General features: G+C 39.0%; 3 protein-coding genes across 9 annotated transcripts; 2 read left to right on the forward strand and 1 right to left on the reverse strand.

Annotated features, from left to right (window-relative positions):
- The first annotated feature begins 31429 nt into the window (after positions 1–31429).
- Positions 31430–45168, forward strand: ALKAL2 (ALK and LTK ligand 2). Its single transcript, XM_042017345.1, has 6 exons — positions 31430–31715; positions 32602–32925; positions 35303–35356; positions 35466–35546; positions 37926–37992; positions 44497–45168. The coding sequence occupies exons 2-5, from the start codon at positions 32667–32669 to the stop codon at positions 37988–37990; spliced, it is 459 nt and encodes a 152-aa protein (XP_041873279.1). The 5' UTR covers positions 31430–31715; positions 32602–32666; the 3' UTR covers positions 37991–37992; positions 44497–45168.
- A 3461-nt stretch (positions 45169–48629) lies between these two features.
- On the reverse strand, positions 48630–69413 carry ACP1 (acid phosphatase 1). Of its 2 annotated transcripts, none has more exons than XM_042017344.1 (6): positions 69307–69413; positions 58248–58321; positions 57862–57975; positions 52990–53051; positions 50652–50757; positions 48630–49762 (listed from the first exon to the last, which is right to left on the reverse strand). In XM_042017344.1, the coding sequence occupies exons 1-6, from the start codon at positions 69347–69349 to the stop codon at positions 49685–49687; spliced, it is 477 nt and encodes a 158-aa protein (XP_041873278.1). In that variant the 5' UTR covers positions 69350–69413; the 3' UTR covers positions 48630–49684. The 2 variants fall into 2 exon arrangements, with proteins under 2 accessions (XP_041873278.1, XP_041873277.1); XM_042017343.1 differs by lacking the exon at positions 57862–57975 and adding an exon at positions 58031–58144.
- Positions 69414–69614: 201 nt separating this feature from the next.
- On the forward strand, positions 69615–117505 carry SH3YL1 (SH3 and SYLF domain containing 1). Of its 6 annotated transcripts, XM_042017340.1 has the most exons (11): positions 69615–69717; positions 82858–82968; positions 84031–84144; positions 84651–84715; positions 87300–87412; positions 90551–90679; positions 91393–91555; positions 92223–92295; positions 93015–93071; positions 94443–94588; positions 116912–117067. In XM_042017340.1, coding segments are annotated over exons 1-11 (1002 nt in total). In that variant the 5' UTR covers positions 69615–69716; the 3' UTR covers positions 116942–117067. The 6 variants fall into 6 exon arrangements, with proteins under 6 accessions (XP_041873274.1, XP_041873270.1, XP_041873273.1 ...); XM_042017336.1 differs by lacking the exon at positions 94443–94588 and having other exon boundaries at positions 116912–117505; XM_042017339.1 differs by lacking the exon at positions 94443–94588 and having other exon boundaries at positions 91393–91537; positions 116912–117505.
- The last annotated feature ends 21301 nt before the right edge of the window (positions 117506–138806 follow it).

A 138806-nucleotide genomic window follows, 5' to 3' on the forward strand; every position in this document is an offset into this window, starting at 1 on the left:
GAATTAACCCTGATATGCAAATGAACCAAGCCTATAAAAGTGTGAAGAACTCGTGACCTGTTGTCCATATTGGGGTCCATCTTGGCAACAGCCACAAGGTGTACCTTTGAAGGCCTTTCAAATAAATACCTACCTTATTCCCTTACTCCTGTCTAGTTTCTGTTTCTAGGAGGCCTCTCAAGGCATCACAGGTAAATCAGGACTATGTCCACTTTGGCTTTGAATATCTCCGAGGACTAAGCCTCCACCACCTCTCTGGGCAACCTGTTGCAGTGTTTGACTCTCACTATAAAAAGTTTTCTTTTCTTATATTTAAACATCTTTTTTCTGTGTTTCAGTTTGTGCCCATTGCCTCTTGTCCTGCCAGCAGGCACAGCAGGCACCAATGAGAACAGTGTACTTCCCTCTTCTCCATTTCCTCACATTGATACAGTCCCCCTGAGCCTTCTTTTACCCAAACTGAGTTCTAGCTCTCTCAGACTCCTCTCTCCATCTGACAGATGCTTCAAGCCCTAAGTCATCTTTATGGCCCTTTGCTGGACTTTCTCCAGTATGTCTGTGTTCTCTCTTGTACTAGGGATACCATAACTGGACACAGTACTCCAGTATGGTCTCAGCACCACTGACTCAGTCATGACATTCTGCTAGGCCCATTTCTCCAGCCTGCTGAGGTCTGTCTGAAGGGCAGTACAACCGGCTGGTGGAACCAACCACTCTTCTCAGTTTTGTATTGCCTGTGGACTTGCAGAGTGCAGTCTGCTACCCCATTTAAATCATAAATGTCAAATAGAATTGGGCCCAATATCAGTCTGTGGGGTATACTGCTAGTGCCTGGTGTCTCGCCCAGCTTTGTGTTGTTGGCCACAAGCCCTTTGAGCCCAGCAGTGCAGTTTTCAGTCCTCCTCACTGTCTATTTCTGTAGCCTATGTCTCATCCATTTTTCTATTAGGAGGTGATGGACACAATGTCAACAGCCTCATAAAGTCAAGATAGGCAACAGTCACTGCCCTTTCCTTATCGACTGACACAGTCATTTCACTGTGGAAGACTATGAGATTGGAAAGGTATTATTTCCCCTTTGAAAATCCATGCTGACTACTCCAAATCATATTTCTGTCCATCACCTTCTGAGGCATTGAAGAGAAACTGCCTGTCCTGTAATTCTGTGGATACTCACTCTTGCCCTTCTTGAAGATAGGAGTGTTATTTGCTGTCCTTCAGTTGTCATGAGCCTCCCCCAGTTACCATGACCCTTTAAAGATTATTAGAAGTGGCCTACATGGGTATTGGCCAGCTCTCCTGACACTTGTAGGAACATGCCATCAGATCCTGCGGACTTGTGCATTTCCTGATTTTTGGAAAGCTGGGAGGAGACACAGCCTGGACAGCTGACCCCAACTGACCAAAGGGATATCCCAAACTATATGCATTATGCTTAATATAAGAAGCTGGGGGAACAAGGAGGAAGGGGGGTACATTTGGAGTGATGATGTTTCCCCAGTCACCATTACGCGTGATCGAGCCTGGCTTTCCTGGGGATTGCTGAACACCCACTGGCTGATGGGAAGTGATGAATTGATTCTTGGTTTTGCTTAGCCTGTGTGCGCAGCTTTTGCTTTCTCTATTAAACTGTCTTTTTTTCTAGTTTTTAGTCTTTCAATTCTCTCCCCATCCCACTGGCGCAGGACTGAGCATTCAGCTGTGTGGTGCCTGGTTGCCAGCTGGGGTAAAACCAAGACAGTGCTACTGCCATGATGTATATTATCCTTTGACCATTTGGAGGTAGAATTTCTAATGACTTCTTCCCAAAAAGGATATAAATATTATGTCTCAAGCCTCCTGAAGAAAACTGAGAAAGTAAACAACACTGTGTGGTTACTCAGTAATTAATATTTCCCCATTTGAAAAAAAGCTTTCTTGTGTTTGAATGGGCAAAATAACTAATCTCTATATATAATTGTTAGAATATTTCCTAATTCTACTTTGTAGTCTATGATAGAGAAGTCCAACTGCTGGAAAGTTTCATCTCTTGCCCCAGTCATAATGTTCACCATCATCACCACTTTACTGCTGTACTTACCACCTTAGTCCTCTGCTCATTTTTTCCAGCAAATGCAGCAGGGTTTCCTTGCAGAGGAACCTGGGGGGCTTGACTAAATTCTTAACCTGACAGGGAAAATAAACTGGGGTCTCCTTCATATTTTCTCACTTTTTGTCTTTTCAAGCTTGATCCTGTCACAGGCTGCAGCATTTATAGGCCACAAAAAAAAACTGGCAGAACTTCTGAGATAAGGCAGAAACTAATAAACCCAACTCAGTAACTGTGCTGAAAGCAGCTCCAACTGGGTAAAAGGAAATTCTGGCAGGGGGAGATCTGCAACCACTGACTCAGGGGCCACTGACACAAGAAACCCACTGACCCAAAAGAAGAGAGACACTGAGCATGGCGACTGATTAGCATGAGAGGCGAGAGAATCATTAACCAACAGAAGACAGAATACTAATTAATAAGAGAACTATGTAACTTGTAGCCAATGAACACTAATTCCTTTGTTTGCTAAAATATATAAATAGTAAAAAGTTTTGATAGCTGGTGTGCTTGATTTGAGGAATTCCACAAGCACCGAGGCTTGCACAACTCAAATAAATAAGCAGTGTCTCACATAAGTGTTAATTACTGGCTTGTTGCACACCAGGTAACATCCGATTTTTGCAGACAACACGTGAACTGAGATCTCTTGCCACAAGTTTACAATCTGAATAAAAATTCGACCATGAAAACGTGTTGGAATGTTAAAAATGCCTCAAATCCTTACATAACTTCCTTGCAAATGGGGATTAGCCGTTACCTTTACTTGCCAGCAGATGCTGGCAGAACACTTTTTCCCTGCGGAGGTTTCTCTCCATCTGCAATTTTAAATAACTTTGGATTCCTCTTTGATCCATTTATCAACAAAGGTCAGAAGCAAACTTTCTGTTTAATGTTTCAAACCAGCATCTTAGTAGGCAAAAGGGACTGGGTAGTATCACTGGATAGTAGATATATGTGCTCACATACCCTTACTGTTTTTCATACTGTTTGTTGCTCTTGTCCAGTCAGTGGGACAACTGCTGGAAGAATGGGCGAGGTTCTTACATCTACTCACTCTTATGGCTGGTCAATCAGGATATTTTGGAGGAAATTGAAGTAAGATGTTAAAAATGCTGGGAAGAACAGAAAGTGAGTTATTAAAATTCTAAAAGTGTGCACATACCTCTAAATCCTTAAGTTGTAACCTTTAGCCTGGGAAATCTTGTGCCAGGCTCATAAGTAACACATGGATGGATCTCTTCTCCTCCTCACTGAGTATCTTCCTAAAGGACAAATACTAGCATTGTGAGATCTGTGTTGGACTCTGGGCTGGGCTTACATGCTAAATGTGTAGTTTTTCCTATTGTGGAGCTAAAGACAGCCAGCCCTAGAGGATGGTTCTGTTGTGTCAAGACAGGACAAGCAAGAAAATTACTGTGAAAGTGTTCTTCCTTAAACCTTTTACCTGCCCACTACTTCCTCATTTAGAGGCATTGTGAATTTCAGATAAACATCAACAGCTCTGGCATCTGTTATATCATTTACAAATATACACTACAATGTCAGCAACGTTGTGCTTGGGATGATTGATTCTGTGTTTATAACATTCCAGCTGACAGATAATACAGTTGAACAGATTGGAAAAATATTGTGCCCTTAACAGTCTGGCTTCTGTGATAAAATAGTACATTAGATAAATGACCTATTATGTTTTGCATTGATGTCTCAGCAGAGTTTTACATTTTCAGTATTACCATTAGGTAAGCAGCCCTCACAGTATGTCATTATTTACACTCATGCAGTATCTTTGAGGGTAGCATCCAAGAGCAGATGTCAGACATTCTAGCCTTGCAACAAAAGCCTCCAGCATATGATAAACATATAAAAGGAAATGTTCTTAAGACGGCTGTCAGGTCCCTGCCTTTCTGAAGCCTAGGAGTCACATGGCACCCAGTGGAGTAAATGGAAATCCTTCCATTAACCTCAGTGAGCTTCAGATTAGTACTTTCAATTTCTGTAGTAGTCCTGATCAGCCTCTATACAAATGTTAATGAGATGAACTGAACAACGCCCTTAGAAGCTGCAAAGACAGAAGACATTGTTTCATCCATCCATTTCTGGCAAGGGTGAAGTGCCATGATGGAGGAATGTAAGGAGATACCACACAGTGTCTCAACATGGGAAATGAAAATGCTCATTATACTCTAAAAATCCGAAGGGATTTAGATGGATGAATTTCTGTTGGCTCCCTAATAACTCCTCTTAAGGATAAATCCATAAGAGGAATTAGAATGGTGATAATGACTTAGGTTGATACACATTTGCTGAAACTTCTTTCCTGTCAGGAGCATGCCTGTAGGCGTCTCAGCATTTTAGTAACACTCCTGAAGTGGAAAATCACAAATGAATACTTGGAAGTAAGTAAAGTGATCACAGATGATCACTCTGAATTCTAAAAAAAACCCTACTGTCTCACAATGTTAACTAATTGCTACAGCAAATTCTGGTTAATAAAGACAAAATGAGTTCAAATTTTTGGTGTATTTTTGGAAGAAATATTCTTCAAAAAGTATTAAAGATAATGGTATGGATACTGACTTTTGTGAAGTTTCTATGAAAAACGTTCATGTCAGGACATACTTAGGAATACTATTTCCTAAGAACCCACTCTTAGCCTCTATCACAAAGTGGCTTAGATAAACTGGATGCCTTGATTTTCAGTGCAAACCCAAAACTGTCTGCTACTGGGTCAAACAGCACATCTTAAATGTTGTGATTTTCAGGTAGGGAGACAGAAAATAAGGAAGACAGAACAAAGACATTTAAAGACATAAAAAGAACAGTTGTGCATTAGGTGGAGGTGTCTCACTGACATACACAGTTCATGTTACTCTTCTGCAACAGAAAACATCATGAAAACATAGCAAAAAACCAGCTTACTGAAAGCAATAAAACTTGAATTAATATTAAGTTTAAGGTAAATAGTCCCATATGTCTATACTTGGTAAGCTTTTGTCCATTAGGTTGTCACGTGCCAAGATAGTATGTCTTGAAATAGATATATATTGTATGTATCTTGGAAAACTTACAAATTGCTGTGTCTCTCCTTCAAGCAGGAAAGCCTGGGTGGAAGAAGTTTCTCACTGTTCTCACGTTAAGACTTCCTGTGTAAAACCAGAAAAAATGTCACGATACCTATTAATTTTGTGAACCCTCAAATCATTTCCTAACGTGAAAAGAGAGGACAGTTCAGAAAACAAAAACCTTTAGACTATTGTAACATGAAGTGTTGGTGATACCATGTTTATTTATTACTGACTTCATGTTTGTTTATCTGTACACTTCCAAATTGATTTTATTCCAATATGTAGTACATTTTGCAGTATACAAACAATTAAGCTATTGGAACAATCTCTGTCAAAACTGTGAGAAAGTGAAATCATAAGTTTCATTTTTGAGCAAGATATGATTAAAAAAACTTTATTTTAACACAAGAATTACTGGGTGAAATTCTAATATAATTACACTGAATACCAGACTGAATTAATTCAGTAATTTTGTTGGAATATGATACAGTCCACACAGGAAAACTGATTTTGAAATTTTAAACGTATGGAGGTTGACATGCCCTGTTGAAAGAATTAATAAAATTACATGAAAAATTTAAGAGCACTGTTTGATTTCCAACTAGTCCCTTGATTCCTTGACAACTAGAAAGAAAAGAAATTCCTACTAAATGGAAAACTACTGCTAACTTTGATGTAGTCAGAATCGTACTGTATCTGGTTATGTATCTGGCTGCATATGGTTATGCAATTGTAGGTGTATTTCCTTGTTTATAAAATAGTCATATTGCTTTTTTTTCTCCTGTGTCTGCTAATATTTTGCATAACAAAATCAGCTGCATCTTTTAAGCTACTTCTCACATTTCAAGACCATAAGTGGAATATTTTCACAAGAAGTTAGTATCAGCACTGAAATAGATATTTTTCAAAGTAATTTACTTAAGAAATGTAGTATTTTTCTCCAGAATAATTTATTGCCCATCTTAATATGCTTATGACCATAATTAAAAACATAACAGCTTGATAATGATCTCAGCATTTCATTCAATCTTTTATCTCCTTATGTATTACTTTTTCCTTGTTTTGTGACTTAGCATCAAGGGTTTTGCCACAATTTCAAATGAAATAATTTCCAGAGCCACATAATTTGCTCCTGCTCTTCTAGTGAGCCTCAGAATAAATCATCCTTTATGTTATTGATACTGAGTCAGATATCTCTCTGGAATGCTCTCTTTACACACCTCATCAGAGTTTCTGGTGGTCATTTATTTACTTATTTCACTTAGAACAGCAAGAGCAAAAGGATACACTGGATGTCAAATCTACTTTAACATTGAAATGCTGCAACCTGTTGTTCACCTGTCCATAGATGATAGCTAAGTCAGCATAATCGTATCATAGGACTGTCTTTTCTCTATTCCACAACTTTCTGCTCCTCTCCCTATGACAGATAGCAAAGCCTGACAAGAAACCCTGTCGTAATTCAAGACAGAAATTCTTCCTTAAGAATGACCTTCCTATTAAAAATTGGAAATTGCAGCAACACATCAATGCAATCAATGCAGCAGCAACATAAAAATGCTGTTTTGCCCATTTGGGAATTTTATAGGAAGTTATGTTTTGGAAACAAGTAATTTGTCCTACATGGGCTTCCCTGCTGTGACTACTATGTGGACAACTTTGTTTCCATGTGCATCTTGCAGCAAGACAAAAGATTGTGGCCTTTCGACTTTGGCCAGCAGAGACATACCCCTACCCAGTTGCTCTCTCAATTCTCCTTCCTCAAAAGGATGAGGGGAGAAAATAAGGTGAAAACCTCATGAATCAAAGGACATTGAGATAATTTAACAATTAACATCACAGGCAAAAGAGACTCAGCTTAGGTATAATTCATTTGATTTATTGAAAATTCAAAATATAGTGGGATGGTGAGAAACAAAGACCTCACCACACTCTCCCTTTTCCCAGGCTCAACTTCACTACTTCATTCCTGAGTCCTTTATGTCTTTCTCCCAACCCCAAGTGGCACAGGGGGATGGGTAATGGGCACTGTGATCAGTCCATATGAGCTCCTCTCTGTCGCTCCTTTTTCTTCCACTTTTCATCTCTGCGAGTCTTTCAGGGTAAATGTGCTCCAGCATGATGTCCCCCACTGGCTGCAGCTTCTTTAAGGAGTCTGCTCCAGCATGGAGCAGTATATATCCATGGCTACAGCTTCCTTCAGAATACATCCACCTGCTCTTTGTGTTGTTCTCCATGGACAGACAGCATTGTCCCCTCCACGGGCTGCAGGGGAACCACCTGTGTCACCGCAGGTTCCTCCAGGGGTTGCAGGGGAATCTCTGCTCTGGGGCCTGGAGCAGCTCCTCCACCTCCCTCTGCTCTCACCTTGGTGTTCACAATGTCGTTTGTCTCATCTGTCTTTTCCTCAACACCTTTTGTGCAGTGTTTTGCCCTTCCTTACACACACAGTTGCTGAGGTGCCCCTGCCACAGCCGTGGGCGCAGCCATGCCCTGAGCTGGATGGTTGGATCCGGCTGTATCCAGCTGGGGCAGCTCAGTCCTCCCCTCAGAGCCCCCACATTTCCCGCTTCTGCCGGGGCCTGGGTATGGGAACTCCGTAGAGCATCTCTCGAGAACATCAAACCAGCAGCTCTGAGCACAAGCACCCGCTTCAGACTGGCAAAAGCCACGTTCTTGACTAGTAGAGCTTCTTTAAAGTATGCCTTTGAGGGTTACATATCTTTTAGACACCGTAATGATTTTCTGTCACTACGGATACAGCCTGCCTACAACTCAGTGTGGATACAGTGTACCCAGAGAAATGAAGCTCTGCAGTAAAAAAGAGGATGATTTTTTTGCAACTGCACTGCCCACTGTAGGATGGGGCCTGGGATGCAGGATGTTGTCAGGAGACTTGTCGTGACTTGTCCAGCCCTCACACTGTTCCCGATTTCTCCAATGGCATGGATATGCTGGTCAGTAATGACATTACCAGGAAAGACCCAGAGTGCACCAAGCATGACTGCAAGGCTCTTGGGGCAATGGTCAAGGGCATGGTAGCCCAGGGTTCTTTCTCTGTAATCCTTCTGGGTGAGAGGGAAGAGCTCAAGGCGGATTGGAAGGATCCTGTGGGTAAACAACTATTTGCAGACTTGGTATCATCATCAGGAATTAAGCTTTCATGACTATTTTTGAGGATTGGAGGACTTCTAGCAAGATGGAGAACCATCTGAGCAAGTGGGGCAAAATCATCTTTGCCAACTGGCTGGCCAACCTGCTGAGGAGAGCTTTCAGCTAGGAAAGATGGAGAAAGGAGGTGATGATCAACAATCACATGAGGAAATCAGAGATGGGTGGCAAGCAAAGGATGCAGGGTGATGTGGTCAGGAGAAATATGGTAATCAAATCAAAATCATCATAGTAATTATGGTAATCATTGAAAGAGGACTGAAGACACTATTTATGATGCCATAAAGAAGGGAATGATGAGAGGGCTGCATTATGGGAGAAGATGTCACACTTCTGGGAAATCAGCACAGCTATGGGCTGTACACTAATTCATGTAGCATGGGGAACAAGCAGGAGGAATTAAGAGGACTGTGTGCAGTCTCTAGGCCTCTATACCACCCATTAAAAGAAAGCACTCATTCTGATGATTCAGATGTACTTTACAACTTTGTCTCATCCACAACACTGTTGTTTTGAAGATACATCAATGAAGTGGTGCTAAACGGAACTGTGGCAACTTCTTAGGCTCCTATCTAGCTTCTTTTGTTCTCTGATGTTTTGAATGACTTCTCTGTGGCTACAGCTAATGATGAGCTGTACGAGTGTTGTTGAGTGGAAAAAAGAGACAGTGGAAAAGAACAGATGTCCTTAGAGACAGCATCTTTTTAAAGTTAGGAGTACTATAACTGACATAATAGAAAAGGTTTAAGTCACAATTCTTCAGATTTAAACTAGAATCCTTCATCAAAATGACCTCATCCCATTTACACTGTCAAATATGTCTAAAGATACACAAAGCTCAGTTTTAAAGACAGAGATCTCATCTATAAAAATATACGGCTTTTGCAGATTAGTCTAGATTTTGAGGCAGCTCTTTTTCAATGAAATTCATTTTTTATCAGTGTACTGGATCTGACGGAGCTGGAGCTCATTTTCACCACAGCAGCCCTCGTGGTGGTGTGCTTTGTACTGGTATCTAAAAAGGTGTTGATAACACACCAGTGGTTTTGGCTACTGCTGAGCAGTGCTGGCACAGAATCAGTACTGTCTCTCCAGGTGGGCAAGATCTTGGGAGGGGAAACAACCAGGACAGCCGACCCAAACTGTCCAAAGGGATATTCCATACCATACAATATCTGCTCAGATGCAAAAGCATTCATCATTACAATGCTTGTCTTCCAGAGCGACTGCTACGCATACTCAAGCCCTGCTTACCAGGAAGTGGCTGATGGGAAGTAGAGAATAAAGCTTTGTTTTCCTTTGCTTCTGTGCCCAGCCCTTGCTTTTGAGTTTATTAAACTGCCTTTATCTTGATCAATGAGGTTTTTCCATCTTATTACTTGGCACTATGGATAAGAGCCTGGATCCATCCTCTGACACCTCCTTTCAGATACTGACAGACATTCACAAGGTCCCGTCTCAGCTGTCTCTTCCCAAGTTTGAACAAGCCCAGCCGTCCTTTGTAAGAGAGATGCTCCCGTCCTTTAATCCTGTTCACAGGCCTCCGCTAGACCTGCTCCAGGGGCTTCTTGGTATTCTTGTACTGAGGAGCCCAGAACTGGATACTCCAGATGCAGCCTTACTAAGGCTGGGTAGAGGAGCAAGATCACCTCCCTTGAGCTGCTAGAAAAACTACGAGGAAAATGTTTTTATTAACATCTCTATAGCCTAAATTATCCCTGGTGTGCTTATTTCCATTCCAACAAAGAGCTAAGAGGGATTTCATGTCTTATTCTGGAAAAATACTAAGAATGCAATCTTTCTGTCTTTACCTGATTACTGCAGACATGTGCATACACATCCGTTGTGAAGTGTGAAAGGACTTGACTTTGTTCCTCAGTCTAGACACACACACACTTTCAAGTGACTCAGGCAGTTCTCTAAGAGTTGTCATTTTGCGAGAGGAAAGGACATTCTTCATATCTCCTGTAGACTTTTTCTACTTTGAAGGATTTAGAGAATCATCCATGATTTCAAATTTCTGAAAAAATAAAGATTTCATCCAAGAAGTAAAGACATAACATTGATACCAGGTAGCCAGGACAATCTTCTGGAAATGAGGAGGGTTGTTTATCAAACTGGTAACTATCTAATATAAAATGTAGATGGTGAACAAGGAGCAGAATTACAATGGAATTGCCTTCTCAGCAGAGATGCCTGGTCACTAAACTAGGAAAGCACAGTCCATCCTCTGGTCTCACACTCTTAATCTTGAACCTTTTCTAGAATGGAAAAACAGCTTCCATAAGGATGCAAAATGCCTGGTCAACACAACCCAAAGCAACCTCAAAATAATACTCTCATGGAGGTGTAATCTCCTGGATCACATGATTTCCCTTGACTAGCACATGGCATACAATTCAGGTTCTCTGCTCTCTTGATGGAAGCTGTAACTATGTGCCACTATACAGAGGGGGGAAAAGGATTGGACTGAGCTTGGTTAAGCTTGGCACAAAATTGTGCTCATGTTTGCAAAGACTTCTGTTTGTACAGGGCACCTGGCACCAGCTCAGCATCTACCTAAGCCACACAGTAGAACACAAGTAAAGGTTTCTGCTCAGAGTTCTCTAAATTCATCTAAATGTTTTAAGCATGTACCAAATGGGAAAATTGCAGGGAAAGGAAGACTGCATGTTAACCAAGCATTTAAGCTGTCAAATTTTGTCTTCCTAAATGAAGAAATGCATGAAAATATTTGAAAAAAACTAAAATTAAAAGAAAAAAAAGTTTTGGCACTAGGCTACTGAATGTGAAACTGAGGGCAGCTATTGAATTTAAACACAAAAAATTGATAGGGTCACTGGGAAGTAAAATTGTCTGCATTGAGTTTGGGCAGTTGTTAGAGCTAATACAAGTATTTTACATGTAAGGACTAATTATGAAAGTTACTACTGCTAGTAGAGAGCTCTGCACATTTAGACTGTGACAGTTTTAATTAATTTATCTGCATTAAAAAAAGCCAAGTATTTATTGAAACAAGTGCGGCAGAAATATTAATAGGCATTTTTATGCTTATATTTTTAAAGAAAAGCTCTCAGGTCTAGGGGGATTTTGAAGGTAGCAGGGAATTTTTTAATAGGCTTTGAAAGGAAAAGAGCATTTTTTTCTTATGAGGGCTACATGACTTACTAAATGCTCTCAAATCCAGAGTTTGTAGGTAAGGGACAATTAAAGAGATCCCAACTATAATTAAACTTTATCATACTCAGAGGCAAAAAGACATAAAGAAACCCACTGTGCTTTAGAGGTCTAAGGTAAATATTAAAACAGAACTTGGATCTCCCCAAGATGAGTTTTACTGGTACTACTTAAAACATTCAGAAAGATCTAATACAAATGAATAATTTACTTTCAGACACCTAAAAAGAACTACAGAAAAAATAACCCTACTTTAGTTTCAAAGTCACACAATCAACAACTTGGAAATAGCTACATTAAGGTTTCCTGTGCTCTCTCAGTTTAATTCTTTGTTTATGATAATTTTTTTCCTAAATTTATTCGGTTGTAAGCAAAGCATTCAATGATACATGCAATTATTTCAGAGTATGGAATTAACAGATTTTTGTAGTAACATTTTTTTATTTGTTTATTGACACTGAAATTTTGGGTGGAGTAGCAGTCTTGGGAAGACCTTCTTTTCAGCACCTGTTAGTATGCTAGGACTGAGTTAATATATTAAATAGATCACTCTTACAACTGGGTTCTGTTGTTTAGGGTAACTTTTAGGGAAAGCAGGTGGAAAAACACTAAAACTGAAATAATTTTAAAATAAAAAAATGAGGAAGAAAATTAAATGTTAATAAAGTCTTGTAATATTTCATAAGCTCTACAAGCAACTTTGTACTTAGTTCAACCCACCAGTAATTTTTTTATATGTAACATATATTGGTAACATAAATTAACATCTCAGAATCTAAAGCTCGAGTTCTCAATTATTCAAAAACAATGAGTTTTTGGAGCTGTGAGATAATAAATCCAAAATTGGTTTAGTTACACAGTCTAGAGTAATGAAGTATTTTAAAGCTCAGTATTTTATCATAGCACATAATGTATTTGTATATACTGTACCATAGTGAAGTTAAAGGTAGCACTTCATCTTGACATTTTATCTTGTAAGCATTTTCACAGAGTTCACATAGAAAAAAAAAGTAAAAAACCCCAAACCTACATCTTTATTTTGTCCAATAATTCTGAGATTAGTGTTACTTTTTTTTGGTTTTTTTAATAAGCAAGGAAAAGAATTTAAGTGTTTTTAGTGAGCATCAATTCTGGATTCTGAAGTCTCTTGGGCATGTTATGTTATTAAATAACTCACTCATGAATAAAAAATACAAGGAAGCATCCGTGAAAAGATAAAAAATTAACTCTGATACAGAAAACATAACACAATTTTAATTAAGTTTGGCAACTGAGTGCTGAATTTTTATTCTAAAGGTGAGCAGCAACCTTGTTTAAACAGTGAATTGGGCAGGCAAGGTCTATTATTTAATGCATGTAAGAACTTTTTACTTCAGACCATGGAATAGCTTAAAACAATCATATCACGAGGAAAAAGAGATTTGTGTATTTTGTAATGAGGATATATACACATATATGATAAAGATGTATATATAAGATAAACCCTGCTTCATACATTTTTTTCTTAAATAGACTCGAACAGGGAGGGAACCTCGTGATGCACTTCAGAAGTAAACCTACCACAGGTCACATATCAGGCAAGTCTCCTGTGGCTGAGAACAGAAACGTGGCTTAGCACTGCACTCCCTGGAGTAGCACTGGCAAACTCCTAACACTGATGCCAGGTTTGGTACCAGCAGAGATTTATGCTAGCACCAAAAATGCTTAAAGTGCATTTTAAATAAATTTTTCATTAGATGTGAAAAATCTTTACTATTACACATTTCCAGATCCCAGAGAGAAGAAACTGAAAAGCTAATTTATTTGCATTTGCAAGGCCTGTAAAGTTGGTACAACAGTGAAGGCCAACAATAATTCTAGCTAGCTCCTTATCTTTTTAAGATATTTGCCTAAATTTGGAGTTACAGTTATAGTTGGACTGAAGATCTAGTTTTATTTTTGGATTCTGAACACAGAGACCAGAGAACATGAGAAAATAGCATTAAATGAGTTAGGGAAGGGAATTCAGCCTCTTAGTATGGTTAAGGCCGGATTAGAAATAGATTTAGTGTCTCAGAAGAGAAGGCTGAAGATCTAGGTTAATTTCTGGATTCTTCAGTGCCTAGAGAGCTAATCCAGGGGTATATAAACAGACAATGGCTTCTGCTTACTTTGGAGGCAGATGTGAACTGCTAGTTTAAGAAAAGCTGTAAGATCACCCCAGGAGGGATACAGGAGCATAGTGTTATTGGCAGCACTTGAAAAGCACAAAGGGCTGTGAAAGACTTGGTGCTAGAGCAGCAAATTGGTTTTGGTTAATTGTCTAGATGTTATTGGGTTCTCGGTACCAAATGGGTTATCAAAAGGTTAAAGTTTAGCTCTGGGAATATGATCAGAACTCACCAGCACATGCACGGTTTACCAGCAACGCTACCTATGACAAGTATGAATTAAGTATCTCTGAAGAAAGCTTTTATTTAACCTTGAGAACATGAAAAAGTGAACAAGATTTTTTTTCAGGTTCCTGCAGCTCTGCACTCTAGAATGCACAATATCAGAGGCTCGAAGTGGGGCACATACACAATATGGTATAGTGCACAACTGCAGAGTACAAATAAAATTTATATTTTGTGTGGCAGTTTAACTTTGAAAACAGGAACTGAATTTGTCTGTTATGTGTGATTTACAGGCCTAAAATGATATGTTTAGCGGAATCAAATAGGTCAGAATGACATGGACCTGGCCAGCAAGTCTCTTGTTTGGTTTATATTTCATTTCAGTTCAGGGATTCAGGCCAAGATGTACTGAAGATGTGGGGAACATGTAACCACTAAGGCTCACAGAGTCAGGGACAGAAAGGGTTAAATTGCTAAGACTATTTTTGGAAGCAGCAAAAAGACAGAAAACAGGATGTGCAAACTGTGTATTTCTTGTAGTTGACCTCCTGTCTTTAAGAATCCTAACTGCAGTAAATAACTTCTTTTTAACAACAGTCAATTTCCACATCAATATTAGACAGCCTTTCAAAGACCATCCCGCATCTTGGTTTAGAAGATGCTGAACTATACTGTTACCAGCTTAGCTCTAGAGCACTTGCTTTATAGCACCATGAAACAAGCAGAAATACAGCTTTAAATAAAATATACTGTCTAAATATGCTTCAAACCTAAAGAAAACTCACTCATCCCTATTACTAAATATTTATTCCAGATCTGAGAGACCTGTAGTTCCAGTATAAACCTAGATTTTGGGTATCATGTCTTCTAGTTCCTGAGACACTCACCCTTGCTCTAGTCTTAACTACAGTTTTCCTTTAAGCACCAGCTGTTTTAGCCTATACAGACTGGGCCAATTAACTTTTTTCAGCTGCTGATGAACTGTTATACTCCCTTACAATCACACACCCATCTTAAATTTATGTGAAGCACATTTGAACAAGAAATAAAACCATTTATCCAGGCCAGTTGTGGGATCACCCTAATTCTGCAAGAATTAAACCCACAGTTTTCAGCACCACTTGTACAGAGCCTACACGTTGCTTTCAATTGTAGCCCTTGTCTCAGCTATGCTTTAAGGACCCAAAAATGCCTTTACAGAACCTTTTGGTCCTGTGTGTTCTGCTCAGTCTTGCAATAAGCTTAATTTCTTTCTCTGATCCTCTCACCTACTTCTATTCCTAAACGTCATTAGAACATTAAATTCTCCAACACAGTCATCATAAAGACTCAAAAGAAATAATTCACAACATTCACTGGAGGGGTTTTCAGCCACTGGGAGCTGGCAGAAGGGGTTTTACCCCTCGTGTGCTGACACAAAGAAGCCCGGAGGTCAACGCTGAAACCCCTCTGGAAGGCGGCACTCAGTGCCCATCACACAATGAAAAAGGGGTAGAGCTCCTCACCCAAAAGGGGCTGGATCCTTCTGTCGCTGTTCAGCAGGCACGCAGGCGAAGGCAAAGTAAAGAGAGGGGCCTCTCCATATGTGTGCCACGCAGGTTTATTCCTGAGAAATCACAGGGACGAAGAGGCCAATTGGTGGGAGGGTCCAGGGATCTTATACTGGGTACAGAATAGGTGGGGAAAGGGATCTCAGACAATGGGATAGAGACAAGCGGGTGGGATTGACAGGAAGGGAATCAATGGGAACAAAAAATAGGAGGGACTCAGGGAAGGATCCAATGGGGGGGGGGTCGAGGAACAAGGAACTTTCTAGAACTAATACATATTAAAGAAGGAAAATGAATATACATAACTTCATACATAACACAGAGCGACAAAATATTAACCAATCAGGGGAAAACATGCAAAAGATAAAACAAGGGAATCATGGGTTCTCACCATGCAAAGTCACACGCTAAACTTGGGTTGCTAACCAGGACAGCTGCTTCTTTGAGTTCTGCTCAGGAGAAAGAGTAGCTGCAGTCATCTGCACCACTACACTCTCATTCTGCCTCTTCAAGTTACATTTTTAAAAACTTTAGTCCCTGTTGCTCCTAGTACTACTCCATACCATAAAATTAGCCCCAGACTATAGCTTTTTCAGTGAACTATGCTGCCTTCCCTTCCAGAAGTAAATTTCTCATTCAGACCAAACTGAGCTATAATTGTCTGATCCTACAAATTTCACAGAAAAGGCAAAGCCATTATCCCAACTCTGTAGCCATTGTTACTATAATCCTCCTTATTTTTAAACTTGTTAACAGTAGTCTCTTCTACAGGAAGGAGTCTCTAAGGAGTACCTCCTAGGAGATTGCTCTGTGGCCACCCTGGCCTGTTACTGTGCAGTTAAGACAAAGGAAAAGATTGTGGTTATGGCAAAATTCATTATATTGTGAAGGAATGCTAGTTGGCAAACTGGGACTTGGGCTGGAACTGGCAAGGTCTTGTATCTTACAGTTAATTCCTAGGTTATTGTAGGCTGATGGTAAGTCTAAGAGTAAGATTTGACTTTGGTGTTGGTAGTGCTATTGGGGAGAGGAAATCGTAGAAAGTTCAGAATATAGCCACAGTGCTTTCACCTGCTCTCCTAGCACCTCTAAATGTCTCCCCCCCTCCCAGTTTTGAGATTAAATTTAAGAATAGGCATGATTGATTTCTTGAGGTTATTGCCAGATCTTGATAAACATGCAAAAATTTGATGAAAGCTAGCTCTGGAATGCCTGTATCCTTTTTCCTTCTCAACCTGATATCAAAGCATACATCTAGTTTTAACCAGAAACAGTGGAAGTTCTTAACACCCATCTTTTGCTATTGATTCACTCTATGCTATAGACTTCCTACTCAGAAGTTCTGCAACCACTGTATAGAAGTGTCCAAAAACATGCATGTCCTTAATCCCAAAACAAATGTCTCTGAAAACTTCTGAGGCAGCTGCTTATCTTTTCTCTTATCCTGAGGACAGAATCTTCATGTCTGTTACTGTGCCTCATTCCTGAAAATCAGGTGCCAGCTAAAGCATCAACAACTTGCTAAAAGTAATAGATCCAGACCCTGTATATTATAGTCATCCTTTACAATATGCCACAGAATTCCATGAAGATCAACAACTTAATCTCTCTTAAAGAAGTAAAATACAGTGTTGGTCCATGTATACCCTAATAGCTCCTGAGAATGCTTTTCATGTTTAGATCAAGCAACTAGTAAGACCTAGCCTTCACTTTTAGTTAATACTAGACTATATTTTGACATGTGACCTTACATTCCCTACATGAATTCCTGCAACAGGTCCGGGATTTTCCAAACTATCTTCCACAAACTGGATAGTTTGACAACCCAAGGATGTCTGGATCACATTAAGCCACTTGAAAGCTCTACAAATGCTTCCAGGTTACCCTCAGGCTGATTTTACTGGGAGACAACCATTCCCTGTGAGTTTCAACATCATTGTACTTACCCTGTGTGCTGGTTTTCTTTTTATTGTGGTCTGCTGATCAGAGCAACAGCTTTTAATCCTTTTCCTTAGTCCTGGAGCCTCTTGGTTTTAGTGTTCCTCCTGGAGCAATTGCTCTTACTGTGCCATAAGTTTTTGCAAGTGCTCACCAGTTCTCGAAGCTTCTACTGGGTCTGCTGCTGCCCCCTTTAACTGCACCTATAGGTACATTTGCTGCACCTGTTGCTGGTGGTGTGCTGCTACCTCCTGGTTTTCTTACCAAGGATCTCTGAATCTGCATTTCTACTAGTAACAGCCTTGCTGCAGACATTCTCCCTCTCGAGTGGTCTGCCTTTGCCTACGGTCACCACAGGATCACTGGTATCACTCCAATGAACAACTCTTGATCAGTGTTTCAACACAAAGCAAATGTAGCAAGGCTAGCCAGGGAACAACAACAACAGAGCCATTCTTCCTTGAGTAGACATCATTTTTTCACTTATTACAGAAGAATCAGGACACGCACACTGGCAGCCCCACACTGTTAAAATCCACAAATACTTGAAAAATTGGTATGCAAGCTCTTCTACTCCTTCACTGAGGTAGGAACTGACAAGCTTGTGTGTATCATTTTATTATGGAATACAGTCAATTTGCTATTCAAAAAAAAGACACATGAACTCTATTTGAGGGAACTAACAAAATTAGTTCTTGTGAGTCATCACTGTATTGCTGGTAAAGTGAAAGTATTCAGAACAGGAAGAATAAATTAATTAAACTTGAATGCTGCAAAGCTCACATGGCTAAGATAAAACCGGGAACCAGCAGGCATATAATGGGGCTTATTTTATTTTATAGCCAGTATTGATAGGTGGTTTATAAGGCTACCAGAGCTGAAGAGCAAAGCATAGTCATCTACAAGATTATAGAGATCATAATTGTTATGGGTCTTTGATCTACAGTAGAGTTAGTTCTGCTTCCAATTAAGGTTTCTCAACAGAAACAGCTGAATTATTTTTAAGAGGGATTTTCAAGATGTCCAGGGATGCCTGTAGGTCTGGAGCCATGACATTTATTTCTGAAGCAAGTATGATCATCATATCATGTAAGAAATATAGTTGGTTTTCAATAACTCAAAATAAATTACAGTGCATGTGATGGCATCCTAGATTACTATTAAGCAAATGGTTTTGTCTGGAAATGGGCTTGAGTTCAGGACTGTAAAGATCTGGGACAAGTGCTGTACAATTCAAATACTTGGTTGAGTAGGGTGAAAGCTGTATTTAACAAGTATGGGATTTTGGTCTTCTTGGGTGCCCAGTGTGAGGCAGTCGCCACAGGCATCGGGATTTCCACATGGAAAAATTGCACTTGCCTATGAGTTGCTCTTGCCAATGAGGGACCTACCACCTGTGATCACCTCATGATCACCTGTCAAAAGTGACGGAGATCTATTGGATCTCCTTGGAAGATCCTTGGATCCCCCAGGAAAGATAGACACCAGAAGAGAGCAGAGACCAAGGAACTACCAGGTGCAATGAACCAGGACTTGAAGAGGAAAGCCACAGACACTCCTGAGGAGTCCCTTTGAAAGAGGAAGAGAGAAGAGAAGGAGGAGAATGATAGAAAATGAAGTCAGAAAAAGAATAAAATCGTAAGAGTCTTCAGCTAATAGACTCCAATAAACTGAAACCACCAAAAGCTTAATCTGAAACCCAGAAAAAAGATCTGCTGCTCCTGCCACTGCCACATATGTCTGTTGCACAGTCTGCACCAAAGTCAACCAAGATGGCCCAAAAACAGATGTAACTAAGACTGACAAGCTTCCTCCTATGGATAACACTGCCAGGAACAAGAGCAACCACAAGGATCCTTTGCTCACCATGCAGAGGAAAGTGAAAAGAAATCACATAGAACTGTCAAAGGGTGTCAAAGGATCAGCAGGAGATATCACAAATCATTTCCCAGTGCTTTCTTTATCAAATGGTACTTTCAAGTCAAGGAGGCCTCTAATCAATTCTGAAAAACAGCGTTCAAAGAAATACCACTTAGAAGAGACGAAGAGGCTGAAGCACAAAGCTGATGCAATGACCGACAAGGCTGGAAAGGCATTTCAGCACCAGGGAGACTGCCTTTTTATTCATCGAATATGGAATTGCCTTGAAACTGGATCCACCAGAACCAAAATCAGTTTACAGCATATTCAGCGACACCATAGTTCTCATCAAATTCATTATGACATTGAAGCCATTTGCAGAGCGCTCAGTACCTTCACATGGAAAAATCTTTTGCATGTTATGAATGTGCTGCAAGTCCATTTTGTGTATGGCCATGTTTGGTTACATTATTCCAGGCTCCTGAATGACCACTTCAAGAGTAATTCCACAGTAAAACAAGCACTTCTCCAGATGTTGCAAGAAGCACAGACCTGCCTTCTCCTCTTTATCCAATACCCTCTCCTGCCGGTTTTGTGAGTTCGCAGCTGGGATCAAATTCCAGCAACAGCATTGGCAAGAATGGCATTGTCTAGAACAGCTTCACTTCTGAATACATTTAAACTCTTACCATTTGGAGCATCTTGTGTCAGGGTGTTTTGCAGATAACCACAGGCTAAGAAACGCTTCCTATCATCTGTTTTGAATCTAAGGCCCCCAAACATTTCATTGCAAGGCACAAGCATTTCCTATTTATTACTCTACCAATAGCACTCTTGACTTAATATTGACTTGATTTTGAGCAACAGGATGATATTTTTAACATAACAATCTATTTTAATTCAGAGATGACATTCATAATAATAATAAATTCAATCTCCTTTCTGTGTAAAATCTAGATTATTTTCCCCATTTTGCTGAACAACAGATGTATCTGTACTGAGTTTCACCTGCCATTGCAGTGACCATACAGTCTTACACGGCTCTTTCCTACTTTTTTTATGGTCAGGCTTTCCTGAATAACTTAATATCAGTAAACACTGTCACATTTCCCAAGGAATGGCTCATTTATGAATATGCTGGAAATTATCAGTCGTAGGACAGATTCCTGAAGGGCTTGATTGGTAGTTTTACAGAATCAGCTAGGTTGGAGAAGACCTTGGAGATCATCAAGTCCAACCTATGACCTAACACCACCTTATTAGCTAAACCATGGCACTGAATGCCACATCCAGTCTCTTTTTAAACACCTCCAGGGATGGTGACTCCACCACCTTCCTGGGCAGCCCATTCCAATGCCCAACCACTCTTTCTGTAAAGAATGTTTCTCTAATGTCTAGCCTAAACTTCCCTTGGTGCAGCTTAATACTGTGTCCTCTTGTCCTGTTGCTGGTTGTCTGGGAGAAGAGACCAACCCCCACCTGGCTACAACCTCCTTTCAGGCAGTTGTAGAGAGTGAAAAATTACTGCTTAATCCAGTTTCCATTTTCTGTTTTCTACACATCTACATGTGTAACAACTTTTGTTCTTACTCAGTGGATGCTTTATTTATGTAGGAGCCTTCTGAGATAGCTTGTTGACAATATCAGTCAGATTTCCCTGATACATGCTTATTTCTCAGACAAAAGCACAACAGGTATTATGGAATTGTAAGGTATGACTTCCTTCTGCAAATTTTGTTTAATAATATTGCAACACAAAACCCACCTGAACTAAAACCACCTGGACTATAGGAAAGCTAACAACAATGGAAAAAAATCCATCTGCAGCACAGCTAAGAGTGAGGAATTCTAATGCACTGCAAAAGAAATGAATCATAGCAATGAAACGGCCTTTTAACTAGACATGGATTGTTAAATTATTAATAGTGCAGAAAAGGAACATTTATTCAATTAATACTTTTGTTCTGTCTTTAAAAGAAAGCCAGATAAGATACATGGGTCACATAGGAATAAAGGCAAGATTCTTAATTCACTAGCAACTGAGAAAGATATTAGACAACATTACAATCAAATAAGCATCTTACAGGTGCATAAGATGTTTCCAGTAACACTTAATTGTTTGCTGAGGAAATATCTGGCCTCCTAATTTGAATTTCATTTATTTATTACAGTGACAATAAAACTGTAGAAGACTGAAAACACTATTTTTTTTTTCACCAGTCAGGATGAAGAAGTGGAGCGTTAATTGATTAGTCTGATTCCAGTCAGAAAAAAATTAATCAAAAATTATTTCAGAATCAATAAATAAATAATTAATATACAGAATTCTAGTTAATCTCAGTTAACAAATATTTTAAAAAACCCAAACATTTTTTTAAACAAGACGGGATGGATTTTTGTAGATAATATAGATCTACAGATAATATAGATAATTTAAAGAATATATATTTTTGATAATATTTTAGATGGTCTATTTTTGTTTACACAAGTCTGTTAACCAAACAGATACTGTATCATTAAGGAATTAAATACATGCTACTAACATCATAATGCCATCCTGTAGCAAAATGATTGAATGAGTTTGCACTTTAGTTTACTAACAAGAGATACACAAATGGAAATCTAGATACAGCAATGGTTACTGTCATACTATGACCTCTTCATGTTTCCTTTTATAAAATGTAGTAGGGGAAAACATGGAAGTCCCACAAAAGAGGGAACATAAGAATAATTTCAGGGTTGTAGAAAGTGTAAGAAACATTCTACATAAATTGAAACAGGAGTCAGGTGGTCTTGCCTTGAATAAAATGAAAATCTGTGAAAATAGGCAAACACAGTAATTTATCTCTGTAATCTTCCATTAACCCATGATTAATCCACTGATGTTTGAATAGTTAATCGGGCTGGCTTCATTAAGACCTTTTCTGGAGTCACAAAGTATATGGATATTCCATCAACTGAGAGAATTAGGATCCAGGTTAATGTGGTTTTACTGAGTTAAATACCACCAGAGTTTGATTTTCTCTATGTATTCCTTTGGGTAAGATAAGAAGGAATCATTCAACTTCCCTCTCATGGCAACAAAAACGTACCTGTTTTCAAACAAACAGAACAAAATTATCTGGAGCAACTAATCAAAGCACCCATTTGTTCCGGACACATATATTATTAATATTGGAATAATGTTTCTTTTCCAAAGTATGCTATATAAAACTGCTTGCCATTCTTGTGGGATACACTGCTGACAGGGTCATCTCACCTTGAATATAGATTAAGATTAATAAAATGAAAATACTGATTTTTTTCATGAATATAAGACCCCAGAACTTTTTCTGACTTGTCTTCATGTCTTTCTGTTCAGTATGTATCTGCTTGCCTACAGAAGGACTTGCTTGTTCAATACAGTGAGTTTTACCTTGTCTGCAGAACAACAAAAAACCCAAACAAACAGCAGCAATATTTAGTGTTCTGGTACTAAGAAATACCCTAAATGGATCATGCTCATTTAATTTCTGTTCCTTCATCCAGTTTCTCGGACTGAGAACTTCCTACTACAAGAAGAGAGCAAGTAAGATATTTTCAAACATGGCAATATTTCATTTGAGGAACACTACTTTGTTAAAGTGCTGCAGAAATATTTTGCTATCAACCTCTGACAAATCACAAATGCTGCTTCCTAGTAGGTTGCACTACACAGATCTCTTCAGAGTCCAGCAGCTGGGCACTTAATGGAACAGCCAATCTCAAGTTTCCTGGCACAGTCAGGAACTGCAGAACATCACGGAGCCAAGAACACAGCAGCCTTGGGAAATCTATATTCAAGCTTTAAAGAACCTGGAAACATCTTCAAGGCATCCTGTTCCACATGTTCATTGTGCTAATTCCTAATTCTGGGGAATTCCCCAGAATGCTCCCACTTCTGAACGAGATGTGTGCACTGTTTAATTTTGGAAAAATCACAAGATATTCTGATTGCCTGAAATTCTTTTAATATTTATTCTCTACTTTCAATGTATTTGAAGGTTTTTTATTTGTTTGTGAGATTGTCTCATATCAAATCTAAAATATTTTGAAATGTTGGACTTTTTCAGAGAATGGAGGTTCTGGATTTCATCTAGCTTCTAATCATTATTACTGTGGTCATGATGCTTTTCCGTTGAGTATTGTTCTCTTGCTTCTCTAACATGTGAGGAATGGACAAAGAAAAGGTGATAAATAGCTCCATCTGAAACAAGGGTTTTTTCTTTATTTTGAATCTAATGTTTTCAAATAGAATAACTGCAGAGCTCACAGTTGCATTGGGTGACAATGCCCAGGGAATATTCTCATTCTGTGACAGTTTCTAACAGAAACATCTGCCTGCAACTTGTGACTTAACTGACACTACCAAAGTGGTATTTCCACTAAACCAGCACTGCAGAATAAGAAAATGGGCATAAATATTGATATCTATGTGCAGTACCTGATGACTGTGAAGTCCATCAGCATTCCTTCAATCGTAGAGACAAATTCTTTGGTATATAACAGCGTTTTACAAAATTTACATATAAGAGAATGAATATGTTAACCAGAAATTAACATTTTAAGATAGAAGCCCTTCTCTTGTGGTATTTGTCATTAAATCTTTAAAAAAATGGATGAAGACTTCCCCAGATGAGTATGCCAACTGGAAAAGGTGAAAACAATTGCGCTGCTTCTGTTAGGCTGAGCTCAATGTAAAATTTAAATCAATGGCATAAAACAGTGAATCATCAATTCAGTTTTTATCTTTTATGTTAACCATGTACTAATTCAGCAACACAAGGTCTTCTCATACCTGTGTCTGTTGTTGTTGTTCTTTGCTAAATAGAGCGAAAATTGTAAAAGAGACTTTTATAATGTGATTTTCTGAGTATGATACTGCAACACCAACAATAACACATCCCATAAAAATTGAATATTGGTCCCATTTGGGGATAAGTATCAAATTCAAGTCAATTTCCAGTTTCAGAACCATTTGGCATTAATGTTCTGAGACAAACCGGAACACACCTGACATTTTAGCTTAGAGTATGACAAAACTGGAAGTGACTACTACTACTACTACTACTACTACTATTACTACTACAACTACTACAACTACTACTAATGCTACTATTAAATGACCCCTCGAATGAATCAAATGTTTTGACTGGTCTCAATATGGTATTATTCTTTTATGTGTGAAAATTTCTCCATTAAAGAATATGAGTAATTTTGGCAGTGGATGGGGAGGGGATCAGGTCAGGAAAGAGGTTGAAAGAGCAGTCGTAATAGCAAAACATTCAGTAGGTATGTTATAGCTTCTTAAAAACAGTGTAATGTGGGACAAAGTTATTTTCTGTCTTAGGAGAAAGACCAGATTGTAATGGTCATATAAAATTATTTTTTAATCTTTTTCTTTGGACTAAAACTAAAGATATTGATAATTTTGGCCCATTGCCATACGAGATCTAAAAGATCTTGCATTTATAAAAACAGTTGATTTGAGGGGAAAAGAAAAAAAAACTTTTTATTCTGTTGTGTAAGTAAGTTGATTTCACTGTGATTTTGCCCAACTTGCATTGATTCTTTGCTGCCTCCAGTGGAAGCTGTGTACAGCTGCCTGACCATAAAAACATGGAACTATTTCTTAAAGCTAATTTCAAGTCTTGAGGCTGCTTTTAGAAGCTGCTGCAGTTCCCAGATTCTGATGCTTATTTTATTCCCATTTAGGCCATGATGCAAAAAAGCTCATGTCAGTCTACAAACTGGTAAGAGTCCCCAAAGCTTTTGCCTCTACCCCTTGAACACAGGTGGAATCCACAGGTTGTGACTATACCAGAAGACAAATGTGAAAACTGCCAGGGAGGTTTCCTGGCACTGGAACCCATCCGTCAATACTGTGAAATTGTTAGGGTGGTCCCTGGAACATGGTTAGTCTGCGACAACTCTCCTGATCGATCCCTGTGTACTGTTGGGAAGCCAGGCAGCCCAGGAAGTGTTCCTAATGAGTAGTTTGCGTAAGGCTGTCCTCTTGCTGGCAGTAAGAAGGATGGACAGAATGGATGTGGCCTATCTATGTGCCAGCTGGCTTAAGTGCCACAGACTTTATCAGTGCTCTTGAGCGCATTATATTTATTCCTGCAGATGTATCCTGCATATTCCAGGTCCTCGGCTTCCCGCAGTTCAGCTGAACCAGAATGTTTTCTCTCCTCTAAAGGACAGCAAACTTCCGTACAAGAAGAGATAATATTCATTACCCTGGGCTTGTGGATGTACAATACAGTATTTGAAAATATATTCTGCACTTTCATATCTTTGCATCACTTCAAGTGCAGAATCAAGAAAAGCTAAAAGTTGAACTCGGAAATCTAGAGACAGCTCTGAATAGTCTTCTGTTGCTGTTGAATAAACTTTCTGGCTTTACTGTGAACATATCTTAATCCCATTATGAAGCTGGTCATGAGGCTGCCTGGGTCCAGTTTGGAATTGCAGTGCTGGTTTCTGGAAGAAGATAACCTCTGGTCAACAGTGAACACATGTAGGGGGCTCAGTGCTGCATAGTATTTGTAGAACTGTTTATGGCCTGAATGATAGCTGCCTAGAAGGGGATTAATCCCTCTTTCTTCCTCAGCAGCTTTTGTAGGCACATGATCTTCCAAAGGGTGTGCTTGCCTACAAGAGGTCTCTGGAATACAGTCTGGCCAATGGGCCTGCTTTGCATCTGATCTGTAAAAAGTCATCCAGCTCTCCACTGGCTAGTCATGAGACCTGCTCACTAAACTAGCAGTGTGCCTGCCTACTGATGACCTGCAGAAGGAAACAAGTACCTCTGCTTTTTATAGCTCTTGATGCTTGTACTTAGCATTCATATGCTGATGGTAAGTCATATGGGATATCCTTATGTTGCCTGAGATGGCATTTGTTTTTCAGCATAAATTTTTAAAGAAATGGTGCAAAGACAATGTGAGATAACATTCTCAGATTTAGATTACACTATCAAAACATGTCATCATTTATCAGCCATGTCTCTAAAAACCACGTGATCCACTTGTCTCTTTGAGCTAAGAACCGTGGCTGTGATGGAAGACGAAGCTACTCTGCTTCTAAAATTACTAAGTTCTTATGTACACTGAAGCCATCCTCTTTCCTTTGGCACAGAAAGACCAGAGTAGGCCAGAAAATGTAATGCACTCTATCAGCTAATGAGACATCAGCTAGGGCTTTTACTTGTAATCTTAATTTGATGTAGAAAGAGTTTCTGTGGCTGCAGCTATATAACCCTAAGTGAACAGATAGGAGTCCACAGTGAATCCACATGTAGCAGACTCACAGCTGCACAGTAGCTGTTAAAGGTAGTTTCTTAGAAGGCATTAACTCCTACCCTCACTTACCTGCTTAAAAGTTCAGGGTCTGGTCTATGTTAGAGTATTCCTGTAGGCAATAGTCTATAGTTGGAGAGGCTTGACTTGCTTCACTGGGGCATTTATCTTTATTGTGTTAAAGTATCTCTGAAAACCTAAATACAGAATAATTCAGAGGAGTGGTCTCTGAGACTTCAGGGGGTACCCTGAAGACCATGAAAAGCATCTAAAAAAGTGAGACTATTCTCTCAAGACACGAATTTCATCCTGCTGGTTCAGTAGGATTTCCAAAGGAGCTTTGTGTGGGTGCAGCACTGTTGCCCTGCTGCAGCAGTGCAAAGCTGATCGAACATAATTTTAAAACTGGCTCAATAACACGCATTCGCCAACTCAGAGCTGTCTTTAGCCTTGAATTTACAGGCAGAGAAGAGTTCTAGCCAAAAATCTGGTTGGGAATTTTTGTTGTGGTTTCTGTTTTTAACTTACTACCAAACATCAAGCTGGCCCTGGCTGCAGTTCTGATGAAACATTTGGGAACTGTATCAAAGTTCTTCAATTTTGGTTGCAGTGATGATTAATGGGATTTTAATCTTGTTGGCATTTGCATCAGGTAGGAAGTGGGGAAAGCCCTTAAAATGCTCAATTGGCTTTAATACCCCTAACATCTGTTGAAGTTTTTGTTCTCGTTATATATGTTCTCTGGCTGATTTCAGTGCTATAGGAATTCTTAATGCCTCATCTTTAGTCTCCCCAGCAGCTGTCATTGGACATTGCCTCTGAGAGTTGGAGGCTCACAGAAATGACTGAGCCAGGTGCATAAATATTATTTTATACTTATGTACAATACATTATATTGAAAACATTCTGCATATTCATTAACTTGGAACAGAGATTTTGGAAAGTATCATCTGTTGGAAGCAGTGTATATATTTTTCTATACAGATTTTAAAAGTAACTATCATACATCCAGATTCCACATGTGTGGTCAACATTTTGTGAGTTGAATTGCCATGTCAACCAACTGATACCCACTCAATCCAACAGAACTACCAGCCCCATCTCATTCTATAATACTAACTAGTGGGATTGGCATGTAACCTGAAGATTAAATACTGCTTTTCTTTTGTGAGGTGTGAAAAGTCTGGTTTTTAAACCAAGGGTTTTGTAAGTTGATGTGATGTCTAAGGGAAAAAATGTATTTCAAAAAATTTTTTTTTCAGTTCTGAGGTCAATAAAGAGCAATGCAAGAAGCATTTCTTTAGCCTATTCATATGAATGTCCATTGGAATTTTCTTCAAGGTTTACACACAGTTCAGGTTATGAGCCTGATTTAGACAATCAGCTCTGCTCTGCAATCACTTTAGAAAATGTTGCACTTGCTTTTATTAAATATAGATAGGAACCCTTATGTCTGTTATAATCAGATGAAACAAGAGCATGCTTGAAAATGTAGGGCTCTTAGCATGAAAATTTCACCAGTCTAAGACAACAGAACCAAAGAGAACACATTTTCTTGTTCTCATGTACACCATGTAAGTAAAGGAAGTCGAGATGTCTTTCCTTTTCTGTCTTAGCATGGCATACTAGAATGGCATACTAGAATGGAATTGGAGAAAACAGTGACTAATGTGTGTTATTTAACAAAGCTAGAAATTCTGCCTGGCATTTGGTCTGAATCCCAAATGTAGTGCCTCTGTTTCATAACCAAGGGAACAGGGAACAGTACACTGGCTAAAACTATCCACCAAACACTGCATTTGATCTCCTCATTTGTCTATGCTTACTTCATGAGGTTCTTATCCTGAGGATCACAGTGTTTTCTTTAAAGACGGGGCATTTTTAATAACATTGTATATCGATCTATGCATAGATTTTGATTGTGGACGAGTTAACTAACTTGGCGTCCTGTAAAAATAAGACCAAAATATCACATCACTTTTAAATGAAAACCACTCCTCCAGGACAAGCCAAAAAGCTAACTGCATAGCATTACCTCTAGGGATCTGCTCTCTCAGGTACATGTTGCATTTTGAGACTAAGTTTCATATCTCCCTCTCCACCTTCTTTCAAGGAAAGCAAGCAGGTTTTTGTCCTGGCAGGGTAGGTGTGTTCATCTTTCATCTGTGCCTGAAAGGATTAAAACTTACATCTTGTAATTCCTGGAAGAATGCTTTCTTCACCATCCTGGCTGTTTAGTGTTGACAAGAGTCAGGCGCTTCCCTGTATCCAGGGAAGAAGTCCAAGATCCTGTGAGCAGTCATGGCAAACAGTGCACCTACTCACTTTAGAAGCCTCAGGAGTCACACTGAAGGTGGGTGGAAGGCTTGGGGATTGTAGTTTTGACAATATATATGCAGAGTGGGAGCTTGGTAGCATATAGGCAGTTATCATCTAGATGGCTAGCTTAGATGGAGCCCTAGGAAAAGGTACTTGAGAAAATATAACCTGTTGGAATATTAAATTACCATCCTAAACCTATCAGTGGGATTTTCAATTTAACTCTATTGAAGTCATGGGAGCTATTATATATCTTTGAATAATTCAATGTAAACAAATCAGAATAGACCCTTGCCTCAGAAAAAGACAACAAACTGTTTATCTACCTCATATCTCAGCTAATACCTTCATTGTACTTCAAGTCTATGTTTATATTAGTAAATTTAAAAGGAGTATTCCTGAGCAGTGGAATTCAATTGTTTATGATATTAACTTGTCCTTGGTGTGTCTTAGGGCAGTTCCAGCTACCCCATTCTCAGACTCATGGTGGAGATACCTCAGAAGAGGGATTAATGCAGTTTCTCCTAAGGTCCACTGTCTCTTCAAAAGGAAGAGAGCTACATAAACCATATTATTCAACAATTTGCTGGTTGTTCCTTGACAGCTGGTCTCCATGCCAGACATAACAGGCATGTCTGGGTACATCTAAGGTAGTAGAAATGATGCAGCCTAGCATTCCTGACTTGAATTGGTGTGTACGCAAAACACATCCTTATAGGATGGTGATCAAAAATGACATAGAAATTGTAGCTGTAAGGAAGGGGAGAACCCATCCAGGTGTTTAGCTGAATTCCTCTTTCAGTTCTGCAGTTGTATCTACCTTTTTCCAAAGAGATTACTTCGGGTGAAGGAATACTTGCCATGTAATCTTAGAACAGAACACCAGGCTGTATCCTGCCCGCCTCGTTTTCCATCTTCCCTGTCTCCAATTGGTGACCTCAATGTGTCAATATTTGGAATGACTAACATGTAAATACAGCCATACCAAGTCATGTCATGCAAAGGGACATTGTTTCTCACTGTTGAACTGATTGTTCACTTTCTTTTTTCCCCTCAGTCTTAAGGTGACTGGAAACAAACCATGAAGCCAAGAGGAGGAAGGATTCTGGACACCTGACAAAGCAGTCTTGTTCAGTCTTGCCTCTGGGTCTCTTTCTTCATCACGTGGTGTGTATTTTTCTTTTCTTTTTTTTTTTTTTATGTTTTTGTACCTTCACTGTGACAGCATGGGCTGAGATTTTTGTAGTAAGAGACATGTGTGCCATTCATATATTGCTTTTGAAGAGAAATCGATTAAAATAACAAAGTAGTTGGGGAACCCAACTGCATACAATACAGAGGAATCCAGAAGATGAATTTGTGGACGCCGCTCTCTGGAAGCGTTCCAGGCCAGGCTGGAGGGTGCAGCCGGGGGCGGTGGAAGGTGCCGCTGCCCGTGGCCGGGGGTCGGGACCCGGCGGTCTCTGGCCCCGGCCGGGCCCTCAGCGCTCACGGACGTGGGGCGCTCAGCGCCTCCTGGCGGCGGGCGGCGGCAACGCCGGGCGCGCGCGGGGTGGCGGCCGCTGGGGGTCGCTGTTCTGGCTGCGCGCGGGGAGCCGGCGGCGCGCGGCCCCCGGAGAGGCGCCCCCGGGCCCGCGCGAGTCCCTCAGGGCTGGGGAAGCGCGCCCGACACGGGGGCAGCTCCGCGCGTGCCCGCCGCCGCTGCCGAGGGACAGGTTCATGCACACAGGCACAGTAAACACGGAGAGTTCCGCCGGGTCGGGTTTCAGCCTCCCGCTGCCGCGCCCCGAGGGGCTGCGCAGGGTGGGCGGCAGCCTGTGTGTGCTCTGGGGAAGGGCTCTCGTACGAGGGGGTCGGCGCTCCCCGCAGACTGCCCCGCGCCGCCGGTGCCCTTCGGTCGGGCTGTCACCTCTGCCGAGAGGCCGGCAGCTGCCGGAGCGGACAGGGCGCTCCCGGCGGTATCACTGCCTTCGTCGTCCTCCTCCTCTTCCTCCTCCTCCTCCTCTCCCGGCCCCGCCGGGAGCCCAGGAAGCCGCCTCGCCACCCGGGACCGCCTGTGCCAAGAATCGGCGAAGAGGCGGCACGCCCGCTCCTTCTCTCTGCCCAGACCCACTCCAGCCGCCCTCTCCGCGGGCTTCCCGGCCGGCGGGAGCAGAAATAGCCTTCCCCTTCCCCGGCAGCTCGCCCCCGCCCCAACACCTCCCTTTCCCCGCCGCAGCCGGGCCCGGAGTTCCCGGTAAACAGGCGGCTTCCCCGCCTGCCCCCCGCGGGGCTGCAGCCACGGGCCGGGGACCCGCCTGACGAGAGCTGTGCCAGGGACATCAATATTTCAGTGACTCCTCAGCGCGGTTCTAGTTAAAGGCTCAGGCGATGCGCCACCCCCGTCCCCATCTTCCCGCCGCCGCCCCCTCCCACTCCAAACACACACACTTGGGACCGTCTCCTTACGTCGGAGAGCAGCGAAGGAGTGACTGAGCCCTGCCCGGGAAAACCGAGCAGGGGGAGGGACGGGGGGAACCGGGGCGGGAGGGGAGAGAGGGCGGGAAGGGGGGGGCTTGTGCAAGCAGCGACGCTCCCGAGGTTGCCAAGTGGACTTTTATTGTTTTCCACCCACTTCCAAGTCGATACTATCTGCCGTCTCATGTCCATCCTATAGCCTATATAAGCGGCTGCGCTGGGGCTGACGGCGATGGAGTAGTTTGTGGATACGGCGGGAGCGCAGGGACGGGAGGGGGGCGGGCGGGCCAGTCGCGGAATACTCGGACTCCCTGCCGTTCGCTGGCTGCTGCCGTCCGGGGAGCGGCTCCCGGGGGGAAGACACCTCGGCTTCTGGGACGGAGACACAGGTAAAGCAGCCGGCGAGCACCAGCAACCTCCTTCCCCTCCGTCTCCCTCCCCACGCCCCCATCCCTCCCGCCCCGCCGGGCCGAAGCGCTGCGTGCGGTGGGACGGGTGACAGCCTGCGGGCGGGAGCGGCCGCCGCCGGACCCCGCCAGAGTTGGCAGAGCAGAGCCGCCTCCCGGAGCGGCTGTGTGTGAGGGGCGGTCAGCCGTCCGAAGGCGAGCGGCTCCAGGCACGATGCTGGCCGCCGCTCCGGGCTGCTCCTGCGGGGAAGGGGAGTGGGGAAAGGGACGGAAAAACGGGAGACTGGCTGTGCTGTTCCCTGCCCCGGCCGGTTGCCCTCCAGCCGTGCACCTCCCGTCCCGCCGCTCCTGCCCGCAGCCCGGGCGCTGAGCCCCGCAACCGAGGGTGGAGACCCGCTCGGTGCGCAGCTGCCGCGGCTCTCCGGCAGAAACTTCGGGGAAAGTTGTCGCCCCTCGCCTCTGCTGCTCTGCTCCGCTCCGTGGCCGGGCGGGGAGAGGCGGGGCGGAACGCTCGTCCCCGCCTGGGATCTGCTCCGCCGGGGCACCCCCAGCCTGGCCCCGCTCCGGGGTTGCGCCCCCGCCCTCCCTCGGGGCCCGGCGCGGGCTGCGGGGAGGCCGTGCAGGCGCTACCCGCGGCGCTGGGACGGCTCTGCCCGCGGGGCGGGCGCTGCGGGGCGCGGGGGCAGCGGCGGGGCCCCGCGGACCCCCCGCCCCGTCCCGCTCCGCCAGCCCCCGGCAGACCGGGGCGGTCTGTGCCCCCGCCTTGTGTAACCTGCGAAGCGGTCGCCGCTCTTTCCTCCGCCAGTGTTTCCCATTTCATCCCCACGAGTCTCCCCACCTTCGACCCATCCCCAATTTTCTCTTCCAGTGAAACAGGAAGACCTCCCATAGCAGCAGATCCTTCCTCTTACGCACTCTTCAGGTCGGACTGCAATGAGTGGACTGAGGTCTTCTGGGCTGCTGGGGCTGGTACTCTTAATGCTCTCAGCAGGATACTGCAAAGAGAAAACGGACTCCGCAGATTTGAAGGACAAGCAAAGTCTCTTGAATCTCATCATGGAGATCATTCAGGAACTGAAAAGGTACCACCTCGAGAAGGACAGTGGGATGCAGTACTTCTCCAAGCATGACTATAACTTGGATCGAAGGCAAGTGGCTGACTATGGAGGATACCAGGATGAACAGAGAGTTGGTAAGTCATAGTCCATTTTTTTCCCTATGATGCCTTGGTGAATGAGATAACAGGTTACTAATTTTGTATTAAGAATTCACCACTCAAAATACTTGCAGATTCCCTTTAGTATCAGAAGCAGACACAGATGGCAAATTTGGGATAGAAAACTTCCATTCACTTCTCACAGTCTTTTACTCTCTGGATAATGTACTCAACTGAAAGTCAACTTCCTGTGGTTTTGAACAAAACCTATTAATAAGGGAAAAGACTGAAATGGGCTGAGATCAAAGAAACAAGGGATAAAAATGCTTTTTCCTGGAAGGTTACCACTTATTATCGTGCTTGGTTTAAGTGTTTCTTGGAAATGACCCTAGCGAGATTCTCCTGCAGGATTGTGGTATGTCCTAAAACCTTACATATAGTCTTCTCTGCAGCTCAGTTTCACTGAACTGTTCACCCTGCTTGTTAGTTCCTTTTGTACCGAGAGAAGTACACCTTGAAATACTAGGGAACTGAGACAGTACTCGTCTGTCACTCTGACCAGTTTGGGACACTCCTGCAGTCATCCTTCTGCTCATTTGACTAGCTGTTCTCTAACCTCCAGTGAAAGCACAGGTTTGTTCATGAGATGTTCAGGATTGCATAGAGCAGTCCAGAAATACACATGGTGATGGATAGTTACTGCTTAGTTTGGTGCTGTACTTCTGTGCATCCAGTTGAAACTAGATTTAGTTTCTCCTGCTGCCGTGTCTAATTTAGTGTTCCCTGTCACTCCCAAGCCCCTACAGCGTTACTGCTGCTCATCTGACCCCTCCAACTGAAAGGGACTTTCTGAATATTTTCCAGCAAATGTCTACTCACCTTTTCCCAAATTTGCTTTCATTTTGATAGTATGCTATTTATTTTGTCTTTATTGATCTCATAAAGCTTCATTATACTTTTTCATCATTCTCATTCATACTCAAGTATCTTCACAAGTTTGCATTTATTGGTGGTTGTCATGAAAATATTGCTTCTCCGTTTGGATGATTAATGAATGTACAGAAGACAACAATTTTGTTCTACTTAAGGTCAACACAGGAGAGAACATTTTGTTCTACAAATGTTGAAAAGTCAAAGAGGCCAGACTAAGCAGGGAACCATGGTCTGCACAACTCTAAATCTCATCTTGGAATGTGGGCGTAGTTTTTGGTCACCCTGCTGGTGCAAAACATCTGGCTTGTGTGGAAAAGTTGTCTATGAAATTAATAATCCTGCTTCATAGCAGATTATTTGGTAGTGTTGTTATTGATTCTGAAGCAATTTTTCGTTCTGGTATTATAATGGAGTTTTTCCAGAAACTCTGAAAAGGAACTACTAGTTAGAGTCTTTCATTTTGGTTTTTGCATCACTTTCCTAGAGAGCCTGTCCCATGGGAAATTTCTGAGTGAAGCATGTGTGTTTTTAATGCTCTTCATGACATAATTAGGTCAAATAGGATAAGGTCAATTTTACTTACACTGACTAAAGTTAGAAGTAAATGAAGAATGACTTTCGAGAAGTGTCTAAATTCACAAGTGGATCAGATCTGGATGGAAATGCTCTCTGCTCTATATCTGATAAAGAGGTGCCAGGGGAATGAAAAAAGGCTGCTCACACATTTATGGTCAAGTAAATAAAGCTAGTGTATCATACACAATCAGCACTAAGCTATCAGCATAGTGTTTGTAACGGAAAGCAATCAAAGATAGTTGTAAATCAGGAAGTCACAAGCAGGGGTTAGGGCTAAAATGGATTTCAGTAAACCAGTTTCATTTTGCCATCTGCTGAACACACAACACAAAGCGGTAAACCACAAACATAGGGAGCCAGAAGAGAGCAATTTGCTTGGAATCATTTCCTGTGAATTTTATTTACTGCTAAAGGGGGGAGGTGGGGGGGAAGATTCCTGTAAGTAGATCAATCCAGTTTCATGATTAGAGCAGAACAGTGCTTCTGCAAACATACCTGGCACAGAATAGTGGATACATTTGCATAAGAGAATTAGAAGACACAACCCCAAACTTGAATATATCTTTGGGTCTTTACCACTCTTGTAATATGAAAGAATTTAAACCTAGGTAAACTTGATAATGTAGTTCATAGAGGACTAAAATCTGACTCTTAGTTAATAACCATCGTCATAAATGATCTCTCACCCAACAGGCACTGTTTCATCAGCACTGTGTTTCACACAGCATTTTACAGGGTCTCCCTATGTAAAGCAAATTCTTGCAATTTAGCCTACTGTATGCGAAGGGCTTTTGCCCTCTGTGCACCTGTCAAGACATAGTGGTGATGTTTTCTGTCCTCATACTGTACTTGGCAAGCATAGTTCCAGTGCAGTAGAGTAACTATTCTTTTTTCTGTCCCACAGAAATAGTTCCCAGAGATCTGAGGATGAAAGACAAGTTCTTGAAGCATTTAACGGGTATGTTTGAGTTTTGCATTGGTATCCATATTTCACATACATACCATAAGCTGCACTACTCTACCTGTGAGCTGTGCTGATTCATAATTTATTTTTCTTTATATTTCAGGTCCACTTTACTTTAGCCCAAAATGTAGCAAACACTTTCATCGGCTTTATCACAATACAAGGGACTGCACCATCCCAGCATGTAAGTAACAAAAGCACAGACTTCCCTAAAAGAAGGGGAAACTCTAAAATTTATTAGCTCTATCAAGTATCAGTAGTGATACAATCTCAGAATACATTCCCTGCAAAGAAAAATTTGGAGTGCTCTGAAATGTACTAAGTATCCTCTACAGCATTGCTAGAACAGCATCAGCATTACAGAGAGGAAAATGGAAATAAAACTTTCTCACTGCAACTACACTATGTAGAATGGCTCTAAACACTGCATCCTTAGGTACTGATGTATTTGCCTCATGGGTTCCAAACCAAGGGTTTGCTTCGTACAGGAACATAACTCCCCTCACAAATATCTCATATTTAGTTTCTAGTGCTGTAAATTCAAGATAGGATCACAAATCCAGGTGGGGTTATTTAGTTTTCATTGATTATTTATGTAGGACACATTTTATAGACATTTTATATTCTGACTATTCAGCTACCAATCTACCAGTGATGTTGATAGTGAATCTTTGCAACACTTGTCTTCAGTGAATTACAAAAGTATAACTTCATAAGGCTTAGAAAATGGACACAACTAAGCAAATGCAGCTTATGATACCTCATCACGGTTGGCAGCATAGAGAATTAAATAAAAATCAAACATTGACATTTATTAGTAAGTAGATGTGACTCCAGATTCACACTGAGGAGGACCTGTTGAGTAAGCAGATGCTATTTTAGCATAGCCTTTTCAGGATGGAAGCACACTTTATTTTACTTGTCTGAGGTCAACCAGTTGGGTCAGTAGCAGAGCTGGGAATAGAAACAAGAGTTACAGATTCCAAGTTTCAAGTATTAATAAATATTTCAGCCCAGTGCATGTTAAAGGCATATTTGGTAAGAATTGTGGACATTTTCTCTGTTTGTAAGGCTTCAGATTAGGAATTCCTTGGAAAGACAAGGATTTCTAGATGAGAGGTAGCCAGATCACGTTCTGTTTACATGGGTGGAGATGTAAGTTGTTCATAATTTGTCTGTTCTGAACAAGCAACAGTCATATTTCCTTTTTCATAAGGATCACAACACAAACATCGTTTGGCTCAGCACTAACAAGTACTCCAAGCTGTGAAGCTAAAGACTAGTTGGCCTTAAAGGCTCTAAATTAGCCTTTTCCTTCTGCCAGGTGACATATCCACCAACATAATGTCTGGATAATGGAGGATAATTTGTATGAGTGGCAGTTACAGCATAACTATGCTGTGAGTTGCGGATCGCTAACATTTCATCTCTAGAAAACATTAAATGTAGTTACTCATTAATGAAATAATACCTAAAAAAAATCAACATCAGTTACTGGACTGGATTGACTAGCATCTCTTTAAAGTAACTTCCTTCTAGGAAAATGAGATAAACAGCTTGCTTTAATTCTTCGTGCACAGGATGATGTTACTTTTTGATAATATCCTTACTTCAAATTATAGTGTTCCTTCTGTGTAGAAATCTGAAGGCCAAACAGCAAAGAAACTAAAAGTGTCAGTGATGCTGCAGCATGGTGGTAGCCAGTACAAAAGCACTTTGTTGGCATACTTTGTAGCACTTTGTACAGTGTGGCAGCATTGGCACCTGAAAAATAATTTACTTTTCTATCTGTCCATAACCAACTTTCACAATATTTGCTTTCAGTTTTTCATGTAAATGAAAAAAACCCCTTTTGATTAATTTCTTTAGTTTTGCATTGCTTCTGTCTCCTACTATGAATGCACCAAAAAGTTGAAGGTACCTAAAATAGGAACAACTAACAATAGGACTACAGTGGAAAAAACAATTTTACTAGTTTTAAGATAAAACTTCATACTCTTATGAATGTTTATGATGTGGTCATCTACTTGGGCTGGACTTAACATTTGTATGACTAGAAGATGTTACTTGTCTAATTTAACAGCTTTCCCAGGAAAAAATCTATTGGAGAGTGGCATTACTTAATATTAAGTTGACAGACTAGCTCATTGAGGGCTGGATTTCAAAGGTGGCTGAGCACTATTTATTCTTTCTCTAATATGGAAATACTACAGTCACATGTTTAGATCCCACACAGAAGCAGAGGCACAGACGTATAAATTTTATACACGCATACATACACTTGGACAGACTCCAAGCACATTCATGCTGTTTGTTTACAGATAGAACATGTGCAGAACTCAGTTGCATAGTTAAACGTGCCATTAAACACGGCTTTCAGTTATTACACAATTTTTACGCGCTCCTTTTTTAAGTCAAAGGAGTTGATTTTTATTCTGTTGCAAACTAAGGTATTCGTTGAACTTCACTATGACACTAATTTGCACACTGATACCAATTTTGATTTTTAAAGGCAAAGTTGATTTCTCTGGTAATCTAGTCATGCTCTTTTTTTTTCATACAGACTATAAAAGATGTGCCAGGCTTCTTACTCGATTGGCAGTAAGCCCTATGTGCATGGAAGGATAAAGGTAAGCTTTTTTTTAGCAGAAATGACATTCCACTGCATAGCAAAGCAGTGGATGTTGTATTTCATACATGAAAATTCATGGGAGTATAATAACAACTGTCCTGTAGATAAGGTATTCCCCTCCCAGAGGAGTTGAAGTAACTGGCTTAATCTGGCAAATTTTGGCATTAAGGAAAGGGTACCCCCTACTGGAAGTCATTACATAAATGTCCATGTGCATAATCTGTGAATTATTTATAGCAGCATACACTTAGCAGATAGTGAATTTGTTGCTACAGAACAAAACACAACAGCTGTGGCTTATTTTTCAAGAGTTTACTCAGTACACAATTGCCTGTATCGGCAGCAGCAGCCGCCCTTTTATGTGTGCAGCTGTAGATCGGTGCTGTAGTCAATAGTATGAGTTAATGTATACACAGCTATACACATGAGAGCTTTATAAATGTAGATAGGTCACAGGTGCTTTTATAGTAATTCAATTAAAATATATTGATAGGAGCATTGATAAACTAACTTCAGGCTATTTGGATTTTTTGGGATTTCCTTGTGTACACCTCTCATGTCTATCGGTTCATTGCCTCCTGTTTTGCCTAGATGTGCCTCTATTTCCCACAAATACTCAGGAAATTTCATCACCCACCAAAATAAAAACAAAAGCCAATCAACCGAACCAAAAAGTACTCCCAAACTATCTGTATTTTTAGAGAACTGTAACATAAGAGTACAGAAGGAGTAATTTAAATTCTGTCCGCAGCCTTTACCTGAGACCAAATGTGATCTTGGACAGAGGGAGAACTAATAACCATGTAGATTTGTCAGTAACAAATGCTGTCAAACCAAGATGCTTTAACTCTGGGACAAAATACACATCTTGTGGAAAGAATCAGTGACAAAAAGTAATAAATATTAGGCATTTTATATATTTTTTTTAAAGTATTGACACTGTTTTGCACTTCACTCTCACAAGCAAGCTGGGGAAATAGGATCAAGATAAATGTAAAAGTGACTGGAAAAAGATATATAAGTTGTTAGTACTTCATTGTCAAAACTGGAAAAATGTTATTGAGCAGTGTCACACAGCTTCATTATGGGTTTGATATTGTTCAATATTTTCATTAATAACTTGGGTGACAGAATACTGTATTTATGTATTTCAGTATTATAGGAGAAGCAACTATGATACAGTACAACCTTGAAATTAAAAATAATCTTGGAAAATAGGCCAAATAGTCTAAAACCAGGATAACAGATAAAGAGCAGAATTATGAAGTCACGTAGGATTATTCAACTGCAGAAATACACGGAATTTGGTGCATAGTTAAATAGTGCTGTCGAAAACATGGAGGATGACGTGGACCACAAACTAAGGAAGTCAGCAATGTTACACCTGAAGAAAGTCAAACAATACTGGAATTTATAAATAGAATAATTGTTTTTGAAATTCCCGACATAATTACTGTTACTGGAATACTATATTTAATTAAGGGTACCACACTTGAAGACGTGTGGGTTCTTCTTGTAAGAGTCCAAGGAAGAGCAACATGAATGACCAAAGGCCTAGAAAACTCGGCATACAAGAACAGTTACAGGAATTAGGATTATTTAATCTAAAGAAAACACGACTGCAGGAAAACATGATGGAGCTGTTCAATTTAATGAATGACTTGCTACAAGTCATTCTCTCTATCCAGTCTGGATAAATGAGACACAATTTGTTTAACTTTACAAATAGGTGAATAATATTATTACCAATATCAATAAGCAGATACATCAGAGTATGAAATTCTTTTCTCCCTTTCTTTAGAAAATTTTATCTGTATCTTAACAACCTGTCCTGTAAACACGAATTTGTAATATGAAGGAATAGCAACTAAAGTAGTTCACATCTCAAGCTGGGAGTCTATTTAAAAATGTCCATCTCTCAAACAACACTTTTGCTCAACTAGCAGGCATGTTTCAATGCTAGCAGCAACTCTCCTCTTATTCACACAGACACAAATCTGTAGTGGTAGACTCCTTAAGCAGCCTTGATTAGCAGAAAGGAAGACTGTCCTCTACTACACACATCTGGAGATGCACAGGTGTCTCCGTAAGATTAAGCCTCTTTTCTCCTCAAAGCTTTTCCACTGCATCAGTTCAATTTGTGTGAAACAAATTAGGTTTCCTGTTTTGTTCAGTATCTGATTCTTGCTTCATTTCAGACTTCTAAGTGGGCTGGGCTATAGATGGACTGTTACTTTGGCAGACTGGTAGTTCTGGTGGATTTTTCAGATCTGTGGACATCTACCCATTTTTAGAGATCAATTTGGAGAGAAGAAAAAATGATAAATTTATTTTTATTTGTACTTAAAATGCATTTTGGACAAGCACAGCTTTAAAGCACACAAGACATTGAAACTCAGAGCTAAGATCAAACAAGAAAATAATATGTGAAAACAGAAATTAGACATCTGTTACTGTCACAACACACACCTAAATGGGCACATGTGCATTTACGGTACAACGTGTCTTATGGAGCCATCACTTTTTCTCATTTATTCTATACATGTGTAACTGAGCTCCATCTTCTCTTTTTTTTGGAGCATATGTTCCCTTTCTGCCTGAGCAGACATGAGCAATGCAGGGACCCAGTAACAGCCCTTCAACTTGTTGAGATTGCATGAGTGAAGCCAGAGCAGCAGATTTCTATTATCACATCTCTCAGTAGACCATTTTTTTTTCCAGTCAGCCACCCAGGCTGTATTCCCTGGCTGTCACCAGCACCATCTCTGATTAATTTTATTCTGTAACCCTTCTCATGGTCAACACAGCTATGCTGGAGTCCTGTCCTTGATGCTCCTTTTTTTTTTTGTTCTGGTCTTCAGCCTCATTCTTCTGCCAGCTTCCCATATTCCATGCTTGCTTTGTTCCACTCCATGCAGATACATCCCACAACTGTTACATTGTCCATATCTACAGAAGGTAAGAGATGCCAGGAACACAATTCCCAAAGTCTTCACCTAAATAAAGTTCACAGTTCAGATCATGAGCATTTCTTGTGACAGACGGTGATGAATCTGAAAATCCCTTTGACAGCATTTGTCACAGCCACTTTGGCTAAAATCATACAGATTTTACTGCTTTTGTTTGAAAACCGCAGGTGCTACTGTTGGTGCCCTCCCTTTTCCATTACCTGTTCTTTATGTGTTTGCTAGACACCAGCACTGATCTCATAACTTATGTTGACAACTCCTTGTACTGTGAGGAGTAGTTCAGGGACTAAGGACTGCATTATCACATAATATTACATACTTCTGTTTTGAAGATTTCCCCTAATTTCTGTACTGACAACTATTAATGGGGTTTTTAAAACTTTTTTAAAGCATCTACACTTTTTTCAAATAAACAAAGTAAAACTAATTACATACTTTTACACTAATAAATACAAGACTGGTGCAAGTAGTTGGAGTCTCAGGCTAAGCAGAGAAAATGAGACTTACATACTATAAAAAGTGTATTAAAGAAACCTACCAGTTGCTTGTTTCCTTAAGATGCAGATACACATACAGGTCAAATATTCTTTGCAAAATTCCTAATAAGCTTAAAACTGACGTTTCCTTTGGAACTCAGAAAAATCTGTGTAAACTCCTCAAGATGCATTGACCATACTAGTTATATGTGACAAATGCTGAAAATACAAGATAAAGTTGGAAACTTAAAATACATGAAGAAAAAAACTGAAATACCCCACTAAATATACCATTCCTTTACACCATATTATATATCCATTTTTTCAAATTATTCTTAAACCACAGTATTTGGGCACTTGAATTTTGCTTCAAGTGTTTTTAGCAATGGAAACAACAGCCCTTAATTGCATTTTCCCTTAGACTGGTGCTTATTCAGAGTAACATTGAGTGCATTCAAGAAATATCAGACACTTGAATTCCATAAAAGTGAAGGTGAAATTAAGATGAGGGGGTTGTGTATTATTCAGTGAAGGTCTTTTTTTTCTAGAAAGTATAGCGTGATCTGTCTTACACAGCTGCTCAGGCAATGTTCAATCACCTCTTCTTGGTGCCAGGAAGTGGTTCCCAAGTTAATTAATTTAAGACTTTTATCAGAACTACTACTTTGAGTTAAAAAGGCAGTCAGTGTATATGGTTACTAGTGTGGCATTGTCCAGGTTTATTATGTCCAGCATAGTTTTCCTTGCTGTGGGATGTCTGTGGCTAGCAACAGATGGGACATTAAGAGCTTCATAATCTTCAATGCATGGATCTCTCTGTGATAACATTACAGCAGAATTCCACCTGGGTGTGTACACTTGGGAAAAGAATTTTTTTATGTAAGCATGGGGAGTTTCTGCCACAAAAGTCCTACTGGCACAGTATTTAAAGTTTATATTGATATTTAAACCACTAAATTCTTCTCATATAGATTAGCTTTTTCCTAGAATCAAATTTGGAAAGCTGTAGTATGCCTTTACAATAGCTTTCATTTGTGCTTTTAAAAATTAGCACAATTGGTTGGGGAGTTGTATAATTACCTATGTTCTCAATAGAGGCTGTAGTCAAATTGCATTCAGGATCTCCACTAAGACTATCCGTCATCCTTCAGCTAAGTTCCAGCCCAATTTTCTTAGACTGATGGATATTACAGACTATATGAAATAAAAACTTTTTTTAAAAAGTACAACAGATTTATGAGTACTAAAAATCTGGAGTCTATTCAAGGGTTTCTGAAAACATCAGGGGTTTAGAAAACTATAAGTTAGCTGATACAAAACTGTAAGTTACCCATACAAAAGCAGATGTAGATGAGATGACAAATGAGCATCCACAGTTTTTCACCCCCAGCGAGCTGCATATTCCCGTTAGTAATGAAAAAACTTTTTATTACATTTTCACTGTTTAACTTGTAAATTGTACCACACACTGATCAAACCAAAAGCACGTTACTTTCTTCTAAACATCACTTTTTAGCATCATAGCTTAAATAGAGTACAGTAGGAGCATACATACAGAAAATAAGCCACATGAAAATGCAAGACAAGGAAAATTTACATCAGTTTCTCCTCTAAGGAAGGATATTAAAAAAAAATAAAAGTAATTGTCCTATCTGCAAAGCCAGAAAAAAACCCTAGATTACATTAAGCTTTTCTGTAACATTATTACATTTCCTAATAGCTTTCAAAAATTGCAAAACTAAATGTTTAAATACTACTAACAAGTATTTCTGTATGCACCAATAGCTTGATTTTCAATGGATTATGTCAAGTCCAACTGACTTTGCATACAAATTATTCTATTACAAATTACACTTAAGCAGTAGAAAATGTAGAGAAACTCAGAGTATCAGAGAATTCACACTGATCATGGGAAAGACAGTTACCTATGTTCAGACAGAAAATATGAAAGCTTAACTGTGAAAAATATCATCATCAGAATTCTAGTATCAGAGTACCAGTGGTTTTTATCTCTCCCATGAATTTTTGATGGCTGTAAGACACCAAAGCTTCAGCTGAATCTGTCTGCATGTAAGAGTCTTTCAGCTGTGGAGTTCCTGCTGACTAAAAAGACATTGTACAGTTTTTACTTCTAAAAAAGAACAATAACAGGCATAGAAACACATGACACTGGGTAGACAGACTTGCAGAATTCAGTGCTCACCTGTCTAGAAGAGGACAGACTTCTAGATAGGTGTATATGCAGTTACACTACATTTTCTTGTAAGCTTTAAAGGTGTGAGGGAGTAGGGTTTTGAAAACCTTCACCATTCAACCTTTAAATCAACATTTCCAGAAGAGAGACAAAATACCTACATAAGCAGTGTGGAAACCTGTAATTTTGTGTCTGTGATTTTGATATCCGTGTCATATGCATGGTTGTGATTTCATTCCAAGAAACTATTTTGGGAAGACTTGATAGAACAGGCAGTGAATTTAACCACTGCAGCTCCTGCTTAGTTTGTGGTGGCTCAGTGTTGGCATGTTCCAGGGGCTATATTTATACAACCAAATCTTAAAAATTTATTTCTATTTGTTTCTTGTTTATATGAATCCAAGTTTCTTCACAAATGGGCCCAATGAAACATCAGATCCTTCCTAAATTCTTCAAACTGGGCACCCCATCAGCAGCTCCTGACACCAAGGCATTTGGACAGCATTTTGCATTTTGTTAATGCTATTCCTGAGGTTTATTCACTTTTTTGACTTCACAGATGTAGTCATTGGAACAGGCCACACTTAACTACGAACACATTTTGAATAAATAGAACTGGATTTTCCTAGTCTGTCTACCAAACATGAACCATCAAAAAAAGTGATGCTTTCCAGAATTTCAGCCTTGATTAACAGTCAGGCTGATATGAACTGAGCTAAATCTGAAATTCACTACTGAAAAAGTTATTACTGATTTCTCCAGTTTCATTTACTATTTTCACTATGATAAACACGTTCTCAAACGTATATATATGAGTATAAAAATGATGAAAGGCAATTTTCTTTTCTCTTTTAATCCACCAGATGTTATTGCCGTGACAAGAAACACCAAGAACCAAGAGAAGTGCCTTGGAAACCAACAGGGAAATAGAACTTACTACCTTTTAGTGAACTCCATTGTGGACAAGAGATTTATTTTTGCAGATTGACAGACTACTTCCCATAACTCTTTTAACATGCGTTTTGTATGTCATCAACAGTTTGCAGATTGACATTCTTTACAGTAGCATAACTGCCAGTAGTACTTAATGCTCCATACTTAAAAACACACTACAATTGATGTGTAATGCTGCCAAAAATAATGTAAACACAAATATTTCACCAAGAAAATTCATGTTCTATTGCTTAATTCTACAGTTTTAAGGAATGTTTGTTTGTATATCTAGAACTACTAAAGATCTGCTCCACAGTAGTTGTGGTCACTTGATATCCTTCATGCTTATGCAATTTTTTAAAAGTTTGGTTAAAACAAACTTGCATTGGGGTCACATTGTACCCTGGAGTACAAATTGCATGACAAACAGGAACGTAATTCCAAGTAGACATACTTTTTGGGACAGTGGAGCATGGATTTTGTACACAAACACAAGCTGCCATTAATTTACTTTATATAATAAATGTATGAAACATTCCAGCAAACGTGCAATATGTAAATACTGTAAATAACAAGCGTAAGTAATAAAGTGTTTGGTATTATGTTGTTCTCAGTTTGCTTTCTGTTCACTGAATCCAGGTAAACAAACTACCTTCTGGTAGCTACCATCATTTATCCACACGTAAAACTCCTTCCACTAAGAGTTCACAAGTGTAAGAAGGAAAGGTGTACTCACCTCAGAGTTCAGTAATCTGGACACCCTGGATTTGTGAGGATGGACAGATCTGTACGTTTCAAACCCAAAAAATGCCCAAGACCACAAGGCTGCTCCAGTTCTCTACAGCATTATAAAATGGAATACTTTTTAAGACTAACAGTTGTTCTGGGGTTTTTGTTTTTTGGGAGGGGCTTTTTGCTTTTTTAATAATCTGTAGTCTAATCACGATACTGCAAGTCAGAAATATAGTCAGAAAATGTCCAGTAAATAATTTTAGTATTGTAGAATTTTTAAGGAGTTAGTGAACACTTACTCCAGAAGCCTTGACACACATTTCCCTTTCTTTTTTAAATCTGAAATTAAATCCAGTTGCCACAGGAAAATTACTCAAAAAGGAAGAAAATTTTTATGTGCAATCTGCAAATGCATGTACTGGGTTTGCATGGCCAGGTTTTGGTAGCAGGGGCGCTACAGGGGTGGCTTCTGTAAGCAGCTACCAGAAGCTTCCTCCATGTCCAGCAGAGCCAATGCCAGACAGCTCCAGGATGGTCCTGCTGGGCCAATCAGAAATGGTGGTAACACCTATGGGATAACAGAAGGGAAAAGCTATTGCACAGCTGTAATTGCAGCCTGACAAGAACAGGGTGAGAACATCTGAGAGGAACAACTGCAGACACCAAAGTCAGTGCAGGACGACCATGAGGATACAGAGATCCACCTGCAGCTCATGGAGGAGACCCACCCTGACTGAGCAGGTGGATGCCTGAGAGGAGGCTGTGACCCCATGGAAAGCCCAGGCTGGAGCAGGCTCCTGGCAGGGACCTGCAGACCTGTGGAGAGAGGAGCCCACCCTGGAGCAGGTTTGCTGGAGGGACCTTGTGAGCCTGTGGGGGACCCACACTGGAGTAGGCTGTGCCTGAAGAAAGGCACCCAATAGAAGAGTGACCCATGCTGCAGCAGTTTGGGGAGGACTGTTGCCTGTAGGATGGACTAGAGAACTGTCTCTTGTGGGACGGACCCCACACTGGAGCAGGGGAAGGACTCCTCTCCCTGAGTAGTGGCAGAAACAACCTGTGATGAACTGACTGTAACAACCCCCATTCCCATCTCCCTGTGCTGCTGGGGGAGGAGGTAGAGCTGGGAAGGAGGGGTGGGGGGGAAAATGTATGAAGGTCTTACTTTACTTTCATCATCCTGCTCTGAATGTGTTAGTAAAAAATTTGTTTAATATCCCCAAATTGAATCTGTTTTGCCCATGATGGCATTTGATGAATGATCTCTCCCAGTTCTTATCTCTGCTCATGAACCCTTCGTTGTATTTTCTCTCCCCTGTCCAGTTGCAGAGGGGAGCAAGAGAGAGTTTGGGGGGTGCCTGGCATCCAGCCAGGGTCACCCCACTACAATGAACCACAGCTACTTTTATCTGAATGCTGGCATTCATAGTTTCCATTCTATCCTCAATTTGAACCACAAAATGTAAAACCAAAACCAAACACAACCATCCGCACCCTTAGAACTACTGGAGCTGAGATTCTGAAAACTGACACTTCAGAGCCTTCAGCATCTAACTGTTTAGAAGAAAAGAGAAAATGGCAGAAGTACAAAATCCCATCCTGGAACATAGCTGTATTTAGCAGGGGAGAAGTACATATTTTTATTTGCTTTCAATGATGACTGAATGCTGAAGTTCCACATCTCAATGGATGTAATACATGCCTGCAGAAAACTTGGTTGTTAAAGGAATCAACTTCTACGGGATTCACTAAAGCTGCTCATCTACATGAGGGTAAACATGTGGGTGGAACTCTGCTTCACTGTGGTTCCACTGACCAGATCACAGCCCAATACTTAACATGGGAGTTTAAAATATTGTAAAGCTTTCTTTTTCTAGTAGGATACCCAAAATCTGGCTGAAAAAAACCTTCTAGAAAATTTCCTTGTAAAAGGGAAATACCAACTTATTTAATGATTTAAGCAATTAATATAAATAAATTAAACCCATATAAGTTTTCTCTAGATTTAGCAGAAGTCAGCATGCTCTGACAAAATACACTTATACTATAGCAGGTTTTTTTTTTTTTTTTTTTTTTTTTTTAGTCTTAACTTTACTACCTAAAATATAACAAGCTGTGGGGGTGGGGAGGGAGATAGAAGTTGGTTCTTTTTTCATTCAAAATTACATTTTTCATGAGTGGTATTTTGGATGTGTGAGCGTTAGTCATCTGTATGATACATGATTTGTATTCACTGTTTCTCTTTGAACCCAAATAATGGTTCTGTGCAACTGTCCTTCCCGAAGGCAATCCCTGTTCTGTATTCTGGGCTTCAACAAATTTGTATAAAATACCATAGTGCTCCCTCCCCTCTTCCATAAAAAACTACTAATTATAAAAATAAATCAACCAGCTTATTCCTCTGAGTAGAGGTGGTGAATTCTTTAGTCAATAGATTACTTGCTGAAAATCTGTCTCAAGGCTGAAACTTTTAAAACCTGAACTGAATTTAACACAAAGAGCTTTGACCAAGTATCACTTTACAGGAAGATTCCTAAGCTTAGTGAAGGTAAACAACCATATCCTCTTATTTCCTTTGTTACCCCAGCAGCTCAAAGATAAAGATTTAAGACCTTTCAATCTTAGCTTTAATATGCAAGAAACCATAGGCTGAATTCCTACACAGCGATGAATGGGAAAACACAAACCATCATGTTGTCTATCTTTTGAGTTATTTTACTTTCACTGGAATATTTGAAATGGTCATTCTGGCAAGGAGTAACATTAGATTATGCCTAAGTATTTCCACCACATTTAGGATATTTTGTCCCTAACTGCCTGTTATCTTCCCCCATTTACCTTGTCAAAACGTTCATAAAAGAAATTGAAAAGAATTTTTCCAGAGTCAGTACTCAATCGGATCTGAAACACTGTATTACTCTTTGTCCCTGAAAAGTGAAACAGCTATTAGCTTGCAATTCCTAGTTTGTTTTTTAGAAGTCAAAACTGATGGTAATGCAATAATGCACAAAGATTCTGATTTCTGTATTTAAGTATTCCCTCTACCATCTGCCTTTTCTAAGCAGGTTCTGAAGTTTTATGTCTGATTGAAATTTTAGCACAAAACAGAAACCTCACTAACACAAACACATCTATTCTACAGCAGAAGTCCCAAGAAACTTAATCGCCATTGTGAAGTCTGCAATACACACAGAGTGACACCAGGATTCCAAACTCCCCAAGAATAACACAATCTTCTGTTGAAATCCATCTCTCTCCCAGAACACTGAGCAGGTGACAAGCAGAGAGACTACAAGTTTGGAAGGCACCAAGAGACAAAAACAAGGCTAAATAAGTAAGAAAACAAATTTTATAGATCCAGTTTTACAGACAGTGGTAATACTAGTTCATACCAATGCTGAGAATATTCAAAACAGGAAAATCATCATGGTATCGCTTACATTACTGATCTCAGTACATTTACATGTCTAAGGCAGACAGGAAAGGTGATGTTCAGACAAGCAGGAGATAAGATTTTTACAAAGCATTCAAATTTCATCCAAGAGCAGAACTCTCTACTTACTGGCCTTCTGCTAACTTAGTACTGTATTACAGATGGACTGTCTTTACGCTGGACTGTACTCTCAAAGAACACTTTTGACAGGCTGTACGACCTCCTGAGTAAATCTGGGAATACTGCCTGACCCTCATGTAGGAACTGGGATTACATGAAATATTCCATTATATTGCATGGACTTGAGTATTTTACTACTTTGAGATATAAAATGTGATTTCACATTTCAGCTTTTATGCTGGTATGTCTTCCCCCAAAGTAAATGCTGTGTTACATGTGCTTGTGTCAGTGTGGTAGGAACTGACCAGAAGACCAAAGGAAGACTTAGCTGGTTCTATGAGGCAGCAGATCTTTTAGTCTAGCAGGCTCCACATGAAACACCTTCCATCCAAAGGCTGCCTAATGATACTGGGATGACACACCAAGGTCATACATCAATTATTATCTCACTGATAACCATTGAAAGTTGACTGAAATTAACTCACTGTGGACACAATGACAAGACCTCAGTTCAGTCAGCATAGCATATAAGGAAGCAAGGTGTTACTTTTGCAGTGCTTGTGAGAAAGCACTGGAAGAGTTTACAGATAAATTTATCCTAAATTATATACTTTATTACTACACTGATGTGTGACAAAATGGTTGATCATGTAATCCAATTAAAACCTTTCTGTATTTTTTCATTAGATGACAGAACAGCTAAAATAGAAAATTAAACTGAGTAAGTATTGAATGTAGAGGCATAATTTTACAATTTAAATACATCAATCAAGTAAACTTTACATATTTCAGGAGAAGCTAATTATTTCTTTTAGAAATTGTATGATGAAGCATTAATGATACTTCTCCAAAAATGCTTTACAGCATCTAAGACACTGCTCATAAACAGTTTCAAAGTCCTTTTCGTTCCCCTAAAAAAGAAGAGAGGAAAAAGACTGTAAGAATAACAATACTGGCTAAAGAGAAAGTACAAATTGCAGACTGGTTTTTCCGCTGTCAGTAATGGCAAACAACAGACATTAGGAAAAAATAAAAACAGTGCAAATACGTGGTGGCAGCTTTTGTGTAGATCTCTCTAGTCCGAACTCAGGAATTTCCACAGACAAACTCTGTGACTTTGTATTTAACAATCCTGCATGACTTTCCTTCACATATTTCTTCCACTCACTTTTGAGCCCTTTTAACTATTTTCCTTTTTTATGCTCACACTAACCTGTCATGTTGAGCTTCACAGTTTAATGAAGCACTGTGTGGGGAAAAAAAAAAACAAACAAAAAAACCCCCCATCTTTTTATTTTGAACCTGCTCCCCACTAATACCATTTGATATTCTCTACCTCCTAGGTAATGAATAGCAATTCCTTATGCAGCTTTTCATATCAAGATTTTATAGAACCGTACTGCATCTTCATCTACTTCTGTTTCCTAAACTGAAGAATATTAGTCTAATTGTTTGCTCTTGGCTGGTACTAACCAACTTTTTTGACCACCTGTGTCCATGTCTTTATCTTTCCTGATCACATCCTCTTTGCAAGGAGGCTGATCAAACAGGGCTTCACCCAATATTAAAAAGATAGGTGCACTGCATTATTTAAATTTAGTAACTGTTATAAGCATAATAACATTTTCCTTTCCAATCCCATTAAATATATAGTTTTCTTAAGCCATTTTAAAAATGTTAACATTTCAACTTTGTATAACATCAGATTATATATCATACACCAACTGTGGGATCTGGGAAGATTATATACTACACAAACAGAATTTTTATCAAGCCACCCAAAGAATTTCTTACACATACATAGTATGGATCTTCAATAATAAGCTGTTTCTGTGGATCGTAAGTTCCAAGTAGCTCAATTTTGGCCTTGCAGTCTTTAACTTGGTTGCTTTTCCTGTTCAAATCTCTGTAGAAGAGAAAATAAAATTTTCCCCTGAATTTTCCTTCAGAGTTTTGGCATCAGCACAAGATGTTCATGATCTTTTCTAGACAAATAGGAAAATAACATGTCTGGACTCTGTCAATCCTGTGGACTCTATGCTGCTGCTTGTTTTTGTTTTTCTTGTTGTGTGGGGTCTTTTTTAATTGAGTAAGGAGGACATAAACTGAATTCAGAGAATAAACAAGCAGTCAGGCACTTGACCCACAGCTTAAAAAAACTTTGTAACAGTCAGTTCATTGGGTTCTTCCTCAAATCAATCATTAGTACTTTCAACACCCACCCTTAGCTTGTACTGAACAAAAAACAATGGAAATTATCCAGGTATTTTCCCAGAAGTACAAGTAAGATTCTCCTATCTGCTCAAAGCCAGTGTTTTAGACTGGTATGCTACAACTTCTCTCAATACTACCTCTATCTCATGTGACATCTTACCACATTCAGTTAACAGAAAATGGTAAATCAGTGAGCTACACCTGTTTTCCTTCTGATATACTGTAACATTTCATCAGTTGTCACATCCTCTTCCCTCTACACCGCGTCTCATTTTGAGATGGCATTTTCCCTATTTGCTTAAAAATGGTCATCCGTTATCCCAAAGGCACTTAAAATGCACCTCTCATCATCTTCAGATTAAAGGCAGCTCAGTACTACCATTTTCACAATGAACTCCCAGAACATACTAAATTATTTTAACATTATACATCTCCATACCAAATCATCATTTTACTTACTCACCATTAAAAAAGGCAAAAACCCCTCTTGTGAATACTTAGTCATAACCATATCAGTTCTAAGAAATTAAATTTTAATTATTAATTCTGATTAAGAAATTAATTTCAGATAGTTTAGAAATAGCAGTGAGACCACAGTACTGTTTTTGCTTGAAGAAAAATCAGAGCTCCTCTATCAAGTTATTGTTTCAATTTACAGATTTTTCAGTAAATTCTCTAACCTTTTATTATTAAAAAAATGTCAGACTATCTTCTTAAAGGCTTTTGGCATACCACTTAATGAACAGAAGCAGGTCAGATGGGTCTGGTACTAAAGAAAAGACATGTCCCAAATCTTCCTTTTCTGATATGACAAGGCATTCCACCAACACCTGGAATCAGCCTGCCCTCCTAGAGCTACAAATAGGCATTCCTAGGCAAAATGGCTGAACTCAGTGCAAGTTAAAGGCAAAACTTTAGCACAGCAGTAGCAATATTCCTGTCACAGTTCTGACGTTTCTTCTGCCCTAGAGCACATATCATATAAATTGTTAATTCAAATTTCTGTTTAAGAATTCAAGTGAAAATAGACAGAAGCCTTGTCACGTCATTGCTTGAGATGCTGCAATCAAGCCCAGTGTTACATACCCTTCATTCATGAAGACTGTGGAAGAGAGCTTATTCAAGACATTCTGGAAAACTCAACAAAATCATTCTTATTTCAGTTAAGTGGTGCTGCTTCTATAAGACTTTATGTGCTACTAATAGGGTCTTTATTTAGGTTTTGCTGTTGGTTGTGGTGGTTTGGTCTGGGCCTTCTTAAACTAACTTTCCAATAGCCCTTACAAGCACTTTGGCACCTGTAGTTTATTCAAATTCAGCTCCTTAATCCTCAATATGTATGTAATTGAGTAGAAATTTTGCTACTGATACCCAAATTTTTACACTAGGAAACTACTTAAACAGATCTTTCTAAAGTATGCTTAACTAGAGCACAGCTAACAATAAAACAATGTTTCCCCAAGCTAACAACCTTGCTTATTTCAGAGTTCCCTCTATTTCTATAAAAAAGTAAAAAAAACCTGCACCATATTTAATCCCTTCCCAGTTCCCAATTTGTCTTTTAACTGCCATGCAATTAGAAAAACAGATCACTTCAATCAAGACAGTAAGTACATCCTCATTCTTAATTATACAGGCATCAGCTGTATATAGCACAAAGTAACTAAATTTCCATGTCCTTAATCCTTGAGTGGCATGTATCACACAAATAAACCATTGAATTCTGACTCTAATTAAACTTACTAGAAGTGAAGAATCCATCCATTAGCACATCATTCACATACATGTAAAAAAAATAAAACCCAAACAAAGAAACCCCAACACAAGCTAAGCAGTAAAATGTGACATCTGTCTTCAAAGTAACTTGTGAGAGACATCACTGCAAATAATCCATATGAATTTGTTCCATTTCTTCATACATTACCTTAGATTGCTCTCATCCATACAAAGTATATGATCAAAGGTCTGGAAATCCTCTTTAGTAATCTAGAAGTAAAAACAGGTGCTTTAGCCTACAAACTGCCTTTGATTAATAAAAAGGGGGAAAAAAGTGTTTTCAAATTCTGTAGCTCTGATTTATTAAAAAAGACACAGGTGGAAAGAATAGAACTGCACCTTCATCAAATTTTACAATAACCTACAACATTTTAAATATACTCTACCATGATTATTTATCCATTTCTGCAAGTATTCCACAAGAAAACAAACAATCCAAGTCAGCTATTTAACAGGCCTTTTCTATTTTTTTTTTTTCACATTTCATGCATCAACTTAGAACATCATTAAAAGCAACATTTCTAGTACTTTTCAACTAGTAGCACTAAAGCAATTTCCAATCATGGGAACCATGCAATAAAAATGGTTAGAAATAAAATAGAAAAATTACTTTTTTGATAGGACAACAAAAATGTAGGTAACCTGGCATCAGTTGCAGTACTTCCAATCTAGAAATTTGCCACTGCACAGGAAAAGATACCAAGTGAAACTTAAAGATGAAGTATGAGGGTATGAGTTAATCTCTTAAAAACAAATGCATCCACAGTATTTTAGCCCATGTAAATTCACAAAATTTGTAGTATGATGTGAAAAAATCTGGGATCTATTGTACATCTTCCTACCATCATATCATCTATTCTTTTCCCTTTCTTGTAATTTATTGACTTCTAAACATGAATATAAATTAAATTCAGCGATCTGAGTTCAGTCATGTAGGCAAACATAGCAGATAAACTGCTGGCTTAAATATTAATGTCATCTTATTGTTATAAGGATGGCTGCAGATATTTGCCAGTTGTCATTTTATTTCACATTACATTTAAGCCTAGCTTAGGGAAAAATCTTCCTGGACCCTGCCCAGAATGCTGGGATAAGATATCTGAACCAGGTGTCCATAACGAGGATGAAGAAATGGAATAAAATCTCTAATATTAGAGTTCACTTTAAGACTGCACAGTCCTGTGTGAAGCATCATAGCCGAGAAACTTGGGAAGGTTGTTCAGAACAGGGTTTTCTGGCAGGCATCTCTAAAAACAATGGGCTAGAGAAGTGAGTAAGCAAGTAAACAGCCAAAAGGCAAAACACATTATCCTGCAAGGCAGAGTTTTAACCTGTAAAAATTATTTATGTATTTAAAAAAAAAGGTTTAGATGGCAAAGCAGACACTTTTTTTTTTTTTTTGTGCTGATGCCTTTTCCTGGTCTTAAAATCAAGAGTCAAACATGGTTAGAAGGGGAAAAGGGGTTTTACCTCTGTATTTATTTTAAGGATCCTTAGGTGCACGCATCCACGTCGAATGCATCGAAATGCACACCACAATGCTCACCCTCAAAAGATCTGGTACAACATTATAGGTTTTACTAATTAGCATAGCTATCAAAAATTCCCCAATGAGAGGCTTGAATGACCCCCCCTCCCCAAGGAACCTTCCCCTGGATGGTTCTATCTTAGTTTACAGAATGTGTTCTGGAGAGGACCTTGGGGTCTGGGGCACACTGATCCCTAACTACGAAGCTTCTAAAATGTTTAGTCTCCGAGCTGAACAAACAAGTCCAAGAATGTAGGCAAAAAGCACTAAGAATACAGAAGTTGTAAAAAGGTGCAACAGGAGTATAAAAGAAAAGATAAAAAATCATCATGGCATCAGTGCAAACAGCAAATAGATACTGATTAAGCTCCCATAAAAGGGAGTAAGAAAAGACAGACAGAAATTATCACCAGAATAAAACCATAAATGAAACATTACACACAAAGAGAATTGAAGGAGTGAGGTGTGTCAGGAGTGAACATGAAAAGAAAGGGTTAATAATGAAAACTAATACAGACTTGTTTATTTTTACTGTAAAAATATTTGCTGTATTCATGCAGTGCCTCTGACCTATGAAAAAGTATTTTTGCAGTGGAAATAGCTCTGTTTTCCTGGCAAATCTTCTACAAGCTGCTTCTGATTGCTCTACACAGCTGAACACTTGCCCCTGTGAAAATCTGAGGGCACGGATTTCTTTGTTGTACAGACAAATGTAAGAATAAACTAGGATCACTTGACAATGTGGCAGTTATTACCCTATGACCACCACTAAACCAGTTGCAAATGCAGCCCTAAAACCAAGGTTACCATTTCACTTGTACTTTTAAGCCCTAACACAGTGTCAGATAAAAAAAAGCTTTCATTGAGCAAACCCCAGTAACTGAAGGTACTCCTCAAAACTATGAAAACTAGTACTTTGGGGGATGAAATTGAGGATGTAAAAATTGATGAACATTTTGAGAAGTGGAGAGTTCAAGTAGTCAGCTTGGGATGAAACTACACAGATAACAATAACTTTACATTTAAAAAATGCATATAACAATTATTAATTTATTAGTGAAACATTTCCCTTTATTTACAGAAGGGAAATCTCATTTTCTCTGTCTAAAACGCAAAGAGAGGCAGTAATCCTCAAATTTATTCAGTTGTGAAACAGTGTTTAATACAACCTTCTTCTAATCTCAATTTCATATTTAAAGCAAATGGATGGTATGAGTCATACCAAAATCAATTTTGGCCTCAGCATGAATAAAAGTGAAACTGATTAAAACCTCTCAGGTTTGTGCATGAAGAATAAGAGCTTAGAGAATTTCATACAGCAACCCACCATTAACTAAAATGTTAACAACTTTATTTTATATATAAATATATACATTTATTTTTATACTTCACTTTTAACTTAGAAGTATAATTCACTTTTAACATCACTGTATGTGATGGTAGGACACAACCAATTTAATATTCTCTTTGACAAACCATTCTTGTAGTATTGAATAAAAAAGAAATGCTAAATTACATGATTATCATAATTATGCAAAAAATTACATGAGAGAAGGTGCCTTTCACTGGGTGGATAACAGTTTTCCACAGGACTGAAGAGGATAATTGTACAAGGTACTTATCTTATGACAATACTTCGAAGGCAACAGAAGGTAAATCCCTACTCTCTATTTCTGCAGCTTCTGTATTAAATCTTCCTTAATCTGTTCTGAAACAAGTGTCACACAAAAGTCTATCCTTAAGTTTGTCTCTAATAGTGAAACAAATACACTTCCACTTGTACTAACCTGACCACTCTGAAAAGTCCTATTCTACACTGTCAAGTACCTCTTTTTTCAGAAGTACTACAAGACCATAACAGGTATGCAGTTCAGAGAATCAGCAGAGACCATATGACAGAAATTTGGAAAAAAAAATTTGGAGCTACATAGTTAACATCAGTGCAAAATGAACAGTTAGCTGTAGTTCAGGGATTTTAAGATTTTCTTTACAAAACAAACTATGTGTACTGGGATGATTTAGACAAATTTTCATCCTGTTAAGTCTTACATTTTATTACCTCATTTTTTAATTTTTCTCTCCCTGTCTGTGTAACATTTTAGAGTCTTCTGATTGAAAAATCTCTTCATTTGCCAGAATGTATAAGCAACATTAAAGTGTTTTCATTCCTTCTCTGCCAAAGAAGGATACAAAGATCTGCTTCAAGACAGAGGATCAACTTGTTTTGGGTCCTTTGCTTTAATTTAACTGCTCATAAACCACTCTAGGAATACCCAAGAACAGTTCTCAAGTTTCCAAGGCATATCTTCTAAGAAGACAAACATGTCACACTACTGTGATGACTGAAACACTGATTGAATAGTTTCAGAACCATTTAGCTTGTATATTGACAAATAATGATGTTTGTAAGCACTGATAAACAGTAAATCCGGACGTTGTCACAAGAAAAGACCACAATAGACTTTTTTAGTAACTATTCTAATAGTAAATTACTGAAAAATGTGAAATGGTGCTGGGCTTAATTCTGTTTATCATATAAACAGAGATTAACATCAGGAGAGGTCAGCAGAGGGCAATTGACTAATTGAGAAAATTTATTTTTGAAAGTCAAAAAACTAAACATGTAGTCTTTGAAAAGTGAAGAAAGTAAATATGACCTCAGTGAGGTCTAGAAAAATTCTGAAGGGAACAGAAATGTAAGATAATAACAAGACTGCTTGATCTTTTTGTCAATACAAAAACTAGTGGCGTAAACTCAAACTAAGTAAAGGTCAAGCCCTAAAGGAATATCTTATATCCAGAGAATAGTTAACTGAAGTAAATTATGTGCATTTATATGAGTGTCTGAATGATTTAAATAGATGCAGACACATTTACTTCCAATCTCTCTGGAATGCAGTATGGAAATACATGTTCTTTTGTTAACAGATACAATTTTAGGTAAAACTTAAAGGATTTCACTAAGTGGCAAACCTGCCTTTGACTTAAGAATGCTTCAAGGATATGTTTTCCTCTGAAGTTACCACCAGCTGTGCTACTTATCTTGGGTTTGAGTGCTTTCATTCTAATTTAGCACTCCAGATATTTTTAAAAGATCTTCATGCGAGTGCAGAAGCTTTTTGTGATGGATGAACAGGTATTCTACTTCTTTGTATATAAATATACAACTCCTTGCTGAAGGATGCATCACAGATTACTAGAGTAACTTAATTTTTAAAAGTATTTTAAAAATGCTCAAAATACTAAACATTTGGAGGCAGGATTTTTCTATAATGAAGAAACTGGTTCAATGCTTTCCCATTATACTTCCAATGAACCTTAATAACAAAAAACTCCTGAAGCTCAACTAGAAGAGTTAGGCCACTTTGGAGTCCTTTAAAAAACTGCAGAGAGTATTTATTACTTGATGCTTATGCCCTGCTCAAATGACTTCTGTGACTGCAATGGTTAGGGCATGGGTATGAATAAGAAAGAAAATATGCTCTCTTCTACCTGTCGTGCTTTATGTGCTGTCTCAATGCCATGATTTCTTAGACAGCTTAAAGCCCTTGAATCTGGGGAGCGCCCCACGTTCCAGTCTGAAACAGCAGCACTGTCTGTCCTCCACTGTAACAACAAAACAAATATATACACAGATTTAAAGAAAATTAAGGTACAGTACCTGCCTGGCAATATGATTCATGGTAATGCCATGCTTCTTCATGCAATTCTGTCCTCGATAGTCAGGAGGGCTTCCTATTTCATAGGCAGATGTCGCTGCACTGTCTATCCTCCACTACAGAAAAACAAATTTATATTTTTATGTTTCTTTCCTCACTGCTTATATTTCTAACTGGCTACGAGACAGTTATTTCTTGGAACAGAAATAAATAGCTTACCTTATGTTCAAGCTTTTCATCAGCTACAAGTTTTCTGAAAACTGCTTCAGCTATTGGAGAGCGACAGATGTTTCCTATGGAAACAAGAGATTCAAGTGAATTTTCAGACTATTGAAAATAAAAAACCAGTAATTGTGCAGATTTTTCAGCCCAGATCAGACTAAAGATTTTTATTTACTTAGATAGAATGCAGACTTTGTAAAAACCCGGCGTCCTGTGCCTGGGTTGGGGCAATCTCCAATATCAGTACAGACTGTGGCATGAAGGGACTGAGAGGGGCCCAGTGGAGCACCTGGGGACACTGGTGGGTAAGAGGTTGGATAAGAACCAGCAGCGTGCACCTGAAGCCCAGAAAGCCAATCATATGCTTGGCTGTATCACAAGCAGCATGGTCAGCAGGTCTAGGGAGGGGATTCTGCCCCTCTACTCAGCTCTCATGAGACCCCACCTGGACTAGTGCAGCCAGTTCTGGGACACCCAGGACAGGCGAAACATGGAGCTGTTGGGGTGGGTCCAAAGGAGGGCCACAAAGATGATCAGACAGCTGAGCACCTCTGAGTGGGAACTAAGGTTGTGCAGCCTGAAGAAGAACTGGGGAGATCAGATCTTACTGCAACCTTTCTATATATAAAGGGGGGGTGTAGTGACAGGACAAGGGACAACAGCTTTAAACAGAAAGAAATGGAGAAAACTTGTATTGGACATAAACAAGAATTTTTTTTTTTTTTACAGTGAGGGTGGTGAGACATTGGAACAGGTTTCCCAGAGAAGCTGCAGTGCTCCATCCCTGGAAATGTAAAAAGCCAGCCTTGGATGAGGCTTAGAGCAACCTGGTCTAGTGCAAGGCATCCCTGCTTATGGCAGGGGGCTGGAACTAGATGAGATGATCTAGCTGATAATCCTCTCCCACCCAACTCATTCTAGGATTCTATACTATCCACTGGTCTCTTGAAATGCGTATTATTATAAGAAAAGATATAACTTATTAAAATAAATAGGACGAATGCTGTGTAAGCACATCACTCTCTTCTCCTTTATAAGGGATATGCGATCACAGAAGACAAAACCATAGAATTTAAATGGCAGCAAAACTACAGAATTTAAATGGCAGCATATTACTTTTATCTTTGAATCTTCCTACACACTGCCAAATTTCAACTAATACCACCTTCAAGTAATGCATGGAGAATCATGAATATTTGCCTGAATACTTTACTACATTACTACCTCACTATGAGCAAAACCTTTTGGACAACTCCAAAACACAGCCACCACCATTGTGAGAACATAGTGAAATGGCTGAACAACCTGTAGTAAAAATACTCTTGGTCACTGAAATCAAGTCACTACAGATTAACTGAGCCCTCATCAAGAGCAGCATCTAGAAACTAATTCTAACCCCCAAAAATTGAATACAATTACACAGGCTCTAAAAATATCACAGAAAAAAAATTCCCAACTTTTTTTGTCCAAAATACATAGGATTAGGAACAAAACCAAACATATGTTAAAGCTTAAGTGCTGTCAATCAGCCAGCAAACAGTTAAGGTATTTATACAAATACATAATCAGTCTTTCCTTCCAATGGCCTCCAACTGCACTAGCCACTTGATCTGACCTTATTTCAAAAATAACCTATTTCAACAGTGTATTACAGCCCCATTAAAAACTAAAAATAATGGATCTACAGCATATTTGTTCTGAAACTGTAACTACAACTGTAACAATCTATGGTAGACCTCTTAAAATGCATACAGAAATTCATATTTGAAAAAGAATGAGGTGTCTCAACAAAAATAAAAAGCCTATTCAACTATTACTTTAACTCTTTCTACCTTTTTATCCTTCAGAAATTTTCAGTAACTAGATGGATACTCATAATACTTGATGTATCACCCAGATAGCAGTAACTCATACAAACAAATCTTCACTTTCCATCAAACAAAATGTGTAACTTTGCTCATCTCTAACTTTTGAGCAGGTAAGTATAAAAACCAGAAATGGCAAAACTCATCTCTGTACCCTTAAATAAATCACTCTCCTACTACTGATTAAATTCTTTCCAAATCTCAAACAGTAAAAAGAAAGAAAGAAATGCCCATGAACAAAGCTAAATTTCCATCAGCAAAAAGAAATTTTCACATGAGGCAGTTAACATCATTTTCAAACAAAACACCAAGGTAGGTACTTCACTGCTAAAGAGAGAAGGTACTTTGACCTGGGCATTTAATAACTTGCTACCACACTCATGTCAACTATAAAAATCACAGAGGGAAGTGAAGGTCTGAAGCAACACAAATTGACTGTCAAAGATTTAGAGAACATCAAATCACTAAATGGCAAAGGGAACGGGCTAACCATTGAAAAACTGATCTTGCTGAAATATTAAGTGATGTCAGTATATCTTCTTCCAGGAGAAAACATACTAATACTATTTGAATTAGTTTATTCCATGCACAGAAATTAAATCAGTCTTGGGAGAAAAATAAAGCAGAAAAATTTTGGGGTTCCTTTTGTGGTTAAATGAGAAAACAGGTTAGTACTACTAATTATGAAAGTCTTTAAAATATGGTAATAAAGTAAAAAAAATAATCTCATTTCTTGAGTGAGTTAAGCATTAAACAATACAATTTCAAAACATGGAAACATACAGCACAAGACAGAAAATAACCTTCATATCAATGAACCCAATCCTTTGATATTGCAAGCATATACAGCACCGCTCCTCTTACATCAAGTTCCATTTTAAAAAGCATCATTATTTTAAAAGGCTATTCCAGATACTGATTTCATGTGGTAGCATAAGACCTTCCAGTTTCAACTTAGTATTTATTCCTGGAAGTCTCTGCTCATCTGATCTTGGTTAACATCAGTCTCTGTCTTTCCTTCAACAGATACAGAACCCTTGCCAAGCATAACTGTGCTAAACTAACCAAACCAAGCTCTCAATCTCCTCATGAAATTAACTGACCTTATCTAATCACTCCAGTAAAGTCAGATCTGGACTTCTTCTAGTTTGAATTTACTTTTCCTGAATACTGACAAGCAAAATGACTGACTACACTACAGGAAAAGTTTGTTCCAATTTTTTAAATAAAAAAATAAGTCTGTAATAGGTTCTTTTGAAAATAACCAGAGAACTTCTACAATCACCTTTGATTCATTCATGAGTATCAAATTTATAAATTATATTATATGATTATAAACCCCTCCTTCTAATTTGTCCCCTCCCTCTCTTGCTTTGTTGTTTCAAATAGGTGATCTTTGAGTCTTGTTTCTAAACTATTATGTTCTGTTCCCATTACACCAGCTGTTGAGGCCATCCATTTCTTCCTGTACCAAGTTTTTTCTCTGTATGAATGATCTCACACAACTGTGTATGAACAGTAACTTTCATTACTACAGTCAACATTTCAGTAAAAACCAATGATTAATACTCTTGGTCCTAGTCATTCATTAACTAGCTCCCAAATTTCAAAATGGTGTTTTTGAAATAAATCCCTCATGGCTTTTTCCATTTGTTTAACCTCCTGCTTTGTATGGATTGAATTGCTCCAAATTTTCACTCTTCTATAGTTTGCCCACTTCTTAAAATAAATGTCATAAATACAAGCTTTAATTAGATCATATAAAATACCATAATGATTTTATCCATCAGCACCATGATCACCCTTGATTTAACATATTAACTACCACTTCTAGCAGTAACTATAAACTCCAGTTGTATCATTTTTGAAACAAACACTTAACCCAGTTTGTGACTTGAAAAATAATATCCTCCCTGATGACACATTTCAGATATTAACAGAGGTATTAACACTGTTACGGAACTGCAATCAGCATTCAAATCTATTCTTGGGAACTATGGACAGAATCACAGAACTGACTTAACAGAAGCTCTTTTCCCCACATACTGTGCCATATTATTTTCATCCTAACCAACTTTTACCCATGCTACTCCTTGCAACTGCTGTCATTCATCTTAAGATTGATGTAAAGCCCTATCTTATCCCACTGACATATGCAAACTTAATCCTTGTTTTCGAGTCACTTTTCTCACTAACTTCTGTCCATTTCAGACCCAGTTTTACATCCCGCATTGGTCTTCCGAGGTTTTGCTGAGGTTCCTCATAGATGTACAGCATTTCCTAAGTTATGGATTGACAGACATATTTGGAGAGTGAAAGGGGAAATTTCACAAAAAGAGTCGTAGGGCACTTACCTTCCTCCTTGGACTTGAACCATTATTTTCGTTAAATGTTATCTACACCTTAACTTCACTACCTAACCTCCCCTGGTGTTCCTTTCTTCTTTGTTGTATTTCCAAGTGATCTGATCATGCTGGCTTTATGTAGAAGCTAGCAGTATTCAAGTTCTCAAAATCTCTATCTTCTCCCTTCATTTTTTTGCATTTCAAGTTCTTTAAGCTGTAGTGACATTTTCTATCATACAAAACTAGTGCCCAAGGTACCTAGAGTCAATCCACTGAAATTAATCCTACAAACATCTCCAAATACAGTGATTCAAGGACAAGGGATTTCAATCACAGAATCAGTATTGGAACCATTTTCTCACTCATTTTCTAAACACAAGGCCTCCAGTGACAGTGATCTAAGCTAATGCTTAGTTTCTTGAGTTCTTACTCCAGTCTCTGCACTAATCTTTGACCCATTCCCAGACAGAAAGGGAAGCTCTGCTTCTACTGATAGGAAAGATAACTTGGATCCATTTGATGCTCAGGTCCATTGCCCATCTCTGGGTATGTTGATCCAATCATCTATTCTCTCAATTGTTTTTGTATCTTAACTGTTCCTTATTCAGCTCCCTACATCTCTCAGACCTTCCCCAAATGCAAACAAATGCTTTTCTCTTGTTCCTTTATTTTTCTGTCTGCTGTTAATAACTAAAGCTTTGCTAGTTTTCATCCTCTCACATGTACAAACCTGATTTTTATTCTGCTTATCTTTCCATGAATGGTCACTTATCCAAGTGACTGGAATAATGTTTCCCAGCATCATCTGCATCATTCATCAGGTCCCCTTCACAAGCATTTAAAACCGACCAGTCACTTTATTCCATTCTGTACTCAAATTCCTGTCAGAACTTCATCACAAGTCCTAGTTCTTTCCATCTTGTCACAGCATTCAATTACTTTTGTGAGGAACCATTCAAGACACTGATTTTAGTTCAGATTCTCTGGTCTTTGCATTCGTGTGTGTGTGTGTGTGTGTGTATGTGTGTGCGTCTCAAAAAACTTCCCTTGCAGCAAGAATAATTATCCTGAATTATTTAACTGCTGGTACATTATGCTTTTCTAATCAACCCAAAGGTTCATCAGGAAAACACAAGTTTTCAACACATAAGCACCTAGTTGCAACAAGCAGACCTTAACATGTTTTAAGCATGTATCTTGTTTTTCAATTCCAAGATTACTTTTACAACCATGCTTTCAACTCTCTAGTACTTCTGCATCATTTCTAAACACAGATTAAATAAGACACTGTATTCTTACAGCTTTATTACCAATACTGCATAGAAGAAAGATAAATTTTCCTTACACTTATCTAACATTCTCTTCTTTGTAAAAAAAGACAATTTCTTTATGCCAACTTGCCAAGAATCCTCATTACAGCAATTGTTTTTCGTGACTTCTTCAATGTCTTACCCAACCTATTGCTGTCCCATTCTGCAGCTATAAATAGCATTTTGTCCCATGAAACCTAGTATTTGGCTATATCTAAACACATATGATGAATCATGACAACTGAACTGGGAAACTCAAATCACTCTGTAACTTTGTCTAGTGCCCTCATACCCACTAAGTTAGTTGCCATTTCAGAAATTATTCTATGCAGTCTAGGTCCCCAGGGAGAAGACTCAAAATCAGTGATTCACAACAAGCATTAATCTGCTGAAGACCCAGCCAAACCCACTTTGCTCAACAGTACACCCATCTTACAACTGTTCCTCTATCTATGGAGGAGATCAGTAAGCCAGTTCCTGCTCTAAGATGCCTATTCAGCTTGTTGTGTTATACTGGAGAAGTCATCAGAGAAAAAGAGACTGATTTATGTAACACAGCATCATATTAAGCTCATTTCTGGAGCTGAACATTTAATTACATGAGCTACGTACGTGTAAAATGAGCAAACTGCATTTTGATTCACCTCCACTTTTAATTATTTCTTTGCTTAAATGAAAAAAAAAATATTTTCTGGTGCCTTTTCATATGCTGTAATTAGGTATGTTGCTGGGTATTTCAATTATTTCTCAGTGATGAGAAACCTTTATCGCTAACGTATTTATGCACATTAACTAGATTGTATTTTGTTGTGTAATGAGTATATGCTTATTTCATCACAAACAAAGAACAGTCGATAGATATTTCAGTAATAGGTTTCTTTCAAAACAATGTAGAAAGCAAATGTAATTTTTCATGAAGGATTGTCCTTTCTGGGATCCTCACTAGATGTGGCAAATTTTAGCATTAATGTACTGCATTAACTAGCAAAGAATACTACAGTTAAATGCAGCTCTAGAAATCTGTTTAGTACTCTTTTCAGCAATAATCTCAGCTATTATTCCTAATAAAATTTAGGAGAAAAAAAAGTATCACTCTTGAAGAATAACCAAAAAAAATTAAGCAAACTTAAAGCAGGAAGACGAAACAAGTTGCCTCCAAAATTTAACTGAAAAGAGTGTATATTTAATTGGAAAAAAAAGAAGTGCTTATCAAGTCAATTAGCTTTTCACACCACATATCACTAAGATTTTTTTTATAACCCAGTAACACAGAAGAGGAAATTTAAAAACTATTTACAACATTTGATTAAAAAAATCCTTCCTATTAACATTGGTACTGACTTGGCCACCCTTTCTTCAGGCTTAATAATTTATATAAACTATTATATTATGTTATACTAAAAAGAGATCCTGCATTAAAACCTTGTTATAGTGCAAATCACCATTTTGGGCTTACAAACCCACATGTATGAATTGTTTCACAAAATCATAGTATAGGTTAGGTTGGAAAAGACCCTGAAGATCAAGTCCAACTGTTAACCCAGTACTGCCAAGTCCACCACTAACCCATGTCCTTAAGCACCATGTCTGCGTGTCTGTTAAATACCTATAGAGCCTCTTCCAATGCTCTTGGGATGAAATTTTTCCTAACATTCAATTTAAACCTCCCCTGGTGCAACTTGGGGCCATTTCCTCTCGTCTCTTTTAACTTATTTCAGGTATTGTAGAGAGTGGTAAGGTCTCTCCTGAACCTCCTTTTCTCCAGGCTAAACAACTCCAGCTCCCATAGCCGCCCCTCATCAGACTTGTACTCCAGACCCTTCACCAGCTCCATTGCCCTTCTCTGGACACACTCCAGCACCTCAATGTCTTTCTTGATTGAGGGGCTCAGAACTGGACACAGCACTTGAGATGCAGCTTCACCACTGCCGAGTACAAGGGGACAATCGCTGCTGCCTTGGTCCTTCTGGCCACACTGTTGCTGATACAGGCCAGGATGCCATTGGCCTTCTTGGCCACCTGGGCACACACTGGCTCACGTTTAGCTGTGGTTAGCCAGCACCCCCAGGTCCTTTTCCACAGGGCAGCTTTCCAGCCACTCTGTCCCCAGCCTGCAGCACTGCAGGGGGTTGTTGTGATCCAAGAGCTGGACCTGGCACTTGGGTCTTGTTTAACCTCCTATCATTGGATTCGATTCAGCCTGTCCAGATCCCTCTGCAGAGCCTTTCTACTCTCCAGCAGCTCAACACTCCCACCCAACTTGGTGTTGTCTGTGAACTGACTACAGTACCCCTCAATCCCCTTGTCCAGATCATTGATAAAGATACTAGACAGGACTGATCCCAATACTGAGCCCTAGGGAACCACTGTTCATAACCAGCTGCCAACTGGATGTAAATCCATTCACTGCTACTTTGGGTCCACACATCCAGTTTTTTACCCAGGAAACAGTGCACCTATCCAAGCCCTAAGTAGCCAGTCTCTCCAAGAGAATGATGTGGGAAATGGTGTTCAAGGTTACAGTGAAGTCCAGGTAGACAACATACACAGCCATTCTCTCATCCACTAGGCAGGTCACTTGGTCACAGAAGATCAGGTTGTTCAAGCAAGACCTGCGCTTTCTAAACCCAGCCTGGCTGGGCCTGATGTCCTGGTTGTCCAGTGCCACATAATGGCACTCATGATGATCTGCTCCATGACCTTCCCTGGCACCAACATCAGGCTGGCAGCCCTGCAGTTCCTCAGATCATTCTTTTAAACCTTCCTGTAGATGAGTGCCACATTTGCCAACCTCCAGTCAACCTCTCCAGCTGACCAGCACTGATGGTAAATCATTGAAAGTGGCTCGGTGAGCACCTCCAGCAGCTCTCTCAATGCAGGAAACATGGCTGGAAAGCAGCCTGGCAGAAGAGGACCTGGAGGTGCTGGTTGACAGCCAGTTGACAACAGTGTGCCCAGGTGACCAAGAAGGCCAGTGACACCCTGGCCTGTATCAGCAATAGTGTGGCCAGCAGGACCACGGCAGTGATTGTCCCCCTGTACTCAGCACTGGTGAGGCCACACCTTGAATCTTACATTCGGGTCTGGGGCCCTCACTACAAGATACTGAGGGGCTGGAGCATGTCCAGAGAAGGGCAACAAGGCTGGAACACAAGTCCTGTGAGCAGCAGCTGAGGGAGCTGGGGTTGTTTAACCTGCACAAAAGGAGGCTCAGGGAGACCATACTGCTCTCTACAACTGCCTGGAGACTGTAGACAGGTGGGAGCTGGTCTCTTCCCAGGCCATTCACAATAGGAGACGAGGAAATGGACTCAAGCTGCAGCAGGGGAGGTTCAGATTGGATATCAGGAGGATTTTTTTCACTGAAAGGGTGGTTAAGAATTGAAAGGGAACTGCCCAGCAGGGTGAGGGAGTCCTTGTCCCTGAAGTGCTCAAGAACTAACTGGATGTGGCACTTAGTGCTATGGTTTAGTTGACAGATTGGTGCTTGCTCAAAGGTTGGATCTGATGATCTTGGAAGTCTTTTCCAACCTTAGTGAATCTGATTCTATTCTATGAATCTGCTCCCCATCCCTGTTTTCGAGCTCCAGGGGCTGGTCTTAGTGTTCAGGACTGAGGCAAAGAAGACATTAAATACCTCGGCCTTTTCCTCATCCTTTGTCATTGTTTCCCCCTGCATCCAATAAAGGATGGAGATTCTACTCAGCCCTCCTTTTGCTGCTGATGTATTTACAGAAATATTTTCTTTTGTCTTTTATGGCAGTAACCACTTTAAGTTCTAGCTGCGTTTTGGACCCTCTAATTTTTCTCCCTGCATAACCTCATGACATCCTTTAGTCCTCCTGAGTTGCCTGCCCGTTCTTCCAAAGCTCATAATCTTTCCTTTCTTCCTTCAGTTCCAGCCAGAGCTCCCTGTTCAGCCAGGCCAGTCTTCTTCCACGCTGGCTCACCCTTCAGCACACAGCGACGGTGATCACCACTGTCTTCAGAACATCATGTTTGAGAAGAAGGATTCATATTAATTAAGATGTTTTTATACAAAAATATCTGTATAGACCACTAGCTTCCAAACACACAGCAACTGATAATCCCTTACTACAGGATGTTTTCCCTGGATTATTATTAGGGGTTGATTTTACTCTAAAGTAAACATCAGAACATATTTCCAAAACTAAACTCTTGGTTTGCTATTCAATTAATCTGCATGTCTCCTATTACAACAACAAAAATACCCAGTGAAAAGCCCAAAGATTAACTAATGGTTTTGCAATAAATGTGGCAAAATGCCAGGGAGTCATAGCACATAGGTAAGATTATAGGGGCTAGGAAGCAGATACTGTTAACAGCCCTCCTATATCAGAGCAGAGAGTCATCCAGCTTGTTATCCCCTGAAGAAACCAGAAGTTTAGAGAAAGCATATACAAAATGGGGTATGGCTCTGCAATCTATGTAGTTACATTAGCTATTTGCTAGTTGTCATTATCTTGTTTACCAGTAATTAATTGTCCTAAGCTTCAGAAAAGCATTCAAGTGATTTCTGATCCCATCTACACTTCTATTTTCTGTGACTTTGCATGACAGGATTTATAACTTAAACATACAGAGTATCAGTAAAAGAAAGTTTCCTATTTCTTCACTTTGGTAGCCTTTCAAAAAAATCTTACTCTTTTCACTCATTTTCATAACAGACTGCAAATTTCATTATTAGATCATAACAGATCAGTCCCCACCAAGTTCTTTTTCTTACTTAAAGTCCTAACCTTCTTTCCCTCTTTTTACAGTGGCTGTTACATTAACTTCAGTGGTTCTTGTTGTGATTTTCTCTCCCTTTCCCATGTCAGGTGTTCCCAACAGCAAACCTGTGGGCAGGCTCCCCGTTCCCATCCCGCTCTTCCAGAAGCCAAGTGCTGCACAACCCATCTCAGAAAGCTGTTCAAAGCCACCTCACCGTGCTGCCCCCAAGCAACAGCCTTAGGTCAGAGCTGGTTTATGCCTATTTAGGTGTTGCTCTTCCCCACACACAAGCTTCGCGTTTGTCAACACTGGATTTTACTTCCTTCACCATTTCCTACTGATTTCACAGAATCACAGAACTATTAGGGTTGGAACAGACCTCTGGACATTAACTAGTCCAATCCCCCTGGACTCTAGGGTCAGCTAGAGCAGATTACACAGGAACGCGTCCAGGTGGGTTTGGAATGTCTCTAGAGAGGGACATTCCACGACCACCCCGGGCAACCTCTTCTAGTGCTCTGCCACCCTCAACGCTAAGCTCTTCCTCGTTATTCCTATGGCGAAAAGGGCGCAGGTGGATTCCGCTTTCTGCCTCCCCTCCTGGCTACCACTCCGGCCCTCCTACATAAGGGAAACCCGCGGAACCATACGAGGGCGGGACGCCTACCGCACCGCGGTGGGCCTGCCACACTTCCCCCGGTTCCGGCCCTCGCCTCACCGCGTTCCCACCCAACCCCGCCGGTGCCCTGGGCCGAGAAGCGGCGAGCGCAGAGCGGGAGCGGCCGCCCCTCGCCCCGCTCACCCAAGCACACGAACAGCACCGACTTCGCCTCCCCCGCCGCCATCTTCGCTGCAGAGGACCTCGCGACTGTCACTCCGCCCACGCCTCGCTTTACGGCACCGGCTATTATAGGCGGCTACGGGGTTTGCCTGTTTTGGGGGGAGAAAAAGGAGCGCAGAGTGGAACGTGCCCGGGACAGCGGGAATGGAGGGAGGAACGGGATGGCACCGGGCGGTACCGATGCCGCCGTGGAGCCGCTGGCGGGAAAGGGAGCGGGCGCTCCGCAGCCGCCCCGGCCCCGCCCGCCTCACCTGCGGCAGGTGCGCGGCTCGGTGGGGCTGCCCCGGTGCCCCGGCGCCGCCCAGTGAGGCTGCGGCGGCGGCAGGAGGAGAGGCAGCGAGGGGGAGCGGGGGTGCCCCGGCCCGGGCAGGAGTGAGTACCCAGCGGGGGCAGGAGTGGGGATCCCGCGGGGGCAGGAGTGGGTACCCAGCGGGGGCAGGTGGGCTCCTCAGCGGGGCAGCCGCGGCGGGCACGGAGCCGCCCCCGCACCCCCGCGGGCGGAGCGAAGGCGCTCGTGCGCGGCGGGCAGGGCCGCGCCGGCACATCGCATCCCCTTCTCCCCGGGGTCGCAGCATGTGCTGCGTCCTCCGCGTAGAAATTTGAGAAGCGTCGAATGCGGCTTTGGCCCCGCCAGGCTGCTGGTGAAATTGGGCACACGGGCGCTTGGCTTTCCAGCCAAGCCTCGAGTGTCTGTTTTTTGGTTCGTTTTATTTAGTTGTGTTTTATATCTATATGATATAGATAGACTGTATATACCTACTATATATTGTAAGCTATATATATTTATATATGTATATATTTTATTTATATTTAATTATATACTTTTAAAAACTTTTTAAAGTATTTATTTTTTCTGCTGTGCTATCTTGTACACTGTATCTGCGTACCTGGCTGGGTTTTGTAACAGCAGACACAGCCCCACCACGGCAGGGTGTGGCGAGGACTGGATTCCTCTGCTACTTTTTAAAGACTTGTTTGGCTGGTCTTTTGGTCAAAATGCAGCGCTTTGGAGGTTAAATAAAAAATGCCAGATTCTTAATTTTCTGCCTGATCTGTGACTTTCAAATGAAAGCTGAAGAGCTTATATAACGTTTGCTGTGGAATGGAACAAACTGCGCATTTCCTTTTATGCAGCTTGAAATGCTGTCCTGCATATGCTACTTCTTTTGTAAATACAGTTGTACAACCACATTTTTTTAAAATTATCTAGTTATTTTACTTTGCAGTGGAAGTGATTGGTAATCAGCAGTGTGGTTTCTGCCCCCGGCGCCTGCAGCATCCTGCTGTTATCAGGCCAGCTCACAGGTGTCGGGAGCGCGAGGTGGTGGAGCCAGGCAGGGGCCAGGGCTCTGCTCGCTTGTCAGACATGGCCTTGGCAAAGGAGAGCGAGATGAGTCAGCTGTAGCATTCTCACGTGTGGCTCTGCCATATTACATAAGTGAGCAGTGCAGAGTGCCTTTAGTCCTGCTTTCTGTCAAGTGAAGTCCCTTGAGGTATCGACATTGGAAGCAGATTCCCCCCCTGCACCCTTCCTATGTCTGTGGGTTGGGGAGGATGAGGCTCTATATAGAAGTGAGTGCTTTGAAAGGCCATCCTGGAGTTCCTATAAAACCCGGTGTTTGTATCTGTGTATGTCATATGTACGCACACACCTAGCTCTAATTTTGGGACAACGTCTTTCATATTTCAGTGTCTTGGGGAGGGGACTGGGGAGGATCCTTATCTAAAGTGTTGTCCTGCATTCTTCATTGAAGGAGTTGTCAAGCATTGAAACAGGCTGCCCAAGGAGGTGGTGGAGTCACCATCCCTGAAGGTGTTTAAGGAACAACTGGATGTGGCACTTAGGGCCGTGGTCTAGTGGACAAAGTGGTGTTTGGTCAAAGGTTGGACTTGATGATCTCAGAGGAGTTTTCCAACCTAAATTATTCTGTCATTTTCAGCCCTCAGCATTGGAAGAGAGATACAGTTTGTGCCTTCTTCAGCTAATGGCAACTTCATACCTTTGAAATGAACTGTGACAGAATTCACTGTTGTTCTTTGCATTGTGTCATGGTTTCTCACCATTAAGAATTACTGATGTACTATTTCTGATGTAATAAGCTCGCCATATTTTGGGGGCTTTTGAAACAGCTGTTGCATTGTTGTAGAAGAGCCTGTATGACTTAGTGGAGAAGAAATGCTTTTGTGAATAAGATAATCTAAGAATTTAGGCAGAACTAGAGCTCTTCAAATTCTTGATTAATAAATATCAAGCATCTTCACTTTTTAAATGTTTATTCCTTTTAGCTTGAAGAAATGTTTCTTGTGTGATTAATTGTAGGAATTAATTAGCTGTGGGAATTGGTGACTTCTTAGATTTGATTCATGCACATAGTGAATTGGGACATCTATGAAATGTGGAAATGAGAGGATCAGAATGATGGTGACAGTTTCCTTGACAGAAATGTTAAGTACTTTCATTGGGAGATAAGCAGAGCCTGTATTTGTTAAGGTAGTTAATATTTTTTCATGGTAGCATAGAGGGCTATTGTGTAATGCTCATCTGGGTTTCATGTGTTACATTTTTGTTCTCTCTGTACCTCTGGCCCTGGTGAGAAGATAAACAAGATGTTTGTTTAGAATTGTTGTATACAAACAGCCTTGTTTTAGTTAAAGCTTTCATGTGCAAAGGGTAATAATGTACTTGTTAATCTGCTTGGGTTGCCTTGAAGTTTATTCTTGAGGATTGAAATAGAGTTAACGAGTCAAAATTGGTGTTCTCTCTAGGATTTTCCTCTTACTCCCCTGTCTAAATTTCACATATCATATCAACTCTTGTATTAAGATGAGACAAGACAGGTAGAACTGAATTTGTAGCTATGACTTGGCTTCAGTCATGCTACTTATCTTGCTTGGTGGGTAGCACCCCTTTGGTGCCAATTGTTTACACATCCAACATATTATAATAAGTGTATATGAAAGACTTACTAAAAGGGTTTCAAGTAGACAGTTTCCTGGGGCATGGGTGTAGGGAGGATAGGTGTGATGGCATGTTTTGAGCCAAAGCCTGCAATTCTTGTAGTACAAATTCTTGCTAGAGCCTCACATGTGAGTCTCAGACAACCCCCAGGATAACTCTGCTTTTTGTGCTTGTTTTAGAGCACATCACTGTCTCTATATTCTTGAAAATGCTGTTTTCTGGTTCTTTTTGCACAAATTGAGTGATTTCATCCCTGTGCTGCTTGTGTTTATCCTTTCTTTTAGTGCAAAGGCTACAACTTGGTTGTAGAACTGTGGACTTGGGATTTTAGTATTCTTGTAATTGCTAAAGGTTACAAGAATTTTTGAAGACTTTTAGCTACAGGTGTTCCACTATTCTGCCTCCTGTGCAGCTGAACAGTTGTCTAATGTGCTTTTTGGAACAAATCCTCTGTGCCTCAGGCAGGTATCAATTGTCTTCACATGCCACAGTTCCTTAGAAATAAGGAACATCACTTAGTTCATCACTTAGTTGAAACATCTTGCATATACAAGGGGAACACATTTTTCTTTAACGTACATTGTACAGCTTTGTCACTATCATTTTACCCTCATGTATTCCAGCTGTCTTCAGAAAAGGAGATGAGAGGAAATTCAGCATCTCTAATTAGAATTTTCTCCAACCTGACTTCAGTACAAAAACTGCTGGGAACCCAACTCATCAAATGCTTTTGATAACGCAGGAGACTCTGTGTTACAGGGCTTTTTTTTCCTTGACTTGTCTCAAGGAAATAGTTAATTCAAAGTTGGGCTGAGAACTGATACCAAATAAAGTTACAAAGTGATCAACTTGGTGTTTCTATTAGTTAAGTTCTTTCCTCTTTGTGGAGAAAAGTAATAAAAATTATGCCACTATGAAACGGGGCATGGGGTTTTTACATATTGTAGGGTTATTTTAGCATTAACAAAATGGATATTTCATGGGAAAAATATTGAGTTCCTGTGGTCTAGAAGTGCATACATAATTGGTAGCAAGATTTGAAAAGGCAGCTTGCAAACACTAGACCAAAAATCTTTTATGCTTTTGGACACCATACATGACAACAGTCACACTGATACAGCTAACAGGCATTATTACTTTTATCACACTTCATATAATTTAATTTATATCAGATAGCCTGTGCAGAGCCTAAGCTTATTTTGGATGTGTATAATTGTTGCCTTTCAAATAAATTTTGCTTTGCTTTTAAAAGGTTGTCAGCTAACATCTCAATTTCTCTCTCTGTAATCCTGAGTTTACAAAATGCCTCTGCTTAGAGGACACCAGCATAAAAACTTGACCATGAAGAAGTTTACTTACTCCTTTTAAAAAGTCATAGCAGAAAGCCTTAAACCTACATTCAGTGTGTATCCTCAGCAAGTTTGCTGATGGCACAAAGCTGAGCAGTGCCATTGATACAACAGAAGAATGGGATGCCATGGAGAGGGAGGGACCTGGACAAGCTTGAGAAGTGGTACCATGAGAATTTCATGAAGTTCAACAAGTCCAAGTACAAGGTGCTGCACCTGGGTCAAGGCAATCCCAGATCCAGGTACGGATTGGAAGAGGAACTGAGAGCAGCACTGCTGAGAAGGACTTGGAGGTTCTGGTGGACAAATGCTGGACATGAGTTGGCAATGTGCACTTGCAGCCCAGAAAACCAACTGCAACCTGGGCTGCATCCAAAACAGCGTGGGCAGCAGAGTAAGTGATGGGATTCTGCCCCTCTACTCTGCTCTCGTGCGACCCCACCTGGAGTGCTGCATCCAACTCTGGAGTTCTTAGCACAAGACAAATGGGGGCCTGCTGGAGCAAATTCGGAGGAGGGCAACAGAGATGATCAAAGGGATGAAGCACCTCTCCTATGGAGACAGGCTGAGAAAGCTGTGTTTGTTCAGCATGGAGAAGAGACAACTCCAGGGCGATGTCATTGTGGCCTTCTGGTACTTGAAAGGGGACCTATAAAAAGAGGTAGATGTGATGCCTAAAAGGGGACTTTTTACATAGGCGCAGATAGTGATACAACCAGGGGTAACATTTTAAACTAAAAGAGGGGAGATTTAAATTAGATATTAGGAATACATTCTTTACTGCGAGGGTGGTGAGGCACTGGGAACAGCTTGCCCAAGGAGTTGTGGATACCTCATCTGTGAAAGTGTTCATGGCCACACTGAGTGGGACTTTGAGCAACCTGGTCTAGGGGAAGGTGTCCCTGCCCATTACAGGGGACTGGAACTGGATGATCTTTCAGCTCCGTTCCAACACAAACCATTCAATGATTCTCTAATAAAGGCTGTGAAGAGTTACTCACCTTAGAGTACCAGCTAATGATAGACATAGTGCACGTGCAGGTTGGTGTGAGGCAGTTTGCCTCTCCAGGTTTAGGGCTGCCACATTTACGTGCCTCTGATAATTCTGGCTTCCTTTGAGTTATCTTCAGAAGTATTTTGATTTCTATAACTCATAGTAATATATTAAAAAAACCCCTAAACACACACAAAAAACCCCCAAAACTCAGAACTACAGACTTCCAGAGATGAGAACAAGGAAGAAATCTGCTCATCTATCTCCATTACTTAATTTCTAGCAAGGAAAGGCCTTCTGTGTTTGAAATGGTTCTTTTTTCAATAAAGACTTGTGATTCTTTATATTTTGGGTTGATTCCCTACTGTGTATTTGCATGCCAAAATCCAAATGTGGATGCCTGTGTTTCTTCTCATTGTCTGACTTCTTAGCTGTCTTGCAATAACCATACAGATGTGATGCAAGTTTGCGTAAAGGTTTTCAGAAGTATTAATGGCTTTTGTTATTCCTCCCTTCACACAAATTACTGTGATTTAAATGTATAAATATATGTAATTGTGGAAATAGAAGCTTCACAAATTCTATAATAGTTTCTTATTATAATGCTCTCCATTAAAAAATTGTTCAAAATACTGTAAATATCTCAGCTTCCTATATTGATAGAAATGTCTGTGAGATTCTCCTCTTTGACATATAGAATTGTTGGGCTGTTTTCCTTTTAGAGAAGGTACTGTCTTCTGTTATGTGTCATTCCTTTTGCATATTTGAGTTCTTGAAGGCTGAATTTAGTTGTAGCTTCAGTATGCTCATGAGGTTTTCCTGGGCACAGGCTGTCATCAACAGCTAACTTTAGCAGGTTATTGCAGGTAAACCAAAGAAAAACAGGCTGGTTTTAACATGGATAAGAGTGGTTGTTTATTTTTTTTCATTTTGAACTTTATTTTTAAGCACTTTTTTACTTCCTTTCACTGGAGTGTTTGGACAGAATATATTTCCATCTCTCTTACGTAAACCTTGATTTCTGTATGCTGTTAGCTGCATGTTCAGCAGACCTTTCTTGTCTGCTTCTCTCACCACTACCAGCACCAGCTTAATGCAATACCATCCAGTAAACCACTTGTTATCTAGGGTGGGGAAGGAGGAAAGTGTAGTTACATTAATTCACAGTAAGAAAACCATTAGGGTTGTGAAAGTGCACGTTAGAGTCTTCCAGTGCAGCTCAGCTGACACTCTGCAAGGCCACGTAGTGCTTGCTGTAGTGCTTGTGCCCTGCCATAACTTGTACTGTCACTGACATGTCACTAACTTCTCACACCAGTGTTGCTGATGAACAGTGAAGCAAGCGTGGAAGTTGGTAAAACTTCAGGAATCCAAGTTATAAAGATCATGGTAGAAATATATGAGCTTAGTGCAAAACTTCACTGTACAGAGACCCTGTTTTCTACTTTTAAGCTCTGCTTCCACTGCCTTACGCTGATGTATTATCTGTTGTCTCCTGTCTCCCTTGCTGTTCTCGAGGTGCCTATGTCAGAATTGTACAACCTTGCCAGTTGGCATAACCAGTGTGTCAGTAATGCTTTGTCATTCCTGTTAGTGCTTCGTAGACTCCTTTCCTATACCATTAGTCCTTTGTAGCAAGATGATCAAAGCATATGTTCTGAGCCTTTCCTTGTTCATGGTCCTTGGAATCGGGAGGAAACAGTATCTGCTTGTTGCTGTTGGTTCCAAAACCAGGAATAAGGAGCTCAGGCTCTGACAACAGTATGTCTGCTGGATTTCAGCTAAAGAGGGTTGTTACTGCCTTTAATTTTAACATCCTTTTCAACTTATTGAACTATTTCTTTGAACTCAACAGATCTTCTCTTGACATTTCATTAACCTGGCTTCTTTGCTTTCAGTCATTGGCTTCAAGTGTTGGAAGTCATAAATGGAGAGAGAGTCATAGAGACATGTTTAGCATAGGCTGCTCTTTGTCATCTACAGCTCTGTATTGCAACACTTTTTCTTAGGCTGGGCAAAATGCTTACAATGCATGTCTGGCATGCTGTTCAAGGAATTTCAAGTACCAGATGAATCCCAAGGCTGGAGCTGGCTACCACAGTATCGTGTTGTTACACATTTGCAAAACCAAAATTGCATTAACCTCTTTAATTGTAATGCCAAATTGCAATCTCTTCTTTAGGCCCTTTTCCAGTGCTGCACAGTCTTGTTCTTCAGGTTTCTCCTTCCCATTAGATTGTTGTTCTTTGACTTTTCTTGACTGTGCTAGTTTTCATGTTTATCAATGTTCATAATTTTGAATGTTCTCTGTTCATACAAGCCTTTTAGCATTGATGTTCCTGATGTAACCACAGGTATTTGCAAATCAGCTATGCCTTAATGTATTCTTGTGCTGCTTCTGAACTTTTTAGTGAAGTGAAAGTAAAGACTGAATAACTATATGAGGCTTATAGAGGTATTTGTCATTGTTTTTTCTTCTTTTTGTAGCCAAAAAACCCCACAAAACCACTTTTCACCAAATGCTTCAAAGCTCAAACATACATGGGAAACATATGTGTGAAATCTGCATGCAAGTCTTTGTCTCCCCTTTGTCATCCATTCTTTGAAACTGTACTTTTGAAGTTTGGTTCTCGTAATGCCACTATGCTTTATTTCATCTGTTCATATTCAGCATAATTTTGATTGGATCAGAATTAGTTACAGCTTTTAAGAAGGCTTTATTTATTCTTTAATGCACCTTGCTCAGATAATTTCACCAAACATTCAGCCAGCAAATTATTACTGTTAGTCAGAATGTAAATTAGAGGCTGACGCACTTGCCTCATCACCTTACAAATTAAGGAGTTAATCAGTTTTTGTGTGATATTCCCCCATGGGGTTTGTGTTGCTGACTCACATACACTCAATATCTGCTCCTTTCAACAACAAGCAGGAGTGCAAATGAAGCTTGCTCCCCGCTGAGCATTCGCTGGTCACGGCATTCCAAATCCATCAGTCAGTGTATCTTCCTGATAGATATTATTGTCTTATTGCTCCTGGTTACCTCTTTCCTGAGCAGTGCTGGAATACAAAACAGACAATTAGGTATGCATACTTAAAGCTAATAGTGAAGACAGTGCTATAGGATTATTACGCATGTTATTGATGGGATAAACTGAACACGGAAATTCTGCTTTTGTCTAAATATTTCATACAGTATTTTTGTTAAAAAGCAGATACATCTAAATGATTTTTTCCATAGACTTCCGACATTGAACGAGTTTCTAAGGAACTAATTTTACAGTTCAAATTCTAAGGTAAGCTTGAGGGAGAGAAAGACAGTTTGATAGATGAACAGAAGTTGAAATAATTTTTGAGGTCACAGAAATCCCAGTTACAATTTGGTCTGTTTATAGAGTGATTAAAATACATAGAAGCACGAATTTACTTCTCTACCTTCACTATAATATTTATTTATTTTATTTCTATTTTATTTAGGGACAGATGCCACCATTTTGTAATGCAAACCTTCATGTCTTTTTTTTTTAAGTGAATAACTAGTTTTGAATTGTCTGACATATTTGTGTTATTTTTGATTTAATAGGGGTTTTTTTTACTGAAAAACCAGTAATTTTCTTTGCTTTAGGACAAATTTTTATGAAATTGATTGATCTAAAATTTAATTGTAAGAGTCAGGCCTCAGCCGTGCTATATATACACTATATATCAAACCATTAAACTTTGCCTTTTTAGTGTTGATTGTTGACTCTGTCCTTATATAATCCTGAACTCTGTCAACAAAATCTTGAGTGTGGCATAGCCCAAGAGGGAGAGCCAAACTTCCCCCTTTCCTCAGTGATAAAAATACTATATTTCTTCTGCTGTGGTTCTATCACCAAAATGGGAGTCCAGCCAGGCCTTATCAGGCATCATATTATACATAATTAAGGTCAGGGTGTGGATTTGCTTGGTTTTTTTTTTAAACAAGTCATCGGTTCCTCAAGGCTCCTGTAGGCATCCTGCCAGTTCCTTAGTATCTACACAACGTTATGGAAGTAAGTAAAGGAACTCAAAGTGAGCCACTGGGGAAAGAATCATATGGTTACCACTTTGAGTAACTGTGTTGGTTTTCAGCATGAAAGTGTTTAATCAGGTCGCTTATTCATCCTGCCTGTTGTTAAAACCTCTCTGTGCTATGTTTGAATGCCAATTAATGTCACTTTCATTTTCATGCCTGCTACTGTCTAAATTAAAATCTTACTTACAGCCCTTCTCTACAAGGTATAGCTTTCAGTTGGTAGAGTGTTCAACCTCTTTCTTTTTTCCTTTCCTTTTCCCCTTTCTGTACCTCTGTTGTGCTTTAGAAATATCACCCATTTCTTAGCTTCTGAAAGTGCACAAGTCTAGCCACATGCAAATTAACTGGCAGAATGTTGTTGTCAAATTCACCTGCTGTGTCTTAGTCCAGAAAAATAATCCTGCATTACTTCAGTCTGTAGCAAGAAGGGAAAAAACAAGGGATAATGGAGGAGTGGATTCCTGTGGCTACCCGAGGAATGCAGAAGAAATAATGATGCAGGAAACAAGTGATACAGGGAGAAAATGAAGTTTCTGGTGTTAGTTTGAGGATGGGAAGTTAAGCTTTTCTGTGCTTGCTGTTGTAGTGTACAGCTAGATGAATGTCTCTCCAGTTTCTCCGTTCCGTGGTAATAAAGGTACCCCACACTATGTGGCACCAAAAAAACCCCACCTTTTTAGAAAGGTTGGAGTGGAAATACCTAATTTTCAATTTGCTTAAATAATGCTATCTTTCTGTGCAAAGTTTGTATTTTAGAATAAAGTTTTTGGAATCATAGTGCAGGTAAGACATAGAATGGTTTGGGTTGGAAGGGAAAAGGACATCTAATCCAACCCCTCCTGCAATAGGCAGGGACAACTTTGATTAGAGCAGGTTGCTCAGAGCAACCAGTTATGTATTGAGAGTGAAGGGACAGTGAGGTAGTAACAGCATTACCTTTGCTGACTCCTGAAGTTTAGCTTTGAGTTGTCTTCAATTAAATAGTAGCTCCTACGTGCACAGAGCCATGCACACAGTGTTTTCTGGTAACCATCAAATCTTTCTGAAGCAATTCTGAATCTGAAAATGCTTACAAAAACTGTTAAGTGATTTTATTTTTTTCCCCACTCTATTCTTCCTGTTTGCAGACTTTTAGGTCTGAAAATACCTCATGTTTTCTCAATGGATTCAGCTAAGGGATTTTTTTTTTTTTTAGTAGTAGGAAGAATAATTGGAGATGTTTCTCCAGATTCTGAGATTAGCCTAAGAGAAGTGAAGGGGAGGAAGGAATGCATGTGAAGACAAGGAAGAAGAGTTTGAGAAGAGAACAGAAATTAATTTAATTTCTCTAATCTAGAAGCTGGATAATGCTTGCTTTTACTCAGTAATGTTTTTTAAGTCCCCAATATTTTCATGTTCCCAGTGGTTTTTATCTCCAGTGTACACATCTTATTTTCATTGTGTTGATCACTTTGCTAGAAGTCCTGCATGGTCAGGCACATAACTGTCCATTTAACAAAGTTTAATCTTACTGAACCATAAGAATAATTAAGTACCATGAAATGTGTATTTTGGGTAGACTGGGTAGGTGACCCTTCCCAGACTCAAGACCTCAAGACTTGCAAAGTATCTTAAGTGAAAACCTACATGTAGGAGTGTTCACCTGATTTTGCAAATGGACATGCGCTGTGTATTACAATGTTAATTATTAGTTACAAATTATATGCTAGGTTTATTCTTCGTGCGTGCTTGAGAAGAATGGTGTTGCAATATGCTTTTTGGGACTGCCTCAATGTATCTCCATACAAAAGTAGAAATCTTATTTTTCTCTTACAATATGCTGGTCATGTTTGCCCTCTGACCTTGAAGATGCAGAGTGAAGTACAAACAGCAGAAGTAATGGAGACATTTGCTCCACCCCAGTTTGTTATTCTACCGAAAGCAATTGTGACTTCATGTTTTATTTGGGCTACATTGGCCTCTCTTTTTGCCATGTAGCCAGGTTCCAGCCTGGGGAAGCCTTCCAATCACAGCAGAAATGCATGTTCAAAACTCCTGCAAGCAGTTTGACAATTTTAGTACCGTAACCATCAGAAAAAATTCATCTGCCAAGAACTTTTCAGAATATCCTGAGCTCTTAGAGCTTCACCTTCTCCTATCCTTTCACGCTCAAGGCCTTGCCTAGCTTAATTTTCTGAAAAGAGAAGGGATGATTAGGAGATAGAATTAATATTTATACTCTGATACTGTGGTGAGGTTTAGAGTCTGTTGCATTCTATACATTTCGTTTTGTTTCCAGAGAGGCTGATATTTCTGCACAGCCTTCTGATGACTGATGTCCCTTCAAACTCTCCAAGGTTATACCTGCTGCATCTTCACCAAAGCCAAATGTTGCTGCAAGCTGTCTCAGGGATGCTAATCCAGACATTCAGCTGTCAAAATCTCTCTTATTCTTCCTTCTTGCCTGGAGAACATACTAGAGGAATATTCTCATTGAAAAGTGGAGGTGTATCGTGTTCTAGTCAATGGAGCCTGAATAGAAACTTGGCTGACTTGCTGCTATGCGCTTCCCTTGGCCTGAGCTGAATCGCTCTCTAAGCTTCATTGATGTAATCTCAAAATGTATTTAGTCCTCGCCTTGGTTTTGTGCAGGAATGTTGCCCAGAGTGAAGAGATGAATGAATATTCAGGGAATGCCAATTTATAAAATAGTCCACTTTTGACTGCATGTTGTTTCTCTATGCACAGTCTTTTTTATGTGTTTGTGAATTTAGGAACAGTAGAATTTTACAGAAATGCTGTGGCTAGTTTTTTTCAGAGATGTGACGTGAGACTGGATGCATCTTTGGTCTGGCAATATATTCATGTGTTAGCTGGATGGTTTGTTGCTGATAAACTTGGGAGTAGTGAGTGTTGTTATGTCCAGACAGGAAAACAAGAATGATTTAAGTGATAACTATGGGGGATTTTAGTAGATGTAACTATCAAGACTAACTCCTATCTCTTTAACTGCACTAAGGCTTCTTTTTGCAAATCTACAGGTGAAACATTCATACATAAAATGTATTTATAATGTTGCAGAATACTAATATTTTATAATACTTGATTCTGTCCAGTCATTGACTAGTGGCAGCAGATCTGGTGGATCAAAATGGAATAAAGACATTTCTGTAGACTTTACGACCTCAGTGGTTTGGAGGATAGCATTCAAGATTTTGTGTGTTTGCTACTGTACTCTGCAGCTTTATAAAATAAACATAACTTACCTCTAATCTGTACTTTTTCCTCAGTTGAAATACATGAGGGGCTTATGTTAGATCACATTGGAAAGAAATATTGATAAGACCTTCAACAGGATGTAGATTTCTAAAGGAAATTTCTTGGTCTGAAACAGATTTTTTTTCACTTTCAGAACATGCCACATGTTTATGTCTGTAATACAAGTGTCCTGAAGAGGTGTGAAACTTTTAGTGTTCTTGAGTCACCAGTTGCCAGTTGCTCTGCTGTTTGAAGGACAGCAGAGTTGATGGTGATATGGAGAAGACCAGTTAGAGTGGTCAGTGATGGAGCAACTGCCTTGAGGAGCGACTAAGAAGGCCGAGACTCCTGAAAGAGTGGAGAAGGCTGGGGGCTTTGACTATTTATAAAAGCATGAAGGTAGTAGATAAGTTGAATGCATTAGGTATTTACCAAATCTTGTGATACTTGAGCTAGCAGGCATTCACTGTAACTAGGTGATTAATTTAAAACAGAGCACGTATTTCTTTAAGTAGGAGGTGAACGGCTGCTGCAGGAATTCCGAAGGCAGAGTATCAGCAGGTTTGAAAAGGCATTAGACAAATTCATATGCAATAAACCCATAAATAAATAGTGACAGGAACAGCTGAGGATGTGTGTCCAACACCCCTGCTGTTACCAGTGTGGATTCTGAACAAGTACAAGAGAAAGAGATTGCATAAAAGAATCAGGCTTGTGTGTTTTCCTAAGTGGTGTCTTCAGTTAAAATTGTCAGAAACAAAATGTGGATCCAGAAGATAATTCTTGTATTTGCTTGCCATGTTTGTTTGATTTGCTCTTTATTTGTAAAGAACCACTTTTCCCCTACAGATGATACTGTTTTTTTCATATGAGATATCCTAAACTGACCATAATTTATTTCTTGCATGTTTTACAGTGAACAACCCTATACCTTCCAACCTGAAGTCAGAAGCTAAAAAGGCAGCTAAAATACTACGAGAATTTACAGAAATAACTTCCAGAAATGGACCAGATAAAATTATACCACGTGAGTAAAGAAAATGCTTTGATTCAGCTAAAACCTTCAGGACTCCCATGTGCTGCAGTCATGCTGTCTTTACCAATTCCCTCTGTTTTCACTGACCACAACTTCGAGATGAATGAAGATTTTGGGTGCTATAACTTCTTTGAAAATATTTTGAAAGTAAAGGGTTTCAGTTTGCTGTATTCTTGGGAGATGTTACTTACTGGGAGAGATCTTTTGAGTGTTTACCACTACAAGGTACCTGCACTGGAAGGCTTCCCTCTGGGATGGATGGACTGTCTCATGCTCAACCCTGTAAATGTATCTTCTTAAGAGAGAACCTGGAATAGTAGCTCTAGCTCTTGAATATCTGTGTTGATTAGAATGAGCTAGATGAAAATCACTTGAAGCAAAGAGATTGAGGGTGCATTTTCCCTTTGATACTAGTTTAGCACTCTTACTTGCTGCTGGCCTCTTTATTTTTGCACTTGTTACTCCGTGTTTTTTCTAGCGTCTTCCTCCATCCAGTGTTGCTGGTTGTGGTTTTGAATCCATAACTGTTATGTTCTGGAAGGTCTGCAATAAGATTTGCAGGATGATGACACTGTCTTTGCCACAAACACTGTCTAATGATACAAACTTCTTAGGCTGCTCTGTGTTGTTGCGATTTAAGTTTGGACTCCTCCAAAAATTTGTGGAGACTACATCTCATATTCAAGTCTTAAAAAGTTAATTCATATACACACTGCCTGTTTTCTGTTTATCTTGCCAAGAGTACTCACACACAATGTGTGTGGCACTATACAAACTAATTCTATGCATGCTAATCAGGACAGGTGAAGCAGTTGTGGCAGTCTATAGATTGCCACAGGCTAATGTGACCTGCGGCTACATTTGTGGTTCTCTGTGGTGGAGGTGTCATTATCAGTTCAATTTTTTTTTTTAAACTTTAAAAAGTTTTCTTTAAACTTTTGCTTCGATTATTTGACTCTTATATGTTCAAATTTATTAACTGTTGAGTTTTATTTTCCCCTTCTCTTAGAACTTCTCTTACAAGGTCTTGAATAAATGGTTTTGCTGTTTCAGCTCACGTAATAGCTAAAGCCAAAGGCCTTGCAGTTTTGTCTGTTATCAAAGCTGGATTTTTGGTGACTGCTCGAGGTGGAAGTGGAATTGTATTAGCTCGGCTTCCTAATGGAAGTAAGTGGATATTTTCCTTTTGTACTTCATGAGAGAATTAAAAGAGATAAAAATATTTTTTTTCATTATTCTTTTCACAGTATTAAACAGGAGATGTGTGATGAGTCAGGCAAGTAGGTGACAGGTGACAATGTTTGGTGTGAAGGCTGTTTTCAAATCTTTGTACATTTGTTTGACTAAATGTAAATGCTTTCAGTATCTTTGTGGAAAAGGATGAAATATAAAAGTACATAGTATAGAATTAATTTTAAAAATGTATTATATCTGATTATAAACAAGTGTATGATAAATAATTTGTAACAAGGAATTGTTTAGATCGTGAGGGTTTGTATTTCTTAAATCCTTTCTTGTAGGATGAAGCATTATAGTTATGAATCTACTGTAGTGGTTTTGAACATAGTTTTAAATAGAGAATTTGTCAGTATTTTTTAAGTGTAATAATAAAATGAGTATTTCTTGTAATATATGGTTAAAATTCTGTAAATTTATCTTGTTTTACACAACAGCCTGGTCTGCTCCTTCTGCAATAGGAATTGCTGGCCTTGGTGGTGGATTTGAAATTGGAATTGAGGTATGATTTTGCATTTAAAATACTTGTTGGTAACTTTTTTTGCAAGAAATTAAAATTCATTGACAAAGGTCTAAATGTTAGTGAGATAGTAGAATCTACTTTTATGTACAAAAAAATTATTATGAAATCCATTTATGCAAGACAAACAAAAGAGGAGTTTTGATCCTATCAGTCAAATTGTTAGGAGACATTTAGATGAAAAGAAGTGACATGGCAATTATTTCCTTGATTTCTGACCTCTATCAGACTGAATTTTTCACTTATTGAAAGCTTCCTGTCAGTGTTCACATATAAGACAATTGAAGTTAATTGAAACAGTATCCTATACTTGATACTGTGTCAAATGCTTCACTAAAGAGCGCAGGGACTCCCATCTGGCAAGAAACAGTGTAAATAACTGAAGCTGGAGTAAAATGGACTCCACTTAATGTTACTGTACTTCACACATTTCCCACTCACACTTGTGGTTACTGATACGACCCTTCAGTTTGAAAGCACCAGAACTGGTGATGCCTCTTCTGAAGGAATGCTATAGAAAAGGAGCCAGTTTCCAGCCAGCAGAAATGCTTAAGTAAAGGACTGCCAACATATTCAAAGAAGCCCTGGTGAGCTGAGCCCTGACAGCGTTCTGCCTCTGCTTCCCATTTCTTCTTCCTCACAGCTCCTTCACACTCGTATGTTTTCATCTTTCCCCTGCTTCCCCACCCTAGCCTCCAGACTCATCCTTCTCTTTTTCTCAGCTTAGCTTCTTTTCTGCTGATTCCCAAAGAAAATCAGAGTAACAATATGCTGCCAACAAGCTCTCTTGCAATGGGCATTCTGCTCTTCAGAAGAATCCATGTATAGCTGATCTGGGTGATCCATGTGAGCCCCCAGTACCTCTACAGCTAACCAGCTATCCCTGTCCTGACAGCCAGTCAGCCAGCACTCGCGTAATGAGCAACAGATCAATATTTTATTCTCTCCTCATTGTTCACTGTGTGATCTCAGGCATTATTGCATGCACTTTTTAAAGAATGATGTGAATACAAAATCATTAATTTTTGTAAGGGATTTTCTTTGGTTGTTGGATTTTCTTTGGTCTACAGGATCTGAATGCATTATGAAGTGTTCAGTTTGAGCCCCAGAGTTTTGTTGTGGGGTTTGTTTGGTTTTATCTTTTCTTTTAAGCTTCTTCATGTGTTTTGATTAATCTATGAAATTTTCTTTCAATCATCCCCATCTGATATTTTAGATAACATAGACATTTCCTATTGATACTTAAACAAATAATACAGAAGCTATTTGTGAGAGGGCTTTTTCTCTGAGTAATACTGTGCCCTTCATTTGAAATTTTAGTCAGCTTAAAAAATGCTGTTTCCTTACTGGCATTATTATAACACAATCTTTTTTATTTCTTGTAGAAAATGTATGTTATTCAGAAATACTGGAGTGACTTAGGAGCCCAGAGTCCAATTTCAGCATTCTTCTAGTCCTACATAAACTTAGATGTTTTAGAAACTAGGTGAAATTTATTTCTGTAGGAGAGATTATAGTTGACATGGCTGTAGTGATATGTATGGACAGTTTTAAATAACAAGAAGGAAATCACAAACTTCAGAAGTCACAGTGACTCGGTACCTCAAATTAAAGACCCGTTTTAAAATTCATATAAATGCTTTCCTTGAAGGTTTTCTCACTCTGGATTTTCTTATCTTTAACAACGGATTCATAGGAGGAAGCAGTATCCTGAAAAAACATTCTCCCTTCATCCCTGGATCATTCAGAAACTGCTCCTGTAGCCATCTTTTGTTTGGGATGGGGTGGAGGTTACCAGGGGGCTAATAACAAATACCTCTCTTATGCTGTGTGTAATACTTCTAGGACAGCCTTGTTTTGCAAATAATCTGGTATTTCCTCTTGTATTCCCTGCTGTCACTGTTTGGAATTTGGGGTAAGTTGAAAGTTTTTTTCTGAGCCTGGCTTTCAGTCAAGTCCATCAGATGAAAGATCAGGTGCAGTAGTCCTTGGGTGCATTGCTATCTCTTCAGTTATTAGGTTTAATAGGTTCTTGAAGCAACTGAGTACATCTCATATTCAAGTCTTAAAAAGTTAATTCATACACACACACCCCCACACACAGATATATAAAACTCCTGTCATGAAAATAAAGTTTTATCAATAGCACCTGTACCCTTTTTGGTTTTTATTCTTTGGACAGGAATTTTTGTTTAGTAAGTTCTGTCTTGCCTTTATTAATATAATTACAGAAGAATCAAAATGATTCACATCTGAAAATGCCTTCATAATTGTTTGTATAAGCCATAGAAACTAAGAAATTGTCAATTAAGAGTTTTGAATTAAGATAGAGTTTGTGTTATAGCTGTTGTTTATCACATACTGACCATATCAGCACTCTGAAAAAAATCAGTCAAATTTGATTAAAAAAGTAGTTGAAAGGATTTTTCATTTCAAAATACCTTGCAGAAAAAGAATCAACTTTGTCATGAAAGCTGTTTCAAAATAATCCTTTAAAAGAAAGAAAGTTCTTCTGTGCTGTTCTTTCTTCTTAAAAAGCGTAGTACTTTTATTTGATATTTTATAGGTCTCAGACTTAGTGATCATACTGAATCATGAAAGAGCAGTAGAAGCTTTTGCCAAAGGAGGGAATCTGACACTTGGAGGAAACCTTACTGTGGCAATTGGACCTCTGGGGAGGTGGGTAAAATGCTTTCAGAATAAGGTATATATGGAAGATAATTTTTAAAAGCCACATTGATGTGGCATTTTTTTTATATGTTACAGAACAACCTGGGCAACCTGTATGCTGACTGGACCATATTGTTCTTGCCAATCACTCCTTTTCTTCTTTTCTTTTCTTTTCTTTTCTTTTCTTTTCTTTTCTATTAAGTCATTTAGTGATAGAAGGAAAGTGTTCTGAGATTTGCTCTCTTTTTGCAGGAGACTGCTTGGCTAGGCTCAATGAAGAGCACAGGTGCTTCTGTGCCTGATAGAACTATGATTTTTAGTAACATAGGGGTCTGTGCTTTTTGGTCACCACAGATCTGCCCAGCAGTAAATAAAAACTACACCAAATAATTTCTTTTAAACCTTTTCTGTAGTTAAGGTGAAATAACCACTGAATAATTTAACTTGGAAACAAACCTTGCAAGACTGCTACTCCAACCTCCTGCTCAAAGCAGGAGATCTGTTACAACTTTAGGTCAGGTTGCTCAGTCCTTTTTTCCAGTAGGGTCTTGAAAATCCCCAGTGATGGAGACTGCTTGGTTCTCTGGGCAACCTGCTCTACTGTTCAGTTATCCTGCCTTACATCCAGTCAAAGCATTTCTTCTTTCTATTTACATCAATAGCCTTTTATTCTTCCACCATACCATAAAGAACCTGGCTTCATACTCTTGATTACCTCTCCATAGATACTTGAAGCCTGCTGTTAGGTTTGCCCCAAGTCTTCTCCAGGCTTACCAAGCACAGCTACCTCAGACTCTGCTTATGGAATATGTGCCTCCTTATGGCTGTTTTTTTTAATGATGATGAAGTTTTTACTGATGGTTTTTAATCTTTTCTAACACAGTAAAAGGATGATACTTATTCCACAGAAGAGAGAGAGATCTGTGGATCAGGGAAAGCAGTGAATGTCATGTTTCCCTGAAAAGACATTTAGTACACTGTCCTGCAACATCTCTGTGTCCAAGCTGGGACATAGGTGTCAGGATGGGGAGACTAGCAAACAGGTGAAGAACCAGATCATCAGGTTAGAAGAGCACTGGTAAATGGTTCATGTTGAAGTCTGAAGCCAGATTTCTTTGGAATTCCTCAGGAGACTCTTCTAGAACCTCTTCTGTTTGGTATTTTTATCAGTAACCTAGAGGAGCAGTTGCAAAATATATTCTTCAAGTTTGTGGACAACTCCAAACCAGGGGTTGCAGCCAATGCACTTCAGGGTAGGGCCACCATTCAGAGCAATGGACCTAGAGTGTGTAGAGCAAAGATCCAACTCCATGAAATTAAGCAAGGACAAGCACAAAGTTCTGCACTCCTAGGAGAAGTTCCTTGGATGAACCCCCTGCCTTCTCTATAGGGCTGAGCAGCTGCCCTGTAGAGAAGGTGCTGGGATCCTGGTGGGCAGTGGGGCTAAGCCAGCAGTTGATTCCTGACAGAAAAGGCAGTGAACAGTGTAGGGGGTTGCATCAACGGGACTGTAACCAGTCGATAGGGAAAGTGATTATTCTCCTTTGCTTGACATTTCATAGACTGTGCCTAGAATACTGTGTTGAGTTTTAGCCCTGCAGAAAGCTGTTTATAAACCTGAATGTGTGCAGTGAACAGCTACCCAAATGGCCAGGGAAATGCAGTGTGTGAACGATGAGGCTGGGGGAGCTCAGCTTATTGAACCTAGATGAGAGGCTGCATTCCCAAGAGGGCATGACCAAGAAGACAGATCTCAGTTCATTATAGAGGTGCATGGCACGATAATGAGAGGTAGTGGTCATATATTGAAACAAGGAAGGTTCTGACTGGATATGAGGAAAAAAAAATTGACATGAATAAAATTGAGTGCTGATACAGGTTACTCAGAGTGTCTGTGGAATTATATCCTTAGAATTGTTCAAAAACTGGCTGGACAAAGTCCAGAGCAACTTGCTCTCAATTTGATATTATATCCTTTTTGAAATGACTGCCTGATGTGTCTTTAAACCTAAAATATTATGTGATCCTGTGAAGGAAAAATACTGTAATCTCCCAAATCTATTGAGGTCCAATAAGGGCTTACTTGAAGAGTTTTGTGCTGACCATAAAGTCTAGGAGGATTTGGAAATATTGAACAGGGTTTCAGTCACCAGTCCAAACATAATTGGATAATTTTAAAATGTGATTAAAGTGTGGCTTAATAGTTTTCAGAGGAGGCTGTTAAGATCCAGTTATTAAAATTATTACAGAGATGCTTCTGCCCAAATAAGGTGCAAATGAGACCATATGCTGAAGTCAATGGTATGGATTTTATTTAACAGTAAATGGGAGGGGGGGAGAGAGAGAGAAATAGAAAAAGAGGAAGAGGGCAGAGAAAGAGTGACAGAGAGACAGATTGAGTAGAAAATATCACCACTCTGTGGATCCCAACAATGTCCTGTTGATCTTCTTCTGGTCTTCTCGGTGGTGAGGGTTCCATGAAGCTTAGAGTTCAGTGGATTAATACATGTTCAGGCTAGTTGAGAACACCCAGGTACCTCCCCTGGTTGGGAAGTTTGACACCATCTCTTGCCACAGGCTCTGGATCTGTTGTATCCCTTTGCATGGCATTCAGTCCTCTGGTGCAAGGCCTCAGGAATCAGTCTGAGGGTGCTTTGGGAGTCTTTGATGATTTATGATCCCTTCTCAGACGTGACAGCTGCCTCTCTTGTCAGTGCATTGAGTCAGTTATGTCCCATCAGACCTTCCCCGGGGGAGGGACTGGGAGTTGTGTAAGGGAGAACAATTACTGTGATAAAAGGTGCCAACCCACCTTGCAGGATTTGCCTCTTTTCAGCCTGAAAGCCCAGCTTGCAGCCTCCCCCTCTGTCCTGAGTGAATCTCACTGCACACCAAAACTCACCTACCCTCGAAGGATGCAAACCTGGCCTCAGCAAATCACCCTGGAGCCTCCTTGATTGTTCTGAGTCATAAACCATGAACAGTCCAGTCTCTCGGAGACCTAATGGGGAGCATTCCTATGAGACAATGTTGTTCTGTGCTTCTGTCTTAAAACAGGGTTAAAATAAAATGAAGAATTAAAAGACAATTGCTGTTCATGCTACAAAACCATTTTGAAGAATATCAACCAAAACTTTTTCCTTCTAGAAACTTAGAAGGGGACGTTGCCCTAAGAAGCTCTGCTGCTGTCTATACATACTGCAAATCTCGAGGACTGTTTGCAGGTGTATCTCTGGAAGGGACCTGTTTAATTGAAAGGAAAGAAACAAATCGCAAGTAAGCTCTTAAAATCTAGAAGATTCAGTGAAAGCATAGTGAAGAATTAACTAAGACACATTCACTTTAGAAAAAGATGTTTTTGTGAAAACATACTATATTCAGTTTAGAATTTCTTGAGGGACAAGGGTTTCTTCAATTTAGACATCTTGAAATGGGTGTTCAGATGATACTAAATGTTTAGGGATTATTTATCTGTGGCAGGTTGCCCTTAGCTAGCCACCACATGCCAGCCCAGTTGCTTTGTCACTCCCCCTCCTCAACAGGATGAGAGGAGAAAAAGTATGATTACAAGCTCATAAGTTGGGATAAAGGCAGTGAGATCACTTACCAATTGCTATTTCAGTGAGAAAAACTCCAACTTCATCAAGGGGAAATTAGTTATTTTCAGTTAATAAGAGAATAGGATAATGAGAAATAAGAACAAATCTAGAAAGCAACACCTTTCCCCCCCACACTTTCCATCTTACTGGGCTCAACTTCAATCACAGCTTCTCTACCTCCTCCTCCCAAGTGGTGCAGGAAAATGGGGGCTGTGGTCAGTATTCCAAATTTACAGCTTTGAACTAGTTCTGTCATTTCTCAAAATATGATCAGTAGGAAAAAGGCAGGGCCAGGGATGGAGATAAGGGAGCATTTGCACAAAGTGAATTTATCTAGAACTTAAATGGAATAATAGTCAAATACCTGCCATCTTTATTTTTTTGTTCCAGGTTTTATGGGCAGGACATTCGTGCTAGTGCCATCCTGCTTGGTGACGTGCCTTTCCCTGCTCAAGCAAATGATCTTTATGAAATTCTAGCATCCTTCACTGAAGTGTATGAAAATGAAGAGCAAAAAAATAATCCAGGAAAATCTGTAAGGGAACAAAGAAGGGTTTGTGCACTTCTTTTTCATATAGGGTTTCTCTGTTCCTGAGCTGTTCCTAGTCAGTGTTAATGCTCGTGTTCATGTGGCATTTTTAGCTTCTCTATTGGATGACTGAAGGCATAGCACATGTCAGTTACTGCATGTGGAACATTTGTTCAAGTATTTCCCTGCTAGGGTCTTGTGGACAAGAATGTTGCTGGGTTTGCTTTGCATCTTCCAGAATAACAAAGTATACACTTGTTTTGTAATTGTGCCGTGTAATTGTTGTGTAATTGTTATCAAATCTGAGGAGATGATTAGGAATGTTTGATCAAGTATTTTTAATCAAGTTAATTGCAAATTGGATACTCTTAGTTTTTCTACTTTTTCTGTCTTCCATTCAAACAATCACATTTATAATGTAATACTTGGACTGCAGAAGATGCTTTCTTACAGATGTTAATCTTACGGATAGACAAAGCATTTACTTTAAGCTTTGTTAAACCCGTTGTGATTTACTTCAGTGTCATGTGTATGTCACTAGTGTTTAGTACGCTTCTTGGGTTCCTACAAGTTCCGCGGAGAAAGTGTAATTAAAATTTTTTTTCAGTGTAACTTGACATACTTCTAGGCTATGAAGTCACAATCTAGGTCCACATGTGATGCAATGTTTTTAAAAAATTTGTGTATTTAGGTAAATGACCCACCTGCTAGACCATCATCCAGACCAGAGCCACCTAAACCCACTGTTAGACCTACACCACCAGGTGAAAATTTTTGACAATGACTAATTAATTCTCTTCATAAAATCAGAGCATTAAAGCTAATTAGTACTATACAGTTATTATAGCAGCTGTCTCTATAAAATGTTTTTTAAATGCTCTTCCTTGGACAAACACTGAAAGCCTGTTGATACAGTGCCATGAGTGATAAAGAGTAAAGGATTTGTTTGTTTGTTTTATATTAATAAACCTTTTCTCTCTGACAGATTTGCTATGGAAACAGTGTTTTTCTAGTTACAAAATCATGTAATAATTCAAAGGAAATATTTATTTTACTGGACACATAGAAGCCCCATAGTACAATGAAACTTCTTAGTAAACAGAACAGTCCTACTAGAAACTGCTAGTCCTAGTTCTAGAAACTTTTGGTTTCTAGAAATCATAGTTTCTTTTTAGGTTGTCATTATCTTTTAATCATTAGAGATTTTACAGTAGAGCAGAAGAGGCAGAATTTTGGTTCTTTGACAGTTTGTCTTAACAAAGTGCTTTCATTCAAAGTGAGGCTTTACTGTGCAGCTCCTCTTGTTAACTTAATTCTCTAGTGAAGGATATGAGGAAAAGTCCATATTTCTTTCTTCTGCACTGCTCTTTAGTTAACTACAATCATTTAATAACTGTTGAACTTGTATTAGAGGAGCTGTATACAAGATATAACAATATATGTGAGCATGTCATATAAGCTGCTACTTTATTGTCTCTTTCAGCTAAAAAGAATACAAACAAACTTTATCCTGAACTTCCCAATGATTATGCATCTGTGGGTAAGTACTAAGCTTACACTTATTTTATTAATACAGTGTAGAATCTGAGAAGCCCTAAAAGTACTTTGAAAGATATGTAAAAATATCTGGCCACTGATATTTTGCTTTATTGTCCATGTGTTAAAAAGAGATTCATGTCTTGTATGCTCTCCTGAAAATATTTCATAAACATTAATCTTATTCCCTGGCTTTGCATTCTAACGATGATGTTCTTTTCTGAGCAGCCCAAGTTCTTCTATTTTATTCTGTGAGCTTGAAAAATGCACTTGAAATAGTAAAATTGGTTTATGTTACCACCTAAATGAAATTAAAAAGAAAGCTGATACAACAAGCTTCTATCCAAGTCCTTATGCAATGTACTGTAGTTCCTGTTTTAATTTTAAAAGTGCTTCCACAGATCATACCTGATAATGCTGGCATAAACACAGATTTACATTGCTTCTTCAGATTTTTATATTGAAATAACTCCACGTTATACAACTTGTTTGTTGTTCCATTGATTCTCTTATGTTTAAAGCACTTTCAGCTCTAACAGGAGAATCTTACGATCCAGTATTTGCATTCCATATTACATATATATACATATATTAATATGTACTTATATTTTCACGTATGGCATGCTCCACTTGAAAATAAAATTAAACAGTATATCTCTTTTTTACTTCTGCAAATAGAGCTAAAATTGAGCTTGCTAATAGATCACAGTGAAAAGTCTATTTCAGGCAAAGAGTAATTAGAGCTTTTCACTAAAAATTAAGATAAATTATGTGTCATTGTTTTTACATTCTTTTTCATATCTTCTCTTCATACACATTCTTGATATGTGTGTCTGTTGAAGGGGCCAACATAGGAGTATCTTAAGCTGAGATGTCGATGTGACTTCTGCAGATCAGAGACTTCCTGAGAATCCAAATTTGTTATTGTATTGTAGGATTTTTATGAGGAAAAGAAGGATGACTCTAGTGGTCTCTACTCGATAGCTGTCATCCAAGAGAGAAGATTTGGTCTTTTGGCCATTAAAACTAAGCTTTCCCAGACTTACAAAAGCCCTGACCAGCTTAGAACAGGTTTATAAAGCTTGTACACATTTGCTGTATTGAAGGGAGTGCTCTTCTATTCAGGTGAAAGTGACAAGGTAAAAATATTCCAGACCCATCTGTTGAATGGCTTTCAAGATTCCTTGAAATCAAAATACAGATTCAATCAGTCTGCTACTGGGGATTTCTAGCAATTTCTAGAAATATACAAGTTTATCTTTGAGGAATGCGAGGGGCAGTAGGATCTTGTCCAAATGATGGCATGGTATACCTTTCTTTGTGTTGCAGATTATATTTCCATAGGTAACAGTTCAAATGCTTTCTGAATCCACAGAAATACTCAGTGTTTCTAGGCTAAAGGTTTTTTCCTATCACTGGGAACAATCAAGGTCGAAGTCAGTTTGCCTGAGTGTTTCAACTACCGTAGCCTATGTGCATGTTGATGGGAGGCTGGAAAAGAGTTGCAGTCCCTTTCACAAGGTGTGTGTTAATGCTGGGGAATGAACTAGAAAGAGCCATAAGGCCATACCTCCTGTCAATAATCTGTTTCTGCCTATTTATAGTCCACATTATTTCAACAGAGCTACCTAGCAGCTATAGCACGTACTAGTCGATCTTTATTGCAGGAGTAGTTGCTGTTACGGATATTCTTCTACAGTGATCTGTAAAAAACATATTCAAAATTTTTTGTGTCTTTCTAATTTTAAAAATATATATAGATAATCAATAGAAGAGTGAATTAATCTTATCTTTAGGAAGCTACATGTTAGGTATAATGGCTGGTGTGGAGTTAGGTTTTGATGTTGAACAACAAGCTTGTCTGGGTTGCAAGTAATAAGGACTTGCCTTTGGTTGGGGAAGGGGCAACCTGGCATTGTGTTACCAGCATTTGGTTTTGCAATAGTTATACAAGCAGTAGAAAGGCTGAAATATTAATTCTTCTCATTAGATGAAAGAAGAGCTGGACTTGTGGATGAAACATTTTTAATTATTTTCTGTGTACTTGAATTATGTAGATAAGTAATGTAATATAACCTACTTCAAATGCAAGAAGAAAGATAAATGAAAAACATGATTCTCTAAACTGACAACATGATACTTGAACTCAGATGCAAAGAGATTGTTTTCATGTAACTGAATAATGCTTAAGGTAATACATTTAGTTGTAAAATGAGCTTCAGTACTGTTTTAAATGTTTCCAGAAGCTTGGGAATACCACACATTTTATTTAGATGCAGTTTAAAAATTGCACAGGCCTTTTACAATTCTGGGAAGTAAAACCCCAAAACAACCACAGCAAAAAACCGCAACAAACTAACAGCTGATACAGTTATTGTGATTCAGTGAAGTATGTAGTTTCTACACTAGCAGAGATTTTTCTGAAGACTCATTAAATAAAGAAATTTGATTTGCTTATGAGTATGAAAGTTCATGCGTTTTCCTTTACTAGAATTAGGCATTTGCTTCTTCATTTTTCTACTTGTCCCCTCTTTGTTGTAAAATCTACTAAAAGGGCTGACTGCCCTTCCAAAATTTGTCACCACAATCTAGCTTTTCTTTTTCTAGATGAATGATTCTTTGGACTTCTGTACCACATCTGTAATACAAAAACCCCATGATTCTTCAGTGACTACTTGGACATTGTAGACTCAGGAGTTTATTTCATTTGGACAATTTTTTTAGATACATTAAGTTCATAGTTTGTCGCACTGGAATATCTAACCCTAGATATTAGATTTCATTAGTGTTATGATTTCTATGATTTTCTTTTTCTGCTTGGGGTTCTGCCATGGAGCAGCAAGTAACCAAAAAATGTAGATAAATGGTTACTTACCTGCCTACCCTCCTAACAGTTTGCTGAATAGTATACCTTTCTGAAAATGTTACAGTGATGTGGTTTCCCAGTTGAACTGGTAGCAGCAGGAGTAGTGATCTGCTAGTAAAAGTTGGACCTGGGTTGAGGTGAATGTTGGTGAGAACTGAATCAATAACAGGCAGTTTGTTCAAATCAGAAGTCAGATATTTTTCACTTTTTCTTCAGCTCAGCTAATCAGAAAAGGAGTGTTTCACATGTTTGGAAAAGAATCGCTTGGCATTGCCAAGATGCTAAAGCAATCAGGAAACAGACTTGAGACAGAAGTGGGGATGAAAACGGAAGAAATTCTTTCCTTCCAAGCAGAGTTCTTTCACTATTCATTCACAATGATCAAAATTCACCATGTGCTTGAATTCTTACAATACTGTAAGACAAAATACTCATATTAAAGACAAAAGCAGTTCTTTTGCTAACAGTGTAAGTATTTTATGATATTTTGGAGAAAGTAATGATTCTGTCTGCATTGTTTAAGTGGACATATGATTTGCTCAAGAAACACATAGGAACTTGTGGCTGTGAAACCTAAATATTCAAGGATTTTTTTTTTTTTAGACTTCTGTCAGAAACTATGTCTTTCATACCTTCCACAAGTATTGAACTAAATATTTGTGAATTTTATCTTGAGAAAAAATTTGCCCTCTTCTTGGATTTTTGAATGCAGTAAATTACCTGCAGCCATTGAACTTTTTAGTTATTGTGCATAAAATCAACACAGCCCATCTTGATTACAGTAAAACTAAAAAAACTTAAAATATTAATTTTGACTCATTTTTTATTCAGCAGAAACCTTTCACTTTGAAAATAAAATAAAATATTAACAGATTGTTATTGTACCATTAGGCATATATATATATTCTTGCATACTGAAAGAAGTGCTATATCAAGCCTACTGATGAAGATATGGAGGCAGATGAGAAAATTGTCACTGGTTTTAAGAATCTAAAAAAACCCCTTCTTCCTTCTATGACAATTTGAGTGATTTGTCAACCTCATTATTAAAAATTCATGCCTTCCTACATGAATTTGTCTGCAGCTTTTAGACAATATTTGTTGTGGCTTTCTTCACTATATTAAAGAGCCCTTTGCTACCCGGAGGAGCTTTTTTTTTTTGGTCTCCTCTTGTTCTCTTTGAAACACTTATGCTGTAATCAAGCCACTTTTTGGTCTTCCTTCATCTTTCTTTTGATTTCCAAACAGATTGATGAGCTCTTTGTCAAAAATCATTTTCTCTTCCCTCTCCAATTCTAAGTAATATTACAAATAGCAAATTCTGAGTTGTGAGCTCACTGAGATCAGTAAGATTTGGGCTCCTAAAAGCTCTAATGAATTTGCACTAAACTCCAGTCCTTATCTTTTTTATTATTTATTTATTAATTCATTTATTTATTTTAACCTTCTAGAGCATTACTTACCTATGTTTAAAGCAGTTGAGGTAATATCAACCCTTTTAGATTAGGTGATAAATTCAGTTTATTTAAGTAAATGCATCAGAGATGCTGCTTTTCATGGTTACAGTTCTCCAGGAATCAGGCCTGGCCCACTTCTCTATAATTTCAGAGATGATCTCAGTGTTTCTTTTGGTAATCTATGAATGCCAGATGGTTCAGTAGATCTGTGAAAATCTGCTTCCCAAGAGAATTCCAAGACAGATTTTCATGCCTCTTGAAGTGTATTTTGTCAAGGAAACTTGAGGGTCTGTGTGTGAATTTGCCTTTGTTAGTACCTTGTGGATTTTTTTGTGGCCAGTTTAAAATGTGTTAACTAAGACAACATAATTATATGGACTAAGAAATCATAGACCACTTCTGAAGTAAAAAGCTTTAGAAAAATATTTTTTGCTTGTGATTTCTCCTCTTGTTTTACTTATTTTACTTTCATACCTGTTCTGCAGTTCAGTTTCCATCTGACTTATTTATCTTGTTATTTTTAAGGGTACTACTCTCTAGGATAACATTGGTCAACATTTTCTTTCTTGGAAAAGAAAATATAACCTGGAACACGGACACCATTTTAGCAGTCTCTGCATTAATTAGTACCTCTGCTTATGTGTGGTGCTGAGCTTTTTTAGCACGGTATAATGAAAAAATGGAATTTTCAGTTAGAACTGCTGAAAGAGAGCATCACTCTATGGGCTTGCAACTTTAAAACAGGCTTGCTTTGGTGAATATGTATTGAAGCAATCACCTCTATAAATAAATAAATATGTATATATATATTTTTTTTCTCAATTTAGGTTTAACAAAACCTGTACTATTTTGAAACAACTCAGATTAAACTGGAAATCTAACATGCAACTATATTCACTGTGCAGTTCCATGTTTAGAATTGCCCACTGACAAAAAAATTCTAACAACTGTGTTACAAGGGAAATGTAAGTGTGCCCAAATCTCCTCTCGAGTGACTTTTTACTTGGGCATTTTTATTTTAATTAAGACTAAAAGCCATAGCAGGAAAGTAAAAATATTTCATGAGTTTTGAGACCAAAAAAAAAATCAGCTATCTCTGTGGTGTCAGACTAACTTTTTCCCAGTGTAATACCTGAATTTTTGCTTTTCCTTTGTTTTTAGAAAGCATATACAGTAAGTCTGCCTTCCTAGGATATTGTCAATATTTCATTATTTGCTTCTTTCTGTCTGTTCTGGGTCAAGATGATTTTAAATGGTTTCATCATTCTGAATTTTCCTTTGCCAACTTGAGTTGTAGTACAACTGAATCAAAAGCTTTTAACTTTTAGTTAAGTAAGATCATAAAATGTTTTTTGTACCTGATATCTGCATAGACCTGGAATGGAGAAGGAATCCAGAACCTCTTGTGTTTAGGGACAGAGGAAAACTCTGTTCACAGTGAGGGGAAAAATGCATTTTTCTTTTGAACTGGAAATTAAATCATCCATGAAAACGTGATAAAATCAGATGTGTACATACTCCTTTAGGTGTTGTAGATATGTGCTGTGTATCTGAAACTGGAAAAAAAGCTACTTTTTATTCTTCAGTTTATGAATTACTCCTTTTTCAAGAAAGGAGGAGATTTGCTGTAGGATCAAGTAGAACTATGGTAAGTGACACTTTATTGTGCCATAAATTGAGTCTCTCCTGATGGGAGAGGATTTGCTGAAAGTCCTTGCAAGGAGTTTAAAAGATAAAGCAAGACGTCTTCTGTAGTTTCAATGCTTCTAGGTAGTTGTTTATTAAGTCTTACCAGAGAAACTGAGCCACTAGTGTGACCCAGGTACAGCATGGAAAGAGGCAAAGTGAGAGCGAGAAAGCCTAATTATCAAGATTTACACAGCCTTTTAAAGACATTTTAACCAATAGTTACTAAAAACGTACATTATTTTTACTTTCTTACCAATTATTCAGTAACACGACTAGGAACTGCGGAATTTTCTATCCAATCAATCCAAACTACTTTTACTGCAAAATATGGAGTGGTAGAAGAAGGAGAAGAAGGTTTAGAGAACAACAACAATCCTCCATTTTGATATTTTTTACTCTTATCTATATACTACGAAGAGAGGCCTAAAACCTCTAAATTTTCACCCTGCGACAATCTTACATAGTAGTCTATCACCTAATTCACACCACTGTATTTTCTAGTTGTTGTCTGACTGTTGGTAATTTTTTCCAAGGTTTGAAGCTAAAACAGTGTTGTTCAGGGGGGTAAGAACCCTTAAAAACAGGCAGAGAAATATTCTCAGCACTCTGGGTTCCTACAGTAAGGAAGAACCCTCATCAAGCTGTGCAGTAATCTGTTCCTTCAATACTATAATTTGATGAGAAACTCTAGCAGATTATAAACTATAAAATCAATAAGACAGCTCAGTGTGACAAATAGGTGTTCGTTTTAGAAAATTTTTACAAAGTGAGACATATGATATATCTGCCATAATCCTTCATGACATTGTCTACTAATTTGGTAAACTAAAGTATGTGAGGTGGTTTTTTTTTTGTTTTAAGAGTTTTTGCTGAGCTTGGTCTATTTTTATGTTTTTCATGGCAAGACTTGTGACATGTTTATATTTAGTTACTAGAAAAATAAAACATCCATCTGGTGGTCCCCCACAGTATTAATTTTCTTGCTATTATGAGCTCTTTCTTAATACTAACCAAACCCAGGAAATCCCAGGAAATTATTTTTGAGACTATTTTTATCCCTGATTCACTTTTACTAGGATCGTACTATTACTATCATGAATGTGGTAAGTCAGATAATCAAGCTGCTTATGGCTTATGTTGTGGCAAGCTGAGAGGAAAATATGCATCATGCAGGCCTTCACTGGTCATACTGAAACAAATAACTGGATGCACATAATCAGCTAACTCAAAATACAACAAGGCACAGAAAGATTGAGGTCAGACATGCTAGAATGAAACTGGGGTCTTTCTGATGTATGTATGCATGCGTGGGCAGAGAGCTGTAGTGCTAAGCATGAACCAGATACTCTGGCATGGGTCAAACTATTTTTTTTCTTGGCATTTTTTAATGGTTTGGAATAAAAATTGGGAAATTAAAGCTAAAGCACAGAAAAATTTAAGTGCAATCTGTGCTTATTTTTTTAAGTGTAAAGCACCACTAAATTGATAATTCTGATTCACAGAATTAAAACATGAAGTTGTTCATACGAACATATAAATGTTAAATAGTATAGATTGAAGTCTTGTCTGAAGCCATTGTAACACACACAGATTAATGGAATATTTCTGGAATACTGGCTTAAAAGGTTGTTTCAAAGCTGTGAACTCCATTAGATAGTATTTTCTTCTGTGTTTTTCAAGCAGTAGGACTACAGCAAGCTGAAATTGCTTTCCTGTCTATTATCCAGAAAAGCCTTTGGGAGTATGGGAGCTTCTGCTTCACTTATAGGACTTGAAGGCAAACAGAAATTTTGACTCCTCAAGGAAGTGATATATATACAGGATTTCTCTCCAGAGTGTGGTGAAATGCCCTGTGCTTGACTGACTTGAGACAAAAGCTAACACTATTGTAAGAAATTCAGGTCTTTTTGCAGTAATGGTGGGCTGATGCTTTACAGATCCATCCTTGTAGCAGGGATGAGAACATCTACCTTATAGTAAATGCTAAGGGAAGACTTTCCTTTCTCTGGGAAATTAATACTTTTCACCCTGATGGAACACCCACTTTAAATGTATTTTCCCATGAGCAATAAAATTAGGTACCACGGTTCCCCAAAAAGTGGTATGTTCTCTGTCATGGAGGGACCTGGAGTCCTGCATCTACCTTGGCTGTGCTGGTTCAGTGTTACATCATGCAGGTCAGCCAGCTGGATATTGCTGATTGTACCAAGAAGGTCATTCACCTTTGGTAGAAACACTGTCAGTCCCTGAATAAGAAATAGGAGGCCATAGAGAAAGAAATCAATAAGACAGACACTAATGTAAGCTAAACTAGTATGACAAATAGCTGTTGTAGAAATGGTGTAATAATGGTTCTCACTTCTACAAAAAGACACGGTTGCAGGAAACTTCTTACCTTTTCATGAGGAGGTCTGGCAAGGTTTGCATTGAGACTTCTCTGGTTATATTTCATTTGGTTTGTCTATCTCATTAAAAACTTTATTGCCATATTAGGCAACCTTCAGATATTCTTTTTCCAGTTGTTTCTTGAAGAAGCTCAGCTAGAAGTGACCTCTACTCTTGTGGAAAGGAAGTGTTAATTTTTTCATACACAGTGAGACTTGCACCCCTCTTCCCCCTTTTTTCTCAGTGGTGCATGTTTGTGTTTTTAGCAGCTCCTTTGCTATTTAGCAAGGAAGGTGTCAAAAGAAGATTAAAAATAGGAAAATAGAAAACTCCTATGTAAAAAAAATAGAATGGGAAAACTTGTTCTGGTACACAATTTCAAGTATTGGTCTGTGCCATAAGGTTCAGACTGTGTCTTCTGAACTCCTGCCATTTCTGCCTTTCGTCAGCAAGTACAGAAGGATGAGCCGGAATTTGAGGTTGGGGCAGCAGAGTAAGTTTGGAGATACTTTTGAGGGAGAAATCTGTTTTCACATTTATTGCACATTGGACAAATTTGAGCCAGTGGCTGAATCCCATCTGCAAGCCTGAATTCATGCTTGAACTAAGGGATGTGATTGCTGTTAGCGTTTTCTTTTGAAAGAGTATCTATAAATCCAGTATTTCGCTTGACTTAAAAGCATATGTATGAAGAATACTGTTAATACCATTCATAAATTTCAACTGAAAATTGTGGTACTGTTTGCTTTTTCATTTCAAGAGCTTTATCATAACTGACTAGGCTGATGTAATGAGTATTCCACAAAGTTTCGTTGTGCTTAGCTGGGAAGTGTAATGTGAACACACCATGGGTGATAATGGCTGTCCAAGATGCTTCATCCATGTGATGGTGGATGTTGCAGGTTGCAGAGTTTGCACTGATCAGATAAGGCTCTAGTTCATGGTTCTGTGCCATTTCTAGCTCTTGCTGAAGCTGTTCTGTAATGAAGAGGGCTATCTACCTTTCTCCTACTGGTTTAAACTGTGGCCAGATGATTGCAGGATTGTGCCATGGGATACTGTAAGTGGAAGTACAATTGCTTGGGTCACCATTTGGCAGATGAGGGGAATATTGATTGAATACCTTTTGAAATTATAAGTTGATGGAGCCTGTGGTATAGGTGGAATTAATAATAGCTGTACTGCTGGTGAAGAAACATAAAATCAACAAGAATTAGTAATTGTTGCAAGAATAAGTCCTAGCATAGATTTCAACAAACCTTATGTCCCTTAGCGCAGCTAAAGTTAACAAGAGTTTTCTATATATTGCAGGTGTTCATATAGTATAAATGTTACCATGGAAGTGCTAGATTTTGTATTAAAACAGGATACTCACTTGTCCCTTTTACAGAAAGCAGTTTCTGAATCTTTCACAATGACTTGAAACTCTTCCTCCTTTTCATCTATATTTTTTCTTGTCAAGATTAATTATTCTTTTCTCATGCTTTCTAGTTCTCTAGCAAAAATACTTTTCTATCTGATTCCTTTGCCTGGTAGTAGTAACGTCTTTCATTTGTTTTATTCTATGAAGTTCATTTTCACTTTGCCTTGAAAACAGGCTTTCTGTTCTTGCTCCGCTGTTTTCCCAACCAGTTTTAAACATTGATAAGGATTGTGAACAGACCTTCAAATGAGGCCTTGTACAATATTATTATTTAGTATGTTTCCATATGAGATACTCTTTGTCTCACATAATTTTGTTATTTTAACCATTTTTCTAGCCAGTGCAGAGAAATATGTCTCCATGCAAGGCTGAAAAATAATTTCAATCAGTATTTTACAAAGCATTACCTTAAGAAACTGGCAGAAACTGTATAGAAGTACTGTATTTACTACTCTTTGTTTTTTTCCTGAGACTGTAGATTGTTTCCCAGACTGGCATAAAAGCTAAGGCTTCTATCAAGTGAACCAGCTTATGTGCCAATAATACCCTTGGCAGAAATTTTGGAGCTGACCATACAGAGATTTGAGAATCAAAGTGCAGAGACAGTGTATTGAGATTGAAATGCTAACTTGGTAATGTGTAGAGGAACATAGAGAAGCTTGTCAAAATAAAAGAGCCCCAGATCATTCCTAAATCATCAGTTTGACCTAAATAAAACAGACCTCAGTTCTTGTAACTGTACTTTTCATAATATGAAGGCAATGCTTAGCATTGCATCTCAGCTTTTGCAGTATGATTGCAGCACAGACATTACTTGCATTAATGTAGTGTTGAGCATGATAAAGCCCTTGACATCCATATGGTTTATTTGACCTTTTCACTTTGAATGAAAATCTAATTGTTTTTTGAAAAGGCAGAAAAATATAAAAAGTAATCAGCAAAAGTACTGTTATGGAATTGACTCTTGCAAGCAGGAGGTAGGGGTTTTTTATATCCTAAATATCAAATACAACCACAGATGCTTAACAAAAAAGGCACTTCTTTAATGCAAAAGCTGAGTGTGCTGAAACAAAGATAGAAAGCATTCCATCAGCAGATGAAGATGATGAGCCAGCATGTTCCCTAGTAGGCCAGAAACTCAAAACCAGCGAAATATGTTTCATACTGATGAGCTAAATTTGCACAGTAACTTAAACTTTAAATACAGTCAAGTCTGTTTCAATCACCAGTTTTGTTTGCTAGACATGACATTGTTCAGTAACGACACAAGTTAGTAATATGGAATCTGCTTTGAAATGATCAATTTCTAGCTTACATAGAAGAGGTCAAAAATACATAAGCCTTTTCCTGGGTTTTGTGAGTCTCTTACAAAAGTGTGTATAATATCTTCATTCCATGCATACAGATTTGCAGCTGATGATGAACTTTTTATCTGTTGAGGCTTTGTAGCAAAATTGAGGATCTTGTACTTTGTATGGCTAACTTTGCTTTGAATAGTTATTTCCAGCCACCATTTCTTTGTTAACAGAGAAGGTAGTTGTAAAGTTATTCTGAAAATCAACTGGAGGGCTTTGTAACACTGGAAACCTGGACAGTGTACCCAGTTAAGTAATACATAACATCTAGCACTGCAACTAAATCAGAAAATAGGGTTTGCTGAGACAGTCCTCATGGAAGTGGAAGAGGGCTTAACATCTGGTTTTGCTTTCCTTTCAAGAATTTGGGTGTATATTTAATACCGAAACATATTAAAGAGTGTAGTTCCTGGAATGATACAGGCCTTCCTTGATTTTATCCATGTACCTTGAACATATTTTCCAGGTCACTGGAAAAAGGAAAACATTGTATACCTCTTTTAAAAGAGGGGAAAGGAGGGCTCCAGGAACTAGCCACCTGTCAGTTTCACCTCTGTGCCTGGGAAAATCATAGAACAGATCCTCCTACAAGCTATACTAAAGTACAGGGGGGTGGGGAGGTCATTTGAGAGGCAGCACAGCTTCACGAAGGGCAAGTCCTGCCTGACCAACCCACTCAACTACATCAGTGGACAAGAGAAGGGCTTCAGATGCCATTTATCTGGATTTTGGGTCCCTTCTAACCCAAGCCATTCTTTGATTCTTTGATTTTGAAATTGCCTTAAATCTATGGCTGCTGTAACACAACAGCCTTCAGGTGTTCTAGGTATAGAACAATTCTTTGCCCATACGTGAATGTAGAGTAGAGCAATGCAACTTACACCTTCTCTCCCTCCTGAGAGCGTGTTTGTTTAACTGAGCACAAATAGGCATTCGTGGGGCATTTAAAGAGTACTGTTTTACCCCAGTGACAGTGAAGCTCACTTAATGTGAAAAGTCCACCCTCATTTTCTTAGTCTTGAAGAACTAATTATTTGCAGACTTCAATATTGAATTTAAATACTTGAGTTTCTTAAGAAGCTTTTATTCAGAAAGTAGAGAAAAATGAGTGATTTTGTTTACTTGCCCAAAACAAGCCTTAATTATTGGCAAAGAAACAGCTAAGGCAAGAGATTATTTGTTCTGAGTGTGATTTGCTGAATATCACATCTCCTGACCTTTGATCAGATGAGCATTATTGGAGATTATTTGGATCAATGATGGCATATGAAATACTTCAAGTATCTGTACAGAATATATCTGATTATAGAAGATTAGTACCTGTAGATATAAAATGTCAAATCTACTGTGCATATTTAGGCCTTCCCAAACATCTGTTCAGTGAGATCTGAGGTTGTTGTTTTGTGTATGCTGAGGGTTTTTTGAGGTGAGTCTACACTTAAAAAACAAAATTTAAAAGACCATTAAGGAAATTAATAGTTTAATGTGAATAGGACATTTGAGATTTCACTTGTAAGGCTGAACAAACACTTGGTTTGTTATTTGTCCAGAAGCAACTAAAATTAAATTTGTAAGAAAGTATACATCTGTTCTGCTCCAGAAGTTGAGATAAACCCCGTTTTTCTTAAGATAAAAGATGAGAGGTGAGAGCTAAGAATATGGAAAATGAGCATACTGGGTAGAGAAAAGAGCTCGTCTGTATACTGGTGTGATTCAAGAACTGAAATTATTTTCATGACTTTTAGTATTTAGGATATAGTTAGGCTACTGTTTTTCTTTCTAAATGGAAGTTGCTTGAAGACTTTTTCTTATAGCCATTAGTATGTGTAATATTTTGTTTTCATATAGGAATTGAAAAGTTAATTTCTTCAGAGCCGCAGTGTATAATACACTACACTGGTTCTTCTTTACTCCATTTTCCCCAGCCCTCACTGGCTGATGTTTTGTCTTCATGAGAAAAAAGCCATGAAATCTTTTAATTTACTGCCCTCTTATTCTCTGTGTAGTAATTCATATGGCACTTTCTTTCAACCTTTCTCTGACTTTCCTTACTTCATTTTCTTTGTAAGTTTTTAAACAGATCATTTACCACTTTGCCAAGATGCTGCTGTTTTAGGCCTATGTAGGCCTTTAGACATAGTGAATGATAAAGCCTGAGAATAGACATTGCCCAATAAGGGCCCAGTAAGTGAATCTCAACATTATAATGTGGTTTATTTCTGCTCATCATGACATTGTAACTTGAATAACTCAGTAATTTGACTTAACTTTTGTGCCTCCTAGCTGTGACCATGAGTTCAATATCACCTTTGTGGCTCTGAGCTGCAACTTTGAGCCAAAGCTGACATTACCTAAATTTGTTAGAAACGACTTACAAATGGTAAAGCCTCCAAATTCAGATATCATGAGAACATGGGCCATGATTGCATTAAACTTCTGCATCCATAAAATATTAAAAATATACGTATCCAGTGAACTTAATGACGTCTTACTCTCCAGGATGCCAGTTTTCAAAAAGTCATATGGAATGAGATTCTGTGTCTGTCATGTTCTTATTATTGCATGTGGTCATAAAGGGGACATTTTGAGGTAGTGTTGTTTCAATATTTCATGACTTTGAAATTTTTCTTTCTTTGTTTACATTCCAGGAAGCAAATGACTCAGTCCTTTTTCATAAAAGATTTACATAATATATGCAAGAGGTTTTTAAATTGGAGGAGATATTCAAACTGGTAGTCACATCCATTGCAAACCATATATTTTCTATTTCAATAACAGAGTACTGTTTTCAGTTGCAGTTTTCATCATTTTGATTGCTTTCTAAAATCGTGAGTAGAAAAATTAGTTGTAAAAAAAGATTACTTTTTTAATATGTGCATGTAGTAATAAATGTACAATTCTGTACTTTTGTAACTTTATTTCTTTACAAATGAGAGTATCTTTTTCTGTGTTTCCAGAGCTGTTCTGTGCAAATTTGACTGTTATAAAATAAATGAAGTAGTTTCCATTACTTTGTTTCTAAGGAGACACATTTAGTTGCATGCATGTATGCTTTCAGATACTGAAGCAACTGTTTTCAGATTATCAACAGTTCTAGATTGGTTTTAGAATATCAACAAAGTATCTTCAATTGTTTCTTTGTTCTAATTCAGTGTGACTCATTACACTTACGATCAAGACTACTATTTATTCATATATTTTGAATTTAAAACTAGTATTCCTTCCTGTTTTAAAACTCTTTACAGCAATTACAAAATATAATAGTGAGATAAGGTGTGAGATCCTTAACTTTAAGGGACTGAACAGCTTTCAGGAAACTGGTATGTTGGGATGATGAGTGGTTTCCTCAAAAACCCAGCACTAAACCTTACATCTTTCTGCCACACCTCCTTCTCAGTTCCCTTCCAATGTTTCTTTGACTATCCCTGATGCAATTCACGTAAGAAATTAAATCTCTTTCTTAGCTGCTCTTCTACATAATGGTTTAGAAATAGACTTAAAATATAATGAAAACCAAGAGGGTAAGTTTAGATATAGTAAAAGGTAGATACTCCCCAGTATGACTGATCATACATAACCAAGATGTTGGATTGGATTTGTCTCATTCTTGAAAAAATGTGCTGTATCACTGAGGCTTTAGTAGTTTCAGCTTCATAATTCTTTAGAGAAAAGAGCAACACAGAATTAGCGTTGTATCAGATAACATGCCATCCAGTTTCTCTCTCTGTATCAGTGGTTCAGTACATAATTAATGCTTTGAATTCAACCTGATTAATGCTGTTCTTAATTATTTTCTAAATTAATATCAACAGGTAAATTTTAGGCTTGTTTCCTTAGTCTCTTTGAAACAGCTGCACCATTTACATCATGTGCTAGTATTTTTTATCGTCTTTCTATCTAGTATTTATCAAGGCACTAATCACAAAGACATCTTTATCTTCCCTCTAAACTTTTCATCCCTCTAGTCTTCTGTTTGCTAGTTTCCTTTTTTTTTTTTTTCTTTTTGTAACCTTCAAGTAGGTTCCATTATTGTACACATAGGCTTCTCTCAAAATAACTAATATTAAAAAACCCATTAATATTAAGGCAGTTTATGGAACCGATGACTTTTTGGTGGATTAATGATTACCAAACTAATGAGTAATATCTGTGTTCAGTACTGTATTATGTTGAATTCGAATTTGGTTCTGGGTTTAGAGTTCTGGGATATGGAATACATCCATTCATTTTCAAAATCTGTCTCTCTGTATTTAAGTTTCTTTAAATTATGTACACATTCCCTTAATTTCTTGATCTTTGTTATTAGTTTCTGTAACTTCATTAAGATTCTTCTAAATGGATTTGACCCCTTAGCTCTGTGTTATATAGCTTTATCACATATTTTACATTTAGCTCAGCCTTCAGCTACAAGAGTGGCTCTACTACATTGCTAATGCTTCTCCTGTTCTTGTACTTCACCTTCCTATGGCTTCCAGTTCCTTCAGTGCTCTCTGCTCTCCTTTCCCTCCCATTTTTCATTTGCTGATTTCTTCATTCGTGGTTATCTCAGACCTGTTTAAAACCACATATTAGAAATTGTAGTTCATCCTTCTGTATGTAACCTGCTAGATTAATATACATCTTCTGTTTTATTTGGTAATACTTGTGATCCCTGAATTCTATTGCTGGGCTGTGTCTGTAATTACCTTTACATCTATATTTTGAGTGTGTCACTGAGAAGTCTTCCTTATTCAGCCGTCTATTTTTATGCTAAGTTTTCCCAGCTAGCTGTCCTTTGTCCCTTTTAATTTGCTAGATAACATTTTCTGCAAAGAGCTATTTCTATTTCTCCTTTACTCGAGTATTCTTTTGTCAACTAATTAAGAATTCAAGATAAAAATTGTCAAGTAGAATCTGGAACTTCCTCTTGCTGACCCCTGCAGAGCTCACATGTTCTTCAACTTGAATTTCTTAGAAGTTCTCACTTTCACTATAAGAGCAATGAGGCCTATAGATGTTCTCTGAATACCATTTTAAAGATGCAGCCTTTTCTTTCTGTCTCCACTTTTGTCCACACTTTTGTCCTATTATGATTCAATTGTTGCAACATCCTTCTCTCTGACCTTTGCAAATTCAATATTTCTTTACGTTCATCTAGATTCAGTTCTTGCTTCAAAGTTAATTTCCTGCCCTATCATTTTGCTCATCTTTTACATTCCTCCACTGGCTCTCATGTTAAGTATGTCTTTGAGCTCAGACAGAACCTAAAGCACCCCCTGACAGATGCAGCTTTCACCTCAGTCTTGTTAGTATTACAGGTTTAACTTAGTGGTCACCTACCTACTTTGAAGTTAAACTTTAACCATTTCTCTGTCTGCCTTTAGGCATCATCATGGCCCAATGCTGCTGCATTCCCCAAGTCAGAATTTTAGATCTTTAGTTCCTCCTGTCATGAGCCCTAACGCTACTTCAGAAAGCTATCCCTGTCATTAGTAGTTACCCTGATGCCTTCAGAATTTACTACATGCCATTTCCTTTGCCCACCCTTGCTTTTCATATTCTAATGTATAATATGCTGCATCCAGCAGAAAATGTATCTCTCTGGTTTCTGTAGCCCCTACTCAAATCCTACCTGAAATATAGCTCAATAAACCTTGAGGCTTCTTGAGCTCAAACAGAACCAAAAGCACTCCCTGACAGATCCACCCTTCATTTCAAGGTTTCTTGAAGGCATTATAAAGCAGGAAGGGACTGTAAGACCCCTAGTAACTGAGTGCAGAAGCTGACTAACTGTTACTGTCTGGATTCCATACTATTATTTTAGTTCCACCCTAAAAGCTGGCTTTGACTGTAAAGCAGTAACTCATACAGCTGGGAATAAGCCATAAGACAATTTTTTCTCTTTTCTATTTTTCACTTGTCTTGCAAGGAGCCAGTGTTATGTTTTAGTTCTTAGATCTAGATCTGTCAGTTGAGGAACACAGCAAATGCAGACATACCTGTAAGATACTTACTCTGGCCATTTACTGCCTCACCTCATTTCTGGTATTGCTTGTCCACCAATGAATCTTTCTCTTCAGCCCCTTATTTTACTAAACTCTGATCCAAGTCTTAACAGTAACCCTAGTCACTCTGTCAGTCCTAGACTAAACTGATTTGTGTGCCAGTGCAACTCCCTACAACACACTGAGCCATATGTTGACAGGAAGGCCCTGCCAGGAAGCATCCTCAGAGAGATGCGGGTTCCTACTAGGAGTGCTCCATGCTGGCACTCCCCTAGCTGGATACAGGCTAGTCAGTGTCTGACAGGAAGTCTGCTCTGTCTGGCCTGACCATCAGATGATGCTGACAATGTGACTTCCATTGGTATCAAACTGGGTTTTGATTACAGCTGTTCCAGTCCCAACTGCCTACAATACAAATTTTCATACTGCTTTTATACTTTCAGGTAACTTTATTTCAAAAGTCTCTTTGAAGTTTTTCACCAAATTGTACAATGGCTGAGGTTGAAAAGGACCTCTAGATATCATCTGGTCCAACACCCTTGCTCAAGCAGGACTGGGTCTAGACAGCTTTTTTTGGATGAAAACTCCATCACCTCTCTGGACAACCTATTCAGTCACTCTTAGAGCAAAAAAGTGTTTCCTGATGTTCAGACAGCACCTCCTGTGTTTCAGTATGTAGCCATTGCCTCTGTCACTGGGCATCACTGGCAAGAGCCTGGCTCCACCCTATTTTCACCATTCCTTCACATATTTATAGGTACAGATAAGCCTTTTCTTCCCTAGGCTCTCTCAGCCTTTCCACATAAGAGAGATGCTCCAGTCCCTTCAGGTTCCACATGGCCCTTTGCTGGATTTTTTCCTGCGTGTCCTTGTTTCTCTTGTACTGAGAAGCTTAGAACTGGACTCTGCACTCCAGGTGTGACCACACCAGTGCTGAGTAAAGGAGATCACCTCCCTTGACCTGTTGTCAATACTTTGCCTAATGCAACCTGGGATGCTGTTTGCCTTCTTTGCATTGCCTCATCTATAGTTGTTGAGTTAAGCTAATGGTTGTCTTCCTCTTTAACAAGTTTGGTTGGAACCTGATGACAGTCTTCCTTTTCAATATGACAATTTGGAGCAAACATCCTTCAGGCATTTTAGTGTAACCAATAAATGTATACACGCAGTATTTACACTCACAGTGGTATCTTAGCAGATACCACTTTCTAAGGTGGGCATTAAAATTTCCTATCATGTCTTCATTGTTAAGGGCACCATCATTTTTTATTCAGATTTGCAATGGGGCCCAGTAATTGACCTAGTTCTTTAACCTACTTTGGATTCTTTCCTGAACTCTGAATATAAACTCAATACTAACCCTTTCCAAGCAAAAGCCCATAATGGGTAAAGAACCAATATTTGTCTGTTCACTGCTGCTTACATCTCTCATACTAAACCTATGAGCAATACCTGATCCTTTCAATGCCTCTGAACAGTGTATTAGTTTACTAAACCTTTCTGATACTTGATATGTTTATTTTCAAAAGCACAGATTTTTTCACCTGCCTAATCTGTTAGTTGTTTTCCATCATTTTGTCTGTTTGTTGATTTTCTCTTACTTCTGCACCAACAGGGTCCATGTGGTTGCTTATTTTTCTAGGTCTCCATTTAAACAGTGAGACTTGTATTACAGCTTTTCAGTAAGCTGGCGCTTTTTGGTGGAGCTTTTGTGCCTGCACTAACTTCTGTCATCTCTGTTGCTGGAGACTCATCTGACTTGTAACATTCTGTGGCAGTCCATTTACCAAAGGAGATATTTAACAAAGAGTGCATAATATATGGACAGTCAGCAACAAGAACACAGTGGCAGTGATCAGTCCTCTTGATCAGAAGGCTTGTTGGTGGTGACAATTGAGTCACAGGGCCCTTTTCTGCAAGTTCTTTAATATGGTTGTGATGAACCCAAAACCAGCAGTAATAGTTTATGTTAGTTCACTTATAGTTTCTATCATATAGTTTTTCCTGGTTTTGTCTGGGGCAGAGTTAATTTTCCTCTTAGCTGGTAGTGTTAATTGCTAGTAGTGTTGTGTTTTGTATTTAGGATGAGAATAAAGTCGATAATGTGCTGCTGTTTTAGTTGTTGCTGAGCAGGGGTTACTCTAAGTTAAGGACTCAATGGCTTCTCATGCTGCACTGTCAGCAAGTGGGCTGGGGATGCATAAGAGGTTGGGGGGGGGGACACAGCTTGAGTTCTTATCTCAACCCATGAGTCCATGAGTTTTCTTACTTATAGCCCTCCAGATCTCTTTCACATCCCACTGAGGGGGGACAGGGAGTCAGGTGTGTGTGGTACTTAGTCACCATTTGGCATTAAACCATGACATCAGTGCACACATGACCCACAAAATCATGCTAGTTCTCAAATTACTGACAATTAGTGAAACTTGCAAAGTGCACGTTTAGCAATCTCACCACTAACCTCAAGTACATGAAACTTACTTCAGTTTTATTGCTGTGTCCATGGCCAAAAGCAGCACATCTTCTGCAAGCTGTTCAGTATCAGGCATTTGGTGGCTGGGGGATATATGCATCTATGCCAGTAAAATTAAGTTTGGGGCCCACAGCTGAACTGTGTTCCAACTACTCTGTGTTCCAACTCAGATTTGGGTTTTGAAAGTCTAATAAGCTTAAGCCAAAATGATTACAAATGACTGTTCTTCTCTGAAAACTAGTCTTAGAAACAGCCTATGGCTTTACTAATATTTTATAAGCTCACAGTAGAATAGTGGCTATTTTATTTACTAGTAAATTAAACAGTGTGAAGGCATGGGCCCAAGCACTGTAACTCATTTAGTTATGTGATTGTGTTGTTAGAAAATGCCTTGGCATTATTCTCACCTTCCACTTTCACAAATAATTCCAAGATGTGGTTCAGTTGTTACTCCGGTATAGAAACCAGCAGGCAGTTTGCATGTGGCTTTTCTCTCTGGTCAGTGTTTACTGGTATGTGTGTGGCCAGTCTATGCCAGCTGGCCTCTTAACTGAGTCAGAGAAGTGTAGACAGTGCATCTGTTCTACAGAGACTTTACAGAAAATGCTTTTATTCTGCGATAAATGTGCCATAATTAAAAATAGTTTTATTGCTCTTTCATTCACTCTGAGGCTGTATTGTCGCACACCCAAGAGGCCATAAATTCACTCTAGTTTATACCCCTCCAAGTCTTTTATCTGTAGCAGTGTTCCTTCACAAAATCTTCAAATCATTTTGGTATGTAAAGATGAATAAAATGAGAGGATATTGTGGTCAGAGAAGTTTGCTGTCAAGCGTATGCTATGCCTGTGTATGCTGGAGCATTGAATATATATGTTGGCTACTGTGCTAATTGATCTTCAACCAAAATTTCTATATTTCTGTTTTGATCACCGTGTTTGTGGAAGTGTGGTGTGTGTATTCAAATACCAATAACAAATAAGGATTTTCTACGATGTAGTTTGTTTTTCTTGCAGTGTGCATACTCATTAATCTCAATGATTTTAGTATCATATGCTGTATGTAGCACTGTAGCACCATCTTGTGTGAGCTGCAAATGTGGTTTCTGTATATGCATTCAGCAATCTTCATGTGGAATGTAACAATTTTATTTAAAACCCTTTCATATAAAACTGAAATTGGGAAAGGAGAACATGAAATAGATCCTCGTTATAGTCTGTGCAGTAGGTTTCATAATAGTGCATGCATTTAAGATACCTCATTGTTAGGATGACCCATATAAGTATGAAGCATGGGATGCTGAACTCTGGAGGCAAGAAATATGCATTCTGTCTGCTTTGTGCTACAAGACTACATAATTAAAGCACAGAAATTGGAATATTTATGAGAAATAAAAGCAAACAAAACTATAGTATAGGAAAAGACTGCTAGGGAAAATTAAGTAGAAATGGCTATGAAAGAGCTGACAGGAATAAAGCTGAAAAATGCTTTTAAATGATTGCAGGGAGCAAATGGGGCAAGGACACGGAACTGAGTGTTCATATTCAGCTGTCGTGCTTTGAGGTTTCTCTATGTTTGGAAAGATGCACGTGTACAAGGGCAGAAAATGGGAAGAGAAACACATAAAACAATTTTGTTCATATGATAGAGCAAACAATAATTGGAGGCATGGTTGTGGTGCATTGAATATACTTCCTACCCTTTGCTATCTCACACATGGATCTTTTTTTCCCACCTTTTCATGCTTTAATTTGTGCCTCGTTTCATTTTTCTTCCTACTTTTACAGAGCCAATTTCAGAATACTCAGCAGTTTGTGTAAGAGGAATTTCAGTATTATTGCAGGTTCAGCCATGGAGGTGGTAACTACTAGTTAACTACCATTGCTATGAGTCCAGCATGTCATAGTGGTCTTGACAGCTCTTCTTCTGAATGTAATGAGAAGAAGCTCTCACATCACTTAGCACTTTCAGTCTTCTCTTTTGCTCTGTCAAATATCTAATTTTTCCATATATATTTGGGGAAGTTTTAATTATATAGTAACTCAGATTCTCTTTGAGTGGCTATTCATTTAGGTGATGGAAACACATAGGTTTAAGAACTCAAAGTATAGGAATTTGTTGCATTCACAGTGATGTATAAAAGGAACTTTTACCCATGTGTGCTGCCTGAATGTGGCACAGGGGTAAAACATACCCTTCTTCCTTTTTATATGCAACTGAGTCATAACTATTTTCATGCCATACCACCTAAAGGGCCATAGTATTTTCTGACTATTCTTCAATTAATACTAGGAGTAAAAAGTTGATTTTTTTGCTTTTGTGGGTTTTTCTGCAATTTCCTCAATCAAAATATCTAGCTTCAAACCACACTGTGCACGGGAGCACATCATATCATCCCAAGTACATCAAATATTTGAATTCTTGGAGGAAATTCATATAATTGCTAAATATTCAGTGTATCAGGGTTTCAGATGTGACAGTAAAAGAGCTATTTAGAAAAGCTGCATTGCTGCCTTTTTTGGTAGGAGTAACTGATTGAGATATGGACCTGATAATCATGGTTTTATTTTCACATCAAAAGAAATAGTGTTGTGTGGCTTTACATCATGACTATAGATAGCAAGAGAGAGAGAGTGTGTGATCAAGAAAGACAGCATTTGACTTCTCTGCAATCAAATCTCTCCCAGCTCATGGCCAAATAATTTTGTGTTATTCTTTGATGATTGCTAAAAGTTCAGATCATGAAGAGAAAGCACTGGCCTGTAGAATGAACATATATATTGACAGATGCTGGGGAAAAAAGCCCTGTGCTGTTTATGCATACATTTGTGGTCCATTGTTCTTCTCTGTCCTCTTTTGGCTACAGTTTGTGTTTATGAGCCTTAAGGAAAAAGAATTTTTCCTCTTTCTTTTGAAATGAAAAAAGCAACCAGAAGAAAAGATCTGTGTCTGTCAGTTGTTGAAGACAGACTGCAAACGTTGTATAAATGCTTTGCTCACCACCCTTTCTAGCTCTGCGCTTGCAATGTGTAGACTAATGAGAGCTTGGATTTCCCCTTTTCCAGCAGTTTTGACAGCAAGAAGGTGCAGCTAATGCTAAAAGCCTTTAATCTTGCATGCTTGAGCATTTATGCAGCCATCATGTCTATATGAGAAATACATCCTGAAATCTCTCTACCTGACTGTGTAAACATTATTTCCTCTTAACTAATCTTCCAATGCACCTTCCATTTTTCACTTTTAGATTCACTCATGTGAGAGATTTAACTGTTTTCTAAATCAACATTAATCTAATGCAACTACCTCCTGTAACTCAGACAGTTGAAGGGATTGAGAGAAAACATAATTATTATTAAATTGAAGATACTCAGATTAAAAGTTCAGTGGTAATAAACATTGAGATATTGGCTAAAAATTTTCTACAGGAATAGAGGATGGATAATAGTATCCAAGATTTTCATAATTTTAAAACTATTTTAGAAGACTCATGGCATGATTCCACCCCCAGCTGAGGACAAGAAGAGTTATGTAAGAGATTGGTGTAAAGAAAATAAAAGCCATTTGTATATGTGGCCAAAAATACTACTATACAAACCAAGTCATTTCCAGTACATCAAACTTTAATCTGTTCCTTCCACTGGCACATTTTGTGTGTTCTGTTTAACGTCTGAGATACACCAAAATCCCAGGTACTGCAAAACCTATGGAACAAGAAGGGAAGTGCTGTGGATATTTTGTATTTTTATATCCTGAGTTTTGATTAAAAAATCAAATTTTCTCCTTTGAATTTTGTACTTTCTATGAAGAAGCTGTCACAAAGAACACAAACAAAACTCAAATCTGAGCAGTGGCTCTGATAGGAGTCGTTCAGGAAACACTCATGCTTTCCTCAACACACCACTTTTGTTGCCACTGTCTTTGACTGTACGAGGCATACAGAAAAATGGCTGATCTTTATTTTGTACAGAGTCTAATTTTATTAAATAGACTGTACTATTAGGCTGGAATTAAAATTTCTCTTACCTAAGAATGTAGCAGAAATGGAGGGGATTTTTCATTAGTGGTTTATATTCTCATATAGATTATTTTAGTGTCTTTGTCACCCTTTTCTACTGTCATTTAAGGATATTCTGCTTAAGAACTTAGTGTATGTGCTGACACTAGTAATTTCCTTTTAGTAATTTCCTTTTTATTTAATATTTTTAATTTCAGATAACTCTCGGAGTGATCCAGTGGAAGTGACTGCACTTTATTCATTTGAAGGACAACAGCCTGGTGACTTGACTTTCAAAGCCGGAGACAAAATCACAGTGACAACTAAAACAAATTCCCAATTTGATTGGTGGGAAGGAAGAATAGGAGGAAAAACTGGCATCTTTCCAGCCAATTATGTTGCCATAAGTAACAACTGAATTTGTACAGAATAAAATGTTGAGGCAGTAATATATTTACACTCAAAAATATATTTTAATTTTTCAGATTTTATTAAAATGAGATTTTTGATCAATACTATTCTAACAAAAAAAAAAATTAAATGCTTTGAATGACCATAACTTTCCCCTAAATTTATTTCTTAAGTAAACAGTAGGTGATAGTCAATTTATAAGAGCATTATTTTTGAGCAAGTTGCTCTATAAAAAGTAATCCGATTTGTGTGTAGTTTCAATTCTGTCTTAGTATATGGATTAATTTTTCACATGAGGGAAAAGGTTTAGAATTAGACATGCTGAAAAAATGTTCATTTCTATTAAATTGTTATTTATGGTCTCTTTCTGTAATAAATGCTCTTAAATTTGCTTCAAACCATGTCTGAGTCAGAGTTCTTTACTTGGTAAATACAGATGTTTTTTCACAGGTATGGCAGATAAAATCACCTTCATACTTGGTTTTAAAAATCACTCTAGATATTGCAGTTTTTTAGTAACTACTTTAGATCTGGTCTGTAATGTTTCTCATTGTTAGGCACACAAAGATCTTTTTTAAAACAACTCTGTGACAATTAAGCAGTTCAGCTTCTCTGATAGCTTGTCTTGCCCTCATCTTTGGAGAATTTAAGCACTTCTGAAAGTTTGTTTAGTAAAATGCATGAATAGTCCCTCAGAAAACATACAGGCTTATCCTTGATTCCTGTAGGAACTTGTTCCACAGGTCTCTCTATCCACAAAATAGAGAAATTTCTGCTTCACAAGTGAGCTCGAATCCTTCCTGCTTCTTCCCATTTAAAATTTTTTTAATGTTTAATCTTTAAGAAAAGAGCAACATAAACTACAGAGTGAGTAGAGTACATTTATAACAGGGATGATATAGGGAAGATATTTCTGTAGGATAGATGTGATAGTAATGTATAGCACCATCATTCTTGGGTTTCAACTTCATTTTGAGTATATTTTTAAATCAACTTTATTATACAGATACTGCTTTTAAAATTGATGTGACAAATCACAGCAGAAGTGAGAATGAGATTTTGAGTTTTTTAGAACCAGTTTCGTTTCCTTCTCAGTGCTGAATATCCTGAATTTGCCTCTTATATGGAGTTAATGCCAAAATGATAATTATGTTCCATCAGTCTCAGGTTTTCCCCACTTGAAAATGTATTAAGTCCTTGTTTCTTCTAACTGTGCCATGAGGACCAGAAAATCAGTATGTATGATCTTTCCAGCAACCAAGGCATAGTTGATCTGTTATGATCCACTAATCTATCAGGTAATCTTTAGGTTTAAGTTATCTCATCTGAATGGTAATGGTAAGGCTAAGCCCAGTGTAGATGAAGACTTAGCATTAGGAAGTTATTGAATTCTAGTTATTGGGAAAAGTTTCTGGATTTCTTTCAGCCAAAATACATTTTGATAAACAAACTCAAAATGAGACAGAAGAGACTGAAACCAGAGTCAAATGTGTTTACAGCCTTTCAGTGAAAATCCTTCATATGCTTTGCCTCAAAAAATCGGAGAGAGACCTATCTTCAAATAGATACCACCACCAAACAGATCCACACTGCTTGCACATGTTTTTTTAGTAAATATTTTCTAGCTAGTGAGAAAGAGTTATACAACCTCAGGTAGCTGCAGTGGAAATGCACACTATGCTTTTAGAAGGACTGCTGTAGCATCTGCCAGTTTGAGGTGCGAAAGCAGGTTCTGTGTTTACCTATCTTTGACAGACTGCATCTATTGCTTCCTAAGCCAGAAAACACCAAATAAGCCACTATCAGGACTCAGTGAACAGGATTTCTAATAGTGTGATAGTCCCAGAAGCTTGATATTGTCACATATTCACAAAGAATAACTCCTGCATTTATGATATCCTGTTGCTGCACTGTAGCTACACAGTTTAAGCTGAAGCATCCACTAGCAGTATTCTGCTGTAATACTTCATTAGTCATTTCCAGAATGCTTGCTGCTTTTTCAGCCAGTGTACTTGCTTTTATGTAGAGTTGTTAAAGCTTCTTAACTCATCTCAAGTGTCTTCTTCCATGAAACTGTTGGAATTTATGAACTTGCAGCGTAAAATCTTTTTATTGTTTATGTAAATTCAGTTTCTTGGATTGTCCTAGCTGTTTGGGGAAAATGAGGATTGTCTAATCTCAGTGTTCATGGTATCTGTGGACTGTGCAGGATATCACTGATTAATTGCTAAATCCAAGCTGCATTTTGAGGAGGAAATATTAAATGGAAAGGATATCTTATAACTGGAATGTGTCTTACTTCATTTAAATGTAATAGAGGAAAGAGAATATTCAGCAAATTAGCCTAATTCAAGAAAGGCATTGGTTGTCAGAACCAAACCTTGAAGCACTACAGAACTCTACTGCCTGATTCCAAACATCATTGACACAGGCTGGATTAGCTCAGATCAGTGGGCTTAGGCTAATTCCAAAAGGGTTTTTACAGTAAAAACACTTTACAGTAAAAGGCAGTCTGCACATTTCAGTAAACTAAGAGATCCCTAAGGAAGCTGGTATCTCAGGTTCTCAGCAGTAGGTCTAGGAACAAAAACCTAGAGATGCACAGAGTCACCCATGAAACGTGTTCTGATAAGAGAGGTTTTCCATCAATGAAAATCCATGTTATGTGTTCCTTTGCTACAGGATGCCTGACCAGATCCAGAAGAAAAATACTGAAGAAGATGGTGCTTCTGGCATAATTTAATGAGTTATGAGGTGCCTGGTATCCAGCTGTTAGTGGGAGTTGGGATGATAGATGTCTGCAGCACCGCATCAGTGGAATCTGTACTGGAAGAGAAGAATTGAGTTATGGAGCCATGGGATTCCCTCAATGGGATACTGTCCCAGTTTGAGACAAACTTGGAGGAACGTCCAAAATGAACATCCTCTGATAGAAGGCAGGTTGCAGCCATTCCTCCCCCACCAGGTTCAGGAAAAAAACAAAATTTCCTTGGAGGAAAGTGAAAGGAAAAAAACCCTATTTGTTTAACAGACACAATGCACAATGGGAAAAGAATAATGCTAAATAATAAAACCTCTCACTGTGGAGAGAAACCTGGGAAGATTTTAGAGTCCTTTCTGTGGGTGTTGTGTCTCCTCTTCAGAGCTGGGTTTTCGCCGCAGGCCCCTCTGGGCCAGAGATGTAAGGTCACCCAGTGTGTTCTGGTATTGTTGAACAGTCCAGAAGAGAAGAAGAAACTGAAGTCCCAGGAAAACAAAGGAGTTTCCTTCTCTCTCTTCCAAGAAAAAGAGCCAAGAGCTGGGAAAAGCAGGAAGGTGCTTGCCTCCGCCCTGCAGCAGCAGCAGCAGCTATCTCTGTGTCCTTGGAGCACAAACTGCTTTGAAAAGTTCTTCTGGCTTTTTTTCCTTCTCTCACACCCAGTTTTAAAGACACAGAAAGGCACAGGAATCATGTCTGGGCATAGAACGGCAATAGGGGATACACACCATAAAGTCACCCCAAGATAGATACTTAGTAAAAGGTACAAAGATTAGAGGTGAAGTACTTCTGCTGTGTGTTGAGCAGGTTCAATTATTCATTCTGCTTTTATAAGCAGTTACCTTCAGCATATAAAACAACTATTTTTATTGTTAAAGCACAGTTAATCAGACAACAGTAATTACTATACATACAGTACAGGTACTTTCCATATTTATTTTGTGATTATATTTATATGTCATGGCTCAGTTTCCTGTCAGTCTTCATGGGCTTTATTTTGAGCAAGGTGATTCCTGAAGGGTCATAGTTAGGACTGTGCACTCTGCGTTCAGCACAGAAACAGTGTGTAACTATTGTCAAAAGATCTTTCTTCCACATCCATTTTAATTAATGCATCCACTTTAATTAACTATTTTAAATAGTATCTCTGGTTTCAGAGATTTAAAAAATTGTTTTTAAAATCTTTTTCAGTTTATTGAGAACTGGCTAAACACCAGATTCCAAAGAGTTGTAGTTAGTGGCATGGGGTATAGTTGGAGGCCTGTCACTAGTGGTGTCCCCCAAGGTTCAACACTGGGCTCAGTATCTTTTAATTTACCAAAACTTGTTACTGGTTTGGATGAAGGTGCAGGTGCCTCCTAGGGAAATATGCTGACAACACAAATCTGTGAGGAGTGGCTGGTACCCCAGAGGGCTGTGCAGCCCTTCAGAAGGACCTCGATGGGTTGGAGAGATGAGCAGAGAAGAACTGTAAAATTCAACAAAGGCAAGTGCAGGGTCCTGCCCCTGGGGAGGAATAACCCCATGGACCTGTACAGGCTGGGGGCTGATCTCCTGGGAAGCAGCTCCATGGAGAAGGACCTGGGGGTCCTGGTGGCCAACAACCTGTCCACGAGCCAGCAGTGTGTTCTTGTGGCCAACAAGCTGTCCATGAGCCAGCAGTGTGTTCTTGAGGCCAAGAAGGCCAAAGGTATCCTGGGGTGCATTGGGAAGAGCTTTGCCAGCAGGTTGCAGGGAGTGATCCTGCCCTTCTACTCAGCCCCGGTGAGGCACATCTGGAGTGGTGTGTCCAGTTCGGGGCTCCTCAGCGCAAGAGAGACATGGAACATCTGGAGCAGGTCTGATGAGGGGCTACAAAGATGATTAAGGGACTGGAACATCTCTTTTATGAGGAAAGGCTGAGGGAGCTGGGCCTTTCAGCCTCCAGAAGAGATGACTGAGAGGGGACTTCATCAATGTCTGTCAGTATCTGAAGGGAGATGTCAGACAATGTCTCCAGGCTCTGCTTGGTGGTGCCAAGCAGTAGGACAAGATACAACAGACAGAAACTGATGCACAGAAGTTCCACCTGAACATGAGGAAAAGCTTCTTTATTGTGCAGGTGACAGAGCACTGGAACAGATTGCCCAGGGAGGCTGTGGAATCCTGTGCAATGTGCTGTAGGGATGACCCTGCTTGAGCAGGGAGCTTGGACCAAATCACAAAATCACAGAATCAGCTGACTTGGAAGGGACCCACAAACATCATCGATTCCAACTCCCAGCCTTGCACAGCACTGTCCCCAGGAGTCACACCATGTGCCTGAGAGCACTGTCCAAATGCTTCTTTAGCTCTGTCAGGCTTGGTGCTGTGACCACTTCCCTGGGAAGCCCATTCCAGTGCCCAACCACCCTCTGGGGGAAGAATCTTTTTCTATTATCCAACCTAAACCTCCCCTGACACAGCTTCAGGCAATTCCCTCAGGTTCTGTGACTTGCCACCACAAAGAAGAGATCAGTGCCTGCCCCTCCTCTTCACCTCATGAGGAAGTTGTAACTGCAATGAGGTCTCCCGTCAGTCTGCTCTTTTCCAGGCTGAACAGAGGACTCACTGTGGTGAGACTGGGTCCAACCTGACCCAGTCTGTGATTCTGGGATTCCTAACATATCTTTGGCAGCTTACATAATTTTTGTCCCTTTATGCTTGTTTGTGATACTTTAAATATATGGCCAAAACCATAACTACACAGTGTTCAGATTCTATTCTTTATGATACATTTAAATCTGTTCATTTACTAGTAATTTAGCTTTAACTCATGATTTTAAAAGTTACTTTGGTAAAAGATATAACTACAAAACTTTTCACCTCCATTTGTTTCTTTTTCTTGCAGACCATTGCAGACCAAAAAATATTTCTGTTATGTGCAGGTGTAAAGTTCCATCATGGCCAATATCTCCAGGTCTTCAGCAACAAGTAAACATGTAATCTCACTCTCCCTTCTCATATCAGGCCTAACACTCCTGTTAGGCCTTTCACAAAAACTTTTCAGGCTGGTCTTTCTTGATCAAGTGTTCTGTTTCACTCTTTCTGTATGCGCACACACACACACTGGGTGGTTATTTTGGATCTATGTTTGGATAAGGACAAGCCCAGTCTAACTGCATGTCTTCCTCAATGAGGTTTGCCTTAATAAATTGGGAGTAGGATGGCAGGCAGAATTCCTGAATGAGTACTGGCATATCCCTGAAAAATGACTATGTTTCTCCTTTAAAAACTCAAGATATTTCTACAGTACCTGTAATTATGTTTGTATAAATTTTGAAGCCAGATTTTTACAGATCAAATCAATTTTTAGAGACTTAAATCCATACATTTCTGTCAATTCTATGCATAGCCTATGCTTATAGGATCATAAGAAAGACAAAAAAAGTTGTTCATGTTTGCAATCTATCCTTAGAAGAATTGTCTGATCTAAAGGGAGCTAAACTTCAACTGTTCATGTTGATTTATTGAGGGTACTTAGATGCACAGAACTTTTTAAATTCTGACCTTTCGTCTGTATTACCTAAAAATATAAACACAGCATCCTACCTATAAGCATCCATTTCTAAAATACACTTGGCCAGAACATTTTGAAATCAAATTATTTTTTATTGGTAATCTAAATTTATTCAACACTTCAGTCTAAAAGTTCATGGGAAACCATTTGACTTTTTAATTGGTTCTTGCTCTTAATTGAATTAGAAATACTACAAAGAAAATCTCTTGGGCTTTTCCCATGCCATAACTAATGTAAGAAAAATAAATAGAAAGAAATGGTAAGCTTCAGTCTTTGGAAACGATTTTTAGTTAATTTCATCTAATATTAAGTGCAAATAGTTCCTTAAATGTCAGGAGTGTATAAACTAATGTGTGCTAGTCCTTGTGCTAGATCAATATCCACATATTCTATATCTGCTTTCCATTTTGTAATTATTTACCTACATTTGGTTTTTGACAGTAAAACTAAAAATTACGGTAATTGTAGACTGCAGAGGAATTCTGCCATCTGCGTTGCTGAGCCATTGCATCTGCCTTTATAAAGCTTATAGGTAGCACCACTTTGGAGTTCTCTTCAATGGTTCTTGAGCCTTTACCTGGAAAAGTTCACATTCCATTTGACATTCTGGAAGAGGCAAATACTCCTAACATGCTTATAAGCCTATTTCTAGCCTTTGGCTTGAGAATTTGTTTTATACAGGAGTGTCTGTTCCAGGCAGAGAAAGCAGCCTGAGCAGGGCCTGGAGGAGCTGAGTGTGGCTGTCTGCTACAAGGAAGATCTGCCTCGCTGAAGAATGAGGAGCTGCTTTGTTTGTCCAACCTGAGGACATTGTCTGTAGTGATAATATAAGCCTGAAGGGCATTCTAGCTATATGAAGTGTTTCCATGGACTACTTGAATACAATTAATTCCATTCACAAAAGCAATAATCATAGTTAATTTTATGGTTTAAGACATTTTGAAGCAAAAAGTTTCTTCTTCTTCCTTCTTCTCTTCCACCTGTGTATCCTTCTCCAGTCTTGTGCTATTCCTGTGCTATGTGTGACCAAATTAGAATCTGACTTGCTGAATGCCCGAGGACTCTGTTTGACAGTGTCCAAAGCAATTAAACCTAACCTTCCTGTGGCCTCCCTCTAAACACCTCAGTAATGCTAACTGCTGTACCACACAGTTAGTCTGGCGGGGGGGGAAAGACTGGTTACGTGGCTTTAGCAGCATAATTCTCATATCATTCCTGTAAATTAAACTTGTTCTGTCAAACCAGATATATGGTCTCACAACAAACATGATTAGACTTCTGAGTTTCTGAACATTCTGTTTTCACAATATTGCAGTGCCTTTTATGCTTTCAGACATTTTATTTTCCAAATGCAAAGCTGGTCAAAACCTTTTCTCCAAGAGTTTAAAAATCTTTTTAGATTCTCATTTAATGACAACTAAATGTGAGTTTATTGCCTCACAATAAATTTAGATGATGCTCTTGAGGGAAATAAATAAAGCACCTGGATGCAAATGTATTGTCACAGATTGACAGTTCCAGCTGCTTGGGAGACATTTTTGATTATTAAAGTATTGAGTTGCTTAAATAGGTGCCATTCTGTAATATTTTATCAACTGCAGAAATTTGGTTCAAAATGAACTATTTTGAAGCAGAGGTGATGTCTGTTAAAATACTGGGTCTAATTTGTCTCAAACATTCTGTGGTGCTCATTTTTTGTAGAAACTAGATCTGCCCAATACCTTTTAAAACCTGGCTCAGGCTATTACTTGCTCTCAGCCTTGTATTCCCTTGAGTGTGTCTTGTATTTTAATTTTCCCAATTTCCTTCTGTCATATCTGATGTCAAAATTAAGGCCACAGTTAAACCAGAAATTCAAAACATCAGTCTCTTATTCTAATTGGTTTCATGTCAGCCATCAGATTCTTACAAATGTGAACCAGGACAAGCTGTCTTAAGATTTTGCAGCCGAAAATTTTATTTGATGTGTTTTGGATCACTCCTTCTGCATATCTGATTTCACGCTTTTCAGACTAACCCCTTATTTCCTTCTGGGAATGCTGAAAATACTTGGGCCTGTTCCAGCTGATTTTATATCTGTGGGATTCTTTTGGTAGCTTGAGGTATATTAAATGTTAAAATCTACATTACTCTCCTGGCTTTCCTAGGAGCCATACTGGTGATCAAATTGCAGTGTAAAACAGAGATTATTGATGTATTTATAAGACTCTGAAAACAATCCGATCAGTATTTTCTCTGTGGCCATCACACTCTCAAGCAATGTGTTCTCTTAATGTAGGTTTCCAGTAGCTCACATTCTTAACAGTAAGGATACTTGCTTTGCATCAGTCCATGCTAAGAATTTTTTTGCTGTGTACCATCTGTGTGTTCTTCTGGTCAGTTACTTCTGTCCTTTAAAAAGCCATCTCACATATTTAAAGCCTGTTACAACTTAAGGTCTGAAGCACCCCTGAGCTTGGCAGATTACTGTGCAGAGTGGCAGCATCTTTTCCTATAGATCCCTTAGAGTCTGGTCATGAACATGGCAGCCAAAGGAAAGAGAGTTTCTTTTTGAAGACTCCTAGTCACAATTGCTCTTTTGATTGCATAAAAAAGAATTTACTATACAAAAAGTAAAATCCTACAGCTACCTCCTCGTTTTGCCTTCTCAAGGTTTGGAACACTACCTTAGCTTAAATTGGAGTATTTCATGATGTAAAGAACTTCCTCTTGTAGCACGGCTTTATCTTCTGATACAGAGAGGTACCCTTCTATAGAGTAGAATTCATTTCTGCACGGCTGATAAATGCTAAAAAACAAAAGTGGAATCAGAATCATAGAATGGCCTGGGTTGGAAGGGACCTTAAATACTATCCAGTTCCAAACCCCTGCCATAGGCAGGGATAGCTTCCACTAGACCAGATTGCTCAAAGCTCCATCTAATCTGTCTTTGAACACTTCCAGGGATGGGGCACCCAAACTCCTCTGGGCAACCTGTTCCAGTGCCTCACCACCCTCACAGTAAAGAATTTATTGCTAATACCTAATCTAAACCTACCCTCCTTCAGCTTAAGGCCATTTCCCTTTGTTCTATCACTGCATGCCCCTGTAAAAAAGCTCCTCTCCAGTTCTCTTGCAGACCCCTTTTAGGCACTGGAAGGTGCTCTAAGATCTCCCTGGAGCCTTCTCCAGGCAGAACAACCCCAACTCTCTCAAAGCCTGTCTTTCTAGGAGAGATTCTCCAGCCCTGATCATATTAGTGGCTCTCCTTCGGACTTTCTCCAGCAAGTCCATGTCTTTCATATGTTGGGGCCCCAGAGCTGGCCACAGTCTTCCAGGTGGGGTCTCACAAGAGCAGAGTAAAGGGACAGAACCAGATCTCAAAAACTGCTGTCCATGCTGCTTGTGATGCAACCCAGGATGCCTTAGTTCCCCATGGCTGCAAGTGACATTGCTTGGTCACATTGAGCTTTTTATTCACCAACACCCCCAAATCCTCTTCCCCACAGCTACTCTCGAGTCATTCTTTGCCCAACCTGTCCTTGTGCTTGGGATTTCCCTGACCCAGGTGCAGGATCTTGCACTTGGCCTTGAAGTAGAGGGGAAGCGTATTCCACACCAACCAACATGTCATTCAAAGAGCACTTTTATTTTTCAAAACACACCTAGATTTGTGCCATTGACTTCCAGGTACCTGTTCATAAATGTTTAGGAGTCCTCCCAGGTTGGATGTCTGTTTTTCCAAAGCAGTCAGTTAAAAGAGGTAGGTTGCATGAAGTGCCTTCTAGAGTGCTTTCTGGAGTCTGCAGCGCAGAAGATTAACTTGTTCCGTGAAACTGCCATCCTAATGTCATTTCGTAGTGAACCCCTCAGGATGAACTCTGTTTACAAATCCTTTATACTTGCATTTCAAAAATAACTATGATTTTTTTCTCCATGACCTGCTAAATTAAGGAAGGAGACATAATTTCTAATCCTATTAACCAATGTTTGCAAACTGGAATGTGAACTGAAGCTATGGATCACTGCCACTGGGAATGAAGAATGAAAACTCTAAGAAAGGCACAGGTATCGTTAACAGCAACAGAAGTTCATATCTACTTTGGTAATAGGAATTAATATGGAATATTAATCTTAGTTGCTAATTTTGTCACACTCAAGCTATCTGCTTATTTCATCATTGCCTTTTTTGGTACTAAGACAAATGCTGGTTAAAAATATGTATCTATCTAACTTTGTATTCAGAGGACTGGGTTAGATTAATCTAATACCTTTCAAGTTATTCTTCTTTGATCAATTTTGAAATATTCCTGGCAAAACAAAGAGCTGGAAAGAGAACTTCCTGAACTGAAGATAATACAGATCTCATGAAAAGTTGTTATTTATTAAAACTTTTTAAATCATACATTGCAAAATGAGTTTTCTTAATTTAGCAATACTACTTGTTGATGATATCTAACAACAGTGTATATTCCAAGCCTAAGAAACTCAGGTAATCTGGAATATCTTTCTTGTTACATGTTATAATATAAGAAATTTATATTTATATTCTTCTCCTAAGAACAATGTTAGAATAAAAAGACTAATTCATTTACATTTAAAAAATGCCAGTTTTCTTAAACATGAAGAGTTTGCTGTAAACAAATGGGGTCCAAAATCCAAATTAACAATTGTTTAACACGAAATTCAGCAGTTCCACGTTAATAGATCCTGGATGACAGTATGAAGCCAGGACATTATTGATTACAGTTCCAATGAGATGTGCTAGCTTTAATAAAGCCTACAAGCAACATGTGCAGGCAAACCAGAGTCAAAACTGAAACATTATCTAAACAGAGTTGATTTCAAATGTTTCAAATGTAAATAACCCACCGGGTGGTCCTTGAGACTGTCAGCAGTCATTTTCTGTAGTGTAAACAGGGCTGTCAGCTGGGATTTCTGTCACAGAGATAAAAAAAGTCATTCTTCCCTTGCAAATCCCAGGGTGTTTTTAAAGCAAGTCCTGCACCTCCAAGATAGATGGAGAGTTCTTTCTGCATTTTAGTGAAAGTATCCTATAAGCTGCAGATACCAGAAAAGGTATCTGAACAGTGTAGTCCATGAGGTAAGTAAAGGTTAATGGAATCAGCAGAGTAATAAGCCTTAAAATTCTGATGCCTAAATAAATGCATAATTTCCATAGATTCTGTATGTTTTTGTAGCGGGTTCAGTTCGTAAACCGGGTGGAAACACCAATTAAGTGCAGTGGTTTAGTTCAAAATACTCATTACTTACTTATTTTCCTTCTGTGAGATAAGAATTAGGAGAAAGCAAAGCAGGCACAAAACTTAGAAGAATATAAAAAAGTTTATTAACAGACCTAAAAGAAGGAAAAAGGTCAGACTAAACCTTCAGAACACTTCTCTTCCCCCCACCTTTCTCCCTTCTCCCACTGACAACGTAAAAAGACAACCCTTGAGATTTTCAATCAGTTTACCACCTCTATAATAATCTTTTTCAGTTCACTTAGGGAGAGGAGTCTCTCTTGCTCATGCTACGGAGACATCTCCACAAGAAGTTCTCTCATGGCTTCAATGTCACAACAAGACAGCCGCCTGGGTTGGTCCTCTGCTCGCATGTGAGAGTCCCTTCCCTTGTCTTACAGCTTTTCCCACAACTGCTTTCAAGGGTCCAATCTTGAGCTACTGGGGTACCATTTTAAGGATGAGCTGTTCAGAAGCAAAGGTTCTCTTCACCTATCTATGGGAGCATCTTCATCTCCAGGAACAGAGGCCCTCCCCCTTCCCTGGGAGCAAGGGTCTTCATCACTTTCATCTCTCTCTGTTCAAGCTTCTCATCAAATCACAGCTACTTCAACATTTGCTTATTTCAGCACAGGTACTTTTGCTGACAATTGCAATTTGAATGCTCCACCCCCCATACTTTCATGAAATTATAACGGGTACTCTGAGGTATCGTAGTCCATCATCATAGCTTTACAACAGGATTTCAGCTTCTAGGTTTGAAGCATCTCCTCTTTCTCCTCTCTCGGGGTTTCAGCTCTTCCTTCTTCACTGACTTTGGTGTCTCTATGGTGTTTTCTTCACGTGCCTTCACCTTTCCTCTTCCTCTGACTCGGGAGAGGATTGATGTCTGCAGGCTTCGTCTGTTCTGGAGAATCTTACAGCACTAAAAGGGTTAATCTCACCCGGGCCTTGCAGCTGGAATTCGCTTATCGCTGTTGCTCACATGCTCTTTGCCGGGCAGCGGCCTCAGATGAATTTCGGCTGCACTGGGTGAGGGCCGGCCTGGCTGAGCCGCGGGGCCGCCTGCACGGAGCAGGGCTGCGGATGGAACAGGGCCGCACGGCTCCGGGGTGGCTGTCTCCCGGCGGGCCCGGCCTGCACTGAGGGGGCTGCGCTGGGTGTCCAGCGAGCAGAAGCGGCTGAGATCTCAGCCAAGCTGCACTGCAGCCGACCTGGCCGGGCCACGCCGAGCAGAGCCCGGCCCGGCCCCGCTGGGCCGCACCGCAGGCCCCCCAGTTACCTGTCCAAAAGCCGGAAGCAAAAGAGCTTTCCTGGGGTTTGTTCATTCTTAAATGTGGATCACAGAGGCCTGTCAAGCTTCTTAAGTGGCTTAGAAAGTTGCCAATATTCAAACTAGCCAGTTGATTGGTTCTGTCGAGTCTAGAGGAAGGTGTAAGCACCTCTTGGCAAAAGAATCACTTCCGTGGCTGATGGAGCCCTCCTTAACTGGAAACTCAAACTATGCTAAACCATGACAGTTTTTCAAAGTTTTCTGCGGGTAGCAAAAGCTACACCAACAATCGTCGATGTTAATAGATGGCAAACATGTAACCTTGGATGAAAAAATCGTTGTACATGAGAGGCTACTGCTTCAATTAAACATAGAAACATGATCAGTTTAAGTGATCTAAAGTATTAGTTGATCACAAGGATTTATATAATGGCTTTAAGACTTAAGTCAACTAATCTGATTCAGCTATTTGAGAAGAGTGTTACAGCACTGTCTGCCACTACTTAGTTCAATGGCATCTGAGCAATTCAAACATCGTAACAAATCTGGTCTGACATCTCTTTGCTCAAAATGAATTATGTAGTACTATCTTCTGTATCAACAGTCACACCTTTATCTGATAGCTACTCAAATCCACAAGAACATTGCCATTGGCTTCAGTGGAAAGATGATTTTGGACAGTGCAACACATCAGAATTTATTTCCGAAATTGTTGAAGATTTTTGTAACTAATTTCCTGGAAGAAAGTAAAATTTCCAGGTCCTTCTCAGGACCATTTTCACACTTCCTCCTGGAAATGGGTCATCAGGGTCCATGCCTGCTTTCTGTAATGGTGCTGTGCACTGCTCAAAAACTAGACAAATTCACTCTTTACTGAACTAGAGAGATCTCTTCTTATTATGCAATATCTTCTTGTGCCTGGGGAACTGAATATTCTACCTTCCATGATAGAATCATTTTTTGCAACCCATACTTATACTTGCTTACATGGCGCGGTAAGTAGAGTCAATAGAAAGCATGAACAATGTGGTTAATGCCTCCGGGTGTCTTGGCTTCTCGATATGTATTACACACTTCAGTAATTTTTGGAAGAAGGAAAGAAAAGGGAATTCTTCCTCTGGAATGTTACTTGAAACCTAAAAATCTAAGGAAACAATGTATGATAAATGAAAGTTTTTGAAAGCAACCAGGGTTCCATGGTGAATCTGAACTCATCCTTTTCTAGCAAGGAATATCACATTTTAATATGAATTAATGAACTGAATCCCATGGTTGCACTTTGTTGCTGCCAGATGACACGGCAAGATAAACTCAACTGTATTTTACACAGAAAAAAAAATATTCCTTCATCTAAGAACCTATGACCAGTCATGCGAAATTGACTTTCTTCAAACAATCCCTTATCATTCAGAGATACATGCAGAGAAGGGTTAAAATACAAAGAAATATTTATTCCTCTCTCCTACCCAAGTCTTTATTCTTTGCTTGTATGTCCTGCAAAGTCTGTGTATAGTGTTGTCTGTGTGCTTGTCAGATTGCCTGGCTTCAGTTTTTCCTTTCTCCCTTCTTTCAGTGTGCTCCCCATGTCCTCTCAAGCAGCCACCAAGTATTCACTTCACCCTTCCCCAGGGGATTTTGTACAGTCCTCTTGAGCCTTGTGTTCTTATCTTAGAGAAACACCTGTATAACATGGCTGGCATCCTGAAAAAACATCTTCCCTTTAAAACCTAATATTTGTATTTAACTCTCTAAAGTTGTCTATAGTTGTCTTTATCTTTTTCTCACTACAAAACTTTTCAGTTTGCATAAATGTGAAAAATACTGTGAGTGTCCCTCTACTTTCCACTGCTAAAAGGAGTTTGGTGACCAACTCAAACAGAGATAATGAATTATATAAATATAAAGTATTACGGGAATGTTGCATACTTTGTGTCAGAATTAACTTTATTTGAAATGATGGTATATTTTAAACAGATTTTTAGTTCAGCAGGTGAGGCCAGCAGATACTCTGAGCACCTGAGCTAGATGAGTCTTCATCCCACACATGCTTCAGGAGGTGCATACCTTTCCCCGTATTACATTCTACTAAGCACCACCCCAGACAAACAGCTATACATATCATGTGAAGACCTACATAAATGAAATGATGACAGCAAGGCACTGTCCTTGCATAACTATTGAGAAGCATATGGAGGCCAGTGTCCCAGTTTCTGGGTACTGAAAGGGGAAGATGCTCTTCTTGATATGTGGTATCCTCTGCTCCTTTAAATCATAGATGTGGATTTTGTTTTTGCCAAAAGTCATTTTTTCAACAGAATGGAATTTTCCACAAAACACTCCCTTCCACAAGAATTGCCCATTTTTAAAACTCTTTGAAATAGGAAGTATTTAGATTGACAAGAATAATTTTTTTTTCAAGTGTTTTTCAGGTGTTCCAGCCCCCTGAGACTTTTCTTCTGCTGTTCCCCACAGTTTTTCACCCCACAGTGTTTCAGTAATTTTCATACATATTGCCCTTGGGTTTGTGTTTGTGCATTTCATGGTCTTTCAAAGAAAACAAACTTAACTACTGAAATAAAAAGGGATTGAAATCCCTGCAGTAGAATTGTGCATCAGAGATACTGTAAGCTGTAAATGGGTGCTTTATAATCATAGTACTTCCCTTTTTCCTTCACCTGGCATTATTTTTCTTACACGAACAATACATCAGTCTAGTGATTGTCTGTAGTAAAGAAAATGCACTGATATGTCAGATTTGAATGTTAAAGGAAAACACATGGAAGCCACCTGAAACTGTGGTTGCAGAGAAAGAAGATTCTTTCAAATCCTGTTCTTCAGTATCTCTTTATAAATACTCATTGAATTTTTTTAGATTAATGCCAAAAGGCTTTAGTGTATCAGTCAGTAATAAAGTGGAGGGACTGGGTAAGCTAGGGGTAGATTCTGTGTAGAAGTTCAGTGAGTGCCTCTGCAAGTGTGTGTATCCATATGTGGTCTTTAGTGAAGAAGTAATGCCGGAGTGAACCTCTTTGATTGGATTATATTGTGTCTTGCCCTTTCCATCATTATTATATTATTAGCTTATGCTTATTTTCATAACTCTGCTTTCACTTCACTATAGCTGTAAAAAAAAAAAAAGAGCCTTCTTTGAAGTTCAGGATTATATTGTACTGGGAATATTACTTAAAAATTGGCTAAACTACAGCAATGGAGGGACGGGGCTGAGCATGGGAATTTTAAGGCTAAGTGGAGCAAAAGCCATAGAAGTTCTGAAGTTCTGGTCTCGTGACCTTTAATAACATAGCTTTGCTACTCTTCCACTCCACAAACAGCACTGCTGATTTACTTGCATGAATAAGATTTAAGGGATCAAAACTATAACTTGATACTGGTGGACTTATTGGCATAGTTTGGTTAAGTCTACTGTAAGATCTAATTTTGCTCTGATTCAGAAGAGAAAAATTAGAAGAGCAAACTCCCTATATAGTCACTGGAGAGAGGTAAGTGCTTGCAGGGGGGCCACTTAGGCAGTGTCAGTAAAATGGCTAAAGCAGACAGCATAGATAACATGCTTCTGAAATATAACCGTACCATGTGGTTCTTGGAAAGCGAGACAGACACTTGGGTGCATGTTAAGATTAGTCAAAGAAAGATAAACTTATGGTGGAGTTCTTGCTACTTTCATTTGGAATGTTAATAGCTCAAATTAAACAGTGTAGAGTACTCCAAATACCAGAGCAATGAAAAAGTTTACAGCAATGATATCAACATTTGGAGGGTCCATATTTTTTCAAGGTCTGTTCACTTCCCATGACTTTCAACATATTTGTACATTGCCAAATATAACTCAGGGTACAGATATGATGTAGGCCTGATTTAACTTGAGTGCCTGGGTGTATATCCTTCACTAGTGTTACCCCATGAAACCAAAACAGAACCAATGCAAATAATGTTGTTTTCTATTGTAAAAGTATATTTTGTCCCTGAATATGAAACAAACTTCCAGATTTGTGTACTCAGAAGGAGGCCAAGGAGTGAACCAGCAGAGAAAAATTCATATGAGTAAGAATAAAATGATTTTCTAAGGCAATGTAAATTGCTAAAATTATGCCTTCTCTAGGCAAACATAGTTAAGTTTGTTCTCGAAGTCTGAAAACCTTGTCTTTTATACTCCCAAATTCAGAAGTCATATGCAGCTTTCATGTTAGAGACGTGGTACAGAATTAAGCATCATCTCACTAAAAAGGAACATGAAGTTTTGGTTTCACCCTTTTGCAAACATAAGTTATCAAGGACCAGGCTGCCAGGCTGAGAAAATGGCAAAGCAGCAGACAAAGACAAAAGAAGCTGGGCATTTGTGTCCATCCAGCTCCCCAGTCTGCCACTTGCTGTATGCAATTTCTTGGTTGAGCCAGCCTTACCACTTTTCCATGTGCAAGGTGAGGATCACCCGTATTTAAAACACTGCAAGGACTAATAAATGGAAGGAACTGAACATGAGCAGGTTTGAGAGAAGAAAGTCTATTTCTAAACCACTCCTGTTAGATTCTCTGCGTTGGTACCTTGGCAGCCTACTCAATTTACTGCTTATGAACAGTGGTTTTGGACTACTCCCTTACTTAAAGGGACAGCATGGTAACAGGCTGAGCTCCCTGTGGTCTCCATGGTGTTAAAGAAAGTAAAAGCAAATTATTTGTAATATTGGTATGTGCCCACACAATAATTGAAGCTGTATACTAAAGACTTGCTGTCTTGGATGAACCCCAGTTGTCCTGGGCATCTACCACTCCAAAAGCAAACATTTGACCCCTTTATATTTTCACAATTATACGTATGTTATCAAAAAGAAGTAAGAACATGGGAAAGGGAAAAAAAAAGGTTAAAATAAGCATCCTTACTGTGGGAACAGGGTGGGGGAAGAGTGGTAAATGCAGCAGCTCTCCCTCATTCTGTGCAAGGTTCTGTTGCTAACATGCCAGTTTTTTTCAGAAAGGCACTGTTGCCTAATCACCTGCCTGACTTACGCTAAAGCAAACAGACAGCAACTAGGTCTCTCTTAGGGACATTAAAAATGGCCACAGTTTGTGCTTACTAGGTCCAAAGCCAACAGGAGACCAGGCCAAGCAAATGCACCTTCTTGTTCAGCAAGTTTGGGTGCTGGCTGTTTGCTGGTGAGAGTACACAGATGCTACATATCCTATCTAATTTGAAATATCCGGGGAAAGAAATATCACTTGAATAACAAATACAGAATCGAAGGTTCTTGTTGCCAATAAAAGAAAATACAAGAAAAAAAGGCTCATTTTTCCTGCTTTTCCATTGTGGTCCTTTAGTAAATGCTAAAATGAAAACAAAACAAAAAGGAACCTACATTAAAATACCTTCTATGCTAAAAAGGTTTGATCCAATTGCTCTTGAAATCAATAGGAATTAACTTTAGAGAGCTTTATATTGAATGCCTAAGGACATTCTTCTTTTAAGAAATTAGCTGCTTCATTGAACATATTTGAAGAGTTTAGAATAAAGTAAAGGGCATTTGAATTACAGAGCTACTGGCTAATGTGTCAACAGCCATAGGGTTATAGCAGCCACAGCCCCAAGGAAATCACAGATTAAAAGAAACCATCAGCAAGAACAGCAATGGGCTCTCTATTTGCTCAAAAGTATCTGTGTTTGCCATCCTCTTATTTTTTAGGGGTTTTTCCCTGAAACTTTGTACATTCTAAATGAAATTAATGTCCTTAGGACAGTATGAAAAGCTTACCAAGGCTTCTTGGTAAGTGTTTGTGAGACATACAAGTCATTACTGCCCAGATAGTTTCTTATGCATACAGAGCAGGAAGAGTCAAAGCCCAAGTCTTGTTGGACATAGAGAAAGGAGCAAGGGATAGGTAAGTCCTGGAAGAAGATCTTGTGATTCCAGATAAATACAGAGGGTTTATAAATATGTAACTAGTTAACATGGTCTCATCAGTCTGCTTCAGTGAAGAGGAACTGCAGTGGCACTGCCAGACAACACTGGAATGTGTGAGAAAATGAGAGGTTAGACAAGTAAAAGGAAGGAAAGGCATGAACTTGGGAAGAAGCTGTAGAATAGAGGGTGAAAAAAGGTTTCTATCAGAAGACTGGTACCACCAATTAATTAATCCAAATGTTTTGTGGTTCATGCGTCAGCCTCATTTTATTTTGGGAGTCAGCTTTAGCAAATTTGGAGGAAGATGGCAGAAGAACTGAACAATCCATTTGTTCCCATAAACTAAGGATTAATGCAAGAGATGTCTGTTGTTCTTTTGAATTCCAAATTATATTAAACATCCTTTTATTTCTCCTTATTCTCTTCCGATAAACCCAAAAGCCTAACATTGGCACAGAACAAACATTAGCGAGGCCCCCCAGAAGGGTTGCACAGAGACCTGTGAAGTGTTGGTCTGTGAAGCCAGAAATACGGTTAAAACTTGAAAGCCCTCTCAAGAAAAATGGTGTCACAGGCAAAGCTGTTTGTAATTTTTGGTAGCAGAACTTTCCTTTCTGTGGATTGTTAAGACCCACCCCGAGTGCTGGGCAGGGTGAGCCTGCAGCAGGAATGGCAGCAGCAACAGCAGTCAGAGGCATTCAGTGGTGAGCAGCAGTGGACCATGCTCAATGAAGCAGTTCTCCTTTTGGCCTCTGCACACCTATCCCCGATGCATGTGATTTCCAAAATCCACAGAAACAAGTGAAAGCACCTATTTATTTTCATTCACTCTCCTGGAATTTTTGTTTTCCCCCTTGCTTTTGAGCATCAACTCAGCAGAATCAAAGAAAAATACACTTTTTAGCTCAATACAAAATCCAGTACACAGGCAAGAAAGGGACAAAGATGGTCATTGATACTTTTCTTCGTAGATATTTGTGTGGCACATCACTACTATGATACAGGGGCTGCACCGAGCTTCCCAGATTTTTTTGCAAAGAAGCACAAAGAAAATCTTGACATCTCAAGTGATTCTATAAATACAGAAAATCAACATAATTCGTTTATTTACATGACCTGGTGGTCCTTTCTGCAAATTTATGTGAGGTTCAAATGCTAACATTAGTATGAGTTCCACAGATTTTAATATGCTTTTACATTTTTATGTTTTATTAAGTGAGCATCTGTACTTCATATTATGGAATAAAATTTACTGAGGAAATAATATACAGTAGGGAGAGTATTAATGAAAGAAGTACATTTTGAGTATAGTTTGGCTGACATTCAAAAATTCAGAACTCTGATGGCTCAGTCCATTTCAGTGGGAGTCTTGCTCTGAGACAAGCTAAACTTGGTCAGTGGCAGCAACCAAGCAATAGCTAACTTGGCTTTTGAAAGATGGAGGTTTTTCGTAGCCATTTGGGTTAATAAACTGTTTTGAAAGCAATTTTTATCCACTTTTACATTGAAAAAAACTTATAATCGTTGAAACTGAAAGTCTGAATTAGAAAGAATCTGACACAGAGAGAAGTATCTAAAGCAATGTATTTTGCTGCCAGTAAAGTCAAAAGTGCTGATAATAGAAAAACCTAGAGTAAATGTTACTTGATAAGGGCAGTGGCAATCTAAAATTCAGAGTCTGATGCTCTATAGGGGAAAGATCTAGTTATATACTCCATTTTTATTGAGAAATACATATAAGATGTTGAAGTCACACTGGATTTCAATAAAAGTTTACACTTAATGGGGAATTGGGTTTCTTTGTGGAACTAGGGGCCAAAGTAAATCATTTAACCACCCCTCCCCCCAAGATTTTAGTCTTGCAGTTTTTTAATCGCTAATTAATATATTTTAAGAATCATCAAATTAAAAATAATTAATAAAAATATATCAATTAAAATTATAAATAAGTGCAACAGATGAAATGTCAATATTAAAACCAAGAAATTATTGCTTATTTCCTCATTTCTTCTTTTAGCTTTTTAAATAGCAATCCCCACAGACTTTAAAACGGAAGGACAAGGACAATTTGGGAGAGTGCATAAGGAGTAAAAGTAAGGAATTTACTAGAAAAAACTGACCTTGAGCCAGATTTTCAGAATGACAGGCTGATAAAATTAAGGAACCAGATTCAAGAACGTTTAAGATACAACAGAAGAAGTCCTCAGCCTTTGTTTTAAGCACTTTTAGACATTTCCTTTGCCATTATGTTATTGACCTAAAGAAAATACTGACTTCCCTCGATTCCTAATTTCTGTAAGGGGGGGTTTTATAGAAGAACAATGTCAATTTGATCATACACGGTAATTTTTGCAAGGAGAGCAGGTAACTTACCAGATTACTTTTCATAGCATTTTTTCTGCAAATCTAGGAACTACTAGGTTCACTGCTGACAGACTTGGAGTAAATTGTGGCCAACGGGAATTTTGCCATCAACTTCAGAAGATTCAAATTTCATCCTCGATCTTATTTGTTTAGCAAGAAAGTGCTTGTTTTTCTATTCGTTTTTGTGCACGAACTGTCAGCATTGCATGAAACAAACCATCCTGATTTCCAGAGTGCATTTCAAAAGCCGAGTGATTGCCAAAATTGCAAATCCAATTTGTTCACAGACTGACCAGTGTGTGATCATTCCAATTATATTTGGCACATGTCAAGTGGAAGAATCAAACCTCCCTCTTTTTGGATCACTTATAAACACTTCAAAAAATAAACTCCCAATATAATTAGCTGCTGAAATGCTTGGCGAATTGCCCTTAAAAATCCCAGTCAGAAAACACACCCCCTTGATTCTTCCTGAGCATGTTCTTCAATAAGAGACTCAGATCCTGTCCCCTGCACCAGCACTGATTAGTGTAATCCTCCTGACTGCCTGTGGGTACCCCCAAAGACTAGTTTTCCCACAGCTGAGGTCCAGGAACTGTGTTACGTGAGAGCTGGATGATGTGGCAAGATGGG

This window comes from Corvus kubaryi, unplaced genomic scaffold (assembly GCF_017639235.1).
Source record: "Corvus kubaryi isolate FWS band 111438036 unplaced genomic scaffold, C.kubaryi_AGA036_p1.0 split3-73, whole genome shotgun sequence".
Taxonomy (NCBI): domain Eukaryota; kingdom Metazoa; phylum Chordata; class Aves; order Passeriformes; family Corvidae; genus Corvus; species Corvus kubaryi.

Coding starts and splice junctions, on each gene's coding strand:
- ALKAL2 (XM_042017345.1), top strand. CDS start 32,667: ATGAGTGGACTGAGGTCTTCTGGGCTGCTGGGGCTGGTACTCTTAATG. Junction 32,926..35,302: donor CCAGGATGAACAGAGAGTTG/GTAAGTCATAGT, acceptor TCTGTCCCACAG/AAATAGTTCCCAGAGATCTG. Junction 35,547..37,925: donor GGACTGCACCATCCCAGCAT/GTAAGTAACAAA, acceptor TTTTTCATACAG/ACTATAAAAGATGTGCCAGG.
- ACP1 (XM_042017344.1), bottom strand. CDS start 69,349: ATGGCGGCGGGGGAGGCGAAGTCGGTGCTGTTCGTGTGCTTGG. Junction 58,322..69,306: donor GGTGCTGTTCGTGTGCTTGG/GTGAGCGGGGCG, acceptor TTGTTTCCATAG/GAAACATCTGTCGCTCTCCA. Junction 57,976..58,247: donor ATGAAAAGCTTGAACATAAG/GTAAGCTATTTA, acceptor TTGTTGTTACAG/TGGAGGACAGACAGTGCTGC.
- SH3YL1 (XM_042017336.1), top strand. Junction 84,716..87,299: donor GATTTGAAATTGGAATTGAG/GTATGATTTTGC, acceptor GATATTTTATAG/GTCTCAGACTTAGTGATCAT. Junction 92,296..93,014: donor TGTTAGACCTACACCACCAG/GTGAAAATTTTT, acceptor TGTCTCTTTCAG/CTAAAAAGAATACAAACAAA.